At 43.9% G+C, this 144,179-nt stretch overlaps 2 protein-coding genes across 2 annotated transcripts; one reads left to right on the top strand and one right to left on the bottom strand.

Annotated features, from left to right (window-relative positions):
- Positions 1-38,085: 38,085 nt before the first annotated feature.
- IGSF5 (immunoglobulin superfamily member 5) lies at positions 38,086-88,907 on the bottom strand. Its single transcript, XM_052645668.1, has 8 exons — positions 88,847-88,907; positions 78,144-78,461; positions 71,392-71,691; positions 54,803-54,940; positions 50,829-50,853; positions 49,297-49,397; positions 48,078-48,151; positions 38,086-38,181 (listed from the first exon to the last, which is right to left on the bottom strand). The coding sequence occupies exons 1-8, from the start codon at positions 88,905-88,907 to the stop codon at positions 38,086-38,088; spliced, it is 1,113 nt and encodes a 370-aa protein (XP_052501628.1).
- Positions 88,908-93,498: 4,591 nt separating this feature from the next.
- LOC128054373 (M-phase inducer phosphatase 2-like) lies at positions 93,499-95,059 on the top strand. The gene is given in 2 exon segments (XM_052647003.1): positions 93,499-93,629; positions 93,631-95,059. Coding segments are annotated over 2 exon segments (1,560 nt in total).
- Positions 95,060-144,179: the final 49,120 nt, after the last annotated feature.

Below are 144,179 nucleotides of genomic sequence, written 5' to 3'. Positions count from 1 at the left end.
GCACAGTATTGTAAAGCAATTATCCTCCAATTAAAATTTTTAAAAAAGCTAAAAAAAAAAAATAGAGTTGATACTTAACTTCTTTTTTAAAAAAAAGAAAGTTTAAGTCTTTTATCCTCAAATATTTCTTCTAAAGAAAAGGATATTTTCTCTCATAACTTGACTCTCATTGTCACATCCAAGAAATTTAATACTGATAATGGCATCAAATATATAATCCATTCTAAAACGTCTCAGAAAAAATAAATAAATAAAATGTCTCAGGAGTTCAAGACTCTGTCAAGGATTATGCAGTGTATTTAATCTTTATGCCTCTCTATTTACCCTTCACCTAGAACAGAGCCTTTGTCTATGTTTTTATTTTGCATTTTTGTTTGCAGCGTCTTTTTTGAGTTCAGGCCAGTTTTGCTGACTGTCCTACAGTCTGATTGAGTCTGACTGTGTCCTCAATGTTAGATTCAAGTTAAAATAAATCCAACTGAAATGCTGAATATTTGATGCTCTCCCCTTCTTCTTGCATCAGAGCAAAAGCCTGTGATGTCAGCTCCTCCCACAACCCTGATGCTGAGAGATGCCAGGGCTGTGAAGGGAAGTTTCCCCTTGTGATTAATAAATAACCAAGGAATGTTATTCTGAGTCTTTGTGTCTATCCCATAGCCCTGTAATTTTTCATCCCATGACTTTCACCTGATTTCATCAGAGTGATAATTGCAAAACAAGGTTTTCCTAGTTCCATCTTTTGCCAACTAATTCTGTCTCCTCCTTTTATTTTGTTCTGTTTTGCTTTTGCCGTGTGGAAGGGGAGATTCTGCCTCTAACTGGGGTAACAATGGAGACCTCAGGAAGGTTCAGGTATTTGGAGATGCAGGAAGAGACTAAAAAAACTACCAGGGCAAACTGTTGCTAGTTTCTTAGGGTGATAAGAGGAAGCCAGGGTCTGGGTCTCACCCTGTTGAATGGAGCACTCAGTACACCTGGTGCTAAAACTCATCCCCAGATACTATGCATCTCATCCGGGCTCAGTACCCCCACCCACCACCCACACAGCTGTAGGGCACATGTGCTCTATAAAATATCCAAAAACATCCATGTGACTTGCAAGTTTGGGGAAATACACATTTTTATAGTAAAACAAGTGGGAATAAGGTAAGAATGTAAATCAGAGGGTTAGATGGGAAACTATAATACATTACAGGGACTTCCTTGGTGATCCAGTGGTTTAGACTCCATGTTTGCACTGCAGGGGCACAAATTTGATCCCTGGTCAGGGAACTAAGGTCCTGCATGCCATGCAACACAGTGAAATAAAATAGGAGATCACCCCAAAATGTTGTGCTTTTGGCAAGTCCTCCTGGGTTGTCCCCCAGAAGCTCAGGGACACATATCTCTCTCTTCTGCGAAGAGAACACCAAGAGGAAAATTTGGGAAACACTGTTCAAAGCCAATGACACGGGAGCCTCAGACCTCAGAGATCAGGGAGGAAAAAAGAGAGAAGACTATACAACAGCTGGTGGAAAACTAACAATGTTGGTTTCCTGTTTTGAAGCCAATATTATGGTCACGAGAAGGGAGGGTTACTAACAACAAAATCCTTAAACGTTTTGGTCTCTTTAATATCCTTATTGACAGTTGCTGTTGTTTAGTCACTAAGTTGTGTCTGACTCTTTGTGACCCCATGGACTGCAACACGCCAGGCTTCCCTGTCCTTCCTCCTGGAGTTTGCTCAAACTCGTGTCCACTGAGTCGGTGATGCCATCCAGCCATCTCATCCTCTGTCACCCCTTCTCCTCCTGTCCTCAATCTCTTTTGTGGCATCAGGGTCTTTTCCAATGTGCTGGCTCTTCACATCAGGTGGCCAGAGTATTGGAGCTTCAGCTTTAGCATCAGCCCTTCCAGTGCATATTGGCAGAGAGGGCTTTATGTGGTCTCTTTTGTGGTATCCTCCAAATACTTCATGGAATTTGTTAGTAAAGACAATACAGGTTCTAACTGGTTTTTTAACTGCTTGATTTTCTATCAGTTTTTTTTAACTGCTTGATTTTCGGGGTTTTATTTTAGGGCTCAAATTTTATATTCCGCAGAGAGATGAACACTCAAGAAAGGAAACCTTTCGAACCGAATAAGCATTCCAAAGTCTTAGGAGGATTTGGAGGCTGCACCATCATTTCACAAAAAGGAGAAAAGAAATTAAAGCTTTAAAAAGAAGAGAATGAAGTCACTAGTTTCACAAAATTTTTAAAAACCCCAACTCTGAGGGCTCAGATTTAGCTAAGCCACCATAAAATGAAAACCAATTAAAGCCTGTAAGTGTACATTTTTATGAAGTAGAAGTTATGCTAATTTTTATCATTACAAAGTAGGAGACTTCTTTGGGTCTGTCTGTCACTTTTAATTTGGGGCGCTCTTAAATATTTAGTTTATTGCCTCTTTGGAACTGAAGTCTGGGCAGATAAAACTTTCATGGTATTAAAAAGCAAGCTCCACTCTCACCGCTGGCTGTGCCAGCGGAGCATGTCAGACAGCAGATCTCTCGCTCATGGAGTTTACATTAAGAATCCAGGCCTCTACTGCAGCCTGAGCGCCTGCTCACTGTGCCCCTGGGCTCTTCCCACTGGGGACCTGTGACAGGGCTCGGAGGATGGCAAGGTGAGTGACTGAGTGCGGAGCCCCACCCACCTCCACACCAGCCAATCCTGGAACCATCGAAGCTGCATCCTTCCTGATTAATCAGTTTATAATTATGCATTTGTTTGTCTCCCCAACTGGACTGGAAGTTCCAAGGGGCTGGGGATCGTGCTGCTAGACTAAAGGATTAACCTTTGTTCATACAATATTGCTTATATGTGGAATCTATAAAAATGCTACAGATGAACTTATTTGCAAAGCAGAAATAGGGACACAGATGTAGAGGGGAAAAATGTATGGATACCAAGGGAAGAAGGGGGGTAGGATAAACTGGGATACTGGGATTGACATATATACACTTGTTATTGTGATGTCTCTGCTTTTTAATATCCTGTCTAGGTTTGTCGTAGCTTTCCTTTCAGGAAGCAAGTGTCCTTTAATCTCATGGTTTCAGTCACCATTCGCAGTGGTTTTGGTGCCCAAGAAAATAAAACCTGTCAGTTTCCACTTTTTCCCCTTCTATTTGCCATAAAATGGTAAGATTCGATGCCATGATCTTAGTTTTTTAAATGTTGAGTTTCAAACCAGGGAACTCTACTCAGTGCTCTGTAGTGATCTAAATGGAAAAGAAATCCAAAAAAGAGGGGATACACATGTACATATACATATAGCTGATTCTCTTTGCTGTACAGCAGAAACTGACACAACATTGTAAAGTAACTATAATCAGATGAAAATTAATAAGTAGAAAAGTACAGGATAAATATTTATTGAATGAATACATGCTGGTTTCCACGGAGGAGTCATTGTGTCTCAGAGTCTTCCTCCTTGACTGGTCATCGGTTATTTCAACAAATGGGGAGGCTCCAGACTCTGGCCTCCTATCAACTCAGTCGTCCATCCAGCTCACATTCTCTGAACTCTTCTCATGTCTCAGGTGCTGTGGCAGGAGGGGGCTTGGAATAGAAAGATGAACAAGATGCCAACAAATGTGTGAGCTCATCGAGCAAATCAAAGCCTGCCTTCCAATAATTTTTCTTTTCGGGGGTAAGCACACTGAATTTTTTATTCTCAAAACATAATATGAAAACAGAGAAATTATAAACTTAGGAAGGAAACAAAAGAGGTAGGAGTCTTGATTCACCAGGGTCTAAGCCCAAGAGGACAGGCTCTCTGACGTTACTGCCTATCCCCCAATTTCTCTCCCCTCCAAGCAGCAGTCGTTAATAGACTCCCTAAATTTCCTATACACAGAGACCTGAAGCAAACAAATAGCAAATGGGTTTAGTTTCCAACACCAACTCCTATTGGCTGGTAGTGTCTGCCTGGAGCCACGGGTACCATATGCAAAGATGACAAAGGCCACCATGTGATTCAACAGACCCCATGAGTGCCATATGCCGTATTTTTGTCAGTGCTGCACTGGGAGGTGAACATTCGTACAAGGCAGACGTGGAGGAGATCAGAGGAGCACTTTTCTGACCTTGCCTTAGCCCAGCATTAGGCATAGAGTAAGTGATCAAGAAAAAGTTAGATTGAGTGGTCTCTACTCCAGTGATGTTCACTTCGTAAAGTGCATGTTACACTTTCTGTACCATTTTGTAGCTGAAGAATCTATGGGAAGTTGATACCTTTGGGACGGAGACTGCAAATACCCTTTGTTCTGGTTCTCATCTATGATTATTTAACATTCTCCTATTAGACTCATTCAATAGAGTCCAAGACATACCTGATTTAATATATGCCCAAGAAGATTCCCTGGGTTTGTCCATGACAAACAGCCCTTACTAAACACTGTTATGATCATTCATTTATTCATCTGCAACTTCTCCAAAGATAGTGATGATTTCTAATTCATTTTTGCTTCGTCAACTCCAAGAAACCATTAAGTGGTTGGACCAGCATGGGACCTGTGGGGACAAGCCAAGTAGTTTGGGGAAGTACCTTATGGAGGCAGGACTTGATGATGGATTTGGATGTGTCAATAATGGAAAGAGAAGAATCAAGGATTACTTCTAGTTTTTTTTTTTTTCTTATTATAGTGAGGGATCAAAAGTTCTGTTTCAGATTTTTTGGTCTAGAAGCCTAAATGATATTGAAATAGAGATGTCCAGGGGGCAGTTGCATATATGAGACTAGAGCTCAGGAAGAATTCAGGGATGAACATAAACTTGGAAGTCATTAGCATTTAGATGGCCTTAAAAGTCGTAGGACCGTAACAAACCACCTAAGGGGAAAATTCAAATGAAGGAAGAAGGAAGGCCAACCACCAGGAGTTCAGCAACATGTCATCTGGTAAAAACCAGCATTAATGAAGGCAATTTGAGGGAGGAAGGAAATCAAGAGAATGAATCATTTTGGAAACCAGAGAAGAAAGAATTTCAGAAGAGAGAATGAAGTGGTCAACTGAATCTAACACCACCAAGAGGACCTGTGAGGGGACCCATATGGATCTCTTGGATCCTGACAAGCTGGAGGTCATTGGTGAGCTTGCCATGAGCTGTTTCCCTGCTGTGCTGGGGACAGAAGCTGGACTGGTTCAAAGGAGAACTGGGGAGGAAGGACTATGATTATAAAGTGCTATTATTCACACAGAGCTTGGCACAGAGTAAGCTTTAGCGAATGAGAGGATGTGTCATTAGCCATCACAGAGCATGTCTCCTGTGCAGCTCCATGTGACTTCTAAGCTGTATGTTGCTACAGATGGACATTCTAAAGTTAACTTGCACTCCAAAATGTTACTTCATCCAGGAAATGGATACCAGCAAAGGAACCTGACCAGAACAAAGTGTCTTTTAAGTTTTAAAATGTAAATTTCTATTTTTGAATCATAGTAAAAAAAAAAAGAAAGAAAGAAAGAAACACTGGATCAAAACTACTAGAAGTCTCATGATGTAAAAGAAGGAGCTATAGAAGGTTGAGTGCTACTATGTCAGCTGGACCCTAAAATGCGGGTGGGAGGAAGCACTCAGTGATTTGGAGGAGCTCTGCAGGTCAGGTAGACCCAAGGACTCATCTCTGTAGATGAAGAAGTTATCCTATGAGTAAGTATCTTTTTAATATCACATGTTCTGATATCTCAGCACTTCAGTAATGTCATCAGAAATGAGAGATGCTAGACATGTGACTTAGTTGGCAGGTCATGCTCTGCGACCTCTCCCGCAGGCTGTAACAGCATGGTAGCAGATCATTCTGTATGTCGGAGGAGAGGAGAACCTTCTTCTAGTCATCATTATATTAAAAAACTATGTACATTCAGCAGAAAACCAAAGAAGCAAGCAAAATACTACAACCTCTTGCAACTCTGAGTCCCCAAATTCTGAAACACAGCTGATCAGCCACGTCAGATGCTCTGCCTGTTTGCCTTTCCCTTTGGGCTCTGAATCTACTGTTTTGAGACATAAGCTACATGCTAGCCCAGTCCAGCTGCACTGCCTCCCAAGCTCCTCAGAGACCCTTCACCCAGTGAGCCCACTCACATGCCGATCTGTCTGGGAAAGAAGTAGTCATGTAGAAATTGAGAGCTTCTATCTCCATTCCCTCTCTGAGCACTTGAGGTGCAGATGAGATGAATTCACTGAATCAAAGACTCAGATGCTCTAGCTGCAATCTGCTCTTTACTCTTTTTAAGTTTTTTTTTTGTCTTGTTTGTTTGTTTGTTTTCTTTTATCTTTTTTGGAGTATAGTTGCTTTACAATGTTGTGTTAGTTTCTGCTGCACAACAACATGAATCAGCCATAAGTATAAACATATCCCTTCTCTTGAAGCTTCCTCCCACCCCCCATGCCACCCTTCTAAGTCATCACAAAAATATGCTGAGTCCTTATTATGCGCCAGAAGTGTTCTATCCAGCAAAGCACAAAACAACAACATGCAAGACAAACTTTTGTGGCCCCTTGTGAAGTTTATTTTCTAGTGGCAGAGACAAGCAATAAACCAGCAAAGGAATGAGACTATAATACTCATTTTGAATACCAATAAGTGCTGTCAAAAATAATATAACAGGTGAAGAAACAGAGGTGGCAGGAGTGGAAGATGGGATGATTAGAGATCTGGCCAAGCAAGAGTCCTGCCCATGCAGGTGCCTTGTTAGCCCTGAACCAAATGAAACAAGGGGACAAACCTGGTGAATACCTGGAAAAAGAGCAAGGATTTAAAGGAAAAGTTACTGCAAGGATAAAATCTCTGAGGTAGGGATGATCTTGGTCTGTTTTAAAAATTGCAGGATCAGTGTGTTTGGAGCAAAATGAGAGAGAAGAAGCATGAAAGAATTCAAGATTCTTAAGTTACACAGGCAACAGATATGTAGAGATGTGTGTGTCATGATAATGTGTATTTTTCCTACATGTGTTGAAAAGATTTTTAAAGCAGAAGAATGGCTTTGGAGCAGGATAATGGCATGACCTGGTTTCTATTTTAAAATATTACTTCGGTTATTTTGCAAAGTAAAAGCAACTGGATGGTGGTGCCTTTGTTAGGGTGATAGTAACAAAGGTTGTATTAGTTTTCTTTTCTTTTTTTTTATTTGGCTGCACCACACAGCATATGGGTCTTCGTTCCCCATCAAGGAATTGAACCTGTGTTCCCTGCATTGGAAACTCAGAGTCTCAACCACCAGACTACTGGAAAGTCCCAGTTTCCTTTTTTTTTTTTTAGCTTTTTATTTTGTATTGAAGTATGGCCAATTAACAATGTTGTGATGGTTTCCGGTGAACAGCAAAGGGACTCAGCCACACCCAAACATGCATCCATTCTCCCCCAAACTCCCTCCCATCCAGGCTGTCCCATATCACTGATCAGACTTCCCTGTGCTATATGGAGTAGGTCCTTGTTGGTTATTCACTTTAAATATAGCAGTGTGTACATGTCCATCCCAAACTCCATAACTATCACTGGCAACTGTAAGTCCATTTTCTAAGTCTGTGGGTCTCTTCTGTTTTGTAAATAAGTTCGTTTGTATTATTTCTTTTTAGATTCCACATTTAAGGGATGTCATATGATACTTCTCTTTCTCTGTCTAACTTACTTCTCTTAGTATGATCATCTCCAGGTCCATCCATGCTGTTGCAAATGGCATTATTTCATCCTTTTTAATGGCTGAGTAATATTCTATTGCTGGAAATGGCAACCCACTCCAGTGGGAAATCCCATTGACAAAGGAACCTGGCAGGTTACAACCCATGAGGTCTCAAAAGGGTCGGACCTGACTGAACACACACACACCACATCTTCTTTACTCATTCTTCTGTCGGTGGGCATCTAGGTTGCTCCCATGTCTTGGCTATTATAAACAGTGCTGCAGTGAACACTAGGGTGCATGTAATAATATTTTTTCAGATCATGTTTTTCTCTGGATACATTTCTAGGAGAGGTCATATTAGTTTTCTATTCTTTCTGTGACAAGTTACCATAAACTTGGTGCCTTTAAACTACACTAATCTATTACCTCACTGTTCCTTAGTGAAGTCCTATATAGTCTAATGATGCTAATACCAAGGTATTAGCAGCATTTCATTCCTCTCTGCAGGCTCTAGTGAAGAAATTATTTCCTGTTCAATTAAATTGTCAGAATTTACTTCCTTGTGGCTAAAGACCCAAGGTCTCTGTTTCCTTCAGGCTGTAAAATGAGGGCTGTGCCCAGCTTCTAGAAGCTGCTACATATTTACGCTTATGGCCTCTCTTCTTCATTTTCAAAGCCAGCAACCATGGTTAAGTCTTTCCCATATCACGTCTTTCTTACCCTCCTTTTACCTTCCTCTTCCAGTTGTAAGGATTCATATGGCTAGATTGGGCTGCCAGATAATCTAAAATAATCTTCCATCCAAGGCCTGCAAATTTAATCACATTTACACAATCCCTGTTGCCATGTAAGGTAGCATCCATGTGTTCTGGAGAGGGGGCATTATTCTTTCAATCACAGAGGTGGTCACAATAGGTGGATTCCAGATATAGTTGAAAGATATTTCCAAAAGTACAATGGAAGAAAGATGTAAAGAGGAGAACCAAAACCAGATGCCCTGACTCTAGGTGGCATCACTTACTTAAATGGGAAGCAGTGGGCTTGGGGAAAAATCTAGTACTGATGGGTAGATTTAGGTGTCTATTCAATATCTAAGAGAGATGCCAGGTAGTAAATTGGGTAACAAGTCTGAAGTTTAGGGGGAAAGTCAAGGACAAATATAGAAATGTGGAACAATCAGTTTATACATGCTTTTTAAAGCCACAAGACTATGTGAAATGTGAACTATCTAGGGACCAATTGTAGAAACTGAAGGAAATCAAATGCTCAGTCCAAAATGAACCAACATTTAGACACCACAAAAAGAGAAGAATTTAAACAACAAATAAGACAAGTCATGGGAAGAGGAATTAGTAAAGTAGGAGGACGAGAAGGGAGCCTCATGGAAACCAAATGAGAGACTTCAAGGAGGAAATAAGCAATGTACCAAATCCCACCAACCAGTCAAGCAAGGTGAAGGCTGCAAGTGTCCATTAAATTTGACAAGATGGTGGTTGTTGGTGACCTTGACCACTGTGATAGTAACATAGAAGATAAAAGCTTGTTCGAATTAGAAAGTGAGACAGTGGGAACTATAATTTGGGCAACTCTTTTGAGGAGTTTTTCTATAAAAATCATCGAGTTGAGCTGGTGACAAAAGTGGGATAAAACAAATCAAAGCAGGACAATGTCTTGGTGTGGGAGCCAGTTAGCATGTCTGCTGTTGGGGATGATCCAGGAGAGAAGGAAAAACTGATAGTGCAGGGAAGCCACCCACCATAGCCAGAATAGAGAGGATCCAGGGCACCCTGGAGAGGCTGGGTTTAGACACAGCAGACCCTTTATCACAAGAAAGAAGGCCAAGGGCATGAGTCAGGCAGAGGCTACTGCTGGGCTGGCAACTCACTGGGGGAAATACAAGGCAGTTCTCTTTTGACTGTTCTGTGAAATAAAGCAAGATCATCAACTGGGAATGATTATCCTTCAGGAAATATTTACTCCCCCCAACAGCTCCATCTGAGGAGTGTGTGTGTTGGTCCTCAGTCATGTCTGACTCTTTGTGATCCCATGGGGTGCAGCCTGCCAGGCTCCTCTGTCCATGGAATTTCCAGGCAAGAATACTAGAGTGGGTAGCCATTCCCTTCTCCAGGGGATCTTCCTGACCCAGGGATCAAACCTGAGCCTCCCACATTGGCAGGTGGATCCTTTACCATCTCAGCCACCAGGGGAGCCCCTTTATCTGAGGAATAGACTTTCCCATCACATTGTGACTTACTTTGGCCAATGCAACTTGAGGGAATGTGAAGTGAACAGAACATTGAAATGACCTTGCCACCTGGACCTGGTCTCTTTGCTTCTTCCATTGCTGTGAAAAAAATGTTTCCTGGTCCTCTGGAGCATGAAGAGACACATGGAACGAGCAACCAAGCTGATCCAGAGACTGTGCTGTGGGCACAATCACAGATTCTCACTGCTGTGTGCCATGAGGACTTCGTACTCGCTTGTTATACAGTAGAAACGGACTGATGCAGAAAGATATCAGCAGTTTCAAGGGGAGAGGAGAAAGTATGAAATAGTTCTCTCTGGATGTGAGAGAAAGACTTGACCAGAGGAAGTAACAGAGTAGCTGAGTAGCGTTGAGGGATTTAGTGAGGTTATGTGATGAATTCAAAGCAGAACCAGTTGTCACTGCTGACAATTGTTTCTCGCACATTTGGTCGCTTGGAAGCAGGTGTTAGAGTCAGAAAATTTACTTTAGCCAAGGCTGGAGTTTTACCAAGCAAAGCCAAGAAGGGCCAAGAGCTGAGGGTGTTCACAAGGGAGTAATAATGGTTAAGGACGAAGAACTCTAAACTGGGTTTTTTAAAAAGAGTAATGCTCTGTGAAAAAGGAGGACAAATAAATGTATGGTCCCAGTATAGACTAAGCATTGTGAGGACATAGCACTCAAGTAAATAAAGATAAGAAATGTGGTATTTGAAAGGAATATGCTTAGAATTAAATTTTCAGAGATCTTAGAAATGGCCAAAGGAGCAAGTGGCTGAGGTGAAACAGAAAACCTTGCATGTGAACAGTGAGGAAAAGATAGAGCTAAGAAGGCTTCATGTAAGGATTTGATGTGAATGTGAATCTGCAAGAACCTAGAGCAGAGATGAAGACAATGTGAAGTGTTCAGTATCTATATTTGCTCATATTAAGTTGGTGGGAGATATGAGTTTTCAGAGAAAGAACAAATTAATTTTACTCAGCTATCATAACCACACTCTCCTCACAGTCCAATCCTTGCTCTTGGGATGATACAAAGACTGCTACATCAGATGTCTCTGAATATATCCTGCGGTTGCGAATGGAACTATGCACCTGAGCAGTTAAATAAGATGGCTTGTATTGTGGCCCTCTGCCCTTTCTTGAAAAATAAAACTAAAATTCATCTCCCCTCTAAGAAAAACAAAGAGTTGAACAGGAAGGTGGTAAGACAGATTTTATTCGGAGCTATTGCAAAAAAGGGAGATCTCAGTACCAGGCTCAACTCTGAGTACAGCGTGGGCAACTGGGAGTCCCAACCAGGGAGCAGGCAGAGGCAGTGTAGGGATAACGACTAAAAGGAAGCATCAGGGGCCAGGGGAGTTCTGAATAAATCAGCCTCTCAGGACTCTTGCTGAAGGTGGTCTGGGATGATCAGGCATTATCTGGGGGGCAGTGGAAGATGAGGAATCTGATCATATGTCAAGGGAGGGGGCTTCTGGTTAAAATAACTTAGCAAGTTTCTTGCCAAAACTGGCTCCTAGGAGGAAGTGAACAGATAGATCTAGAAGGTGCAGGAGCCTGAATAAAAATGGTTAAGAAGAAGACCTTTGTCACTCCCTAGGGAAATAAGCTCACCTTGGAATGTATCCTGAAATTCTTTCTTAGGAATGTAAATAAATGACTCCAAGGAGGAAAGGAAGTGAATGTCTCCAACTTTACAACCCAGGGACATGCATAGGTCCCAAGTCTCACCCCACCTTGAAATAAACACACCCCTCCAGGGAAGCAGCTCTCTCAGGAAAGCCTTTCATTTTCTCATCACCCTTCATCTTCCAAGCATTGATCTTTAACACAGCTACCAAATTTCAGTGGAATTTGTTCAAAACACTGTACAAAAATGTAAAAATATATTTTCTACAGTTTCCCAAATAATAAGAAAGAACTAAGTGTTCAAACCTTCAGTGAACAAGAAGGATGGGGAGAAGTGAGTGTGGTGCAATGGCTGATTTTATGTGTCAACTTGTCTAGGCCAACGGGAGCCCAGACATTTGGTTAGACATTATTCTGGCTGTGTTTCTGAGAGTGTTTCTGGATGAGATTTTTTAAGTATATAGGGCTTCTCCAGTGGCTCAGTAATAAAGAATCTACCCGCAATTTAGGAGATGCAGGAGACACGGGTTCAATTCCTGGGTCAGGAAGATCCCCTGGAGAAGGAAACGGCAACCCACTCCAGTATTCTTGCCCAGAATATCCCATAGATGGAGGAGCCTGGCAGGCTCTAGTCCATGGGGTTGCAAAGAGTCAGACATGACTAAGCAACTAAACAACAACTATATAAATATATTTATATATATTTATACATGTATATATGTGTATATATATGTATAATTTTGCTGTACAGCAGAAATTAACACAACACTGTAAATCAACTCTACTTCAATTAATCAGTTCAGTTCATTCAGTCACTCAGTCGTGTCCAACTCTTTGCGACCCCATGGACTGCAGCATTCCAGGCTTCCCTGTGCCTCACCAGCTCCCAGAGCTTACTCAAACTCATGTCCATCCAGTCGATAATGCTATCCAACCATCTTCTCCTCTGTCTTCCCCTTCTCCTCTTGCCTTCAATCTTCTCATGTGCATTGAGTCGGTGATGCCATCCATCCGTCTCTTCCTCTGTCATCACCTTCTCCTTCTGCCCTCAATCTTTCTCAGCATCAGGGCCTTTTCAAATAAGTCAGTTCTTCTCATCAGGTGGCCAAAATATTGGAGTTTCAGCTTCAGCATCAGTCCTTCCAATGAATATTCAGGACTGATTTTCTTAGGATGAACTGGTTGGATTTCCTTGCAGTCCAAGGGACTCTCAAGAGCCTTCTCCAACACCACAGTTCAAAAGCATCAGTTCTTTGGTGCTCAGTTTTCTTTATAGTCCAAATCTCACATCCGTACATGATTACTGGAAAAACCATAGACTAACATAGAAAAACATAGAAAAAACATTGACTAGATGGACCTTTGTTGGCAAAGTAATGTCCCTGTTTTTTAATATAAGGTTGGTCATAACTTTTCTTCCGAGGAGTAAGCATGTTTTAATTTTATGGCTGCTGTCACCACCTGCAGTGATTTTGGAGCCCAAAAAATAAAATCTGTCACTGTTTCCACTGTCTCCACATCTATTTGCCATGAAGTGATGGGACCAGATGCCATGATCTTAGTTTTCTGGATGTTGAGCTTTAAGCCAACTTTTTCACTCTTCTCTTTGACTTTTCATCAAGAGGCTCTTTACTTCTCCTGCACTTTCTGCCATAAGGATGGTGTCATCTGCATATCTGAGGTTATTGATATTTCTCCCGACAATCTTGATTCCAGCTTATGCTTCATCCACTCCAGCATTTCTCATGATGTACTCTGCATATAAGTTAAATAAGCAGGGTGACAATATACAGCCTTGACATACTCCTTTCTTGATTTGGAACCAGTCTGTTGTTCCATGTCCAGTTCTAACTGTTGCTTCTTGACCTGCATACAGATTTCTCAGGAGGCAGATCAGGTAGTCTGGTAATTTCATCTCTTTCAGAATTTTCCACAGTTTATTGTGATCCACACAGTCAAAGGCTTTGGCAAGGTATATAAAGCAGAAGTAGATGTTTTTATGAAATTCTCTCACTTTTTTGATGATCCGATGAATGTTGGCAATTTGATCTCTGGTTCCTCTGCCTTTTCTAAATCCAGCTTGAACATTTGGAAGTTCATGGTTCAGTTCAGTTCAGTCGCTCAGTCATATCCGACTCTACTGTTAAAGCCTGGCTTGGAGAATTTTGAGCATTACTTTACTAGCATGTGAGATGAGTGCAGTTGTGCAGTACTTTGAGCATTCTTTGGCATTGCCTTTCTTTGGGATTGGAATGAAAACTGACCTTTTCCTGTCCTGTGGCCACTGCTGAGTTTTCCAAATTTGCTGGCATATTGAGTGCAATGCTTTCCCAGCATCATCTTTCAGGATTTGAAATAGCTCAGCTGGAATTCTATCACCTCCACTAGCTTTGTTCATAGTGATGCTTCCTAAGACCCACTTCACTTCGCATTCCAGGATGTCTGGCTCTAGGTGAGTGATCACACCATAGTGATTATCTGGGTCATCAAGATCTTTTTTGTACAGTTCTTCCATGTATTCTTGCCACTCCTTTTTAATATCTTCTGTTTCTGTCAGGTCCATACCACTTCTGTCCTTTATTGAGCCCATCTTTGCATGAAGTGTTCCCTTGGTATCTCTAATATTCTTGAAGAGATCTCTAGTCTTGCCCATTCCATTGTTTTCCTCTATTTCTTTGCATTGATCATGGAGGAAGGCTTTCTTATCTCTCCTTGTTTTTCTTTAGAACTCTGCATTGAAATGGGTATAGCTTTCCTTTTCTCCTTTGCCTTTCATGTCTCTTCTATTCACAGCTATTTGTAAGGCCTCCTGAGACAACCATTTTGCCTTTTTGCATTTCTTTTTCTTTGGGATGGTCTTGATCACTGCCTCCTGTACGATGTCATGAACCTCCATCCATAGTTCTTCAGGCATTCAATACATGTATATTTAATAGGATAGGAGAAATAAGTGTAAATGTGAGAAAGTGAGAAAAAATTTGAATGAGTAGTTAGGAGTAAAGCAAGTTGCTCTCCCAGTGTGGGTGGGCCTCATTTAATCTGCTGAGGGTCTGAATAACATAAAATGCTGAGTAAGAAAGAATTCCTTCTCTCCACCTCATTGTCTTGAGCTGGAATAGCCATTTCCTCTTACCTTCAGACTCGAATCCCGACAAGATTTTATAACTCTCCTGATTCTCATGCCTTTGAACTTAGACTAGAACTTCATCCTCAGTTCTCCTGGGTCTGCAGTTCTCCTACTGCAGATCTTGGAACTCCTCAACCTCCACAATGGTGTGAGCAAATTCCTTATAGTAAATACACATAAGTATTTTAGAATATATAGAGAGAGTAAATTTTAGTGTGTGTGTGTGTGTGTATATATATATAGTAAATATATAGTATATATTTAAAATAAAACATTAAATATTGAACGTATATAATGTTATAATAATACATTTTATTATATTATTTTATTATTATACATTTTATTATTTATTATAATGTAAACAATACATTTTATTATACATTTATTTGTATATAAATATACAGATATATTCATTGGTTCTGTTTTTCTGGAAAAATCCAAGATTAATATACACAGTAATGGCGGTTACTCAAAAGACCAGAAGTTTTTAAGAAAGTAGGGAGAAAATGGTCAGGAAGAAATAATGAGAAGCAGAAAGGAGGCTATCCCACCTCCCAGCTTGTGCTCCATGGGGAATGGGAGAAGACGCAGATACCACTAGGACTCCAGTGTCCTCAGGGGAGAGCAGATCTCGTTCTTAGAAAGAAATGAACTTTCTGAGAAGAGATGAGGTTCAGGGAATTTTGTGGATGACAGACTTGATTCCAGAGGACACAGAGAAAGGTTCTGAGTGGTAAGGAAGGGATAGGAGACTGAACCCTATTAAGGGATATAAAGAAACTTACAGGACACAAATCAGACAGGGAAAAAACAGACCACTTTAAGGTGGTCTTAAGTCTTTAGCCTTAAGCCTTTAAGGGCTTAGCCTGCCGGTGGAGACTGACCTAAATGAGATGAACATATAAAGTGATGACATGATCTCTGATGGCCTTTCAAGAGAAGGTGACTAAGCAGCTCTAATTCCATCCACAGGCCAGTTTGGAGTCTGGAGAAGGGAAGTCTCCTTAAATATTCCAAGGAGATGTGAGCCCAGGAGAGGCAGCTCCTCCAGCAGGAACCACTGGCTGTGCCCTTAGATCGGGCTGCAGGGACTCTGACCACACAGATTCTGCTCAGGTCACCAGTGAGTAGCCTTACTACCAAGAAAATGGGAAGTAAAACTCAGCACCTTCCATTACAGAATGGAAAATGATTCGTGGTCAATGTCCCCTGAAGAGGATCTGGCCATACAAAAGCTCTCCCTGAGAAGATCTCCATGCCTCACAAATCATGGGAGACCAGGCCCAAGGGTAAGTCCTAGGTAATGTTTCCCACCCTGTCCATGCCAAGTTTTATCCTGTTTCTCACAGGAACAAGTTCATCCTAGACCACATGTCTGCTTCCAGAGCATCTCTTGGGCTACATCCAGGCCCATGGACAATGTTTCTTCCTCTTCCTGCAACTTCTCCCCCCTGGGAGCCCTCCCTACTCCCACCATGAATCACTACACCATCCACCACCTCCTTGACTTTGTCCAGCCTTCCCTTGGGCTTCCTCAACTCATATACCATCTCTCTGTTCATTCATTCAACATTATTAACGTTGACAACAACTCCCCTACCCTCTAACAACAACTCTTTCTAGATTGCCTAAATGATGTATTTTCTGGAAAACGTATGTGATGGACTGTTGGTCACAGTTCCATGCCTGAGTCATCTTTGGAGTCCCAATTCAGCCATCCTTGATCCCCACTGTGATCATTATCTCTTCCTAAATGTGAAAAGCCCTTGAGATACATTTTTTTCCCAAAGCACTTATTGCTATTTGACACAACAGCAAAATCTTCCAGGCCCCATTTCCCAAAGTCAACTGTCTTCACTCACAACCTTGCTACTTGGTAATGAGGCTAACATCTCACTTTTAAAAACATTCGTTCAAATGTTTACACAATTGATACTACATTATTTAGTCTCTCACTTCATTGGTCTGTTCTGTTTTAATCTTTTAAGAAAGCATCAGTCACATCTTTATGCCATGTAGTGTCACATTCAGACAGATGTTAACTATTTTTATTTTGATGAAATAAAAACTCAAGAGTAGATTTGTACTGGGACTTCCCTGGTGGTCAAGTGGCTAAGACTCTGCTCCCAGTGCAAGGGGCTGGGTTTGATCCCTAGTAGGGACTTCACTGGTGGCTCAGACAGTAAAGAATCTGCCTGCAATGCAGGAGACCCGGGTTCAATCCCAGGGTCAGGAAGATCCCTTGGAGAAGGGAATAGCTACCCACTCCAGTATTCTTGCCTGGAGAATTCCATGGACTTGGAGCCTGGTGGGCTACAGTCCACTGGGTCGCAAAGAATCAGACACAACTGAATGGCTAACCCTTTCACTTTCAGGAAACTAGATCCCTCGTGCCACAAAGAAGATCAAAGATCCTGTGTGCCCCACCCGTGCTGGATTCATGTCAATGTATGGCAAAACCTATACAGTATTATAAAGTAAAATAAAGTAAAAAAATAAAAAATAAAAAACACACACAAAAAAATAAACAAGGAGGAAAACAGAATTCACATCAAACTCACAATGTATAGGTCATTCTTCTAAACTGGATTCTTATTCTGTTTCTTCTTTTGCTTGTTGAGCTAACTCATATGGCTAGACAGACATTATTCTTGGACAACCTTTCATACCTGCTCTCATGAGACCATGTTTTGATTAAACCTATTTAAAGTTTCTCTGTTTAGTTATATCCATTAATAAAATAAATGTGTGTATCTCAAAAAAATAAATAAATAAAATAAAATAAAAAAGAGTACACTGGTGATAACCCAACGCATGACCAACTGTAGCCAATGAGCTCTCACCACAGTCTTCCATTTGGTCATTGAAGCTTAGAGTCATGCATTTTCCAGAGAACAGATTAGCATTTTGCAGGTGGCTCTTACATCTGCCGACGTTGACCCTGAAAAGATAAACAAGTTTAAAGCCTGTCACATTCATTCATTTTTAGGTCTAGTTACTCCCGTGGGCCTTGGAGAGAACCATTTGTGTCTCAGTGACAAGGGAAGCATGCTCATCAATACCTCTGGGGGCATCTTCATTCATTTGTTTCCTCAGAACTATCACAATCAAAGAGCAGCTGCAAGCTCTGCACAATTTCTTGGCAGTTTGCCAAAAGGGCAGAAAGACTTGGTGTTCCACTCTGGAGATCAGAGATGTATTCATCAAATCTGAGATTTTCCAAGTCTTCCTCCTCTCCTCCTCCCTGATCTTCACGTGTTTGATTGTGAAGTCAATCAATCAACAGGAAAAGGAAAAGAGAGATGCGGCTCCTTGGCATAGATGCCTTCCGGTGCCCCATGTCCCAGCTCCTTGACCCACTGTCCACCCATCTGAGGAGTTAAGGGAGCCCTCTGACTCATCCTGTGCTTTGCAGCCCCCACTCCTCCTGACTCAGGCAGTCACTTTTTATCTTTTCCTGTTGGTGCTTCAGGGTCTTCTCAGAAGCTGGGAGAGAAGGATGAAGAAACTAACCCTTCCATCATGGGGATGGAGTAGGGGAATGAGAGCTGCAACCTCCTGTCGTTCAGGGGAAGGGCTCTTTCCAGGGGCTCCTCCAAGGAGCTCCCAGTCTGGCGCTTCCAGCTCAGCAGCACCTTGGCTGGCTTTATAGTTGAGACTGGCTTCCCAGGTGGATCTATTGGTAAAAAACCTGCCTGCCATGTTATGCCCAGTGTCCGAGTCCCCAAAACTGAGAGAATAAGACATCCACAGCAATGCAAAAGCACAAAGGGGTTTATTGCTAGCTCGAGCCAGGGCTCCTGTCATATCCAACACAGTGGAGTAGAACAAGAGCCCCGAGCCCAGATTTACAGCAGTATTTATAAGTTTAGAACAAAGACAGGGAGTTGGCAAGGGTTGATTGGCTGCAGGGGTTTCCTGGTATTTACTGATTGGCCAGTTATCATCCCTCTGATTGGCCAGAGTTATCATCTCTCTGATTGGCCAGAGTTATCATCCCCGGAAGCCCCGGAAGCATGACTCAGGGGTTATTTTTGGCCTAGTGCACCTCTCTGAGCCTGTCATGGCTCTGGTGAGGTTGTAACAGGCAAAAGCAGAAGATGTAAGAGATGCAGGTTTAATCCCTGGGTCAGGAAGATCCCCTGAAGATCCCACTCCAGGATTCTTGCCTGGAGAATCCCATGGACAGAAAAGCCTGGAGGGTTATAGGACATAGGGTCACAAAGAGTGAGACACAGCTGAAGTGACAGCATGCATGCATGAAAGTGAAAGTCCCTCAGTCATGTCCAATTCTGCAACCCCATAGACTATACAGTCCATGGAATTCTCCAGGCCAGAATACTGGAATGGGTAGCCTTTCCCTTTTCCAGGGGATCTTCCTAACCCAGGGATCGAATCCAGGTCTCCCACACCGCAGGTAGATTCTTTACCAGCTGAGCCACAAGGGAAGCCCAAGAATACTGGAGTGGGTAGCCTATCCCTTCTCCAGCGGATCTTCCCATCCCAGGAATCAAACCGGGGTCTCCTGCATTGCAGGTGGGTTCTTTACCAACTGGGCTATCAGGGAAGCCCATGTTCACAGAGTTTATTTCAAATAAACCCTGAGAGGATAACCTCACAGGACCATGTGGCAGGCTGTTTTAGATCCAGTGCAGTTATGATATAATCATCTGTCTGCGTAATGAAAAGTAGTAAGATTGGCAGTCCATTTCCCTACATGGTGAACAGGGGTCTCCTGCGTTGCCTGGCAACATCCATACCTGCATATTGGCTTCCCCTCCCCTGCCTCCCTCTCCCCACTCCCTAACTCCTGACTCCTAGAATCACCTTCTTTGGCTATGGAAGAGACAAACTAAAACTCTATCCTTCGCCCCATCAGTTTTGTGTAGTCAAGAAACTGGGTGAGGAGTTAACTGAATTTATGAGCCAATTGAAGTGACAATATTGGATTATCTGAAAATTTCCCTAATTCCTTGAAAAGTCCTGGCCTGTACATCAGCTGCAATATAGTCATTCTTTGGAGAAGTAGACAGACCCAAAAGGCAAAGATGTTTCTGTCTCTTAGATAATATTAGCTCTTATGAGAGCCAAAATACAGGTCTACAAGGAGACCATCATAAGCAGCAGCCAACCTTAAAACAAGACTTTGACAAGCCAGTGAGTTGAAAATTCGATGTGGACAGTATCTCATTCTTTGTGTCCTAAGGAGCCTTGGAAAAATCAATGAATGTTTATTGACTGATTCTTCAGTTTCAACTGAAGATAGCAAATTAAAGGTTCTGAAGCAAATTTGGTTCTCCATTAGCGGGATAATTCTGTAGTCCCACAGAAGTCTAAGAGCAAGCCAAGGGTTTATCTCAAAAGTCAGATCATCCAGCAATGGTAAGTAAATCCCCCCTCAGCTATTCATTTATAAATTTTATATATATCTTGCTTACCATGCTTGCTAATTCACATGACAGAAAAATGTTTTACCAAAGTTTTCCCCTATTTTTTAAATGAACACAAATCATGTCACAGCAACAAGTATTTAAATAATAGTCCTTTCTTATTAAGATATAAAAATATACTTTGGAAAATGTCTATTTTAAAAGATATTTATAGAATTTAAGGATGAATTCCTATAACTCTAGAGTGTTTGGTTGGGGGTGTTTGGGGTTTTTTGTTTTTGTTATTTGTTCATTTGATCATGTGTTTGCTTCCTGGAGTGTGAAAGGGATAATCTAAAACAAAGGGAGAAATAAATATCAGAATTAGGGTACGACTTTGTTATTGGTAAGCTTAAAGACACAAAATTTATAATTGTGAATTATGGAATACCAGTGTCAGGATCTGACATAGATTTCCAAAAATTATTTAAAGGGGGAAAGTTTATTTGAATATCTTAGGTTTACAGATGACAGGAAAGTCCATTCAGAAGAAAAGTTTCTGTAAAGAGTCATAAGAAAAGCAGACGACTTTTCATGTGAACTGGGACCCTTACAGGTAAGTAGTGCATGTGGATAAAGGGGCTGCAATAGTCTGCTCAGTCTGCATATGCTAGGCCACAGAAGGGGTGGCCCTTACCACAGAAATTCATCTCTCCCAGTTCTAGAGGCTGGAAGTGAGACAGGCTGGACCCGGGCCCCTTCACGGCAGTGCTGCAGTGTTTGCATCTGGACATACCCCTCCTTGAGAACAAAATAAAAGAAAACTGTATGGGATTAAAAATAGCCATGTGTACACACAGCTGGGGCAGATTCTGGGATAACAGAATCTATCTAAAGATAACACAGAGACCAAAAAACCACACTGCTACTTTTAAAGAGCCCAGCGCAAAAGCAGAGTACTGTGTGTGCCCTTGCTTTGGACACCACTTGAGGAGTGGGCAGACCCCTAAGCCACCCCTGCAGCCTGATCCCTGAACAAACCTCTACCCTCACCGGGTACAAGAAACAAGCTTGCCACCCCCCTCTCAGGGAGAGAGCAAGCAAGGGAAACTGTGGTTTGTTCTCCTGCCCTGCTGCAGCAGAGACCCCAGAAAAGCCCTGCCTGTATTTCTTGTGCGGCCTCTAGTCAATTTCTACCAACTGGGAAAGGTGAAGAACCCTGGATGGTAACAGAAGTCCAAGATCAAAGTGCCAGGAAATGTGATTCCTGGCGACCTTTCCTCCTGGCTTGCAGACGGCTGCCTTCTCACCATGTGCTCCTGTGGCCCTTCCTCTGCTAGGTGTGCTCAGAGTGAGAGAGTTCTCTGGTATCTCCTCCTCCTCTGTGGACACCAATCCATCAGATTAGGGCCCCACCCTACAACCTCCTTTAACCCTAATTAGCTCCCAAAGGCCCCACCTCCAAATACCATTGTGTTAGGATCAAGGCTCCAACATAAGAATTTTGAAGAAGACACAATTCATCCCATGAGAGGGGTCATGCCCTTTGATACAATAATGTATCTTTTTAGAATCTATCCCTGGAGGAGGTCACTGGCAACCCACTCCAGTATTCTTGCCTGGAGAATCCTATGGACACAGGAGCATGGCAGGCTACAGCCCATAAGTCGCAAAGAGTTGGACATTGCTGAAGCGACTAAGCACAGAATCTACCCAAAGGAAGGATTCCAAATTATGTAAAAACATGTACATAGAGAATTTTCCTTGCAAGAAGACATACAGAACTAACCCAAAATGTGCAACAACAGTAAGGGACGTAAGAATGACAAAGCCAGAAAAAGAAATGTTATGTAGCCATTAAACATGGCAACTCAAAAATCGTACAGCAACAGGAAAAACATTTATAATGGTAGGCGCTTTTTTAGAAAAGATGAAGGATCAGGTAACTCAGGGATTGAATTGGCTTTGGGTTTTCTCAGTTATTGTTACCATTATGAACTAAATTGTCTCCCCACCAAAAAAAAACCTATTTGAGGAAGCCCTAACCCCAAGTAAATCAGAACATGACTGCATTTGGAGATGGGACTCTTAAAGAGATGTGTGTGTGTGTATGCATCCTTGTCACTCATTCATGTCCAACTCTGTGATCCCACAGACTGTAGCCAAGCAGGCTCCCCTGTCCAAGGGATTCTCCAGGCAAGAATACTGGAGTGGGTTTACCATTTCCTCCTCCAGGGGATCTTCCAGACCCAGGGATCAAATTCATGTCTCCTGTGTCTCCTGCATTGAAGGCAGATTCTTTAGCATCTGAGTCACCAGGGAAGCATTTGAAAGAGGTAAGAAAGGTTAAATGAAGTCACAAGAGTGGACTCTAATCCAACTTGACTGGTGTCCTTAGAAGAAGAAGAAGAGGTACCAGGGATGCTCCTGCACAAAACAAAGACCATCTGAGGGCACAATGAGAAGGCCATCTGCAAGGCAAGGAGAGAGGCCCCAGGAGAAACCGTCCCTGCTGACAGCTGGATCATGGACTCCTGCCTCCAGAACTGTGAGAAAATAAAGTTCTGTGGTTCTAAGCCACCAAGTCAGTGGTACTTTGTTATGGCAGACCAAGCTGACTGATCCCATTATGCTCACAGAACAAAGACTTGATAATCCCTAAGATGCTCTGTGCTCAGGTAAGAGCTGAAGTGCAGAAAGGTTTTCCTCTGTGTTCTGGCCCTGTCCTCAATTTTCACCCAACCCTGCATACCTGCCTCTCTCAGTTTCCTGAGCTTCTGGGAGCTCTTGCTCCCTGCCCTGCTTCCTGTCCTTGCTGGGCTGGCAGGTGGTGATTGAGCATCTTCATCGCCGAGCCCAGCATCAGCCTCAGATCGTCCTTTGGGCTTGGGACTCGAGGGTGGAGCTTTGTGGATATCCCTGAGCCTCCTTCCCATGAAGGTCCAGCTACTCTGCATCTGCAGTGAGTCCTACAAGAGCGCTCCCTGCCCTCCCCAGTGACAGGAGATGCTAGTGGTGTCAGTGTAGGATGCTGGGCCCAGTGCTCTCTCCACCCATCTCAATGGACATGAGCTTGAGCAAACTCCTGGAGATAGTGGAGGACAGGGAAGCCTGGCATGCTACAGTCCATGGAGCCACAAAGAGTCAGACACATCTTAGTGACCGAACAACAACAACAACTCCCAGGTAGAGGAGTTGTCTCTCCAGGTACTGGGTCTGTCTTCTTTCCTTCCTTCAGCATCAACCGGTGTGTACCTGCATCTTGGAGGCTACAAACCCCACTGCCTCCTTTCCTATCAGGAGAAAGGAATGGCAACCTACTCCAGTATTCTTGCCTGGAAAATCCTATGGACAGAGGAGCTTGGTGAGCTATGGTATGGGGTCACAAAGAGTTGGGCATGACTGAGCAACTGAACATATCAGTTTAAGGTTTCAAGTGATGGATCAGGCATTAGGGTGGGGTTTACTGTCCCTCCCTCCTCACTCTGCCCCTGCATTGCTATCTAACATAGTCTGCAGGGCTGCATTACCAGCTGGGCTCTCTCCAGCCTACACCCAGTCTTCCTGGAGAGTCTCTGATGGAGTTCCATAGGAGAGAATCTGGGGGTAGGTCCAAGTCCCATTAAGTCTAGGGGTCTCTTTGCTGCCATGTTAGGCCACACTAGGTTTGTAGCAATTAATTAAAATTTTTTCTGACTTCTTTGGAACACTCTGATGACAGCAGTGACTTCCTCTCTGTACTGAGGCAGTACTTGTGACTGGAGGGAAGAACTTTGCCCCTTGAAATTCAGGCTACTTGATTGCCCCTATGGTGAGTTCAGGAAAAACTACAACTTTGTGGCTTATCTGGTTTCTTCTCCTAAAAGTCTGAGTGATGTTCTTTCCAGCTTTCTCCATCCTAGGCAGAAGGGGGACCCACATCCAATTGTAAGTGATGTGTTTGCTGCATGTAAATACTGAATTCAGCACTAGAAGAAATAAGCGTTGCAAATAAGACAACATCAAGCCCAGAACTATAATTACCATGAGGCTCTGATATCATTGATAATTCTCCAACATTCAAAATTATTCCAAGGAGAATGTAAACAGTTAAGAAAAATGACAGATGGGAAGAGATGAAATGGATACAGCCACTATGGAAGACTGTATGGAGATTTCTTAAAAAACTAGAAATAAAACCACCATATGACCCAGCAATCCCACTCCTAGGCATAATTGAAAAATTATGAAAAAGGAAACCAAAATTGAAAAAGGCACATGTATCCCATTGTTTACTGCAGCACTATTTACAATAGCTAGAATATGGAAATAACTTAGATAGATGAATGCATAAAGCAGTTGTGGTACATATACACAATGGAATATTACTCAGCCATAAAAAGGGACACCTTTGAGTCAGTTCTGATAAGGTGGATGAACCTAGAACCTATTATACAGAGTGAAGTAAGTTAGAAAGAGAAAGATAAATATCATATTCTAATGCACATATACAGAATCTAGAAAACAGTACTGAAGAATTTATTTACAGGGCAGTAATTGAGAAACTTCCACTGTATAATCATAAGGGATTTGATTTAGGTCATACCTGGATGGTCTAGCTGTTTTCCCTACTTTCTTCAATTTAAGTTTGAATTTGGTAATAAGGAGTTCATGATCTGAGCCACAGTCAGCTCCTGGTCTTGTTTTTGTTGACTGTATAGAGCCTCTCCATCTTTGGCTGCAAAGAATAGAATCAATCTGATTTCGGTGTTGACCATCTGGTGATGTCCATGTGTAGAGTCTTCTCCTGTGATAAGCCCTTATTATTATACAGTGGAAGTGAGAAATAGATTTAAGGGCCTAGATCTGATAGATAGAGTGCCTGATGAACTATGACTGAGGTCCATGACATTGTACAGGAGACAGAGATCAAGACCATCCCCATGGAAAAGAAATGCAAAAAAGCAAAATGGCTGTCTGGCCTTACAAATAGCTGTGAAAAGAAGAGAGGCGAAAAGCAAAGGAGAAAAGGAAAGATATCCGAATGCAGAGTTCCAAAGAATAGCAAGAAGAGATAAGAAAGCCTTCTTCAGCGATCAATGCAAAGAAATAGAGGAAAACAACAGAATGGGAAAGACTAGAGATCTCTTCCAGAAAATTAGAGATACCAAGGGAACATTTTATGCAAAGATGGCTCGATAAAGGACAGAAATGGTATGGACCTAACAGAGGCAGAAGATATTAAGAAGAGGTGGCAAGAATACACAGAAGAACTGTACAAAAAAAGATCTTCATGACCCAGATAATCACGATTGTGTGATCACTCATCTAGAGCCAGACATCCTGGAATGTGAAGTCAAGTGGGCCTTAGAAAGCATCACTACGAACAAAGCTAGTGGAGGTGATGGAGTTCCAGTAGAGCTATTTCAAATCCTGAAAGATAATGGTGTGAAAGTGCTGCACTCAATATGCCAGCAAATTTGGAAAACTCAGCAGTGGCCACAGGACTGGAAAAGGTCAGTGTTCATTCCAATCCCAAAGAAAGGCAATGCCAAAGAATGCTCAAACTACCTCACAATTGCACTCATCTCACATGCTAGTAAAATAATGCTCAAAATTCTCCAAGCCAGGCTTCAGCAATAAGTGAACCATGAACTTCCAGATGTTCAAGCTGGTTTTAGAAAAGGCAGAGGAACCAGAGATCAAATTGCCAACATCTGCTGGATCATGGAAAAAGCAAGAGAGTTCCAGAAAAACATCTATTTCTGCTTTATTGACTATGCCAAAGCCTTTGACTGTGTGGATCACAATAAACTGTGGAAAATTCTGAAAGAGATGGGAATACCAGACCACCTGACAAGCCTCTTGAGAAATCTGTATGCAGGTCAGGAAGCAACAGTTAGAACTGGACATGGAACAACAGACTAGTTCCAAATAGGAAAAGGAGTATGTCAAGGCTGTATATTGTCACCCTGCTTATTTAACTTCTATGCAGAGTACATCATGAGAAACGCTGGGCTGGAAGAAGCACAAGCTGGAATCAAGATTGCTGGGAGAAATATCAATAACCTCAGATATGCAGATGACACCACCCTTATGGCAGAAAGTGAAGAGGAGCTAAAAAGCCTCTTGATGAAAGTGAAAGTGGAGAGTGAAAAAGTTGGCTTAAAGCTCAACATTCAGAAAACGAAGATCATGGCATCTGGTCCCATCACTTCATGGGAAATAGATGGGGAAACAGTGGAAACAGTGTCAGACTTTATTTTTGGGGGCTCCAAAATCACTGCAGATGGTGACTGCAGCCATGAAATGAAAAGACACTTACTCCTTGGAAGAAAAGTTATGACCAACCTAGATAGCATATTCAAAAGCAGAGACATTACTTTGCCGACTAAGATCCGTCTAGTCAAGGCTATGGCTTTTCCTGTGGTCATGTATGGATGTGAAAGTTGGACTGGGAAGAAGGCTGAGCACCGAAGAATTGATGCTTTTGAACTGTGGTGTTGGAGAAGACTCTTGAGAGTCCTTGGACTGCAAGGAGATCCAACCAGTCCATTCTAAAGGAGATCAGCCCTGGGATTTCTTTGGAAGGAATGATGCTAAAGCTGAAACTCCAGTACTTTGGCCACCTCATGCAAAGAGCTGACTCATTGGAAAAGACTCTGATGCTGGGAGTGATTGGGGGCAGGAGGAGAAGGGGATGACAGAGGATGAGATGGCTGGATGGCATCACGGACTCGATGGACGTGAGTCTGAGTGAACTCCGGGAGTTGGTGATGGACAGGGAGGCCTGGTGTGCTGCGATTCTTAGGGTCACAAAGAGCAGGACACGACTGAGCGACTGAACTGAACTGAACTGAATTGAGAAACAGACATACAGAATAGACTTATGGATATGGGGAGAGGGGAGGAGAGGGTAAGATATTTGGAGAGAGTAAAATGGAAACTTACATTACCATATGTAAAATAGATAGCAAATGGGAATTTGCTGTACAGCTCAGGAAACTCAAACAGGGGCTCTGTATCAACCTAGAGGGGTGGGAGGTGGGAGGGAGGTTCAGAAGGGAGGGGATATATGTATACCTATGGCTGACTCATGTTGAGGTTTGACAGAAAACAATAGAATTCTGTAAAGCAATTATCCTTCAATTAAGAATAAATTAAAAGAAAAAAAATGAAAAGCACTTTTATGTTCATAGCAGCACTATTCACAATAACCAAGACATGACAACAATCTAAATGTCCATCGACAGATGAATGGATAATGGTGCCGTATGTAAATACAATGGAATACTACTCAGTCATAAAAAGAATGAAATAATGCCATTTGCAGCCACATGGATGGACCTGGAGATTATCATACTAAGTGACGTAAGTCAAAGACAAATATCAAATGATATTACATGTGGAATCTAAAATACGACACAAATGAACTTATCTACGAAATAGACACAGACTCACAGATGTGGAGGACAGACTTGTGCTTACCAAGGAGCAGGGAGGGATGGACTGGGCGTTTGGGATTAGCAGATGCAAATTGTTATATACAGAATGGATACACAAGGAGGTCCTACTGTATAGCACAGGGAACTATATTCAATATCCAATGATAAACCATAATGGAAAAGAATGTATGTATATGTATAACTGAACAACTCTGCTGTATCACAGAGATTAACACAACACTTTAAATCAACTATACTTTAATCAGATAAATGTTTAACTAATTAAGGTGATATGAAAGGGAAGTCATTTATAAGACTACAAAAATAAGGCCTGGTAGGACCCCCAGTGGCTCAGCAGGTAAAGAATCTGCCTGCAATGCAGGAGACATGAGTTCAATCCTACAGTTGGGAAACTCTCCTGGAGGAGGAAATGGCAACCCACTCCAGTATTCTTGCCTGAAGAATCCCCATGGACAGAGGAGCCTGGTGGGCTACAGTCCAAAGAATCGCAAAAAATCGGACACAACTGAACACACAAGCACAGGACTATACCAGTAGACATATGAAGTCATCAGATCCCTGAGTCATGCTGAGAATTACCCGGATGCAGCAGCTATAAATCCGGACGGAACCCTGGGCATTGTATGAGCAACTCAAATACTCAGAATAGCAGTGCTATTGGGGATGCACTTTTCCAGTATGGCGAACAAGTCTTGAGGAAGCTCCTCCCTAAACCACCTTTAATCTTCTGTTGATTGTCAAGGTAACTGTGTTTTAGAGAAATCAATGTACCTTACATGCATAATAAATATACTTTATGCTTGTATTAATTGTGAGATATTTATAATGAAAAATAGGCTCAGGTTAAATTAATCACTGGATATATGCCCAGGAGCAGGAATGCTGTATCATGTGGCAACTTTATTTTTAGTTTTTTAAGGAACCTCTAATTTTGGTTTTTAATGAACCTCCATACTGTTCTCCATAGTGTATGCACCAATTTACATTCCCACCAACAGTGTAGGAAGGTTCTCTTCACTCCATACCTTCTGAAGTATTTATTGTTTGTGGATTTTTGATGATACAGATTTATCACTTATGTAGAATGTCTGATGGGACATTTGAACATTTTGCAGACTTTTCCCTCGTGCTGTAGAAATCTAGAAACCCACCTTCAACTGAAAGTCTCCAGGAACGTCAATCACTAAGAAGTTCAAGCATTGCACCTATACAAGAAGAAGGGCCACACCATTGACCAAAGAGGCCACAAAACTGAAAGGAGCCAGGCAATGTGCCCAGGGTCACAGGGCAAGCTGGCTGCGAGCCCAGTTGCTTCTTTGCAGGCTGTTTCCCCCGCAACCAGGCTTTTGGAGGCCTCTAGTCTCCAAAAAAAGGAAAATTTAACTCAGTAATGACTCCTCCAAAAATAAAAAAAATCACAGCAATTGCCTTAACTGTGCATCTTTGAGCCACAGTTTGGTGCCTGGGTCCCCTTGACTGGAGATACTGTGGAACCAGATGAGCCAAGGAAGGGAGAGTGGCCACTAACATGCATTAGTCAAAATGGGCCTTGAAAGCCTGGAGGTTCTGAAAATAAGGTGAGCCACAGCAGAAGAGCAAAACTGATTTCCGTGTGCCCAGGCTGCTTCTGAAATGAATCATTTGTTTTGCAGCAGTGTATCCACCATGAGGAACACACCTGCCCTGATAGGAACAACGCCAGGGCCACAGGGAGCTGATGGGTAAGGAGCCAGCCCACCTTCCCGGGATTTAATGGGAAAGTAGCCAGTCAGTAATTAATTACACAATTACATCATTAGTGCAATGAAGGAGACAGCGACAGTGACATATTAATTGTGTCGAGGCATTAACCCAGCAGGGAAGGAATCAGAGTTCCATCAAGGAAGCAGGAAGCTCTGATACAGAACGTTGTTCAGTCGCTCGGTTGGGTCCAACTCTGTGACCCCTTGGACTGCAGCATGCCAGGCATCCCTGTCCTTCACTATCTTTCGGAATTTGCTCAGATTCACGTCCCTTTAGTCAGTGATGCTAACTATCTCATCCTGTCACCCCCTTCTCCTCCTACCCTCAATCTTTCCCAGCATCGGGGTCTTTTCCAATGAGTCAGCTGTTCGCATCAGGTGGGCAAAGGATTTGGAGCCTTCAGCTTCAGCATCAGTCCTTCCAGTGAATATTCAGGGTTTATTTCCTTTAGGATGGACTGGTTTGATCTTGCACTCCAAGAGATTCTCAAAAGTCAGAATAAGGGATTAATCATCAGAATTCCACCTCCCGCATCACAGAATATGCTGGGGAAGGAAGGGCCCAGAAGGGGAGGGTTGGAGGGTCAGAAAAGAGGCCCTAGACAGGGCCTGTGAGGGGAAGCTGAGAAGCCCAGGTGAGCATGGCCCCTGCAGTCAGACCACAGCAGAAGAGTGAGATAGATGTGAAACGATAGTCAGCAGCCACATGAACTAGAACCTGGGAAGAAACACAGCTTTTCTCTCAGCTCGAACACCCCAATGACACAGGTGCCCTACAGAAACCAGCAACTTTCCCTGCAGAGCTTTACACACCTGCCAGGACCCAGAGAAGAGGCAAAAAGGTCATGGGCAAGCCAGAAGGGCTGCAGGTCAGGCAGCAGGCCAGCCTGGGCAGGAGTGAAGTCCAAGGGCACCTGAGCCCCACCCCACCCTTCCTCGTGCATCGTCACTGGGCCTTCATGTCCACCTCCCAAATTTCAGGCATCTTTCTGTGTGGCCAGCTCCCACCCAGAACCACAGCAGCCAGAGTAGCCAACTAACAGTGCAGAAGCCTCCAGAGGCTTTACCAGAGAGAAGCTGAAGGACCAGCTGGAGTTGCATAAAGTGAAGGAAGAGGGGAGCGGATGATCCAAGTAGGTACAAAGGCCCTGGGGTGGGTGGAGATCCCTGTGGTACTTTCCACACTGCGGTGACCAGAGTGTGGAGAGTGGTGTCTGGCCAGGGAGGGTTGGGGGAATACTCAGCTGGGCCTCGCAGGCCATGGCAAGGTTTGAGATTTCATCCTAAGAGCAGCGGAGAGGCAGGGGAGAGTCGCCCAGCACACACAGCAGGCAGAGAACCTACCCTGGAGTCTGAAAGGCCTGGGGTCAGAAGGCACACTGGTCTCTCTGGGACTGTATCTTGTGACTTCACTCGGCTCATTGGGACCACACTGGACTAAGTGAGGACTCACTGACGTAAGCCAGGAAAGTGTCCTTGTGCGGAGGCAGGTCAGCACACCACTGATTCAAAGGACCACAGAGTGACTGCATCGGTCTTTGTGGGCTGAATGGTCTCGGCCACAGCTCTTTTCAATTCTGTCATCAGGCCTGAATGTAGCCACAGAAAACACGTCCACATTGACTGGCTTCTGATAAAACCTCACTTGTAGACACTGACATTTGAATCTCACATAATTTTCACCTTATAAAACACTATTCTTCTTTCTATTTTTTTCAACCATTTAAGAATGCAAAACCCATTCTTGGTTCATGGGCCATATAGAACTAAGTAGCAGCTGAACTTGCCTCAGGAGCTGTAGTTCACTAGCCAACATGGGGGACACAACACCAGTATCTCTCCCCTTAATCTTGCTCCTTATGCAGACATGTACAGACATACCATATATCCTCACACATACAGACACAAACACATACACAGGCACACACACATTGTAAAAACACGGCACAAACAGCACTCACACACAGACACAGCAAACAGGTACACAAATGCAGAACACACACATCATTCTCTCACATGCACAAGCACAGAACACACACATAAACATGCACATGAACAAAAACAGCACACACACATACACACCATAGAAATACACACACACAGCACACACGTCATACACTCATATGCACAAGCATAGAACACAAACAGATACATTCACATATACAAAAAACAGCACACATACAGACACACCATACAAATAAACACACACACACAGCATACACACACACACACAGAGCATACGGTTACATGCACAAACACAAAACACACATGCACACAGCACAACTGTGAAGAGGCTGCTCTAAGCCTCCAGGCTGACTGCACTGCCTTTTAGTTCAGTCCAATTTGTCCGTTCTGAGTGAAACAAACAAAACTAGATCAACTGTAATTTTTTAAATTGGTTTTTGATTTAGACAATCATGTGCTATTCTTTGAACTACCTTAGACTTTATTAGCCATGAAATTGGAGCATTACCAAGAGTTGCTAAATTAAGTTACTCTATGAAACATCCTACATTCTTAAGATTTCTGTAGAGAAATATAATCAATACATCCTGTGCTACATTTCCCCCATAGACGTTACTAGAATCTTATAAATTGTCTGCTTTGTCAACCCAGTACGATTATGAGGCCAGGCACGAACCACTCCATCTGAAGCCATAGGGTAAGCGATGATTCTCACAAATCTTCCCACCAGCCTGCAGGGTCAGAATCTCATTATAGTCTTAGAAATAACATGTCTCACTCAACAAAAGAAGACGATTGTGGGGTTGTTTCAGCTCTGGACCCAGGCTGCTGCCTCAAATTCTGCCTTTCCCAAGTTGAGAACCCAGGGCACCTGCTTCATAAATGTTAGAGCGTGAGCCTCACCCGAGGCCATGGCCTGTGGCATGATTTACAAGCGGTGCAGGGTGAGAATTAAATATTTACCAACTGCAGGGGAATGAGGCTCCTTCCAAACACTGCAGGGATGAGGAAAGGCTGCAAAGCACTTGGAGCAGGGCGACCTCGGTTCTAAGAAGTGGACCATGTCAGGTGAGGGCAGGTCAGGGGAGTGGGGAAGTGGGCATCTCCAGAATGGACTTCAGGAGTTCACCATTCAATCCCTTTGTTCTACTGAAGCATCAACAAAGATAAAACCTACTAAAGTTCAATGCTGCCAAATTCCTTTCCTCCAACGTGTGTCCTCTTGGGGTAAATGGATTCACCCCAAGAAGAAGTGGAACCCTGCCAGGCACAACATCTTTCCCTGTGACATCACAAGCACATTCTCGATGCTTCAATTTCTGTTTCCTAAATGTTATCAGGTGTCTTCTCCCTGCCTCTCCCATCCATCAGCCACACTCACCCCTCTCCATCCTGCGTGGATGCCAGCAGCAAGCTCCCTGAAGCCCTGGCTCTGGTCGGGCTTGGTGAGCAGCAGAGGGAGGACTCCGTGTCTTTGTTACCTGACTCCCTCCCGGTCACTTGTCCATAGCTTGGCTGTGTCCCCCTACCTGTGGCCCAGCAACCGTCAGGGGCCTGCTCTGTGCAGGCCTGGCCACCTCGCATGCCCCGTCAGCCCTGTGGATGGGGATGGTGACGGCTCCTCTGACCTACACGTCCTACAAGGGCCTGCTGGACCACCGTCTATCCCATTCCACTTGCCCGAACCCCTTCACCTGGAATAGCCCATCTCTTCCTCCGTCTGAGACCCACATTCTCATCTGGGTCTCACCTGGGTCGGTCTACCCACAAATAGGACTGTCCTACCTCTTTGCATAGGACACATGTTCTTCCCTAAGGGAATGTTGTTGTTGTTGCTGTTGTTGTTTAGTCAGTAAGTCATATCCGATTCTTTGTGACCCCACGAACTGCAGCACGCCAGGCTCCCCTGTCCTTCACTGTCTCCCTGAACTTGCTCAAACTCATGTCCATTGAAGCCGTGTCTTCTGTATTGGCAGGGGAGTTCTTCACTGACTGAGGCACCAGGGAAGCCCCTCCAAGGGCACGATACACACTTATATGGTAGGCTCAGATGCTGACGCAGCATCTCCTGTATCCTCGACAGCATCCATTCACCTTCAGGTCATCATCAGCCAAAAACCGGCATCCCGGCTCTAAGACCCCTAACGGTGTTCCAAGATCAGGGCCACAAAGAGCACAGGAAGTGCTTCTATTGGACCTCTTCAATTATCTTCGATGTATTGACATTATGACTTGAGCCGTTGTTGTTGTTCAGTCACTAAGTCCTGTCTGGCTCTTTCCAACCCAATGGGTTGCAGCACACCAGGCTTCCCCGTCCTTCACTCTCTTCCTGAGTTTGCTCAAAACTCATGTCCATTGAATCAGTGATGCCACCCAACCATCTCATCCTGTCATCCCCTTCTCCTCCTGCCCTCAATCTTTCCCGGCATCAGAGTCTTTTCTCATAAGTCCACTCTTCGCATCAGCTGACCAAAATATTGGAGCTTCAACTTCAGCATCAGTCCTTCCAGGGCTGAAATTCAGGGCTGATTTCCGGAAAGACTTGAGTCCTACTTTACCAGCTGAGCCACCAGGGAAGCCCTGAGTAAACAAAGGAAGATCCCTAACTCCCTGGGGCAGGCTTAGACTCTGACAGTGTAATCAAAGAACCCTGGAAGGAGGGGCAGGTGTGGTCTCCTTGGGTATCATTTTATGACTCAAGGCTGTGAGGAACACTTCTTTAAATGCATCTGTAGCTTCATTGGTCTTTCACTGGCAGAGAGGCATATGTATCTTTCAGAGAAACATCCCTGGACACGATGCTTTAACTTCTCTCACCCCTTCCTCCAAGCCTGCTTCAGCTCTGTGCACTGCAGGAGTGAGAGAGAGACTTAGCACATCAGCACAATCCCATTATCAGCTGAGAGCTGCCCTGGGGCTTGCAGGATTCCTAAATAGAAACTGGCAAGTACACAGACATAACACTGAGAGCAAACACAGATCGCGTGTTTGTGTAAAACAGCCTATCCTTGACACACCAAGGTCATTTCCAAGTAGATAGCTCTAGGTCAGCACTATCCAGAAAGTTTTCTGAAGCAATGAAATCTGTAATCTACATGTCAGACACAGCAGTTACTAGCCACACCTGGTTTTGAGCACTTGACATGCGCCCACTGGGATTGAGGAAATCAATCATATTTCATTTAATTTCAAATAATTTAAATGCAAATAGCCGCATGTGCCTCTGGTATTGCATAGGTCAACTCTAGATAGTTCTGTTTATAAAATGTTCATACCTCTTGTAAAATAAAAACTAGCCAGGGGACCTTCCTGGTAGTCCATGGCTGAGACTCCATATTCCCAATGCAGGGGACTTGGGTTTCCTTCCCATTCAGGGAACTAGATCCCCCATGCTGCAATTGAGACTGAACACAGCCAAGTAAATAATTAAAAAAAAAAAAAAAAACTAGCCGAGGATCCCTTTGAGAAAACTTACTCATGGAATAAGCTACTGTTAGAACTTGTTTACTCATAATATAGGAAAACTTACCAGAATCTAATGAATGAAAAAATATTATAGACTGATTCACCAAGCATGTAGCAAGTTGGAGAGATTTCTATGGAGATCATTTGGCGTCATTCTCCAGAGTCTAAAACTTAAAGTTCAATTGTATTCTACATGCCCCCCCCCCAACTCCTAAAATAACCACAAGAATATAATTCTTATAGCAGGCAGATGGCAAATATTCTTTATACCTCAATATATCTCTCTCAATATTGATCTATTTGATGTCAGTATTTGCTTAATGCCTACAGAATGCTAGATTCTGTAAAGGTTACAAAAGGCATAAAGGACTTAATATTTGCCTTGTCCCAGGATTCAAATTCTGTGGCAATTTAAGGAAAGCAAACCAAGAAGTGAAAAATATGGAATTCGCTCATCAAACAGCTCTGCTTGAAGGGTCTCCTGAGCTCTCTGGTCGTTCTTCTTTCTCATTCAGGGATGGTGGCGGGAGACAGAATCATGTTTACAGAAAGTAAAGAAGTCTTGATAATAAACAAGAGTCTCATTTTTAAGCAGTTGTATTGGCAATTAATGTTTCTCATTTAAAAACATTTAATGTTTCTCATTAAAAGGACTCTCAGGAAAGTGATATAGCAATATTCATGGCTTTCTGAAATTTTGCACTATTAATTTCACCCTTCAAGAACATAGGTGACCAATTCCCTCACATTACAGACACAGTCTTATAAGAGGTATTTTTTTTCAGGATCCTCGAAGTAGTGGTGATATTCAAAGTATTTGACAGCCTGAAAGACTGAAGGCAGGATGAGAAGGGGATGACAAGATGAGATGGTTGGATGGCATCACCGACTCAATGGACATGAGTTGAGCAAGTTCTAGGAGTTGGTGATGGACAGGGAAGCACGGCAGTGCTGCAGTCAATGGGGTCACAAACAATCAGACATGACTGAGCAACCGAAATGAACTGAACTGAACTGAACTGAAAGCAGGAAAGCCACCCAATCAGAATGGACAGGGTAGATGAGCCAACCAACCAGAATGGTTAGTTTAGGTACACCAACAAATCAGAATGCATAGTGCATGGGAACCACCCAATCAGAAAGGATAGTGTATGTACATCAACCAATCAGAATGGATAATATATATGGGAACCAGACAATCAGAACAGGTACAGAGCAGAACGCAGTCCCGTGTTGTGCCAGGAAATCTCCCTTGAGTTAATCATCGATTCATAGAAGAGGGTCCAGGGTAGGGGCTGAATGTAATTTAAGATTTTTAAAAAGTATTTTATATCATGATAGTATACAGATACACATCATTTTATTATGCTTTGTTTCATCGTGCTTCATAGATATTGCATTTGCAAACTGAAGGTTTGTGACACCCAGCAGAAGTCTATCAGTGCCATTTTTCCAGCAGCCTTTGCTCACTTCCTGTCTCTGTATCACAGTCTGGTAATTCTCACAGTATTCCAAACTTTCATTATTATTATAGTTGCTGCGTTTGTGGATGTAAAATGTTGCCTGCCATATCAGCAAACAAAGGATGCTGTGGCCATCAAGCCATCAGCCACTGCAGTCGGCCCTGAAGGTGAGCCCTGAGGGGACTCCGGACAGGAAAGGACAAGATCTTGGCTCCAGACAGCTGAGATGCACAGAAAAGGAATGAATTGCTTAACTTGAGATGTCTGGTTTTCTTTAATTAACAGTCAATCTTTTGATGACTATCTGGTCATTGTTGCAAAAACTCCTACATATCCTGTCTCCTCCCTTACCTCTTGGGATTAGTCCCCTGGAACTCACTAGGAAGCTGCCTTCCAGGCTTGATGTCTTTAGAAAATTTGCCAAATAAAAAAATTCTCAGTTTTTAGGTTGGGCTGTTTTTTTCAATCGATAACCTGTGATCAGTGATTTCTGATGTGACGCTTGCAGAAAGTTTGCAACTCCCAGATCACTGAGATGATGGCATGCATTTTTTAGCAAAAAAATATTTTTAATTAAGATGTGTGCATTGTTCTTTTAGATATAACACAAAGGTGCATTAATAGACTACAATATATGTAAATATAGCTTTCACATGCTCTGGGAACCCAAAAAAAAAAAAAAAATTGTGTGACTTGCTCTACTGCTGTGGTCTGGAACCAAAACTACAACATTTCTGAGGTCTGCCTGTACAGACATCTTTGTGAATGGATTAGCACACAGGAGTGTATCATAAGAAACATCATCATCACAATGAATTTGTGTCTTTTACCAGGTAACTCTAAGGAATTTACTAAAATCCTAACACTTCTGAAAAGTCAAATTCTATCTTGACAATAGCATGGTTGGGCCTGGAGGGCTCAGAAAGAAAGAAAGAAAGTGAAGTCGCTCAGTGTGTCCGACTCTTTGCAACCCCGTGGGGGGCTCAGGGCAGTTACTAATTGCTAGCCATCACGGTAATCTGCACCAACCAGTGCAGAGCTCAGTCAAATCATAGTCCAACCTCTGTGTTAAATATGAAGAGATGGGTTGTCAGCAAAATACACTGAGAATCTCTACATGAAAAATGAAAAAAGAATTTTTAATAGAGGTCTCCTGTTTCTTGGAAAATGCTTGATTCTTAAACTCTATGATTATTTAAACCATTTAAATAGTAAAGAGTTAAGAAGAACAATAAAAGATTTTTTGGTGTCTTCTCTTTTATTTATGAAAGAATGTATTGCCCATATTGAGTTTTTTCATGGCTGAAGATACATTCCCCAAACAGCAAAATCCACATCTAACTCATCTGAGGACATGAGAACAAGATTGATAAGGGAGCAGATAAAAATGAATGTCTTCATATCAATACCCAATAATAAGATAATTCTCAAGGTGCACTTCTGCTTTAGAATGTAATATTATTTATAACGTACAACTTATGATTTTTCTGGGCAATTTCAGTCATCTGATGGATCCTAATGTTTAATCTTCTTTTTTTCCACAGATAATATGCAATAATACCCACATAGTAAACACATATAAATATTATCTTCAAGAGACTGTAGATAATAAAGACCTCTTAAACGTCACAATGGGATGTAGACATATCTGCCATTTGCTGGGTTAGCAAGTAGGAGTGTTGAGTGATGAGAAGCATTATCATAATGAATGTGCAGCTTTTACTTAGTAACTATGGAATTCGCTGAAATCTTGAAATATTTTAAAAGTCAAATTCCACTTTAGAAGCTGTGAAAATGGATTCCTTCTCTCAAAATAAAATATCCATTCTGATGATGACAACATTGCTTCTTCCAGGTCGTGCTGCAGAGTCGGAGCCCAGCGTTAGAATGACAGCAATGATGACATCACAGTAAGCAATGATGACGTCATGAGCAATGAGATGTAGGTCCTCAGTCAACAGCCATGTGAAGCCAAAGGGATGTCTGTACTATACCAAAGTCACATTCCTGACCTTCTTAGGACTGGCCACGTTAAAGGAAACCTGTGGGTGATTTGCTGGGCCCAGCTGGCGGTAATCAGACTCCTGAAGACAAAGAAAAAAAGGATGAATTGAGTTGCTTGAGATCACCATAAAAGGCACATTTGAGAAGAAAGCTCCATTCATCAGCGAAGATAAAATGAGGGTGCAGAGAGGAATACAAATGTTAGCATGTGTCCTTCCTTTATGATTTGCAGCACAACACTCCAGACATTTCCCAAATTCAGGGCCTAAAGAGAGATCCAATTCAAAGAATCTAGAATGTGTATGAAGGCAAATTACAGCAAAAATTCATAATTTTGTTTTTTAATATTCCTAATTCTCACCATTATATGAAAATATAGAATATTTTCAACCTTCTTTAAATAACACACTCCTTCCTGAAGGAAAGGAGCAAAAGTGATGAACTGACTCCATGTAGATCACCCATCTATCTCCTCAGACAGTTTTCCTGGCTCTTACATTCCCCTTCTGAAATGCACTCCCAAGCAGAGCACTCACTCCTCCAAGGGGCCAATGCCTGTGGAAGAGTAATTCCCTGTTATAATACATGCAGTCTATCTGGAGAGAAACATGATCTGAAAGGACACATGCACCCCAATGTTTATTGCAGCACTGTTTACAATAGTCAGGACCTGAAACAAACTAAATGTCCATCTGCAGAAGAATGGATAAAGAAGAAGGTACATAATACAATGGAATATTCCTCAGCCATTGAAAAGAATGAAATAATGCCATTTGCAGCAACATGGATGGACCTGGAGAGTGTCATACTGAGTGAAGTAAGTCAGACAGAGAAGGAGAAATATCATATGACATCCCTTATATGTGGAATCTAAAAGAAATGATACAAATGAACTTACAAAACAGAAGCAGACTCACAGACTTAGAGAACAAACTTATGGTTGAAGAGGAAAAGATAGGGGGAATGGATAGCTAGGGCATCTGGGATGGGCATGTACACACTGCTATATTTAAAATGAATAACCAAAAAGGACCTACTGTATAGCACAGGGAACTCTGCTCAATGTTATGTGGCAGACTGGATGGGAGGCTGGGTTGGGGGAGAGTGGATACATGTATATGTATGGCTGAGTCCCTTCCCTGTTCGCCTGAAACTATCACTGCATTGTTAATTGTCTATGCAGGTGGCGCTAGTGGTAAAGAACCCGCTTGCCGATGCAGGAGACGTGAGAGATGCAGGTTCAATCCCTGGACCCAGAGGATCCCATGGAGAAGGAAGGGCATGGTAACCCACTCCAGTATTCTTGCCCAGAGAATCCCATGAACAGAGGAGCCTAGTAGGCTACAGTCCATAGGGTTGCAAAGAGTCGGACACGACTGAAGTGACCTAGCACACATGCATACCCCAATGCAAAATAAAAAGGTTTTAAAAAATAAAATAAAAAATAAATTACATGCAGTGTATTTTCTTGCCCATCCTGAAGATGCTGGCTCAGACTGCAAGGCCCTGGAGCTGCATTTAACATCTTAAATAATGTAACTGGCCACCATGAATAATTAACGTCACAATGGAACTGCAGCGAATCTTGGGGAGGGCACCACTCTGACTCCTGGTCTTAATTCATTGACCCCCGGTCATACAAGGAGAACCTTGTGGCTGATGGGGCTACATCATGCCACAAGGATCGTGCTTCTGTTGTGATGATGCCTGGGGTTTTGCTGTTGTTTGCCTTTTCCCCATGACATGGTTGCACCAACCAATGTTGTTTTCTAAATTTATCAAGAGTTTATTTCTGTTGGTCTCACTATGGGAGAGACAAGCAGGGAAGACATAACCCAGGTTTAGAATTATTCATAAGCTCATCCCCCAAAACTAACAGACTTGGAAGGAAAGACACAGAATTGCCTGAAATAACCAGAAAAAAATGGACTGCCAGTGAGTCAAGGAGAGGAAAAGGAGGATTGTCTTAAATATTCATCATGATGCGAAATATTTGCAAACCCCATGGTTTTGTATCAAAATAAAAGAAGCTTTCCTTTCTCATTGACTGCAATTTTCAGGAAGAAATTTCTGACTTTATCAGTTTTGTGCTAATGAATTAATGGACAGTGACACCTACATTAACTGTACCTCACCAACAGAAATTCTTGTCTGGAAAATAACATCAGTGTTATATGTCTTAACTGGAGATGCAACCAGAATAGAAATAATCAGGAAGAAAAGTGTCATGTTTTGATAAATGCAAATTTTGAAAATCAGTCCTGTTTTTACCTTCTGAGTCTTCCTAAAATTCAGTGCATGATCTGGGATTTCTACAGCCTAAAATCCTCTTTTATTCATTCATATTGAAAGCGTTGTGCCTTCGGACCCACATAAAACTTGGGAGATTTAAAATGTGTTCCCAACTATGATGCTCATGGTTGTGGAGTACTTCAATGTCAGGCCACTTCCATGTGACCCTCCTCACCGCCCCCAACAAGCATCTTGAATCCTCTGTGCTCTGCAGCAAGCTCCCTGCAGTGGGATCGTGAACACAGGTTTCAAATGCACAGATGTAAGTGAAGCTCCAAAACTCAGCAATGATGTCCCCTTAGGAACGATGCAATGCATGTCTGTTATGTTTTCACGCTGAGCCACAAATGAATTTTCCTCAAAGCAGATTGCCCAGGAGCACAGTAAAAATGTCTATTCTTCAGCCATGTCTCCCAGAGATTCTGGCCCAGAACGTCTGGAAGAGACTCGGGAGGGAGCATTTTAACAAGTGCGTCTCTGTCCTGAGACCGCTGCTCAGTCTGCTGGTACCCAGACTAATGTGTTTCTAGGTGCCAGCTTCATCTCCATGCTCAGCGAGCATTCTTCGGGACCCAGAATACAGGAGAAACACCCCCCACTTCTTCCAGTTGTGACAGTAATAAGGACTTTCTCTCTCAGCCCCTCGTAAAGAGTCCCAAATTCAGGGGGACTCAGCAGGGCAGTGGGCTGAGAGGTGGGGATGAGCATGGGAGGCACTCCAGGAGGCTAGAGGGGGCCACTTCCCTTGATTTAAAAGCCTGCAACTCCCAGTGGACCTGACCTACACCAGCCATGGCCTCTGGTAGCTCCAGACCACAGTGGATGGCCTTACGTGGAGGCAACCTCCAGCCCACAGCCTGTCCCCAGTGACACTGCCCCAGGGCTGAGCCCTCACCCCTTCTGAAGTCCTCAAGGACCGTCAGCACTGAAAGGACCAGAGACACCCAGGGATCTGAAAAAAGGGGTTCCCCACGACAACTATGGTGACCTTCCCATGGCAGTGTGGGCCTCCGATGTTCTGGGACCTTAACAGGGAAGGTGTCGAAGGAGCGAGAGTTATAGGGGGCTGGTGCCACAGCAAATAGGGTTTTACCCCTTCCTGGACAAAGGAGCCTGACAGGCTGTAGTCCATGGGGTCTCAAAGAGTGGGACATGACTGAGCGACTGACACTCACTCAGAGTATGAAGAGGGTTTCCCTGGTGGCTCAGACAGTAAAGAATCTGCCTGCAATGTGGGAGACCCGGGTTCAATCCCTGGCTTGGTAAGACCCCATGGAGAAGGAAATCGTGACCTACTCCAGTATTCTTGCCTGGAGAATTCCATGGACAAAGAAACCTGGAAACAGTTCACAGGGTCGCAAAGAGTTGGACACGACTGAGTGACTAACACACACACACAAAGTATTAAGGAGCCAGGCTCCCGTTCCAGTAACTACTGAGCGTAAGTAGTAATTAAAATCATGCCTGGTGATGCACGATGAGGACACAGCATGTGGATGCTCTCAGCAGCCTGGGGATGTAGATACAGATGGTAGAACTCTGGGTGGGACTGAAGGGAGGGTGAGAGTAACTCCCCAAACTGCCTGCTCCTCGGTGCCTGTGCTCGACTCTGAGCAGGTGTGGTCACAGACCCCAGGGCCTCCTCTCCTTGTAGCGGGGTCCACATGACACCAGCAAGGGTGCTGCTGCTTCTGTTTAGTCGCTCAGTCATGTCAGCTCTTTTGCAACCCCATGAACTGCAGCCCGCCAGGCTCCTCTGTCCATGGGATTCTCCAGGCAAGAATACTGGAGACGGTTGCCATTTCCTTCTCTAGGGGATCTTCCCGATCCTGGGATGGAAGCTTCATCTCCCGCACTAGCAGGCGGATTCTTTACCGCTGAGCCACCTGGGAATCGCATGGTGTGCAGGCAGCATCAGTCCTGGACAGCGGTCCCGTAAATCCCAGCCCAGTAAGGTTAATATGAATGTCTTGGGACTCTGAGCAAATCACAAGTATTGCCCAGGGTGAAATGATAGAGTAGCCAAGTCGATCTTTTGGCGACATCCCACTCTCCCCACCTACAAGGCCATTTCTGTCTTAGGCAATAACCCTTCAATCCAGCCACCTGTCAGAAACCCCTCCACTGGCTCTAAAATGCAGAGATGCCCAGGCTGCCCCACCACCAGCTGGACTGAGCCAGGAGATCCACGGTGGGGGGGACCAGGAACCTGGGTACCCCAAAGGCCACACCGATGACTCCCCTATGCACTGCACCCGGAGCCCTTCAGGCTCCCCATTCCCTGGATCACTTGAACAAGACAGTCTTGAAGAAACCCTGAGGGACCAAAATTACAAAGGAGCAAGATGGCCATTTGACCTGGAATCATGCAGCTGTCTTGAAGGACCCGAAACAAAACATTGCATACTCATCTACTCCGGTCAAATAGTATTTTTGTCCTGATTGCATTGTGGTGAGCAGTCTATAAGCACTCAGGCTCCTGGTGTCACTTTACTCGTGACAGCATAATGCTGGGTGTTGAGGACATTCTCCAGTAGAGGGAATCAGTGTTTAATGAGCATCCAGAATGCCATGCCAGACTGCACGGAGTCCACGGCCTCCCACTACCTAAGACCTCCTGAAGATGTGGAGGGTAAGTAAGACATCAGCTGAGATGAGAAGGCGGAGTGGGGAGAACACACACAGGTGGACTCATGAGATGCTGGACTAGTCAAAGGCAAGATGGCCCTGCTCTGAGACCCGCTGACCCAGGGCAGGAGCCTTAGCTGCTCTTGCGTACACACCCTGTCTCCATCCACGGGACGGGCATCTGACCCAACCAGCTCTGTGGCGAGGAGCCCGGGCCACACTTTTGCTGCAAGCTGACTCACAACCCGAGATCTCTCCATTTAACTCACAGGCTGCCCAGGACCTGAGCCTAGCTCAGATTTTCTGTAAAATTGTGTCATCCGTAGTCAACCACTCTGAAGTCTAACCAGCCAGCTCTTGGGCAGGAATCTCACTGGGTACCTGCTCTGGGCCCCTGAGGTGGGTGGTGACACCCCCACAGCTGCACAGACAGCAGAGTGAACAAACTGAGTCACAGGGAGGCCCGGGGAGAGGAGGGCAGGACAGAAGGACAAGGGACGGGGGTCTGACTCTCAGCTGCCTGTCCTGGGTCCTCCAGGGAGCAGGGGTCACTGCACAGGGACAAAAGTCACAAGGAAAGAAATCACAGTGTACTGTCCTTTCTCTGTGGCCTAAGAAGTTCTGAGGAGGGTCCCCACCACCGACAGAGTGGGACACGCGGCCGCACAGACCAGCTGCAGGCCTGGCTGTGGCAAGTTCTAAAGGAACCTCTCACTAAGGGTGGCCTGGACCTGCTCCTACAAGCTGTGGCTTGACCACCTGGAGGGTCTCCAGGGGCCAGATGACCACTTGCAGGACTGTGTCCTCTTTGGAACAAGGACGTGGAAGGGAACTACTGAAAGCCCAGCCCTTTCCTCTATGGACCATCTTCTTCCCGCCCTCCTCCTTTTTTTCTTAAATTGGAGTATAAGAATGTCGTGTTAGTTTCAGGTGTCCAGCAAAGTGATTCATCTATACGTATATTTTTTCAGATTCTTTTCATAGATTATTTTACCCTTATAGGTTATTACAAAATATTGAATATAGTTCCTTGTGTTCTACAGAAGGTCCTTGTTGGTTATCTATCTAGACTGATGTGTATCCGTTAATCCCAAACTCCTAACTTATCCCTCCTCTCACTTTCCCCTTTTGTAACCATAATTGCGTTTTCTATGTCTGCAAGTCGGTTTTGTAAATGAGTCGATCTGTATCACCTTGTAGATTCCACATAGTTGCCATATCATATGATATTTGTCTGTTCCCTCCCACCTATAGGGCTTCTGTGGTGGCCCAGTTGTAAAGAACTGCCTGCAAAGCAGGAGACCAGAGTTTGATCCCTGGGTTAAGGAGTTCCCCTGGAGAAGGGAACAGCTACCACTCCAATATTATTGCCTGGAAACTGCCATGGACAGAGGAGCCTGATGGGCTACAGTCCATGGGGTCGCAAAGAGTCTGAGACGACTGAGTGACTAACACAATTCTTACCTCCTTTAAGGGCCTCATAGGAAGCATAATCCATGGTACACCTCACATCCAGGTTTCCCAAATGGGCAATGAGAACACAGTGCCTGGACCCACACCTGCAAGGCACCTTTTGCTTAAGGATCAAAGATGGACCTTTTCAGAAATGTGCTTGTCCTAAGTTCCCTCGCTTAGAAAAATCCAGCTATTTAAAAACCCTTTGTCAGTTTCTAGCTCAGGCAAAAATAGTTCATCTTCCTTGCATCCTCTTTGATTCTTAAGAAACCTGGTGCTCTGGCTGAGGTGCCCTGCTTGCCTAGAAACCTTACAAACACTTCAAGAAGCACAGGGCGTGTTGCCAGCCCCCAGGGCCCAGCACCTCAATGGCCACTGTTCTTTTCCCACCAATAGATTATCTAACTTATTACATGTTTAAGAAGAAGAAACATCCTAAATTTCTCTCCCTGTATATTTTTTTCATCATATATATTTTTCATCGAAGTACCATTAAATTACAATGTTACATGTGCACAGCAAGGTGATTCAATTATCCATATACACATATATTATTTTTCAGATTATTTTCCATTGTAGGTTATTATAAGATATTGACTATGGTTCCCTGTGCTATACAGTAAATCTTTGTCGCTTGTTGTGCATCTATTTTTTTTTCAATTGGAATCTAGCATTTCATTCATACTAAGTCAAACAAGTGGAGTCAAAATGTCATAAATTTGTTAGTTAGGCAAAAATTCATAAGTTTTCTACGATATATATTATACATACTATTTATATATGTATGAAAAAGCTTTTCTACTGTGCTTGAGAAAGAACATCAAAAAAAAAAAAGAAGGAGAGATGGAGAAATTGGAAAACAAACTAAATGAAATGTCTCCCTGTATATTTTCAAAGCAACACTTTGAACTGAGTGTCCGCTCAGAGCTCCGAACGCCATCCTCCTGTATACAAGCACAACTGTAGTCCCTCTTTTTCCTCATTTATATCAGGGACATGGGACATGACCCCCTTCTGTATCTCCTCCCCCTTGCCCCGTCCTCCATCCCAGACCTGAGCCCTGTGACTTCTCTCGTGGAAAGACACAAGCCATGTAACCGCAGAAAGGCCACTGAAGTAATGACTGGCTTAAATGTGTCCTTGGGGTGACCATGCTTGACACCGAGGGAGAGCCCCTTCATCAGCACGCAGTGCCCATTCAGGTCCAGTCGTGGGGTCTTGACAGGAAACGCCCATCACAGCCTGGCAATTGCTCCCTTTCACCCACCACCTCCTAAGTCAAGAGACACTGGCCCTTCAAAGGGGAAACTGTTACATCGCTACAGCCAAAAGATACATGTGCCCACAGGAGCAGCTTGATGAGAAGAGTTTAACCTCTCTATTCTCTGCCACCCAGCCTGAGGCAGTAGTGCAAACTCATACCATGAGCTCACAATTTGTCACACAGGTCCATCTGCTTCTGTGCCTTGAACCCCTCATACATCTTCCCGCCTGGCTACCTTGGTTGCTGCTAACAGCATCATTTAGCTCCTCTCGATACGTGGCTGAGCATCCATCAAGGTCCCCTTCCCTGCACAGGCCTGGGAGGCACATGTCCCTGGCAAGATGTACGTATGGAGCTGGGTCTCAACTGCAGGGAGGCATATTACAGCCGGCAGCCAGCTGGAAGCTGAAGTGAACATCAATGCCAGGAGAGAAGGATGGGTCTTCGAAGGCACGCACTCAGCAGTAGCGCCTCACGCAGGTACCAACTCTGAGGCCAAACAGAGATAAGGCTATGTGATCCACAAGCTGTCAGAGCCCCAAGCTGCATGTCTGGCTTTCCCAAAATCTAGCAGAGGAGAACACCCACTGGGGACACTCGGGCAGAATTGCATTTAAGTGCTTCTCCTTTGAAGATGCACAAATTAGAAAATGGTCCTGGTTATACACACATTTGTATTTTGTTTGTTGTTTGAAATAATTTTTATTAGGCTATAGTTGCTTTACAATGCTGTGTTAATTGCTGTTGTACAGCAAAGTGAAGCAGCCATCCATATACCTATGCGTCTGTACTCAGTTGCTCGGTCATGTCTGACCCTTTGCATCCCCATGGACTGTAATTTCCCAAGCTCGAATACTGCAGTGGGTAGCCATTCCCTTCTCCTGGGGATCTTTTCAACTCAGGGATAGAACCCATATATCCTGTGTCTCCTGCATTGGCAGGCAGATTCTTTACCACTGAGCCAGCTGAGAAGCCCCCGTATACATACATCCCCTCTTTTGGGGATTTCCTTCCCATTTAGGGCACCGCAGAGCACCGAGTAGAGCCCCCTCAGCTGCACAGTAGGTTGTCATTAGTTGTCTGTTTTACACATCATATCAATAAAATATATATATTAATCCAGATTCAGAGAACAGCCTATGGACACCAAGTAGGGAAGAGGGGGTGGGATGAATTGGGAGATTGGGATTGACATATACACATTTGTTTAATAGGATTTTTGGATATAAAGAACCGTATATTCTGCATATGAACTCTAATTCATTCGAACGATAACCAATGTTGACTCGGCGTCAGAAAATGATGAACTGTGTCTCCACGTCTCCTCATGGATGGTTTCCTTTATGTTAATGTCCCTTGGAAGAGTAGTGCCCATCAAAAGTTGCCTAGCAACCAGAAATACCTGCAGTCAACTGTGCTCTGCCCTCACTGTTTACAGTAGCTGAGACATGGCTGCAACCTAGATGTCCACTGGCAGACGAATGGATAAGGAAGTTGTGGTACATATACACAATGGAGTATTACTCAGCTATAAAAAGGAACACGTTTGAGTCAGTTCTAATGAGGTGGATGAAATTGGAGCATATTATACAGGATGAAGTAAGTCAGAGAAACACGAATACTATATATCAATGCATATATATGGAGTTTAGAAAGATGGAAACAATGATCCTATATGCAAGGTAGCAAAGGAGAACAGACTTTTGGACTCTGTGGGGGAAGGTGAGGGTGGGATGATTTGAGAGAACAGTATTGAAACATGTATATTACTATATGTAAAACAGATGACCAGTGCAAGGTCAATGCATGAAGCAGGGCACCCAAAGCCAGTGCTCTGGGACAACCCAGAGGGATGGGGTAGGGAGGGAGGTGGGAGGGAGCTCAGGATCGGGGGGACACATGTGTTCTGGTGGCTGATTCAGTTGATGTATGCCAAAGCCATCACAATATTATAAAGTAATTACCCTTCAATTAAAATAAACATTTTTAAAAAAACATATGAGAAAAAACTAAAAGCTTTTTAAAAATCATGCTCTTCCTGGTGCCCCAGGCTCACACATCTGTCTGCACATCCCACATCTCTGTGTGGACGTCTAACAGACTCCTCAATATTACCAGTCAACAATTATACTTCTGGTCTTTTCCCAAAAAACCTGCTCCACAGCGAGAGATACTATGTGTTCTGGCCCCGTTCCCCAACACTGTCCCATTGACTCAGAGGTGGGCAAATTCCACGTTTGTCCATCATGAACATAACATAATCGCCTGCCATGAGGCAAGGGTGTTTAACGGCAAAAAAAAAAAAAAAGTCCAAAAGGGGGAGAAGATCTGAATCACCTGATGAGGTTGCCTACTGCTGCGTTGCTCTGGAACACCAGCTTCAGAGGACTTAGCATGGAGGGAAGCCGGCTCTGCAACAGAAAGAAGATGTTTTTAGAGTCAGAAGTGACCCAAACCCCACTGCCTATTCTAACAATTCTGATGCATAAAGAAATACTTTTATGTAATACCCCTGGCATCAATCATTCCTAACCACAAACGGCTTTTTTAAAGTTTACTTGATGGGACATACTTTTAGAGATTTATCTTTCTAATGAAATAAAAATATAGCAAAAGGACTCAAAATCGATTCCTTTCTTGAGAGGTTAGTCTCATTCAGAAGCAAGACGAATCCATAGCTTTAACAGCTGATGGAGGGAAATAGACACAGTGGGAAAAGAGGGCCAGAGAGATTCAGTTTGGGCCACAGTTTTGGTCAAGCATCTTGATTTATCACTCTAAATACTAATGAATAAATATTCTATCACAGGAAACTTTGCACGAGACTATGATGGGATTATTCAAGGAAATTGTCCATGCTTGGTGATATTCCTTTGAATCTGAAGCACACAGTTTGGAATGTACATAGGAGGGAGGTGCAAAAGAATGGAAAGGAAAGGGCTACCAAGAATAGAGTCCCAGTCTCAGTGGAGAAAACAGTTTTGAGCATCTCTGTAAGAATCGATTAACCAAAAATCTTCCTGTGGAATATGTTTTGCTAGCAAATTGTTAGAGCCAGCCCCCAACTTCTAAGGGGTAATTTGTACAGTTTCTCTCTCAACTGCTTTGAAAAGGATCTTGGTTCAGATCCTGCCTCTGTCCTTCACTGGTGACAGTGGCTTTAAAGACAACCCATTTTGACTATAGAATTGAAAAGGCAAGATTTCTTGCTGAGTTTCAGATTTAACTGAAGTTTTGGGGAAGTTACCCCAATGTATTAAAATGCCTCCTCACACACTTTAAGGTAGAATAATTTTTAAAAAAAGAAAGAAAACATTGAAAAAATAATTTTTAAAAACAAATTTTCACCTCAATTTCTTTTAGCTTTAGATAAACAGGTGGATTTTTACTGTTATTGTCTCCTAGAATATTTCTAGTTCTGGAATGACTCCTAAAAATTACACCCCAAATAATGACCGCCAACAGCTAAGCAGATGTCTTCAGAACTGGTGTTCGGTGGGCCTCCTCTGACACTCTCCCTTCCAGATCTCACTGCTGTCCAAACCCAGCCACTCACGTGTGGTGCTTGGCTCATCTGAACGGTAGCCGTAGTTTTCATTTGCACTTTTCAACTTTGTCCCAACAGTGTCTTTGCTTGTCTTCACAGTCGCAGATTTCCTAGAATTAGACCATTTGGAAAAGCCAGTGTTCATCAGCAATGGATGTTCGGGTCTCACTGTCCACCCAGTGCATTCACACACAAAGAACTTAACACAAGGCTGAAGTTCAGGCCCTGGCTCCTGGAGGGTGGCCAGCATCAGGATGGACTTTCATACCCACCAGGATGGCTATGTAGACTCCTGTATGCTCACACAGTCCCCTTATGGGAAGAAATGGAACTTTATCATGACAGGTCCATGGACTCCAGCCCCCAGGTGGTTGATACTCAACTCTCAGAAACCAGTGACTAAATAAAGCAGGGTTGGCTAGCTATGACCCACGACCAAATCTGGGCCCCCATCTGCTTCTATAAATAGAGTTTTATTGGAACTCGTCTGCTTCCATATTGCCTGTGGCTGCTTTCCTATTAGAGCAACAGAGTTGAGTAGCTGTGACAGAAAGCATGTGGCCCACAAAACCAAAGAGATTTACTATCTGGCCCTTCAGAGAAAAAGTCTGCCTCTGAAATAAAGCAAAAATTGGTACCGCTTCCCAGGGGAAGGAAGTTTGGCAGTAGATATCCAAAGATTTTAAAATATTTATGCTTTACCACTATGAATTGGCTATCAAGCAAGGGAAACAAGCAAGGGTATGTGCAAATATTTACCTGAATGGATGTTCATTCATGAGCTAATGATGATTACATACAACTTCCTTCACCACATGTAGCCAGAAGAGATTTTAAATTGTAGCATTACATGTATTAAAATTGTCTAATAAGATACTGAAAACTAGATATGGTTTTAACACTCCCAACAAAACCATCACTGCCTAGAAATCCCTCTCTTGACTGCATTTATAATTATGTAAATATTGCAGACATTTAAACTGATTATTATAAGTCCTTGACGTAGTTACCTTAAAAATGCTTGCAGCTATATCTGGACAGCTGTGAGAAGGGCAGGAATGTTTCCATCCCTCCCTCTGGGGTGGTGAGCACTGAACACTCCTAACCTGTCTGCCTAGTCAGTTTCATTGCCTTAAGCAACCCAGCTGGTCTCGCTGTCTCCACTGCCCTGGAAGTTCCAGTAAGACCTCTGCCTGATTCTTAAAATGGTCCTCAGATCCCTAGCCATGACTTAAAGCAGGAGGGCACCAGTCACGGTACAGAGTGTCCTCTTGTGGGAAGAGTGGCAAATACCAGACACCAAGTTAAAATCTACTCCACTCTCCTAAGTGAGCAAGTCAAACCTAGGCAGTAGGAACCCACCTATTTTATTCTACATTTAATATCGCCCTATGAATTGGTGATTGGCATACATGTTTTTCAGAGTTACCCACTTTAGTGCCTTATTTTGAGTAATATAGTCCTAAAATCCCACAGCTGTGTGTGTTGGTTGATTTTCATTTGTTTTTATTTTCAGAAAATTGACGTGATCTCAGACTTACCTTATTTCACTTTGATAACTAGATTCTGCAAAAAAAAAAAAAAGAAAGAAAAGGAACAAAATTACATTAGCAAAATCAGGGTAGTTATTCTTAAAATAAAATCACATCAATTTTTATAGGCCCCTGATTTTAAACACTCACATTACTGAGTGTTTGTGATCCAACAGGTATTTAGCTCCCTAACAGTGGACTACCAAATGACTTCAAACATAAGGAAAGTAGAATTCACTGTTCACTATCATAAATAGAAGTATTTATGATACCTGGGTACCTGAAATAGAGTAGGGGCCCAGTATGTACTTAGTACTGAATCTGATTCCTGAGGTTACAGAGACTGCATTAGTTCACCGTGAGGACTCTGTGCTCCCCGTCCCTGCTGTCAATCATTCAGTGCTTACCTGTCCAGACATCGTGCCAGTGCTATGCAAGGTGTTATTTCATTTAGTCGTTACAACAATCCAAGAGGTAAGTGTTAGTTAGCATTATCATATTTTTAACAAACTAGATATTATTGCACAAGGGTAACTATGTTTTTAACAGATAAGGAATTATATTGCTTAAGCATTATAGTTCTTCATTCTAAAATACATTTTCAGTCAATATGTACCAATAGTATCCATTCATACAGTCCTGCCCACCCCTCAAAAGCTCTTGTTAAATTGCTGGTGTTTTTAGTCAATGGATTCTTGGGGTGGAAGGAATCTGGCATTTCAACATGGGGAGTAACACAGTCCCCCACAGTAGCCCCAGCCCATCTGGCTCTAAAACCAGTGTGCTTTGCATCTTCATCTTCCTGTCTAGTGCCCTATCCATCTTGCTTTATCAAGATCCAAAAAATATTCATTTTCCTTATTTTTGGATAATGTCCTCACTTATTTTCAGTTCTAAAAACGTTATTGATTGACACCTCAAATTGAGCCTCAAAAGCAATCTTATTTGAGTTGAAAGGGAGAGATTGGTCTCCCTGTGGTGACAGAGGATGCTGTTGTGTTCCAGCCAGGTTCAGTCTGAAGGAAAGGGACCCCTGGTCCCACTGCTCTAGAAGCATGGATTCCCAAAGCCTCCAGGACATGCTGAGTGGGGTCCCCAGCCATCCTCAGTCAGTCCCCAGAAACCAGGAACAGCACTGAGAATTCTTCAGGCACCAAAAAAGCAGAGCACCAGAAAAAAAATTTTTTTGTTTTTATTTACTTATTTTTTTGGCCACACCATGTGGCATGCAAGATCTTAATTCCTCAACCGGGGATTGAACCTGTGCCACTTGCTTTGGGAGCATGGAGTCTTAAGCACTGGACCACCAGGGAAGTTTCTTGAAAATACTTTTTTAAATCCTTGAATTTTAACAGTTTAAAGCATGGAAATAATTAACCATGTGGAAGCACTTTGCTGGATCCCCTACATTTATGTCAAGGTGAAGTGTAATGTCCATTGTGAATCAGCTTTTCAGAGATAGATAAAAGATAAACTCTAGGACAGATCATGTAAACTTTTATTATGTTAATTTATTTAATTCTCCTAACCAGTCTCTGGGCTTCCATGGTGGTTCAGTGGTAAAGAATCCACCTGTAAAGCAAGAGACATGACTTCGATCCCTGGGTTGGGAAGATCCTCTGGAGGAGGAAATGACAACTTACTCCAGTATTTTTGTCTGGGAAATACCACAGACAGAGGAGACTGGTGGGCTACAGTCCATGAGGTCACAAAGAGTCTGACGTGACCTAGCAACAACAACAACAGCAACAACCAATCTCTAGGATAGGACTTATCTTCATTTGTAAATGAGGAAACTAAGAATCAGAGGATCTCTAGGTGCACAATCCATGTGGACCAGACCTTCTTATTAGGCTGGTGTGGAGCAGACAAAAGCCTAGGAGATGCAGAAGTCCAAATAACCAGACTGTTCTTCACCCATACCACAATAGCTAATGTCAAAAATAATAATCTGAAGGCAACAAGCAAAAAAGTAATAATCTGAAGGCAACAAGCAATCCTAGTCTGTTTTGAATTAAATTTTAAGTTATCTATAGTTTTCATTAAAATTCATTAATAATGCATCTGTGACATACAGGATAACTCCCAAGGAAAAACAAATTTCCATCAAATATGGGTCAACAAGGGTTCACTACTTTTCATTTCCGTTTCCTAGAGAATAAAAGTATGTTGTTGTTTAGTTGCTAAGTCCACCTCTTTTGCAGCCCCATAGACTGTAGCCTGCCAAGCTCCTCTGTCCATGGAATTCTCCAGGCAAGAGTACTGGAGTGGGTTGCCATTTCTTTCTCCAGGGGATCTTCTGAACCCAGGGATCAAACCTGTGTCTCCTGCATTGGCAGGTGACTGGGCTACCACAGAAGTCTGAATAGAGGTATAGCACAGAGGTAATTCTCCAAGGACAAACTAAACCCATACAGGAGCTAAGTCTAGTCAAGTGGCCCAGTTAAGGCAGGACAATGCACGTCACGTGAAATATCTCACTAAGAGAGCTAGTCCAAATGAAAGAGATAGATAACATGGTGCTTGGCAGACATGCAGAAGTGCTCATCAAGTCACATAGTGCTAGTAAAATTAAAAGCACAGTTAAACTGACACGTAGCTAAACATCAAAACTCTGCCTACATTTGAATCAGTTCTAATGAGGTGGATGAAACTGGAGCCTATTATACAGAGTGAAGTAAACCAGAAAGAAAAACACCAATACAGTATACTAACGCATACATATGGAATTTAGAAAGACAGTAACGATAACCTTGTATGTGAGAGAACAAAAGAGACACAGATGTATAGAACAGTCTTTTGGACTCTGTGGGAGAGGGATAGGGTGGGATGATTTGGGAGAATGCCATTGAAACATGTATAATATCATATATGAAATGAATCACCAGTCCAGGTTTGATGCATGATACAGGATGCTTGGGGCTGGTGCACTGGGATGACCCAGAGGGATGGTATGGGCAGGGAGATAGGAGAGGGGTTCAGGATGGGGAACACGTGTACACCGTGGAGGATTCATGTTGATGTATGGCAAAACCAATACAATATTGTAAAGTAATTAGCTTCCAATTAAAACAAATAAATTTAAATTTTAAAAAAATTCAAATATTCAAATAGGAGTAGATGGAGGTTTTAGGAGAGAAAGAAAGACAAAGATGGACACACACTCAACACTTGGGTAGTCCTGAGTGGTACCTTGAGGTACCCTTTGGGTAGTCCTGTGACTACCTTGGGTAGTCCTGAGTCCATACAACAAAGTGCCTGTGGTTTCCAAAACCATGAACTAACTCCCACCCTAAAATTGATTAACTCACCTCAAGGTTGAGCCTGCCCTCAAACAAGGCCACTGCCTTCACATATCTTGGAGTATCTCAAAAGACTTCATTTAGAAGATGTGTACTTATTTTTATTAATTTTATTTGTACTATTTTTGTTAACAGAAGACCATGTTTTTCTTTCTACCACTGCATTGATATTCACCTAGAAAAGGAGAGTCAGAATCCTACAAAATAGAAAATAATCTTTTGATGTGCTCAGATAGGTGGATAATATTTTAGAAAGAAAAAACAGCATAGAATCTGAATGACACATCAAAATAGCCTTATATCCTTGCAAATAATGAAGTAGAAAATGGAAACCCACTCCAGTCTTCTTGCCTGGAAAATTCCATGGGCGTGGGGGCCTGGCAGGCTGCAGTCCGTGGGGTCTCAAAGAGTCGGACATGACTGAGCACACACGCCTTGCAAATAAACACACAACCATCTCTTAACCTTCTCAGGGTGTGAAGATCTGTCTTCCTTGAGGGGTGGGCTCAGGCTTCCTTCCATGAGAAAGTCCTTTCCTTCTCTACTAATTTCATGCATTTCCTTTCAAGGACTCTAAAAGCCAATGTATGTTTTGAAAGAGCAGATGAGCTAATGAACTACAAATCCTTGCGCCAAAAATTTAAAAACACATACAAATCTATGTGAACAAAAGTAAGTTACCTTCTTTCTCTGTCCTGGAGACACAGCAGCAAAATATTATAATCAGAACAATGATCAGGATCAAAAGCAATGACAATGAAACGGCAAGTAGAACTATGGCCCAGGTAGGCAATGAGGCACCTGGTTTATCAATACTGTCTATAAGGCAGAAAGGAGAAAAAGATATATTTTAGTGATGCTTGCCGTTGTCAAGGGTACGTAATCACTGAATCTGCCACACTATAAATTAGAATACATTTTCCGACAATATTGTAACTATTGGATCTGCTACAGCCAGATGTCAAAAGCTAAGTTCCCTTCAGTGTGATTTAAATATTCAGTGTTCTACAGTATCTTCCATTACTGTCTCATCCATTTATTGCTACCAATAAATACCTGCCTAGTAACACAGTCCAAACATTCTCTGGTCAACGCCTCAAACATTCCTGAGAGGTGGATAAGCTAGGCTGTGCCACTCCCTAAGGTTGGAACAGTGGTTTCCATGCTCTGATATCACTTACTTACTCAAGAAATGCTTATTGACCAGATACATGCCCAGGAGTAGGGTTGCTGGATCAAAACTCTAATTTGAAAAGAAACACACAGCCCTTTGTTCACAGCAGCACTATCCACAATAGCTAAGACTGGAAGAAAGCTAGATGTCCATCAACAGATGAATGGGTAAAGAAGATATGGTACACAATGGAATACTAGTCAACCACAAAAAAGAGCAAAATAATGCCACTGGCGGCAGCATGGGTGGACTTAGAGATAATCACAGGAAGTGAAGTAAGTCAGAGAGAGAGGCAAATATCATATGACATCACTTATATGTGAAATCCAAACTAAAGCACAACTGAACATATTTACAAAATGGAAACAGACTGACAGCTTCAAGCACAAACTTACAGTTACCAAAGGGGAGAGGGGGTGGAGGAGGGATGAATTAGGAGTTTGGAAATAGTGGATACAGACTATTACACATAGAATGAACAGACAATAGGGTTTACTATATAGTACAGGGAAATATATTCAAAATGCCCTGTGATAAACATATACCACCTGACGCGAAGAGCTGACTCACTGGAAAAGACCCTGATGCTAGGAAAGACTGAAGGCAGGAGGAGAAGGGGATGACAGAAGATGAGATGGTTGGATGGCATCACCGACTCAATGGACATGAGTTTGAGCAAGCTCTGGGAGTTGGTGGTGGACAGGGAAGCCTGGCATGCTGCAGTCCATGGATCACAACGAGTCAGACACGACTGAGCGACTGAACTGAACTGACCTATTCAGTGTTTCAAGTCTGCCTCATCACCAATTTATTTTCAGGAATGGAAACAACTGAAAAACTCTTGGAATTGGTGTTATCTTATTTACATTAATGTATCCAGCAGTACTATAACATTGTAAAGGTGTTTCCCCCCAGAAAGTAATGACAATGATGATGTGATTTCCAAGTTGTTCATGCCAAAGACATGTTCCTTAGAAAGAGTTTTGATGTACGCAGCTTTAAATAGGGTTCTGAAACCATGATCATGCAAAATACATTGTACTAATTAAGCAAGCCAGAAGTAGTAAGAAAATTTGTAATTATTCTAGAAATGTCTAGACAATTTTAAAAAGTGCAATCAAAATGAAAAGGAGAGCTGGGGAGAGAAAGAAAGAGAGAAGACCATGAGAGAGAGAGAAAACCATGATTTTTCATGGCCATGTCTTAGTGGGCACTTTGCAATACATGTGATATGGTTGTCTAAATTGAAATTTAATCTAATTTAAATTACATACAATTATATACAATTACATACTCAGCACCAGTCATACCAGCACGTTTCAAGGGCTCAGTTGCCCCAAATAAAGAACCTCACCTTCATCAAGGAGAGTTCAATGGGATCACACCACCTTCCCAATCTTTCCCTGATGGCTAATAAATGCATGAAAAACTGTTCAACATTGCTCATTATTACAGAAATGCAAATCAAAGCTACAATGAGGTATCACCTCACATTGGTCAAAATGGACAGCATCAAAATATCTACAAACAATAAGTGCTAGAGAGGGTGTGGGTAAAAAAGGGAACCCTCTTGCACTGTTGGTGGGAATGTAAATTGATCAGCCATTATGGAGAACAGTATGGAGATTCCTTTAAAAACTAGGAATAAAACTACCATATGACCCAACAATCCCACTTATGGGCATATACCCTGAGAAAACCATAACTGAAAAAGACACATGTACCCCAATATTCATTGCAGCACTATTTACAATAGCTAGAACATGGAAGCAACCTAGATATCCATCAATGGATGAATGGATAAAGCAGCTGTGGTACATACATACAATGGAATATTACTCAGCCATAAAAAGGAACACTTCTGAGTCAGCTCTATGATGTGGGTGAACCTAGAGTCTATTACAGAAGTAAGTTGGAGAGAAAAACAAATATCATATACTAGCACATAAATATGGAATCTAGAAAGATGGCACTGATGAATCTATTTGCAGGGCAGCTTCCCTGGTGGCTCAGATGGTAAAGCGTCTGTCTGCAATGCGGGAGACCTGGGTTCAATTCCTGGGTCGGGAAGGTCCCCTGGAGAAGGAAATGGCAATCCACTCCAGCACTCTTGCCTGGAAAATCCAGTGGCCTCTAGCCTGGAGAAGCCTGATAGGCTACAGTCATGGGGTTGCAAAGAGTCCGACACAACTGAGCACCTTCACTCAATGGAGATGAGAACAGGTAGAGAACAGATTTATGGACATAGTGGGGGAAGGAGAGGGTGGGCCAAATTGAAAGAGTAGCATGGAAACAAACTTTTTAAAAATTACCATATGTAAAATAGATAGTGGGTGGGAATTTGCTGTTTGACACAGGGAGCTCAAACCCCATGCTCTATAACACCTAGAGGGGTGGGACATGATGGGAAGTGGGAAGGAGTTTCGAAAGGGAGGAGACATATGTATACCTATGACCGATTCATGTTGATTTATGGCAGAAACCAACACAATATTGTAAAGCAATTACTCTCTAATTAAACATAAATTTAAAAAACAATTTTATAACAACATGTTTAGGTTGATCTGTTTAAATGTGAATTGCTATTCAAGAAAGTCTGTCACTCAACTCTGGGTGCTTGGATAGCATCTCATTGTAAATGTGTGCTATTTTATTATATATCAGTCATTAGAAAAATATTAAAACAACAGACTTTCTATGAAGAAAAGTAGGATTTGCTCGTAAATCAATGGTCTCCCCACACTTTGGAACCAGAGATTATAGCTGAAAAATGTCTCTTGGATTTTCTTACTTAGTTTTCCTTGAAATCATAGTTTCAAAGTTAAAGGCTCAGAGTAAGTTGTATGAGTGGTTATAGATGATCACTAATGCTTTGGTGAGAAGGCAAAGGCAACCCACTTCAGTACTCTTGCCTGGCAAATCCCATGGACGGAGGAGCCTGGTAGGCTGCAGTCCATGAGGTCGCTAGGAGTCGGACACAACTGAGCGACTTCACTTTCACGCATTGGAGAAGGAAATGGCAACCCACTCCAGTGTTCTTGCCTGGAGAATCTCAGGGACGGGGGAGCCTAATGGGCTGCCATCTCTGGGGTCGCACAGAGTCGGATACGACGGAAGCAACACAGCAGCAGCAGCAGCAATGCTTTGGTGTCGACCTCTGGGTGCTGACGTCTGGATGAGCAATGATCCCACTGCAGAATAATCCACAGACTTATCTCAAAACAAGTGCTGAAATCCAGAGAACTCTGAATTTTGAAGAACTATATAATATAAAAAGACATTTGCCTTTTGTCTTTCATGCAAAGCTTCTCTGCATTACCTATGATGGCTTTTTTGTATTTCTTTCTTTTTGAAACATCTCATATTCAATGCCACCTTATACCCCAAGCAACAGGCATATTAAAATTGGGCATGTTGAACCAATGAATCAATCGATGGATGGATAGAAGGATGGATGGACGGATAAAGAGACTGTTTCCTTCTGACTCTGCATGGAGAAGAGAAATCTGTACACTATGCTGTCAGCTGCAGCTGAGCCAGAACTGGGACTCACCTTTCTCCTCATATTGAGATGCTTGGACAAAGATTACGGGACTTTTCAGTTCAGTTCAGTTCAGTTCATTTCAGTCTCTCAGTCGTTTCCAACTCTTTGCAACCCCATGAATCGCAGCACATCAGGCCTCACGGGACTTTAGAAAAGTCAAAACTAATATCTATCTCCACATCAGCCACCATTCTACTGAGGTAAGCTGGGGCAGATAGAGGTAAAAAGATATTTACCCCCGCAAAAATGAAGGGGGAAGTAACAGAATTATCACTCCCCATATCATCCTCCCTAGCCCCATAAATGGAGCTTTAAAACAAGTCAGTCCTTAAATTAGGAGTTTGGGATTAACATATCAGTCAGTCACTTCAGTCACTCAGTCATGTCGACTTTTTGCAACCCTGTGGACTGCAGCACACCAGACTTCCCTGTCCATCACCAACTCACGGAATTTACTCAAACTCATACCCATTGAGTTGGTGATGCCATCTAACCATCTCATCCTCTGTCATCCCCTTTTCCTCCCACCTTTAATGTTGCCCAGTATCAGCATCTTTTCAAATGAGTCAGCTCTTCAGATCAGGTGGCCAAAGTATTGGAGCTTCAGCTTCAACATCAGTCCTTCCAATGAACACCCAGGACTGATCTCCTTTAGGATCGACTGGTTGGATCTCCTTGTAGTCCAAAGGGCTCTCAAGAGTCTTCTCCAACACCACAGTTCAAAAGCATTAATTCTGTGCTCAGCTTTCTTTATAGTCCAACTCTCACATCCATACATGACCATTGGAAAAACCATAGCCTTGACTAGATGGACCTTTGTTGGCAAAGTAATGTCTCTGCTTTTTAAGCTGTCTAGGTTGGTTATAACTTTCAAGGAGTAAGCATATTTTAATTTCATGGCTGCAGTCACCAGCTGCAGTGATTTTGGAGCCCCCCCAATAAAAGTCTGTCACTGTTTCCACTATTTCCCCATCTATTTGTCATGAAGTGATGGGACTGGATGCCATGATCTTAGTTTTCTGAAAGTTGAGCTTTAAGCCAACTTTTTCACTCTCCTCTTTCACTTTCTTCAAGAGGCTTTTTACTTCTTCTTCACTTTCTGCCATAATGGTGGTGTCATCTGCATATCTGAGGTTATTGATAATTCTCCTGTCAATTTTGATTCCAGCTTGTGCTTCATCCAGCCCAGTGTTTCTCATGATGTACTCTGCATATAAGTTAAACAAGCAGGGTGACAATATACAGCCTTGATGTACACCTTTTCCTATTTGGTACCAGTCTGTTGTTCCATGTCCAGTTCTAACTGTTGCTTCCTGACCTGCATACAGATTTCTCAAGAGGCAGGTCAGGTGGTCTGGTATTCCCACCTCTTTCAGAATTTTCCAGTTTGTTGTGATCCACACAGTCAAAGACTTTGGTATAGTCAATACAGCAGAGATAGATGTTTTTCTGGAACTCTCTTGTTTTTTCCATGATCCAGCGGATGTAGACAATTTGGTCTGTGGTTCCATTGCCTTTTCTAAAACCAGCTTGAACATCTGAAAGTTCATGGTTCATGTATTGTTGAAACCTGGCTTGGAGAATTTTGAGCATTACTTTACTAGCATGTGAAATGAGTGCAGTTGTGCAGTAGTTTGAGCATTCTTTGGCATTGCCTTTCTTTGGGATTGGAATGAAAACTGACTTTTTCCAGTCCTGTGGCCAATGCTAAGTTTTCCAAATTTGCTGGTATATTGAGTGCAGCACTTTTACAGCATCATCTTTCAGGACTTGAAATAGCTCAGCTGGAATTCCATCACCTCCACTAGCTTTGATCATAGTGATGCTTCCTAAGGCCCACTTCACTTCACATTCCAGGATGTCTGGTTCTTGATGAGTGATCACATCATCATGATTATTTGGGTCGTGAAGATCTTTTTGTACAGTTCTTCTGTGTATTCTTGCCACCTATTCTTAATATCTTCTGCTTCTGTTAGGTCCATACCATTTCTGTCCTGTATTGAGCCCATCTTTGCATGACATGTTCCCTTGGTCTCTCTAATTTTCTTGAAGAGATCTCTAGTCTTTCCCATTCCATTGTTTTCCTCTATTTCTTTGCACTGACCACTGAGGAAGACTTTCTTATCTCTCCTTGCTATTCTGCATTCAAATGGGTATATCTATATATAAAATAGATAAACAACAAGGACCTACAGTATAGCACAGGAAACTATACTCAATATTGTATAATAATTTAGGGAAGATAATCTGTAAAAGAATATATACCTGGATCACTGTGCTGTACACCTGGAACTAACACAACATTGTAAATCATCTACACTTCAATTAAAAAAAATAAAAATGAGATAAAATACAGTATATGGTCAAAAAACAAGCCAGTCCCTTAACGTCAGTCACATCCAGAGAGTAACATCACTCGTCCCCTTGCTCCACAGAAAGCAGACTCCCAAGCATCACCTGAAATGTTTGCTGTGCTCATGGATTCAGAGCCAGCTTCCTCAATGCCGAGTCAGGGGTCTGTAATGGTACCCCAGGTGATTCTGAGGCAGGTGGTTGGTGATCCACACTTTGAGAATCCCTGAGTGCAGTCAAGATGTAAACACTGCCCAAGCAAATTGCCACATTCCAGGGAACCCCTATATTATCCCTCCCACTGATATGATGACAAAATTATTAAACCCAGAACTGCTTTAGGATATTCATACTCCGTCCACTCTTCAGAAGCCCTGTGACTTAGAGAGCTTCAGGCTCCATGTCAATAGAACCAATCAAATTTCGTGGCCACCGTGTGCCTATGCTCCTTTTAACCTTGGGTTCACATGTTAGTAACAATTCTCACCCCACCAGGCTGTTCAGAAACTCAAGAGGCACAGATCAAAGTGCCAAACACTGTGAGGTCCAGTGTATATGTTCCAGATTGCAGTGCTGATCTTAAATTAGGACTGATGAACTCTTTTTACAAACTGAAGTTTGAAAAGAATAGGAGTTCTATAAGAAGGGAGCCAGCAGAGGTAGGTCTGGTTCAAGATTCGAGAGAACGACTTGAAATTCTTACTGGAAAAAGTCAACACACTGTTGACTTACTCAAATGCTCTATCAGGGGCGTTTCCTTTGCTGCTGGGAAAAACTCTCAGCATGCCAGCTTGGGTCAACTGTTTCTTAGCATGACAATCTTCCCCCTAATCTTGCACAGCAAGATAACCCTAGGGAGGGCCTATTTGAAGGAAGGGAGGCCACCTCGCTGGCATGGGAAACAGAATCAAGAAAGAGAGAGGGTGATATTGCACCCTGCCTGCCTCTCGTGTCCCTTAATTTAACTACCAACTTCAAAAGAGCGATGCTTGCACGCACCTAAAAGCCCCAGGCTCTCACCAACATGGCAACTTACTTCAGGAACCACACGGCTCAGATTTTTGCTTCCTATTGGCTGTTACCTCGCTACACTGGGGGTCAAATCTCCCACAGAGTTTCCCACCTAAGAAAGACTTATGCCCTGTCTCTGCTCCAGGGGAAAAGCATAAGGTGTGCATTGTAAACAGATGTAATTTAGGATTGGAGCCACACAGAGGAAACTTCCTTCAGTTCAGTTCAGTTCAGTCGCTCAGTCATGTCCAACTCTTTGTGACCCCATGGACTGCAGCGTACCAGGCCTCCCTGTCCATCACCAACTCCCGGAGCTTCCTCAAAGTCATGTCTATTGAGTCAGTGATGCCATCCAATCATCTCATCCTCTGTGAGCCCCTTCTTCTCCACCTTCAATCTTTCCCAGTATCAGGGTCTTTTCTAGTGAGTCAGTTCTTCACATTGGGTGGCCAAAGGATTGGAGTTTTAGCTTCAGCATCAGTCCTTCCAGTGAATATCCAGGACTGATTTCCTTTAGGATGGACTGGTTGGATCTCCTTGCAGTCCAAGGGACTCTCAAGAGTCTTCTCCAACACCACAGTTCAAAAGCACCAATTCTTCAGTGCTCTGCTTTCTTTATAGTCCAACTCTCATATCCATACATGACTACTGGAAAAACCATAGCCTTGACTAGATGGACGTTTGCTGGCAAAGTAATGTCTCTGCTTTTTAATACGCTGTCTAGGTTAACCATAGCTCTCCTTCCTTACTTTAATAATAACTTTTAATTGATATCACAGTATGTATATATATGTACACACATGCATATATATCACAGGTATCTATGTTTAGCATGAGGCTAATTTTTAAATGAACAAGGCTTCCCTGGTGACTCAGTGGTAAAGAATCCACCTGCCAATGCAAGAGATGATGGTTCAATCCCTGGGTCAGGAAGACCCCTGGAGAAGGAAATGGCAACCCACTCCAGTATTCTGGCCTGGAAAATTGAATGGACAGAGGAGCCTGGCCAGCTACAGTCCCCTGGGGTTCTCAAAAGAGTCAGACACTGCTGAGCAACTAAACAACAATTTTTAAATGAGCACATTTACAGTGGGTTGAAAGAGAAACAATAGTCTTATACTGATAAAATGAAAATCATGACATGGAACAGAAAACACAATCTTGGAATGATCTCATCCATTACCCAACCCCTTCATCGTGCAAATAAAACACTCAGGATAAAGCTCCATTAAAGGTTGGCCAAGGGCGCTCAGAGCAGGGAAGCCCCAGAGTCTCAGACTCTTTATTCTGCCACCTTGGGTCTCTAACCTGGAAAATTCCTGCCTGGAAAGTTGCAGCTCAGGTCCTATAAGAATCAGAAACTCTCAGTGGACACCAGTCCCTGATTTGTGTCTTAGCAAAGGGTGTGGGCACAATGAGTCAAGATGGAAAGAAGATTTGCGGGTACAGATGGATATACTATGGGCTTCTCTGGCGGCTCAGGTGATAAAGAATCTGCCTACAAAGGAAGAGACCCAGGTTCGATCCCTGGGTATACTATACCTGTTACTCACAAACAGTGACTAAGTAAGGTTACCTCCAAGATCAATGCCACCTGCCTTCCTCCCTATAGTCCCTCCCATAACTGCCTGCACACAAGGACTGCAAGACTGAATTTACAGTGTGACTTTAATCTCAGCTCCGAGATTGTCCTTTTCCCATCTGTGAAGAAAAGGAAAATAGATCCCAGGTGCTCTCACAGAAGTGCTCAGAGTTTTAAAAGGGCACATAGACTTTCTCAAAACCAGCAGGATGACTGCAAAATTTCACTACCAGAATGTGCAAAATATGCTCCTATGTGGGCCATAAAGGACATGGGAGATCACTGAATCCACAAAATAAAGGAGAACCGTGGCTCACTCTCCTGTCCTGTAGGCTCTGGTGCAGGCACTGGGTGTTTAAAGCCACTTACTTCTCATACCAATAACCACCCTAGATGGTAGGGATTATTATTATTTTCTGTTTCACAGATGAGAAAACTGAGGCTCAGAGAGGTTAAGTCACCTGCCTCATGTCACACTGTGAGTAAGAAGGCAAGCTGGAAATTGAGTCCACACTGTCTGGCATCAAGTCTGTGAAGAGTAGCATCTGATGAGGCTGGGCTGGGAGGCGGGGCCTTAGAAAGTTTCCATTTCAGTAGCTCCTAATCCTGCTTGCTCAGTAATTTGGGAGCTTTTTAAAATAATAATAATAAATGCTGACTTCCAGATTCTACACAGACTGAGACAGAACTCTGGGGTGGGGCCTGAGAATCAGCATAAGTGTTAAAGCTCCCTTAACAAGCAGCCAAGGAGGGGAAATGTGTGTCCTATTCTCTTCCCTGCCCCTCATTTTACCCATAAGAAAACTATGCCACGAAGGCATAGGACTTGCCCAATGTCACACAACTAGTGCCCAAATTCCAACAAAGACGGTCACACCCACCACTCTTGTCTGCTCTCAAAAGGACCACATCCCACAGAACTCAGATCTCACCAGGAATCACCACAGTCTACAAGGCAATCGTGTGTCCTAAAACTATGGCTTCACTTGCACAGTCTACAGCCTGAACACTTGCAAGTTTGTGGAGAAAATGACCCAGGCGGTCAGACAGAGGGGTGAGGGAGCTTGGCCCAAGGCAGGAGTGAGAGGGGCTTTCACCTTCTTGCTGTCTGTACATCTGTGATCTTAAAGTCTGTATTACCTCTATAAAATCAAGAAAATCAATTTAAAAAGACACCAGCATGTGCCTTTCAATATGCTTTTCTTTATAGAATCAATAAGCACTTCATGCAAACTTTTGGCTTAAACTCATCAAGCTTTCTAAGCTGTCAATGTCACTTTCCTCAAGGGCTCAAAAGGATTACCCCCAAAATGAACACAAACTCCTTGCACTTTTAGGAAATGGGTGACAGGACTGATGTTTTTATCTGATTCCTGAGGAAGCCTGAACAAGCACAGCCTCGTGCATTCTCAGCTCTTCATAAATGTGGCTTGGCTTCCAGAAGCCAACTCCCCTAACCCAGGTGGTAACGAGGTCTTCAGCTACTAAAACTTGCATAAAACACACAACACACCACCAGGCACCAGCTGCTCTGGATCTTGATGAATAATTTAGAAACAAATTACCCATCTCCAAAAGAGTCCAATAAAATGGGACTCATTGAAACATACCCATCACGCTCTCCTCTGTGAAGCTGTTGGAACTCCAGATGCCATAATTAAGCCTGCTCACTTCACTGGTCCCGGGCTAAGAAGAATTCAGCTGAAGTAAACCCCATCAAGGGAAAGTGAATGCCCCTTGCCCTTTCCCTACAAAAGACAAACTTTGCAGACAAGCTCATCTCCAGATCCATTTCTACAAGGCATCATCAGTCACACCAGAGCTCTTTGTTGCATTATTGCCTTAATACAGTGTGTGGTTTGAACAGTTTCATTCCATTGGTGCTAACAGAACTTTTTTTTCAATCTTCCCTTTCAAATCCTGGACCATACTTTGTCACATTTAAATTGCCTGAAAGCAAGGGATTTCTGTGTGTTGATTTTATATCCTGCAACTTTATTCATTGATTAGCTCTAGTAATTTTCTGGTGGAGTCTTTAGGGTTTTCTATGTAGAGGATCATGTCATCTGCAAACAGTGAGAGTTTTACTTCTTCTTTTCCAATTTGGATTCCTTCTATTTCTTTTTCTGCTCTGATTGCTGTGGCCAAAACTTCCAGAACTATGTTGAATAGTAGCGGTGAAAGTGGGCACCCGTGTCTTGTTCCTGACTTTAGGGGAAATGCTTTCAATTTTTCACCATTGAGGATAATGTTTGCTGTGGGATTGTCATATATAGCTTTTATTATGTTGAGGTATGTTCCTTCTATTCCTGCTTTCTCGAGAGTTTTTATCATAAATGGATGTTGAATTTTGTCAAAGGCCTTCTCTGCATCTATTGAGATAATCATATGGCTTTAATTTTTCAATTTGTTAATGTGGTGAATTACATTGATTGATTTGCAGATATTGAAGAATCCTTGTATCCCTGGGATAAAGCCCACTTGGTCATGGTGTATGACCTTTTTAATGTTTTGTTGGATTCTGATTGCTAGAATTTTGTTGAGGATTCCTGCATCTATGTTCATCAGTGATATTGGCCTATAGTTTTCTTTTTTTGTGACATCTTTGTCAGGTTTTGGTATTAGGGTGATGGTGGCCTCATAGAATGAGTTTGGAAGTTTACACCATTTCACACCAGTCAGAATGGCTGCGATCCAAAAGTCTGCAAGCAATAAATGCTGGAGAGGATGTGGAGAAAAGGGAACCCTCTTACACAGTTGATGGGAATGCAAACTAGTACAGCCACTATGGAGAACAGTGTGGAGATTCCTTAAAAATTTGCAAGTAGAACTGCCTTATGACCCAGCAATCCAACTGCTGGGCATACACACCAAGGAAACCAGAATTGAAAGAGACACATGTACCCCAATGTTCATTGCAGCACTGTTTATAATAGCCAGGACATGGAAACAACTTAGATGTCCATCAGCCGATGAATGGATAAGAAAGCTGTGGTACATATACACAATGGAGTATTACTCAACCATTAAAAAGAATACATTTGAATCAGTTCTAATGAGATGGATGAAACTGGAGCCGATTATACAGAGTGAAGTAAGCCAGAAAGAAAAACACCAATACAGTATACTAACACATATATATGGAATTTAGAAAGATGGTAATGATAACCCTGTATGCGAGACAGCAAAAGAGACACAGATGTATAGAATGGACTTTTGGACTGTGAGGGAGAGGGTGGGATGATTTGGGAGAATGGCATTGAAACGTGTCTTTATCACTGTGTCACCTAAGACACCCATTACAGAAAAATGACAACTAAAAAATACAGAAAAATGGTAGAATCAGAAAATCATTCTTTTACAGCCACCAAAGAAATAAGTGATTTGGGCAATGACTTATCTATGAATGCAAATATTATTAGGTGAAAGACTGCCAAGAAACAGATATTCACACAGTATTTATAGATTACATATTAATTATAAAAGCTAAAATGTACCTTTCCAATAGAGAAATCTAGGGGATGTTGTTTTAATCAGATGATCAAACTTATTACCAGTAATCAAGAAAACTGGCATCATGTGCCCACATGACATTACTCATAACTTGGCAAAAATATTTGACCATCATCAAGTATGTTGGGAAAACTCAGACAAATCCATATTGAAAGGCTTCTTGCAATAAAGGTCTGGATCCTTCAAAGACGTGTTTATCAGAAAAGACAAAAAAGGTGGGAGGACCACAGGATATTAACGGAGAGCAAAGAAGACATGACAACCAAAGGTACTTGCTCTTTAGCTGGGTACTGGCTTGGGGGGAAGCATCTAGAAAGGACAATGGGAGAAATTTGAATATGAACTGAATATTGTATAATAGTATTGTATCAATATTAAAGTTCCTGACTTCCAAGAACATTGAGGTTAATTAGAATGGCCTTGTTCTTATGATACATATGCTGAGGTATTCAGGGGTAAAGTGTCATAAACCTCCAAGCAAATCTTAAATGGGAAAGAAGGGAAGGAAGGAAGGAAAGAGAGAGAGAGAAAAAGAATTGTAAAAAGAATGAGGGAAGGATGGACAGAAGATAGGGAGGGGGAAGACAAGGAGGGAGGGAGGGAAAGAAAAGCTGAGAGAGAGAAGCAAACATGAGAAGAGGTTCACATCTATTGTGTCTAAGTGAAGATACATTGGTACTCCTTGTACTATTCTTGCAACTTTTCTAAAGGTTTTTAATTGTCCAAACTAGTAAGAAAAGCAAGTTAGGCTTGAATTCTAGCTTCCTCTTCATATGTAGTCTTAGTAGGAAATAAGCTAAATTCTTTGGAGTCTCATAAGCTGAAATAAGTTAACCCTGACTTAAAACCAGGAAAAAAAAAAAACAAACAAAACAAAACACAGATCTCTGTGATCTTTACCATCAAAAAGACAGATATTCACAGAAGCAGGTCAAAGCTCTGGTAGTCCTGAACTCCCATTTCTGTTGGCAATCACCAGTTGGAGCATGCTCTGTGTGGCTGGGGCGTGCTGTCTGATTCCTAACAAGCCCCTACAATCTGTCTCCTACCTGACACGTGTATTCACACATGCTTTCATTTTTGTTGTCTGCATGATCTCTGGGGATGTCTGAGTTGGAGACAAGGGCCAAACATCAAGAGTGTGGGCTTGTGCTGGTACTACACTGGGGATTATTACCTGCAGTGTAAAGTTCAGGATAACAGGATCTAAACACATTAGGCTCTAAATGGCTTTTCACAGGTTCACAGAGACATCATCTGTTGTGCAGTGAATTGTCTCTCCCCAAGCTTCCCAGGTGGCACTAGTGGTAAAAAAAAAAAAAAAAAAAAAAAACCCAGCTGCCAATGCAGGAGACACAAGAGACCTGGTTTCAGTCCCTGGGTCAGGAAGATCCCCTGGAGGAGGGCATGGCAACCCACTCCAGTATTTTCACCTGGAGAATCCCGTGGACAGAGAAGAGAGCTACAGTTCAAAGGGTTGCAAAGAGTTGAAAAGGACTGAAGTGACTTAGCATGCACACATGTAAAATTCATTTGTTAAAGTCCTATCTTCTAGAACCTCAGAATGTGACTTTGTTTGGAAACAATGTTGTTGAAGATGGAATTTAGTTAAGATGAGGTCATACTGGATAGAGTGGCCCCTTATCCAATATGACTGGTGTCTTTATTTTTTAAAAAAGGGAGGGGGTGGAGCTTGGACACAGCCACATATACAGGGAGAACATCATGTGAAGACGAAGGCAGAGATCAGTGTGATGCAGTGTCCATAAGCCAAGGGACACCACAGATGGCCAGCAAACCACCAGAAGCTGTGTTATAGGGAAGAGCCAATTACAGCTCCATTTGGATCTGTTTCTTTGACCTTTCTTCCTGTTGCTTTGGTTCACTGAAAGGACACTGCCCATACAAAGTGGCCTGCCTCAGGAAACCCTGCCCCTATGCCTGAATATTAAACCAAAATGCCTTTATTCAGGCCTCTGTCCACCTGTGGGTGGCAGGATGAAAGAAATAAACACATCCCCTGCCTGAGGATTGCCATTCTAGGAGATATTTGCAAGACTGATGGCTTCTTTACTTTGTTTCCTCACCTCCCCCCATCTCTGTTCTATAAAAGAACCTGGCATCCAGACCCCAATAAAATGGTTATTTTGAGGCATTAGTCTGCCACCTTCTCAGTCAGCTGACTTTCTGAATAAAGTCATATTCCTTGCCTCAATATCTCATCTCTTGGATTTATCCGGCTGTTGTGCAGTGAGCAGAGTGACCTTGGATTCAGTAACAGCTGGGGGAGAGGTCTGGAACAGGCTGGTCCTCAGAAGAAGCCAACCCTGTCCACACCTTGATCTCAGACACCCAGCCTCCAGAGCTTTGAGAGAAACTATGCCTGTTGTTTAAGCACCCAGTCTGAGGTTACACAGCCCCAGGACACTCACACACCTTCCAGGGCTGCTCACAGGGGGAGGGCAGAGTGGACTGGTAAGCAGATTTGACACACACTGGCAAGGCACACCTCTGCCATCTACTATAAACATGGACATGTTCCAAACAATGCTCCCCCATCATCTCATCTTTAGAGCAGGAATATAACAGCATCCGCTCATGAGAAAGCTGTGCAGGTTAATTTGGTTAATATTTGAGAGCCACTTAAACTAGTGTATTTAAAGAGGAGATACATTGTTTGGTATGTATACATATAGCTGATTCACTTAACTGTACAGCAGAAACTAACACAACATTTTAAATCAGTTCAGTTCAGTTCAGTTCAGTCATGTCCGACTCTTTGTGACCCCATGAATCACAGCACGCCAGGCCTCCCTGTCCATCACCAACTCCCGGAGTTCACTCAGACTCACATCCATCGAGTCAGTGATGCCATCCAGCCATCTCATCCTCTGTCATCCCCTTCTGCTCCTGCCCCCAATCCCTCCCAGCATCAGAGTCGTTTCCAATGAGTCAACTCTTCACATGAGGTGGCCAAAGTACACCAATAAAAATTTAAAAAAATAATAAAGTGAAACACTGAGCTGGAAAAAAATAGTCTTTACTTAATAAGTGATATGTAGTGCTGTTTTTTATTTTTATTATTGTTATTATTAATCTTGCTATGGCTGTAACTTTGTTCCAAACTTTGGAAGATCTTAAGTGAGGATGTTTTCATAGTGGGAAGAGTTATGGAACATGGGAGAACTCGTCCAGGCTCTGGGATCCCTCTGTGCCATCAGCATATGACCTCGAACAGAGTGTAGTCCTTCTCTGGGCCTCCTTTCCTTTCACTTTTCCAAAAAGTAGGTGTGAAAACAAACCTCCAGCCCCCACCCTTGTGCTTTCTGAGCTTAAGCAGGCTCAGAGCGGCCCCATGAAGATGTGTAGTCAGAGTCTGGCATTTGCCAAGTACCCTGTTGATGATGGCATCATCAACACTGTGAACATGTACTTGAGCAAACTCTGAGAGAGAGTGAAGGACGGGGAAGCCTGGTGTGCTGCAGTCCATGGGGTCACGGGGTTGCAAAGAGTCTGACATGACTTAGTGACTGAACAACAAGGACCCTACAGCAGATTCCCTTTGGATCTAAATTTTAAACTTATGTCATTTTGTGCATTTTTTTAAAAATACATAGACCTGGTACTTTCAGATAGACTGTGGATTTGCTGTGTAAAAAAATGATCCCTCATAATTCCACTAAGATTGGAAGGAATCCCTGAGAAAATGCACACCCTCCTCAAAAATTAGAAGAATTCCTTTCCTATTGGCACAGGAGATGGGATCAGACAGGAACAACGGGTGAGAGCTAGAGAAAAACACTGAATTCAAGAATTTATATCTGAAAACTTAATGCTGTTTTATAAGCAACTGTCAAGATTCTCAGTGATTTCCATATGTAAGTAGAAAAGAGAGAAACACTTGAAGAGGGAATTAAAACGTGAAATTCAGGGTCAAGAAGCTGACACACGTCCTTTGTCTCCACCACCATCCCTTCCTGAGATCAAAGTCACCATACGATTTTCCTGGGCATCGTTGATTAAGCAGCACAGTACGTAAATGTAAAGCATGCAATAATAATTCACTTTGTATGAAGCAAAAAGTCTTCACTTACCCAAGGGAGGCGGAACCACAGTGAGATTGACAGTTACAGACTCACGGACATCCAGCCCCTTCATCTCAGCCACACAAGTCAGAGTGCCATTGCCCTGCGGTGTCAGAGCAAGGATGCTCACTGCACTTTGAAGGTCCTCAGGCTCCGGAACGGAATAATAGCTTGAATGGCTCACAGGAACCCCTATCTCCCAGGAAAGATCTGGGAGCGTGGTCCAGTTCAGTGCACGGCAAGTCACATTACAAGGCTTATCCTCAATGACTACAAGGCTGCCTTCAGGAATGAGCAACTGCCCCATGACTAAAGGAGAAAAAAGAAATGATCGAGGGAATGATCACGCCTCTCAGGGCCAGATTTTTCCAAAAATGTTCCTTTAGATCACATTGCATGAGCACTGTCTTCCCCAGCCCAAATTGACTGTGTCTGTATCCGGAAACCATAAGTCAGGTTTGATCTGTGTATTTAGTTTACACCTGTCAGGTTCATAGAAGAAGGGGAGGTGGCTCACCAGAAAATATAGATTCCAGAGAAAATGAATAAATAAAAAATCAGGATCCAGGGACTTGGGAAGCATACTTAATTCAAACACTTGTGTTCTCTTTCAACACATAGTTTTCTTCTATTAGTTTTGATTGCATTTCCTCTTTCTGTTCTATTCCATTTATCTAGAATCCCTATTATATGCATATAGAAACCCTGGGATTCATTCTTCACATGGTTATCTATATATATCTCTATTTAATTGTATTCTTTCACCAAATTCTTGGAAAATTTTAGGGGCTTGTCTTTCATCTTCACTGATCATTTATTTTGTTGTTAATTATAACATATCTGTAGCTCACATCTTTCCATGTTTTTTCATTTTTTCACTTAAGGGTTTTTTTAATTGTCTTAAAGCAATCTTTTCTGATTGACTGTTATTACCTTTTGAAAATATCCTTGTTAAATTTCACAGGCAATAAACAATAAGCATTTTCTTTAACTAAAAAGAAATCAGGATCCAGGGAAATATAAATTACATGGGAAAGATGGGATGAATGTGCCCACCACAGAGGGCTACAGGATCACTGCAGCAGAGTTGCAAACTTGTTCTGGGCTGCCCTAAGAACCAATGCAAAAAGGGAAAGACTCTTTACATTCTTTTCATTGTAGAGAGAACACTTCTCAGAGTTTCATGATGGAAGCAAGTCTCTCCTGGCCTTTCTTTGATCAATCAGATTCATTTTTCTTTATTTTGGGACAACACATTTAAAAATATAATTTCCTATGATATTGCCTTAAAATATTTTTCTAGGTACAAATTAGATACAAATCTAATCTAATCATAGAAATAACTACCTTAAATCCTGTATCAAAATATACTAGATCAGTTATTTTAAAGTTTTTAGTAAAGACTCCCTTGCATATGCCAGGGCTCACACTGCAAATAACCCATCTGAAAATAGCACTTGTATGTGCTACTATTACTAAAATAACCTGAGAATTGGCCCCGGAAAAGACACAGCCTTAGTGAATTACATAGACATTGAAATATTCAAATTAAAATTTCCTAAAACTCCCTCTCACATTTTATAATGGAAAAAACACTGGACTAAGAATCAAAGAATCTGTTCTGGATCCTGACTTTCCCACAAAATTGTCATCACCTTGGGCAGATCACTGAAATTCTCAGGCTCTCTTTTTACTACCTGGTGAGCAAGAGGCTTTAACTTAGATCAGTGGTTCCCAAACATTTTGGTTTTAATACCTTTCATACTCTTAAAAATGGCTGAGGATGCCAAAGACCTTTGGTTTAAGTGGGGTCTATCTATATTTCCCATATTTGAAATTAGAATTAAATATTTGCTTATTTTCAAACACATATTTTAAAATAACATTAGTAACCCATTTCACTTTTGTGCATTGGAGAAGGAAATGGCAACCCACTCCAGTACTCTTGCCTGGAAAATCCCATGGACGGAGGAGCCTGGTAGACTGCAGTCCATGGGGTCGCTAAGAGTCAGACACGACTGAGCAACTTCACTTTCACTTTTCACTTTCATGCATTGGAGAAGGAAATGGCAACCCACTTGCCTGGAGAATCCCAGGGACGGTGGAGCCCGGTGGGCTGCCATCTATAGGGTCGCATAGAGTCGGACACGACTGAAGCGACTTAGCAGCAGCAGCAGCAACCCATTACTTCCCAGATGGCTCAGAAGATAAAGAATCTGCCTGCAATGCAGAAGGCTCCAGACTTGATCACTGGGCCAGGAAGATCCCCTAGCAACCCATTACTTCCCAGATGGCTCAGAAGATAAAGAATCTGCCTGCAATGCAGAAGGCTCCAGACTTGATCACTGGGGTCAGGAAGATCCCCTGGAGTAGGGAATGGCTAACCACTCTAGTATTCTTGCCTGGAGAATTCCATGGACAGAGGAGTGTAGTGGACTATAGTCCAAGGGATCACAAATAGACACAACTGAGCAACTAACACTTTTGCTGGTTAATATGGATTAACATATTTTTATGAAAATAAATTTAACCTAAATAAATTTAGTAAGAAAAATGACACTGTTTTCTATTTATGCAAATCTCTTTAGCACCATGTGGCTGCCTTCAATCTGTCGCCATATATTGCTTTCTTGGATTATATAAAGAGAATATGAAAATCTAACTTCACACAGATATATGGTTGGAGTGGTAAGGAGGCTTTTCAGATAATCATGGCTATTCTTTAATACTACACCAAAACTTGACAGTAGTGTTTTCTTAAAGTTTATTTACACTGTGGAGGGCTTCCCTGGTGGCTCAGCTGGTAAAGAATCTGCCTGCAATGCGGGAGACCTGGGTTCAATCCCTGGGTTGGGAAGATCCCCTGGAGAAAGGAATGGCTACTCACTCCAGTATTTTGACCTGGAGAATTCCATGGACAGAGGAACCTGGCTGGCTACGGTCTATGGGGTTGCAAAAAGTCATACACAAATGAGCAACTTTCACACACACTGTAAACTGAAACCACACAAATAAACTTTTATTCCAATACATTAGAATTCATTGCTCTATCTGGCACCTTGAATGGATCTTTTATCCTTGCATGATTTTGTATCATACATCAGCCACTTGGAAAATGCCAGTCTACTCAATTATGCAGACCTTCCCAGTGTTCAGTGGGAAACTCCCTGTACACTCATGACAACGTACGAGAAAGGCAATAACATCTTAATATGACTATGGAAACATGTATTCTCATAAACCATCCTGAGAGAACCTGGGAAGACGCTGGGGAGTTTCCAGACTAGACTGAACAGAATCAGCTCTGAAAGCCCTTCTTACTCTGAAATGTTAGATTTCCCATTAGTTCTTTCTTGAATAGTGTCTTAAAGTAAGTGAAGCACATTAGCTATCTCAAGGATTTCCGTAAATATAGTGAGAGAGGAATGGATTTGCCCCTCTGCAGGCTGCAGGGGTTTGTGCTTCTTCTTTCCATTTCATTCATTGCTTCATGATGGAGGTGTTTAAGAAGACAAGAGCTGAGGAGGAATACTACTGCTTTAGTGGCCTTGTACCCCAGTCTTAGTGGCCCTCAAAACACCTGAGGTCTAGATTTCAGCATGTGATTAATTGGTGGACTGGGCAGTAAATAGAAAAACTCAACCTGAAGCATTTTCTTTCTCAGTATGTATATGTGATCCACTTTTTCCCACTCACGGACTTTCACAAAGGTCATCCAGCGGTGTGAAAAACACTTTTCACAAGGTGATAGCTAGAACATCCACATAGATTTTGGATGACTCAACAGGCAGTTATGTAAGAGCTCTTTATTTTTCTTGTAGATACATGGGAAGGGGAAAAAAAAACACGCTTTTGAAGTGAACTGAATGAAGTACCATTCAGATCATTACAATCAGGGTAAATGGACGCAATTCTGTCTCAATCTGTGGGTTCCTTCCACGTGATCTTGGGGAAGACTGTAACTTCCCTAGATGCTTGTTCTTCCATCTGTGTTAAAAACCAAAAGCTACAGTAATTATCAACATAAAAAAATGCATGTTTGGAGTATTCAGGCAACTTTATAGATTCATAGCTTCAGGCAAGATGCTATAAAACCACATGGATTTAAGAATCTGATATGCCATAAGCATAGCAATAATAAGTCATGCCTTTGACCCTGTTTCCTTGATCCAGAGGTATTTCTCCATTTTGCCTGTTTTCTACAGACTTTCAAAGCACATCTCATATGGCACCTGCTCCCTGGAGCCAACCTAGAATACTTCCTGGAGTATTCTCTCACCTCCTTTCACAGTTTGAACCTGACCTTGTCTCCCTCTCATTGCACTGGCCAGCATCTACATTGCACCACTGCTGTTTACACCCTTGCATTATCCACTTTGTTGTTGTTGTTGTTGTTGTTGTTGTTGTTGTTCAGTCACTCTCTCGTGTCTGACTCTTTGTGACCTCATGGACTGCCGCACACCAGGCTTCCCTGTCCTTCACCATCTCCTGGAGCTTGCTCAAACTCATGTCCACTGAGTCAGTGATTCCATCTAACCATCTCATCCTCTGCCAACCCCCTTCTCCTCCTGCCTTCAGTCTTCCCCACCATCAGGGTCTTTTCTAATGAGTCGGCTCTTCGTATCAGGTGGCCAAAGTACTGGGGCTTCAGCTTCAGCATCAACTCTTTTTAAAAAAATATTTATTTGGCTGTGTTGGGTCTTAGTTGCTGCACACAGGATCTTTGTTGCAGCCTGCAGGATCTTTCATGTGGCACACAGATTCTGTAGTTGTGGCAGGCAGACTTAGCTGCTCCGTGGCACGAGGGATTTTAGTTCCCTGACCAGGGATCAAACCCGAGTCCTCTCCTTCACAAGGTGGATTCTTAACCACTGGGCCACCAGGGAAGTCCCTATCCACTCTTCTCGAATTCTTAAGGATACGATTGTGTCTTATTGCACTTACCATTGAGTCTTTCTTAAACGCCTAATGCAATGGGATGCCCCTATTGGGAACACAATAAGTAATAGCAAATGACTACATGGAGATTGCTATGAATCAGGTGCTGACCTAAAGGCTTTTATATAGACCTACTCTTTTGATCTCACAACTGCCCTGTGATGAGGAAACTACGGCACAAGGTCACTAAGTAATATATTCAAGGTCACACAGTTAGCGATAAAGCTGGACTTTGACCCGGCAGCCAGGCTCCCACGCCTCTGCTGTTAACCCCCAGACCTCTCTGGCCCCCAGCTTCATATGCAGTAAATTGAAACAGACAGAGCATGGGAGTCTTCAAACCCCCCTCAGCCAGTTTTTCATCTGATCCTCAGAGTAAACCTGTGATGTGAGCAGGGGAGCCTTATCCCCACTTTAAAGATAAAGAAATTGAGCCATTCCAGGAGTCACCAAGGTGGGATGGAAACAAAACCAGAACTCATATCTTTGATTCCTTGTCCTGTGTTCTTTCCTTTACACCACAAATTATTAGAGTAACAGTTTCATTGTGCAAACTAAGCCAATAATCCAGGTAGCCTCACATGATCACTTCTTTAGAGAATATCATTGTGCCCTTAATTAAACCACACGAAATCAAAGACATAAAAATAAAGATAAAACAATTTGGCTAAATTTAAAAATAAGCAAGTAGAAATAGGTAGACCTGTATCTCCACCAAACATTATCAAACTTGATTTGACAGCAGTGCAGATACAGACCAAATCATTGGAAATTTCTCCTAAACTAACAAATAAATACATATAAGAAAAATTTCAAAGCCACAATGTAGTCTGTTAAATGAGATGCTGCCAAAGAAATTAGAAACTGTAAAAGCTCCAATACATCTATAAATATTACAGTTACATTTTCAAGGAATGCAAAATGATTAAACTTTGATATATTCTGAATCCTTGTAAAGTATCCTTTTATTTTGTTCACTATGTAGCATAATCTTCAGCACCTCAAAATTACCTTTGATGCCACAACTTCCCTATAATGAAAATGAATGATAAAAGGAAAAATAAGTTGTCCATTATCAAAAATTTTGTTACTGTTTTATTTTCTCTAAAAGACATGGTAGGTTTGAGTGAACATGCACCTTTGATTGTAAGACTCACTAGGGGCAGGAAAGAAATTAGGAAAATTCAGCCAGAAAGAGGAAAAAGTTAAAGCATGATTCAAAGTTTATAAATGATGTCAGGCAAAGAAACAGAGCCAGGATATGAAAAACTAGGAAAGGGGCAATGATTGTCAACTCTATCTCTAAGCTGAAGACGGACAACCACAACTGGCCGTAGAATTCCAGGATATACTTCCAGAAAAGCTGTTCATACTGAAATTGGTCAGATGGGAAAGTGACTTTAAAAAACTGTCTTTCATAGCCTTAATAAGAGAAAATGGAAAATAAAGGAATGGAAAGATGGAAGGGGAGGGGAAGAGAAGCAGGAAGAAAGAAAGGAGAAAGATAGTGAGGAAGGGAGGAGAGAAATAAACACATGGCAAAACAACAAACACTAGTTGGTTCAGAGAAATTCTCAGCATAGTATCAACTGAAGGCAAGTCCATACACGGAAGAAGGAAGGCAGGGAAGAAGGGAGAGAGAGAGGGAGGTGATAAATAAACAGCATAATGTCCACCAGTTCAGAATAATTCCAAGCATAGTACCAACAGAAGGCTGACCCTAGACGTCCCCACATGACATGAGCTTCAGAAGGTTCTTTGCAACCTGATGTTTTACCCAGAGGACTCCAAGTGCTCCTCCTCAGAGTTGCCTGCATACACACCTTGAACGGAAAGGAAGGCGGATCCATCCTGGTCGCTGTTCTGGAGGCTGCATTTGACCTGCCCGGCATCGCTGAGTTGCACGTCATGAATTATCATCTCAGAGATGAAGTTCCCGCCCTCCTGGTAGCTCGCCGAGGTGAAGCGATCACTGGTGATGATGGGCTCACTAGGTGTCATGCTCAGCACCACCGTGCCTCTCAGAGCCCACATGATGAGCTTCCAGCCCTGGGAGATGGTGCAGTTGAAGCGAGCCTCCGAGCCCTTCAGGGCCGTGACATTCTTGGGACCCTCTATGATTTCACTGCCGGATCCACAGGCTGAAAGACAACCAGTTTTGCAGGTGGTGAGGAGATGACTCTACAGAGGTCGGCTGTACCCTGTAGCCCTTCTGTGTACCAGTCGGGACCATCTAATGGCTCAGACTCCATGTCCTGCTGGTCCCAACACCAAGGCTCCCAGTAAATCAGGAGCTGCCAGTGGACAGGAAGCCATGACCATGCCCTCCTTTCCACACTCCCAACTCCACAGTCCACGGAAATCCCAGCAAGATTGGGGATGGGGGGAGCAATGCCCCTCCTCCAGAGGGAACGTTCCCTGAAGTATCTGACCCCAGCCTGTCCAGAGAGCCACCACTATCCCAGTTCTGTTTGTTCAGGTAAGTTCTTCAGCCTCACTATGAAGTGGGAATTTTCCTCCCATTGAAACGGGGAAGACAGATGATTTCCACCTCTGAGGAGATTTCAAGGCTCAAAGTGGGGAGTGGAAGGAAGTGTCTCTTTGCACAGCGAGTGGAGACCCTAGCTTGCCATGATCATGGTCCACCACACTCCCCCAGCACCCTTAGGACAGACCTGTCACTGAGGCAGGTCTTTTCCAAAGATGAGAAGGAAAATACATAGAAGGATGCTGGAGAGCAGGATCCCTCAATAAGAACACTCGAGGGAGGCCTTCACAGCCTCATAGAGTCTCACAGCATCTGGTGTCGGGTTTAAAACTCCCACAGGTGAGCATGTAGTTCCAGAGCATAAGACTGTGGACTCCAGAGCGAGTCCTGGCCCACGGGGCAAGTTATCACACTTCTCCTTGACCACTCCTCTCACTGCAAACCAGGGGGGTCTCTGGTACTGAAACCCAGAAGGATGCTGCAGGGTCTCCCCAGGTACAGGTCCTCCCCTCCCCCCCCACCCACACTCCTCCTTGTTTGTAGAAAAGCTTTAGCTTCCTAGGCCTTGCCCAAGTCCCAAAGAACAGATTTAATTAGAGAAGTGAAAAAACACACACACAAAGGAAAACAGTCAAACAAGACAAAATATTAACAGTTTAGCCATAAAAAAAAGTCAAGGACCCTTAGCTCCTCCTCCAGGGCTATTGATCATTTGTTTTTGTTGGTTTTTTTCAGTCACCAAGCTGTGTCTGACTTTTGCTGCCCCATGGACTGCAACACACCAGGCTTCCCTGCCCTTCACTATCTTCTAGAGTGTGCTCAAATTCATGTCCACTGAATTGGTGATGCCATCCAACCATCTCATCCTCTGTTGCCCCCTTCTCCTCCTGTCCTTAATCTTTCCCAGTATCAGGGTCTTTTCCAATGAGTCGGCTCTTCAGGTCAGGTAGCCAGAGTATTGTAACTTCAGCTTCATCAACCGTCCTTCTAATGAATATTCAGGGTTGATTTCCTTTAGGATTGACTGGTTTAATCTCCTTGCAGTCCAAGGAACTCTCAAGAGTCTTCTAGACAATGTTCTGAGCCAAATTCTTGAGTTGTTCTGCAGATTCCAAAACCCCCACCAGGTGAAAGAAGATAGCTGCTTGCTCCCCACAAGCGCAGAGACCACAGACCAGTTGGAACCAAAAGGCTGATAGAATTGATTTCTGAAATACCACCCTGTTTTCTTACCAATCAGAAGAATGTCCATGAGCTGCTGATGTACCCTGCGACCTCCCCGCTTCACACTGCCTTTTAGCCATCAGGGAGTTTGGGTCGTTTGAGCATTAACTGCCTGTTTGCCTTGTTCAGCACCTGCAATAAATGCTGTATTTTCCTTCACCACAACCTGGTGTCAGCAGTCTGGCTTGGCTATGTGCTGGGCGAGCAGACCCAAGATTGATTTACAGCACCGCAGCAATTAGTTTCAAGAACCAAATGAGACAATCCATGCAAACCCTTATGATGACACTCAAGCCTTCAGGAAGCAGTCGCTATTATGTGACTTGCAAGAAAACCAAGAAAATCATAGAGGAAAATTCCTGGGGTCCTGCCCCGGTGGATCCAGGGAATTCGAAGGGTGGACGGCATTGGCGAGGAAAAACTTATTTGTTTATTAATATAAGATTAGATTAAGAAACAATGGTATAGTAGGAAAATTAAGTAGAGAAAGAAGGGTGAATAACTTGGATTATGTGGAAGACCAATAAAGTTCCAGACAAGTAACTTGCACCATGTACGTTGGGCCACCGGCGTCCATTTGAATACCGGAGAGTGCCCCGCCTTGGGCTCTCTCTCTTACGGATCTTAGAAGCCGGGACAAATAAGTAGACATGATGAGCCTCCCTGCTCCAGATGGGAATTCAGCCGGAAAAAGAAAAGAACGACATGGGGAAGCCCAGCATCAGTGCAAGACTCCAAAAACTATTTTTCAAAATCAGCTTATATACCCCGAGTTGTACATAAAGAAATAGAGTTATGCAGGGGCAGCAGTCCTGACCCTCATTGAGACAAGGCTTTCTTTTGCATACCCTCCTGTATACAAAAGGTCTCAGGTGGTTTACATTATCTTTTAGCCAAGAGGCCTGTTAACATTTTTATGGCTCTCTTCCTGGATAATTGTCTATCAACCAGAAAACTCCTTTTCCCTTAGAAGTGTTTTTTCTTTACTCTGCATCACCCTCAAAGTACAAAAAAGTTACATTCCTATAGAACAAAGGTGCAGTGGGTTATAACAAAGAAAGCACTTAACTCAAAGATCTAATGTTGCTAATACCAGGTCTACTACCTGTTTTTCTATATACCAACTATCTCTAAAAATAAAAGATATGAAAATTTGGCAGCAAGTATTGACTCAACAAATGAAACCTTTAATCAGTCCTATTCTAATGATTTTGACTCCTCGGAAGCCCCTACATTGCTAGGATGTTTTAGGCTTCCTGTGCCTCCCGCAGTCAGGAGGCCTCAAACAATCACATGCGCAGCTGTAGGAGTCCTGCAGGCAGGCTAGAAAGCCATCAGAGGGGTTTTTGGATTGAAACACTCGTATTATGCCCAGGAGATTTATTATCTAAAAGCTGTAATTTTTTCCAGAAAAAGGTGGTGGGGGGACAGTCCCCTGTTAATGACAGAAGAGTAGGTGGAAAGCATAACACAGTAAAGCGGGCAGACTCTGGTCTTGGGGGGTGGATGCTCAGGAATTTCCAGGGGGAATCCCTGAAGCCGAACACATCCTTGAGTTTTGTCAGGTTTCCTTCCACATGACCTTGTCACAGCTGGGATTCCTCACGCTGGCTCCCGACAGGAAAATAAAATTATTTCCTTCACACTTTTCACAGCATTGTACTTTTCCCTCACCAGATGCATTCTGACACCGGTTTTAACTGAAATGACAACTCCTAACTGGCCTTCCCCAGGGAGGGGACCAAGACCACTCTAGCTCACAGGAACTCAGGCAGAATCACTCAACACAGAGTGTGTTCTGCCCCTGAAGAACTCAAGAATCTTTCAGTCATTTAGTTGATTTTCTTATCACCAGGAAAAGCAAAGTGGCGGCCAGAGTTTTCCTAGATTTTCCCATGTGTGTAGTAATAATTCAAAGTAGAACGTGCATAGTGACCAAGAGTCTTCGAGATTTCTCATCTTTTACCTCCAGCGTCTGTGTGTTTGCTTTCCTTTGTGTTCTGGAGGCACTGGGTCCTCACTGCTGCGGGCAGGGGCCGCGCTTCACTGCACTGCCTTTGCTTCCCACTGCGGTGGCTGCTCCTGCGGCAGAGCACAGGCTCTCGGCACAGAGGCTTTTGCAGTCGCAGCATTTGGACTCAGTAGACGCAGCTCTCAGGCTTAGTTGCTCCGAGGCACGTGGATCTTCCTGGACCAGGGAATGAACCCTTGTCCCCCTCATTAGGAGGCAGACTCTCAACCACTGGACCACCAAGAAAGCATCCCTCTTATGTTTTAATAGTGAAGAAATCAAGACCAGCAACATCTTGGGACTTACAGTGATGTTGCTGGGACATAAACTCAGTTCTTCGCACTCTGAAGTCTCCCTGTTCCCACTCTTTCCCCTCTGATCTCACTCAGAGTTTATGGCAAACAGAGCCCCCTGGCAGCCCACACCCTCGGTTTCTTCTCAGCCACGCCTGCCACCATCAGTAAAGACTATGTGTTCCTATCACCTTCTGGAACTGTAGGCGCCCCCCTTCCAACTTCCAAGGTCAAGTTGTAAGGAAGATTCTAAAGGAATCTAATTACTGTATGAAAGATTTCTGGGGAGAAATCTCCCTGCCCATCACTCACTGAAGTACCCAGAATGCACTGCAGGGGATGTGCCCATCGTAGGGCCAGGTCCATTGGAGAGGATGGGAGACAGGGACCCAGACGCCTGTGAGGTAGAGCCAAGGAGGGGGCCCCCAGGCTTCAAAGAGGCAGAAATAAGAGAAGGTCAAAATTAACTAGACTAATCCCAGATGGGGATAAACATGATCACTATTCTTTGTTTTGCCTCTGGGAATGATAAAAAGAAAAAACTAAGATCCTAAATAACCACTCAGAGTGGGTCTTCTCCCTTACCCGTGGGTACATTTCTCTGATCCAAGGATCCCTCTGATATGGGATTTAAAAAAAAAAGGGGGGGGGGGGAGCCTGAGGAAGCAAAGTCAGAAATTATTCCCCAGGGAAGCCACAGCCGCTGTGCCAACTTGGGTCTTTCCAGGAGCCCTGAATCTCATTTTAGGAAGAAGCACAAAAGAAAAGAAAAGGCCAAATCTACACTGCGAGGCAAGAAAGACTAGATACCCTGTCGTACTCCACACTATGATAACAGCATCCTTCCCCATTCAGAACTTTCCTGATGGCTCAGAGGTTAAAGCATCTGCCTGCGATGCGGGAGACCTGGGTTCGATCCCTCGGTCGGGAAGATCTGGAGAAGGAAATGGCAACCCACTCCAGTATTCTTGCCTGGAGAATCCCATGGATGGAGGAGCCTGGTGGGCTACAGTCCACGGGGGTCGCAAAGAGTCGGACACGACTGAGCAACTTCATTTCACTTCACTTCACTTCACTTCCCCATTCAGACTCAGGTCCGTGCAAGTAGATTGGAGACAACCTTCGGGGCTGGATGTGGGAAGGCAGGGGGTTAGACCCAGGCTTGCCCTGCCAGCATCTCAGTCCAGGCCACTCCAACAGGATTAAGCAAAGCATCTGAAACCCTGGTCCCATCACTGCCTGGCACCAGGGAGGTTATTCACTCCAAAACCCTGCTCATTCCAAAACAGTCTTTAAATTCCCTGCGGACTGAAGATGGGAATAAGAACGCATGCGGGTCCAGACCTTACTGTGCAGGGAAGCAAGAGTGAGGGAGGGACCTGGGCCAAATGGAGACTTCCCAATTGAACTTGGCCTTTAAGCTAAACAGGTGGCACTGAACCCTAATCACTAGACCCCTCTGACATCATTGCCAGTGATCTTTGCTACCACCACAAACTGACTCCCCTCCAGCTCTGCCCTGTGACTCAGAAGCTTGATTTTAGGTGATGTGAGGCCCTGAATTCTCACTGCTCCCTCACCTGCATCCTATCAGCTGTGGTGTGTATAACCTGCCCCACACATGACAAACATAAGAAAATTGTCATCAAACAGTCCCCATCTCGATCCATACCTCACCTTCCCCTTTGCTCTTTCAGTTTGTAGAGCAAAGGACCAAACCACGGGCAGAGCCATGGGAACAAACCATCAGTGTTCCCACCTACCTCGGTCTCTGAAGTGACCAGCTCTGGGGGTCACCCAACACCCAGTCCTCCCCTGCAGGAGTTGACCCACATGTCTGATGCTCCAAATCCAGGGCTCCTGCCCTGTCCCTACCCCGACCCTTGCTCTCCTCCTGGTTTATAAATCCTGCTCCACCAAGCATCTCCATGTAAACGACTGGCTGCCCCTCAGGACTGAGAAGTTCCGCTTCCACTCACTGTGTCCTAACCGTGGAGTCCTGCCCCAAGGCCACAGAGGTGGAGCCAGAACCAAGGTCACCTCCAAAACTGATTGAACCCCTTTGTAACCATTGCCCCAAACCCCCTTGATCATCACCAGCCAGCTCCCTGACCCCGCGTTAGGCAAAAACACCCACCCAATGCTCACCTACAGTGCCCTACTACTCACCTAACACCAGCCTTCCAGCAGGAATTTTCTTTGTCTTCAGGCTATAAAAATTGGCTGTTAACCCACAAAACTGATGACTCTCCCTGGTCTGTCCGGAGGTCGGCTCACCGTATTCACGGTACCCACATTATCTCTGCTCTTCGTTCTTAATAAACTCACTCCCTTCTGAAATTCTGTGTCTGGAAACTCTTTTCCAGCCCATGCTTGAACTGCCACCACACTAACATCTGCAAAACTAAAATCACTCGCACAGGAACACGTGGCCAGCTGCCCGGCCCCTTCCAGTCCCCCACGGATAGATCCTGCACATGAGTACCGTTCTTCTACAGTGATTTCTTCTCAGCCCCCTAGGATAGCAGCTGGTGTCTCCCAGGCATGGGGGGGACAGCGGGTCTGCCCAAACCGACCCCTCTAGTCTTCCACTCACCTCTTCTCCAGCTTCCCTCCTGTACCTGTAGACCTCTAACCTGCTCCCATCTGTTACTCAACATTGGAAATGAATAGAAAAGCAGACAATTAAAAGCTGAAGGGAGGAATTTCCCTGGCAGTCCAGTGGTTAAGACTCGGTCCACCCAATGCAGGGGTCCACCCAGTACAGGAGTCCATCCAATGCAAGGGGCTCAGGTTCAATCCCTGGTCAACTTGATTCCACATGACACAACCAAGACATAGCCAAATAAAAAATAATAATAATAAGGACAAATAAATAAAGAGAAAAAAAGCAAAATGAAGCAAGGTAAATAAAGTGGAGGGGGTGAAAGGGAAGGGCCCTGGTGGGGCAGATCCAAAGGTGAAAATGGAAGTCAAAGCATATCAAGGTGGGGGGACTTGCCTATTGTTCCAGTGGTTGAGACTTTGCCCTCCAATGCAGGGAGTATGGGTTTGATTTCTGGTTGGAGAGCTAAGATCCCACTCAGAAAGTATTAGTTGTTCAGTCGTGTCTGACCCTTTGCAACCCCATGGACTGTAGCCCACCAGGATCCTCTGTCCATAGGATTCTCCAGGCAAGAATACTAGAGTGGGTTGCCATTCCCTTCTCCAGGGGATTTTCCCAACACGGGAATCAAACCCCCGTCTCCCACATTGTAGGAGATTCTTTACCACCTGAGCTACCAGGGAAGGCCCTAGGATCCCACATCCCTTGCAGCCAAAACACCAAAACATAAAACAGAGGCAATGTTGTAACAAATTCAATAAAGACTTTAAAAACAGTCCACATCAGAAAGAATTTCAAAAAAAAAGAAAACCATAAGGACGGTTGGGCCACCAGAAGGAGACTGAGGAGTGAGGAAGGGGTCCGGAGGTGGATCTGAGCTGCCCGCCACATCCTGCTGACCACAGCAGGGGGTGCCAGCATCACTGTTGCCACCGTCACCCAAGACTGCTCTCCTGTGGCAGCCAGACAGCTCTCAACACGCCCATATGATCAGGTACCATTCCCTACCCCCCACCTGACTTTGTTTAAAATATTTCCACCCTTTAGAATATAGACCAGATCATCCTTAACATTATCATATCTTAAAACCCTGCTTAGTTTCACATCCATTTCATTTTTCCCCAAACTCCACCCTCTGACCACCAGACCATCTTTTGTCTACCAAACTTACCAGCTGTTTCTGGCTCCCTTTGCAAAGGGAGAGACTGCCCGGAGAGCCAGTTTCATTTACACCTCTGCTCCCAGCCAAGTAGTCTCCCTGTCAGGAAGCCTTCCCTGATCATTTTACACAAGTCAAATTATCCAGAACAGGATTTTCAATCAGTGAAGCACTTGTCACGGTGGTGATTTCGTATTGATTTTTCTATTAATTGATGTCTAAGCTCTTGGTTAGCAGGGACTCTGCCCGATTTTACTCATCCCTGTGCCTGCAACTAAATGGCACATAAGAGCCCCAAGTGAATATTCACCAAGTGAAGAAACAGGATGGTCGAGTTCTGTATAATCCACCATGCTGGGTGTAAGGTGGAGAGGAGAGGGCTGGCAGGAGCCCTCTGGGTACACATGGAGGCTGCCCTTAGCTACTCAAAGCTAAGTCTACAAAAGAAGGAGTCTCCACCCAAAATTTTCCAAGCCTCCTAAGGGGTCAGAATTTTGCAATGGATCCCCACCCACTATGGGGCTCTAGAATTAACCCATAATCTTCACTGGAAGGACTGATGCTGAAGCTGAAACTCCAATACTTTGGCCACCTGATGCGAAGACCCAACTCATTGGAAAAGACCCTGATGCTGGGAAAGACTGAAGGCAAGAGGAGAAGGGGGCTACCAAGGATGAGATGGTTAGATAGCGTCACTGATTCAATGGACATGAATAAATTAAACTCTGGGAGACAGTGGAGGACAGAGGAGCTTGGCATGCTGTAGTTCATGGGATCGCAAACAGACATGACTTAGCGACTGAACAACAACTTCTCCCCTCTTGGAATAGCCACACGCAAGCCTCAACCCAAGCCAATCCTGCCTTCAAAACAGAACTTCAGGGTAAATGGCTCAGAAGAATTGTAGATACAGAATTAAAAAGTTTCCCGCTAAGCCATTGGAAGAGGTTTTTGCCACTGTGACTGAGAAAGTCGTGTGGGAGCCATATCCTGGAAATATGGTGGAGCCTGGTCTGCTAACCCCATGAGTCCCTAAGCTCTGCTCCCCATGAGTCCCTAAGCTCTGCACCCCATGAGTCCCTAAGCTCTGCACAAACAGAGAAAATGTCTTCTTTCCAGCCTACAGACAAATTCACATCAAGCACCTAAAAAAAATGATTAACACCCTGCACAAGGCAGAGGCCTTCTGTCCCCAAATACATGTTAACACCCCAGAGCCAGCTTCCCTTGTCTTAATGTGTAAACACATCAGAAACCAACATCTATGAAATAGTCCTGACTGCACCTCACACACTCTGACCGTCCCTGTACTATTTTATCTCTGTTTTAGTTGTGTTTTCACTGCTGTCATGGACAGGGTTTAAACATAACAACAGCATTATCTAGCCCTCTGAAACAGAGTTTATAGGTGCACATCAAAGTCAAAGCATTAGTCACCCAGTCATGTGTGATTCTTTGCAACCCCATGGACTGTAGCCCCCAACGTGGGATTCCCCAGGCAAGAATACTGGATTGGGTAGCTATTTCCTCCTCCAGGGCGGGTCTTCCCAACCCAGGGATAGAACCTGGGTCTCCTGTATTTCAGGCAGATTCTTTACAGCCTGAGCCACCAGAGAAGCCCATTGGTGTGTATGGTACAAAGCAAGCAAAATATCTACACAGCTAGAAGTCAGAATAACAGTCACTCTAGGGAAGGGGTTGGGGAGAGGCTGAAGGAAACATTTGTGAAGTGTTCTTGGGCTCCTTGTTGATACACAAAAGTGCTCAGTTTGTAAAATTTTATCAAGCTGTACCTTTACGACTCGCACAATTTTCTATATTCTTCAATACAGCACCTTAAGATCACTGCAGTAAGAATACCCTGAGGAGTTTAGAACTAGCTAGGAAAACAAGAAAAACACACCAGAAGCGATGAAATCAGCACAAGACATAGTCAAAAGAACGCTGGGGTACAAACTGGTTACTTTAAGCACCCCCAGGTCTGCACTCTCCATCCACTGCAGTGCAGAATCTGACTGGGAGACCCTGGTCTGGGACACCTGGAGTCCATTCTGACGGATACCCTGGGAAAGTTCCAGGCTGAAAAGGAGCTGTTGGGAGGACCAGAAGATCTCACAGGCGATGGGCCCCTTAACTCTGCAATTAATGGGAACTAGGATGATTGTCCTGAAAACTGCAAGGTCAGGAAGGCTTCAGAGAGGAGGTGATGCCTGAAGACCAGGTAGAATCAGAGGAGAAAGTTCAGGCAGGAGAGTGGAATGCTCTAATGAGAGCAGTGACTTTGGGAAGGGACCACAGCAAGACTCCCAAGGCAAGGACCCCGCTGTGGAGGACTTGTGGGCTCACATGCACATGAGCACGCTTCTGGAGCAGGGCTGACATGGCAGGCAGTGGACCCCACTGAGTGGTAAAGAATCTGCCTGCAGTGCAGGGGACCAGGTTCTATCCTTGAGCCAGGAAGATGCCCTGGAGGAGGGAATGGCAACCCACTCCAGTCTTCTTGCCTGGAGAATTCCATGGACAGAGGAGCCTGGCGGGCTACAGTCCCTGGGGTCACAAAGACTCGGGCACAACTGAGCACACACAGGCACAGGCAGGAGGAAGTGGAGGGAAGAAGGGGAGCCAGTGGGAAGAGCTCAACAAAGAATCTTCGGACAGCCACGCTCCCCGGTGGCCTCCTCCAGGTGCCTTCCACCCACTCCAGGAGGATGCCCCAGAACATCCCACCAAGCTCCGTGGTCCCTACCTGCCAGCCCAGCCAGGACCACCAGCACGGCCAGGACGCCTCTCTCGGCAGCTCCCTCCATCTCACATGTTCCTCCTCACCTGGGAAATCAAAATAGGCAGGTCACAGTCGGTCCCCTTGCAGAGACCCACGGGGACCCTCCCAGTGCATGCGTGTCCCTGGAGAGACGAATCCGCATTTCTCAGCCTGATCAGCGGCGGCACCAGCCTCATCTGGGAACTTGTCAGTGGTTTGATTACCTGCTCGTGGTGGTTTAGTTACTCAGTCATGTCCTAGACTTTGCCCCTGGGCTGTAACCCGCCACGCTCCTCTGTCCATGGGATTCTCCAGGCAAGAATACTGGAGTGGGTTGCCATTTCCTTCTCCAGGGGATCTTCCTGGCCCAGGGATCAAACCCACATCTGCCTCGCAGGGAGTCTCCTGCATTGCAGGCGGATTCTTTACTGCTGAGCCACCAAGGAACTTCTTAGAAAAGCAGACTCTCAGGCCTACCCTGGACCTACTGGATTAGGTCTAGGGGGTGAGCAAGAAGAATTCTGCCCGAAGTTAAGCATGCAACCAATTCTGCTACATACTCATGTCTGAGAATCACTGTATTAAGTGATCTTGCTCCCAAGCCCATGCATAAATCATGGAAACACCTACGATGCTCTATGATGACCACAAAATCACTGACTGAGAGGTCTGAGTGTGGGTTTACTGTTTTTCCCTTCCATTATATGGATGGGAATGGATGCTCTAATCACTGAGAAAAAGCAATCCTACCCACAAGTTTACATTATCAGAAGAAAAATAGCAAAATGAAGACCTAGATCATAAGCTTATTAGAAGGTGGTAAGAGGTATGAAGACAAACAGTAGAGAGGATTGTGTGTGAGGGGGTGTGTGGGATGTGCTGGCTGATGTTTCAAAGGAGAGATGGGAGAAAGGCTTCCAAGAAGGTGTTCCATGAGTAGGGAAGGCGGTCAGGTGACAGGCAGGTGGGTAAGTGCAGAAGGGCCTCCCAGGCTGAACAGCAGGTACAAAGGCCCTGGGGTGGGACTGTGCCTCTGTGTTCGTTTGCGGAACCACAGAGAGACTCGGGGGCCTGGGCAGAGAGTGAAGGTGAGTGGAAGAGGAGCGGTCAACGTAGACCAGGTGAGGACTTGCTGGCCCCTTGCAGCACAGGGCAATCTTGTCATGCACGTATCTCGGCCCATCCATTTTTCTGTGATAACCCTCTTGCTCACTCCCTATCCTTTCATTTTTAGTTTTATTTTTTCCTTCTCCCTAGGACAGGCCTGTTCAAGACTGTCACCAGCACTGCTTGGAGCACTGAAGTCATCCACTGAATGCATTCTGAACTGTTTTTAGGGGCTCTTTATTTCACCCATCCTTAGCACAGTGACCTGACCTGCCAGGAGTTTTCACTCTGGCTTTGGCATCCACACAGATTTCAAACTTCCACTTGGGGGATACAACCCATCCCCCCCAAATTGGGGGCAACGGGTTCCATCAGAGACCCTGCACAGGGTTCTGTGATGAGCTGACCCACCCACCCTAGGCTCCATCCTGTCTTCTCTTACAAGACGTAGGAAGCAGGCCCCACAACAACCCACAAGCAGAGATATGAGAACTGAAATAGACACAGGTAATAACTGCATCACCTCCACCTGCAAAAGGCACCGCATACAAGCTGCTGAATCAGACAGAGTTCGGGTGGGAAGGATTGAGGACTCCCAGGCCCGTGATCCCCTCTTTACATGGTAGCATGTCACTGGTTGCTCACGAGATCACGAGAAGGAATGTGGGATTTCCGCCTCTTTGTTTTCTGATGACTTTGGAAAGTACATTTCAGCCTGTGTAGGAAACCACGTCTGCTCGTGTGCAGCTGTGTCATGTAAGGGGTCATGGTACCTGTGTGGCAGGAGCGTCCCACCTCAGCCTCTCCCATCATCGAAAACAGACTCAGCAAATTCCTGCAAATATGCTTTGATTCCCAGCTTCCCTGGAAAAGGGCATGGCTACCCATTCCAGTGTTCTTGCCTGGAGAATTCCATGGACAGAGGAGCCTGGCAGGTTTACAGTCCCTGGTGGTCACAGAGTCAGACATGACTGAACAACTAACACTTTCACTTTCACCAAGCTGTCCAGCAGCTGAACACAAACTAAAATCATGGGCTTCCCAGATTGATCCAAGATCCCAAATTACCAAGTACCAAATAAATCATTTGCTAATTTTTTCAAGGTTCGATGAACACAAGTGGACAAGTCAGTTGCTCGGCGAGTCACCTAGAATCTAGGCCAGAGCAGAGGATGGAGGAGAAATTGAGCTGCCGAGTTATAAAAGTCACACATTTTACCAAAAGCAATAAATGTGAAGTGTGGACCCAGCATCATTGAAACTGCAGCAAGAGCTTAAGGTCCACCATGAAGTATTTCTAGTCACTGATAGTCAGGGTCACTCGGGCTGCCAACTAGGACCAGATGACAATTCACTTATTCTCTGTGTGACAGAATGAGTCCATTCCTAAAAGCTCAGCAGCAGCCCCCGGGCTGGGGTATAGGAACACCCCAAGTGCTACAGGAACCCAGATGTGGATTTGTGAGCAAACCCTATTTGAAGGGTGTGTACAGAGAATAACTGTCCTCAGGTTGATTTCAAGTTGTAACTGAGCTCAGACAAGTCCCTTTAATTAAAGGAAATCTCTGCCAGGTAATTTGCAAATTCATATCTTGGTGGAGTAGTCTGAGATTTCACTTCTCATTCATTTATTACAGACGACTTGCATCACCTGCTTTTAGTTGAAGAACTGCAATGTTAAAAGTCTTAAATCTTATTAAATTGCATCAGGACAGGATTTAAATGCCAACCACTCTTTACTGCCCAGACAAGGCAAAAACACTGAGCAGACCCGTCTGCACCCAGCAAGCTCATCATCTCAGGAAGGAAATTGTTGAATTTGATCATCTGGTTTATTTACCCATAACACACACACACACACCCTTATGGCTCGGTTCTTGGAAACAGCCTGATATCACAAAATTCAGGGGCTGCAGACATCCTGTCTTTAGGCATCAACATAAATTCTAAACCCCAAAACAATGAAGACAGTGAGAATTTAAATGCACACAAGGGGCTCTCTGCAAACCTCTATGTGCACATACAAAGGCATCAGGGCGCCTCCTCCACCTAGTACCCCAGCTCAGGGTGCCCCCACATTCAGAGGGGTGCTGACTCTGCCAGCCAGATGTGGGGAGTCTTAGAACTTCCAGAGATTTAGAGCAATTTCCCTCCCATCAAACCTCTCACTGGGGAAAGATATGTGTGTGTGCTCAGTTGTTCAATCGTGTCCAACTCTTTGTGACCCCATGGACTGTAGCCCGCCAGGTTCCTCTATCCGTGGTATTCTCCAGGCAAGAATATGGGGTGCATTGCCATTTCCTCCTCCAGGGGATCCTCTCAACCCAGGGATCAAACCTGAGTCTCCTGCATCTCCTGCATTGCAGACGAATTCTTTACTGCTGAGCCACTGGGGAAGCCTTGGGGAAGAATAAACGGCATTTAAAGTCTGTCCGATGAATAACAGGCATGCCAGGAATTTTCCAGCCAAGTCTCAGCTTTCAACGCAACCCAAGAACAGCTCCCAGAGAAGCTACAATTGAAAAACTGTCTCAAATTCCTACACTCACAAGGCATCCCAGTTTTCCTTTCAACTCTGTGGAATTTGGGAAACAGATATGCCTCAGATTGCTCTTTCCCCCCAACGCCAGCAGCTAGCGGGCCTCCAGGAGCTAAGCACCAGCTCCCCAGGAGGAAGCCGGTATCTGTGGGGAGTCCACTGGCCACACACCAGGCCCACGGGGTGTCTCACCTGTGGCAGGTGTATCTGCCTCTCGGGCCTTCAGCGAAGGTTCTTGGTCCCCTCTTTCCTGCCTCCGACCTCTCCCCACACAAACGCAGGAACAAATCTGTTGGCCACTGGAGAATCTGGACGGTACTCAGCTGTTACCAGGAAGTGGCTCACGTCACAGGCCAAGCTGTGCACACAGAGGTGGCCTCCCGCCTCGGGCCCAGAACAGCAGACTCTCAGTTAATCATCAGCCAGCCCGAGGGCCGGTCAGACGGCCAACGCCCCGCCTCAGGGCCACGGCTGCACTTCCACCTGGCCTCCAACCCTGGTTCCCGCCCACGAGCTTTCTCACATCCAGCAGAGTCAGGCCCGAGCCTCCTGCCCCAGTGAGAGGACAGCAGCCCCTTCCTGCCCATGGTTGTGGATATAGATATGGACGCGGACCCGGCCGGCGCCAACCAACCTTGCTCCCTGGGCTCCGGCACAGGCCCCAGGCTGGCAAAGCCGGTTCCTGCTCCCAGACAGGTTCCTCCACATCCACAAGAACAGGTTCTTTTGTGAAAGAAAAAAAAAAAAAGTCCTGAGGGTGAAGTCCTCTGGAGTAGAGCCAGCTTTAAAAGTCAAGTCCTTAGAGGCTTCCTGGGCTGGTGGCTTGTCCCCGTGTCCCTCCCTCCCCACTTCCCTCTCCTCTCTCTCTCCTGCCCCATTGCTCTTCCTCCCTCCCTTCCCCTCCACCCTGGGCCGGCTCCCTACCTCGCCCAGGCCAGCTGTGCCCTGAGTCTGTTGGTCGCCCTACGCCAGGCCCGCCCGCCCCACCGCGATGGATCTGCCCGAGCCAGAGCCAGCAGGCTCGGCTCTCAGTCCGGCCGGCATGCGAGGTGGCGCCCAGCGTCCTGGCCACCTCCCGGGCCTCCGGCTGGGGGCTCATGGCCTCCTGGGGTCTCCGGAGCGCGGCCGCTTCCTCACCGGTCACCACCCTCACCCAGACTATGCACCATCTCGCTGGGCTCGGCAGGTTCGAACAGGCCATCCAGGCAGCTAGCCGAGTTATTCAAAATGAGCAGTTTGCCATCTGACGTTTCCAGTCCTTGCCGGGGAGGCTTCTGGGCCACAGTCCTGTGCTACGGAACATCACCAACTCCCAAGTGTCTGGCACCTGGAGGAAGACTGAGGCATGTGACCAAGCTGCCCACGGCTCTGGGGAGGACAAAGAGAATGATGGATTTGTCTTCAAGATGCCAGGGAAACCCACACATCCCAGCCACTCCCGTGCTCTTGGGGAGTGGGCCAGCCACAGAGAAGCCTTTGCCCAGAGGCCAAGCTCAGCTCCCGACCTGATGTGTGTCACCCCTGAGCGGAAGATGGAAGTAGAGGAACTGATCCCCCTGGCCCGATGCCGCTTCTCCCTGACCCCCTCCACAGGGGCTGTTGAGGAAGACGATGGATTCGTGGATATCCTGGAGACTGACTTAAAGGAGAATGATGTAGTTCCCCCAGGCATGGAGAGCCTCATCAGTGCCCCACTGGTCAAGACCTCAGAAAAGGAAGAGGAACAGGACCTCATTATGTACAGCAAGTGTCAGCGGCTCTTCCGCTCTCCGTCCATGCCCTGCAGTGTGATCTGGCCCATCCTCAAGAGGCTGGAGCGCCCGCAGGACCAGGATCTGCCTGTACAGAACAAGCGGAAAAGGAGCGTGACCCCTCCAGAGGAGGAGCTGCGGGAGGCTGAGGAACCTAAAGCCCGCATTCTCTGCTCAAAGTCCATGTGTCATGATGAGATTGAGAATATCCTAGACAGTGACCACCGAGAACTGATCGGGGATTACTCCAAGGCCTTCCTCCTACAAACTGTGGATGGAAAGCACCAAGATCTCAAGTACATCTCACCAGAAACGGTGGTGGCTCTGCTGACAGGCAAGTTCAGCCACATCGTGGAGAAGTTTGTGATTGTCGACTGCAGATACCCCTATGAGTATGAAGGCGGGCACATCAAGACTGCTGTGAACCTGCCTCTGGAACGGGATGCCGAGACCTTCCTGCTACAGAGCCCCATCACACCCTGCAGCCTGGATAAGAGAATCATCCTCATTTTCCACTGTGAATTTTCATCTGAGCGGGGCCCCCGCATGTGCCATTTCATCAGGGAACGAGACAGAGCTTCCAACGACTACCCCAGCCTCTACTATCCTGAGATGTATATACTCAAAGGCGGCTACAAGGACTTCTTCCCACAGCACCCGACCTTCTGTGAGTCTCAAGACTACCAGCCCATGAACCATGAGGACTTCAAGGATGAAATGAAGACCTTCCGCCTCAAGACACGCAGCTGGGCTGGCGAGCGGAGCCGGAGAGAGCTCTGCAGCCGCCTGCAGGACCAGTGAAGGGCCAGCAACTGTCACACCCACCTTCCTTGCTTTGTGCGGCCTGGGCATCAGCCGCCCTGTGGCCTCCGGGGCTGAGGGTCTGCTGTCCAGGGAAAAGACGGTGAGGGTGTCCTGTCTGCCTGCACCAGCCCTGATCCTCTGTCTCATTCCAGTCATGTTCCATATCCTGGTGACACCCCCACCCTCACTCCAGGAGAGCCCAGCCTGCTGACTAAGTGAGATTGGATTAAGTCTAGCTCAAAGGAAGTATTTGTGTCTAACAGGAACCTTTTTGGTGTCTTTTTCTTCCTTGTTTGGGTTAACCCTTTGTCTTGCTGTATTCAGAAAAGCCTCGTTTTTCCTAAGAGCTTTGTTTATATGTATGTGGCTGAGAGAAAGCTCCAGCCTCCTAGGAGGAGCTACCGCTACCCTCGGAGTTAGCACCGTGTCCCAGGTGCTAACACACTCCTAAGTATGTGTGCCACACTCCCCTTTCTCCTTCCCGTCTCTCATGTGAACATCTCCAGCACAGGCATGAGCTCTTCCTCTTTCCTGTTTCAGTGTTGTTTGTATGCTTGATCTCTTTTTTTTCCAATCTCAGGATAGTTACAGGCTAAGGTTTAGGTTTTCCCTGTCCAGTTGTTAAAGATACAAACATTCATAACCTGCTTGGCCCTGGCTTCTGTGGCTCGGAAAGGGATGTTATTATCCATGGAGGCCCTTGGGTGAGGGTTAAGGCCTGCGTCCTGAGCCCACTGGAAACCTAGCCCTCACTGCTGTGAACCCTGGGGGCTGAACCCATGTCAGAACTTGCTACTGTCTCGTCACGGACGGACAGATGGACGAATGGAAGTGTGGATGGATGGTGGATGTATGGATGGCCATAGACCTACAATGCATTGTCCACAAACCACTGAACTGAAGGCATTTTGGTGAGTGTGACTGCCTGCAGCAGGAGTATACATGTGCCTGTCTGTAACAAAATCTTTACACTTTAAGATTTGGAGATATTCAAAAGGAAATGTTATGGAAGCAGCTAAACTAAGGCCAGCCACCTCTGGATTCTGAATCTTGGGATATGGGCAGGGCTTCTTGAAGGCTCTGCTGAGTCATCTGGAAGGGTCTTGGTTCAATAAAGCACTGAGCAAGTTGAAAAAAAATAAAAATAAAAAAAATAATAATAAAAGTCAAGTCCTGTTTCCCATGGAGGGTTCATTGGAAAACTGCTAAGAGGTTTTCTACAGACGTCCCAGACCCCAGACCCTTGGAAGCAAATCAAGGAACTTTGATTTTCGGAGCATTGATAATTCCTAAAAAAAGGTCATCCCCCTAAATCATGAAGCATCATCGTACCAAACTGTCTACTCTCTTACGGTTCTTTCTGAGTTTCTGGCTGGTCTCCATCACATTCTAATCCAGTCATGGAACTCAGGGCAAAGGTGTGGATCTTATACTGAGAGTAAGACCCTGCAAGGAATGAATATGGGGGAAACACTGTGCTTTCCAGATGAAAGGATTCAGAACACACCAGCCCAAAACATGCCACTTTGGCATAAAGATTATTTTTAAGCTGAAGACTGAGATTCAACAAATGCAAAAAAAGGGGGGGGGGAGGGGAATAACCTTCTCAGAGCTTTCCTTTTCTAATTGAAAACACCACCTTCTGGGAAATTAGCTTGCCATAAATTTCCCTCCAGGGTAGGTCTATGCCCAGAAGAGAAAACACAAATGAAATCTACTCCAAATCCTGTCTCCAGGGGAGTTTATAGGAAGACAGCAAGACCACTCATGCCTGTGTAGACAAATGTCACCACAAATTTCTTAACTCCCATCTATCGTAAAAAAAAAAAACCTGTGTTCTTTGCCTAAGGTACCTTTTCTCAACTGCTTCCTTTCTCCTAGTAAGTTAGCTGTGCAAGTCTTTAACCATTCAATGAGACAATTACTTCCTTTGTTGGCTCCCATATGCATACAAAATAAACCTTTTCTCCTGTTAATCCAGCTATTATAGTCAGTTTAATTCACAGGCCTCAGGCACAGAACAGAAGAGGATAGAGGAAAAGTTTTTTTTTTTCCTTCTCAACCAAGCTCTAGGGCTAGGAGCTGGTCAGAAACATGGTAAACAAGCAGATAGACCTTGAGAGTCAATATATTTGCCAAATATCTCACAAATACACACAGGATTAAAGCATCTTATTTAGGAGCTGTGACCCTGAAGGACTGAGATAATTCAAAACTCAAATGATTCCAAGACAATGAGCCACAGGAAGGAAAAATCAAAGGCCAACATAGCTCATTTTGCCCAAAGTGCTTTTTTGTCTTCTTGGCTTCGTTCCATCCTGACATTTAGAATATCAGTCACCAGGCATCCTTTATATGTGACATCTAGAAAGAAATGATACAAATGAACTTACTCACAAAACAGAAAGATTCACAGGCTGAGAGAATGAACTCATGGTTGCTGGGGAGAAGGGATAGTTAGAAAGTTTGGGATGGATATGTGCACAGTGCTGTATTTAAAATGGATAACCAGAAATGAAACAAAAAATTAAAAAAATAAAATGGACAACCAACAAGGACCTACTGTATATCACAAGGAACTCTGCTCAATGTTTTGTGGCAGCCTGGTGGGAGGGGAGTTTGGTGGACAATGGATACATGTATATGTATGGCTGAGTCCCTTTGCTCACCTGAAACTATCAAAACATTGTTAATGTGCTCTGCTAAGTCACTTCAGTCGTGTCCGACTCTGTGCGACCCCAGAGACGGCAGCCCACCAGGCTCCCCTGTCCCTGGGATTCTCCAGGCAAGAACACTGGAGTGGGTTGCCATTTCCTTCTCCAACGCATGAAAGTGAAAAGTGAAAGTGAAGTCGCTCAGTCGTGTCTGACTCTTAGCGACCCCATGGACTGCAGCCCACCAGGCTCCTCCATCCATGGGATTTTCCAGGCAAGAGTACTGGAGTGGGGTGTCATTGCCTTCTCCGGTTAATGTGCTATACCACAATACAAAATAAAAAGTTTTTTTAAAAAAAGGTAATATCAATCACCAGGAGTTGTGAGGACTGGCCTTCAAATCACAATGAGTGTATGACCCTGTTGTCCTACTCTTTGTGACCCTGTGGACTATATAGTGCACTGGGCTCTTCTGTCCATGGAATTATCCAGGCAAGAATACTGGAGTGGATTGCCATTTCCTTTTCCAGGGTATCTTTCCCACCCAGGGATTGAACCTGCATCTCCTGCATTGGCAAACAGGTTCTTTACCAGTGAGCCAGGGAAACCCTCAGAGCGCAATATCAACCAACATTTCCAGCCCCACCCTCAACCTCAGCCCTGCTACTGGACAATATCATTAGAGCTTCTTAGGAAAATTTAAGCTATAGTAACAAAGAGTGTATAGGGGAGGGGAAAGAAGAAAACTTTACTCTCTTTGGTGGCTGGGACCCTGGAAATTAAACTGACAAAGACAGATTAACAAGAGAAAAACAAGAGATTAGCAAGAATTTATTAACACGTGGAACATACATACACACAGAAGAAACTCAGTGCTCTGGTAACTCAGAGGGGTCGTTTGGACATGGGGTTGTCTAGTATCTAACAAGGAAATAAATCTCCAGAGAAGAGACAAGAAAATGAAAAGGAGTTGAGGTTTGGGGGTGGCAAACTGTGGGAGGGTAATACATGGGTGAGCCTAAAGAAAGATGAGTGTTGTCATGATCAGTTTTCTAACGTAGATTCTGATAAAGAGCCTCCAGTGATTACCATACTCTTGCCCTTCCTGGTACAGAAAAGGGGAGGGTGAAGCTTGTTTGGTGTCAGCTGTTTGTCAATCATCTTGAATTTAAAATAATCCATATGCAAAGAGGCCTATGTTAGGGTGGCCTGCTCTAGTCCCCCACAAATGCTGTAACACCTCTGCATTTGTAGTGACCATAACCACTGTCAGAAGTTCCACAGAATATGCAAGGTCCTTCTCAACTGACCCCTGGCCCTGTGTATTGCTATCCACCTGTTACTGAGAGGTTCCCCTAGGGCAAGAGTGGAAATGTACTGACAAGTCAGTCACTGGAAATGCAGCTCAAATTGCGTGGTCCTGAGGGATTTTTTTTTTTTTTTAATTTGGGAGATTTGCATTCTTTCAAAGTTTGAGCATAAAGAGAAATTTCATCAATATTTTTAGCCTGTGCTCTTTTAAAATCACAAAGTTCAGATTTACATAAAATATAGTCACACTGAAATTGCAATTGCGGTAAAGTCTCTGAAGGAAGCTTTGATGAAGTTTGGGGTAGGGAGGTAGGTTCTCTGGGTTTGAGCTCAGATGCAGTAGGGTGGTGGTCAGGGCATGTAAGGAGTGAATTAGGTAGGAATGGAGGTCCCAGGGGACCACTTCTGGGACAGAGGGATCAATGTGCATCTGGGCAGTAAGATGACTGGCAGGAGACCTGGTGCCCTGAAGACATTAGAGAGCCTCATGGGACCTGAATGGAAATAGCTGGGGGAGAGGTTGGGGGTGGGGGGGGGGGGGCTTGGATGAGCACAGAGGAGAAGCAGGGTCCAAACTGAGGATTCAGACAAGAGGTTTGTCTTTAACTCTAATATAGAAAGAAACATCAAAAAGAGTGGTGAAAACTTTGAAATGGGGAAAAAAAGATTATGGGATTATTTGATTTAATAGGACCTGAGCTGTCTTTGGAGAAGGAAATGGCTACCCACACCAGCGTTCTTGCCTTGAGAATCCCAGGGATGGGGGAGCCTGGTAGGCTGCCGTCTATGGGGTCGCATAGAGACGGACGCGACTGAAGTGACTTAGCAGCAGAGCTGTCTTTGAGCTTCTGAAAACTCTAAGTTTCTTAATTTTATGTGTCAACTGGATAGCAGCACATAGATAGTTTGTTAGACATCTTTTTCGGTATGTCTAGGAAGGCACCTCCGGAAGATGCTGGCATTTGAATCAGTAGACTTGAGGGAAGCAGATTCCTTCCCACTGTGGGTCACATCATGTCACATTATCTGATCACTCAATGGTGTCTGACTCTTTGCAACCCCATGGTCCATGAGGCTCCTCTGTCCATGGTATTCTCCAGGCAAGAATATTGGAGTTGGTTGCCAGTTCCTTCTCCAGAGGATCTTCTTGACCCAGGAACGCTGGACTGGAAGAAACACAAGATGGAATCAAGATTGCCGGGAGAAATATCAATCACCTCAGGTATGCAGATAACACCACCCTTATGGCAGAAAGTGAAGAGGAACTAAAGAGCCTCTTGATGAAAGTGAGAGAGGAGAGTGAAAAAGGTGACTTAAAGCTCAACATTCAGAAAACGAAGAGCATGGCATCCGGTCCCATCACTTCATGGGAAATAGATGGGGAAACAGTGGAAACAGTGGAAACAGTGGCAGACTTTATTTTTTTAGGCTCCAAAATCACTGCAGATGGTCACTGCAGCCATGAAATTAAAAGACGCTTACTCCTTGGAAGAAAAGTTATGACCAACTTAGACAGCATATTCTAAAGCAGAGACATTACTTTGCCGACTAAGGTCCATTTAGTCAAGGCTATGGTTTTTCCTGTGGTCATGTATGGATGTGAGAGTTGGACAGTGAAGAAGACTGAGCACTGAAGAATTGATGCTTTTGAACTGTGGTGTTGGAGAAGATTCTTGAGAGTCCCTTGGACTGCAAGGACATCCAACCAGTCCATTCTGAAGGAGATCAACCCGGGGATTTCTTTGGAAGGAATGATGCTGAAGCTGAAACTCCAGTACTTTGGCCACCTCATGCAAGAGTTGACTCACTGGAAAAGACTTTGAGCCTGGGAGGGATTGGGATTGGAGGTAGGAGGAGAAGGGGACGATAGAGGATGAGATGGCTGGATGGCATCACTGAGTTGGTAATGGACAGGGAGGCCTGACGTGCTGCAATTCATGGGGTCGCCAAGAGTCGGACACGACTGAGCGACTGAACTGAACTGAACTCCCATATTGGAGGCAGATTTGAGCTTCATTCAACCTTGTTGCTGTTCTTGTCTAGTCGTTAAGTCATCTCTGACTGTCTGCGACCGCATGGACTGCAGCACACGAGGCTCCCCTGTCTTTCACTATCTCCCAAAGTTTGCTCAAATTCATGTATATCGAGTCAGTGATGCCATCCAACCATCTCATCCTCTGTCTCTCCCTTCTCCTCCTGCCTTCAATCTTGCCCAGCATCAGGGTCGAGCGCTTATAAAGAACAGAAAGGGGAAGAAGGATGAATCTCCTCTCTGTCTGACTATTCAGCTTGGACATCAGTCTTCTTCTGCTCTCAGAGACTGATCCTCCCTGGTCTCAGACCTTCTGACTCAAACTGGAAGTCAGACCATCAGTCCTTCAGTTCTCAGGGTTTCAGATCTGGACTGAACCGCACCACCAGCTCTCCCAGGTCTCCAACATATAGACAGAAGGTCAAGGGATTCTTCAGCCTCCACAATCACATGGGCCAATTTCTCATAACTGATTAACGAATAAATAACTTATGGGTGCTGTTTCTGTAGGACACTGACTCATACAAAGTTGTAAGAAACTGAAAGTAATATAAATGGTTCTAGTATTTAGAAATGCAAATGAACGTCTACCAAAGATGCAATTGATTTTTGCCCTGAAGCTGCTGACCAGTTCTGCATCTATTTGTAAATTTTTTAACATTCATGATGGCACATAAATGTGTGTCCCTTGAATCATCTTTTGAATCTGTTGTAATGCCTTGCTGGTTCCCTCATTAATTAATGAGTTAAATAAAATCTGGGACATACGTTTCTTTTCAATTCATATGAGACCCATGATTTTAGACACTTTAACAGGGTCTAAAATTTAGACCTTTTAACAGCCCTTTGAGAAATTGAGTGAACCGGTAGCATGATCTCTGTGGAATATTTTTAAAATTAAAAGTAACAGGTCGAATCATTAAAGTTTTACTGAGTCTAAACTCATACTGCTTACCATACAACAGGTCAAGAAATCAGATGAGTTGTGGCAAGGAAGAGCAATTTTATTCAGAAAGCCAGCAGAGTGGGACTATGATGGACTAGTATCCCAAAGAACCATCTTACCCAAGTGAGAATTCAGGCATCTTTTATACTAAAGGCAGGGCTCAGGGGGTGGGGTTGTTGCAAACTTCCTGGTGCAGGAATCCTTTGTTATTGCCCCTGTACACAAAGGTCTGGTCACAATGTAACAAGATAAATGTTTTTCTCTGTTCTGCAATTTTTTATCTCTATAGGAATTTTTCGAAAAATGTTATACCTTTAAAGGTCAGAGCCTTGAGAATTGACTATCCTATATATTTCAGGCTATAGGCAAAATTCTTTTAGTGATCAATTTGTAACAAAAACAATATACACAAAGATTAAAGAAACAGATCCCAAAGGCAATCAGATTTGACAAAAGTGCCCACATTTAACTGTTTTTCACTTACATAAATAACAATTTCTTCTTAGGCTCAACCTAATATAAAGAAGAAAACAAAACTCATCTGAAAATATCACCGCTAGGTAAGCATAATGAATTTTTACTGTATAACTCCTGTTATTTTCCTCATTAGAAGTGGTAATATATATTAACCATAGAAAAATTAGAAAATTCAGGTAAGCAGAAAAGGAAAGTGAAAGTGTTAGTCACTCAGTCGCGTCCTACTCTTTGCTACCCCTTGGACTGTAGCCCACCAGGCTCCTCGGTCCATGGAATTCTCCAGGCAAGAATACTGCAATGGATAACCATTTCCTACTCCAGGGGATCTTCCTGACTCAGAAATCAAATCCAATTCTCCTGTATTGCAGGCAAATTATTTATCATCTGAGCCACCAGGGAAGCCCAAGCAGAAGAGGAGGAAATTTTTTAAAACAAATTTCTTTTAAGCCCAACATGTAAAGACAAGTAGTCGATAGCATGGCATATATATGTATAAAAAGGTTTTAAAATGTTCTTATTTTACCTAATGTTTAGAAGCCAAGTTTTACTTACTTATCATGTTAAAAGCCTCCAGTCGGGAAATACTCATATTTTTAATAACTAAGCATAATTCCATGAAATGAAGGTGCATCATTTATCTAAACAAGATTCTCGCTGTTGAATGTCATATGACTGGCACTTTTTACCATTGTACACAGTGGTGAACGTCATCATAGCTGGATGAGAGCATAAACGTGTAATGATTTCCTTAGGATTGGGTCTGAAAAATGCAACAGCTACTATGGAGAAAGTAAAAAGATCAGCGACTGTGGCCAGTGGGGGCCGGGGGCAGGTGGGAGGATAAAAAGGCAGAGAAGAATATTTTTAGGACAGTGAAAATATTCTGCATGGTTCTATCTCAGGAAATGCATGTAATTATACATTTGCCAGAACCTTTGGAATGTACAGAGGAAGGCCATGTGATAACAGAGGCAGAGAGGGTAAGGATACCCTACAAGGCAAGGAATGCCCAGGACTCCACGCTGGAAGATGGAAGGGGCCACCTTGATTTCAGACCTCCAGCATCCAGAACTGTAAGGCAATGAAGGCATGCTGTTTCGAGGCACCTCATCTGTGGTACTTCGTAACAGTTGCCCTAGGAGACCAACACTCTTACTTAACCAAACGACTTAAAAGTTTTTCCATAAATTTATGCATTCTTATGAAATAGTTTTAAGCAGTTAAAAAGTGTTATGTTTAATGGGTGGACCATAAGTTACTTAAATAATTTACTATTAAACATCAAGTTGTTGCTCTATTTAAAATGTATAACCAACAAGGACCCGATGTATAGCACAGGGAACTCTGCTCAATGATATGTGGCAGCCTGGATGGAAGGGGAGTTTGGAGGAGAATGGATACATAGATATGTATGGCTGAGTCCCTTCACTGTTCACCTGAAACTATCACAACATTGTTACTAGGCTATACCCCAACACAAAATAAAAAGTTTTAAACAAAACATTCAGTTCAGTTCAGTCGCTCAGTCGTGTCCGACTCTTGGCGACCCCATGAATTGCAGCACGCCAGGCCTCCCTGTCCATCACCAACTCCCGGAGTTCACTCAGATTCATGTCCATCAAGTCAGTGATGCCATCCAGCCATCTCATCCTCTGTCGTCCCCTTCTCCTCCTGCCCCCAATCCCTCCCAGCATCAGAGTCTTTTCCAATGAGTCAACTCATTGCATGAGGTGGCCAAAGTACTGGAGTTTCAGCTTCAGCATCATTCTTTCCAAAGAAATCCCAGGGCTGATCTCCTTCAGAATGGACTGGTTGGATGTCCTTGCAGTCCAAGGGACTCTCAAGAGTCTTCTCCAACACCACAGTTCAAAAGCACCAACTCTTTGGCTCTCAGCCTTCTTCCCAGTCCAACTCTCACATCCATACATGACTACTGGAAAAACCATAGGCTTGACTTTAAAGTGCATCTATATTTTAACTGTCAGAAATCTTTTACTTGAACCACCATATACATTTCATGTATTATATAGAGAATATGTTGTTGTCTATACAATTTTGTACCATTCTGGCCTTTTCATTGTTGATTTAGACTGGTTGTTTTCAAGGTGATGCAGAACTTGATAGAGACAACGAATCCCATGGTGATACACTCATGTCGTACCTGTGTCCACAAAATGAGTCCTTGGTTTGAGCTGACATCATGCAGGTTCCTATTTGATGAATCTTTCATCCTGAAGCCCTCCAGTGGGTGCTGGCAGCACAGGAGCAGGAAAGGCAAACGCATGTTAGTTGTCATCTCCAGTAAGAATAACTGACCTCCCAGTGCAATTGAGGGACTGATGTGATCAATTTGCTACCAAATGACTGCTGATCCCCCCAAGGCTGGTAGCAGGGCAAATGGAGCCAGCGTTCAGCAGAGACAAGGGCTAGGTCAACCTAGGCAAGGGGGCCGTTCATAACCTTTTCCATCCCTGCCATCTTGGCTATACTTATGGGCCATTGCACAGAACTGGGTGACTGAGGATGGAGGCCATCTGACCCCACCAGACCAGTCATCCTGTCCCACTGGTTGTAGAGCAACAGAGACCCTCCGTGAACATCACCATGAGACACAGGGATTTGCGTGTCCACTCCCCAAAGCCCACCCACGTTTCTTTTCCTTGGGCCTCCAGTGTCTTTGGCTGCTGGGGCTGATACAACAAAATACCGTAAGTTCATCTTCACCACTTGCAAAGCACAAATAGAGATACAAACACAGAGAACCAAGGTGTGGATACTGAGGCGGGGCAGAGGGGTGGGATGGATTAGGAGACTGGGGTTGACATATGCATGTATATAACTGATGTGAACATACTGTATAGCGCAAGGAACTCTATTCAATGCTCAGCACAATGCTTAGCCGTTCAGTCACATCCAGCTATTTGCAGCCCCAAGAACTATAGCCTGCCAGGTTCCTCTGTCCATGGAATTTGCCAGGCAAAAAAACTGGAGTGGGCTGCCATTTCCTCCTCCAGGGGATCTTCACAACCCAGGGATTGAATCTGAGTCTCCTGCATTGGCAGGCACATTCCTTACCACTGGCACAACCTGAAGCCTACTCAGTGCTCTGTGGTGGCCTAAATGGGAAGGAAATCCAAGAAAGAAGGGATATATGTACACATGTGGCCAATTCACTTTACCTTACAGCAGAAACTAACACAATATTGTAAGGCATCTACACTCCAATTAAAACAAATTTAGGGAAAAAGTATCATAGACTGAGAGCAAGGAGCATTTATTTCCCACATTCTGAAGGCTGAAGTTCAGAGTGTACGCATGGCTGGGTCCTGAGCTCTCTTTCTGGCTTGTACATGGTCACGTTCTTACTATGTCCTCACAGAATAGAGAGAGAGCTCCCCGGTCTCTCCTTATGAGCTGCTAATCCAGCATGAGGATCCCCTGTCATGACCTCATCTAATCCCAGTTACCTCCCCAAGATCCTGTCTCCTAAGACCATCTCTTTACGGGTCAGGGCTTCAGTATATGAATTTTGGAAGGGGGAGGTGGAGACACAAATCAGTCCATAGCACCCCATCTCTGGTCTGACAATCCTTCATCTTCTGGGTCTCCACCAGAGGTCTCCATCCAATTTTTGAATTTTTGGTTGATGTTTTAATTTGCTGGTGGCTCAGACAGTAAAGAATCTGCCTGCAATGCAGGAGACCCAGGGTTCAATCTCTGGGTCTGAACGATCCCCTGGAGAAGGGCGTGGCAACCCACTCCAGTATTCTTGCCTGAATAACATCATGGACAGCAGGCTACAGCCCATAGGGTTGCAAAGAGTCAGACATGACTGAAGCGACCTAGCAGGCACACACAGAGGGAAAGCTCTCAGAGCCCATACCTGTAGGTCAAGATCTTTCCTCTTCATCTCCCCTACTCTAGCTCCCTTTCTGCACCAAACCCTCCCCCCTGAGTTGAAAGCACACGTGAGAACATGCACACATACATGAGTACTTGCACACACACACACGTGTTCATGCTCACACACATAAGGTTTAAAATTTGTGTAATGAGACGGAGTTAGGCAGCAGATAACATGCAGTGCAGGAAAGTCACAACTCCACCCCGCCCCATGTCATTCTCTTATCAAAATGAGTCTCATATTAAACATTTTAATCTCCTTTAATTCAGATATACTGATGGGACTTAAAGCATCAACCGGTCCCTGGGGCCCTCCTTGTCTGCCCTCCATCTGAGATCCTGCAGGTCATCTGAACACATAGACTCTTGCCATCTCTTCAAATCTTACCTTCTGTGGAGTACAATGTTCTGAAATGGCAGCCAGCATTCATAGTCAACATTCACTTAATATTTTACTGTAACTTGATTTCCAGCTTAAAATACCATTAGCTACTTTAGTCTCACTCTAAATCGTAATATCTGTGGAATTAAGACCATGGTTTTCTCATAATGTTTTTTTACTGATTGACACTGAAGTCCTAATTACGAAAATTAAAACTGAGCTTGTGCTTCCTAGAATCTTCTAATGGACTGCTTGTAAGAAAACGGTCATCTGGTCAAAAGTCAGACTTTATATATTTAGTCCTGTTTTATCTCTGCAGGATGAAGTTGTTTTCTTTTGGATCCACTGAAGTGTTTAAAACTCGCATTTTGGGTTCACATTTCGGGGGTGTTAGAAGCTTTATTTCAACCACAGCAGAGAGGAAAGAAATAGCATTTTCAAATGCTCAAAACCACTTGGGGCTTTCTATGTTGGGGAACAAAGGGGCCTGACTTTACACAACAAAAGAAAAAATATCCTGGTTCCTTTTTGAGTAAACCTAGTGACATCTGACATGATTATCACCAAGTAGTATTTATGAACTGTCACTGTTTCTCATGTTTAATAACTACAAAAAGTAATATTTAAAACATGTATAAGCCTCTTGGCATGCACACAAAAGCAGAGTTTTACATTCCAGACAGGTAAAGCAGGCTTTGCAATAAAGCCACCAGGCAAGTGAGTCCTGATCTTTTTATTTGGAAGAGCGGAAATACATGAGCAATAAATCAGATATATTTGGCAGAAAAGAAAATACAGTCCGACCGGGGCTTACTGAACACCTTGCTTCATTGCTAACCCGATGAGATGGCAAATTGGTTCTTTATGATACATCCCTAGGTTGTAAATATTCCCTGTTGTGGCGGGATTAGCTGCAGCCACATATGCTTCAAATATACAGGAGAGAAACCCCAGCAAACAGGGGCTCAGGCACAAAAGTGTTTTCGATTGTAGAAAAGAGTCCAGAGGCGAAAATTCTGGACCAGTTCACAGAGTCCTTCCTTCTTTCTCCTCTGCAGCCTGAGCTGGTGGCTGGAGCAGCAGAAAGGGTGCACTGAGCGGTTGAGCCACCTCACTGGCTCAACCGAGACACCTGCTAAACAGACGAGACACCTTCCCAGGAGGCACCATAGCACAGCGGCCAGAATTTAGTCAAATGTCCGCTGTACCTACAAAGAAGGATGAGAAATGTACTCTTTTTTGTAACATTTCATTTTGTGTTGGGGTATAGCTGATTAACAATATTGTGATAGTTTCAGGTGAACAACACAGGGACTCGGCCATAGATATACATGCATCCATTCCCCCCTAAACTCCCCTCCCATCCAGGCTGCCACATAACATTGAGCAGAGTTCCCTGTGCCATATAATATGTCCTTCTTGGTTATCCATTTTAAACAGAGCAGTGTGTACATGACCATCCCAGACTCCTTAACTGTCCCTTCCCCCTGGCAACCATAAGCTCACTGTCTAAGTCTGTGAGTCTGCTTCTGTCCAGTTCATTTGTATCATTTCCTTTTAGATCCCACATTTAAGGGAGAGAAATGTACTCTTTTAACTGGGCATATTTTTAGCCCAAATAAAAGGACTTAGGACAAAGGTGTGAATAGAAGTAGTTTCACTGACTTTTGTTATCAGCATAGAGAGAAAAATGATCACCTTATCTGAAGAAGCAAAGTACTCTTTGATCCAAGCAATTTGTTTCATAATTACATGCCATCAAAAGCTTATTTCTTTCTAAAAATAAGTCTGGGAATAAATTTAATGTTTGCGTCTTGCTTAGTGGGGCTTCCCTGGTGGTTCAGTGGTAAAGAATCTGCATGCCGCTGGAGAAGATGTGGCTTTGATGCCCAGGTCGGAAAAATCTGCTGAAGAGAGAAATGGCAACCCGCTCCAATATTCTTGCCTGGGAAATCCCACGGACAGAGGAACCCAGTTGGCTACAGTCCAAGGGATCACAAAGAGTCACACAAGACTGGGCTTCAGTCCATGGAGCTGCAAAAGAGTCAGACACAACTTAGAGACTAAACAACTTGCTTAGTGACTGCAAACTACTTTTTGATTTGTAATCACCTACAGCTTGAGTAATGTCTCAGTGAGGTAGGTTCTGGGGAGCATGGTCCTTACCACTTACCTCCTATGTGACCCTGTATTAGCAATGTCCCTTCTCTGAACTTACAACTCCTTTTGGCAGGCAAGCTCCCAGATAGTCTCAATAACGCCTGCCTCCAGGTGTCCTGGGCTTCCCTTGTGGCTCAGCTGGAAAAAAATCTGCCTGCAAATGCAGGAGACCTGGGTTTGATCCCTGGGTTGGGAAGATCCCCGGGTGAAGGGAAAGGCCACCCACTCCAGTATTCTGGCCTGGGGAATTCCATGGATTGTATAGTCCATGGGATCACAAAGAGTCAGACACGACTGAGCAACTTTCACTTGCACTTTCTTTCCTGGTGTGTCCTGTGTAGTCTCCTCCCTTTGAGTCTCCTCCCTTCTAACCAATGCCACTTCTAACCAATGCCACTACTGCCAAGTCGCTTCAGTTGTGTCCGACTCTGTGCGACCCCACAGACGGCAGCCCACCCGGCTCTCCTGTCCCTGGGATTCTCCAGAATACTGGAGTGGGTTGCCATTTCCTTCTCCAATGCATGAAAGTGAAAGTGAAGTCGTGTCTGACCTCTAGCAATCCCATGGACTGCAGCCTACCAGGCTCCTCCATCCAGGGGACCTTCCCGGCAAGAGTACTGGAGTGAGTTGCCATTGCCTTCTCCGTCCAGTTGCCAACTCAGCTTCTAACCAATAGATACAGCCAAAGTGATAAGGCATCAACTCTGAGAGGGTAATAGGTAGAAAGGCCAAAGGTCCCCGAGCAGCAGGAGGAAATAAACAGCAAGTGGCAGACATTTTCTCTCCCCTTCTCTGTTGATGAAACTGGTTCCGCCTAAGACGAAATTTTTTTCTCTTCTCAAACCTGGGGCTGATAATGCCTCAACAAACCAGTATTCATGTCAATTGTTTTATGGCCAGGGGATGACATACCTCACGCCATCCTATCTCAAAAATGCACATTGTGGGAGAGGGGCCTGGTGAAACTCCCTCAGCCTTGAGGTGTCTCTTTTACCCGCTTAATAGCTTTCTAACAGACATAAAACACCTTGCTAAAAACTAGCAAGGGAGCACTCTTTCTGTCACCTTCTGATATCTTTGTCAGAAGCTTTCCCTATCTCTTTTATACTTTATAAAACTTTGCTACACACAAAGCTCCAAGTAGCAGAGCCTCGTCTCTGATCCCCAGATTGAAATCCTCTCCTCCAGAGGTCATGAATTCCAGCACAACACACAGCTCGCAGCAGCAACCTTTCACCTCTGTGATTGAAGACGGTGGTAACTTCCAGCTTGCTAGCCAGTTTCCATCTCCCTCACAGCTGGCACACTTTGATAAAGCTAGCAGCCAGGTTGGAGAGATCTATCATAGGGAACTGAGACTAAGCGTAGACTCCAGCCAACAGCCTGCAAGGAAATGAACCCTGCTGGCCACAACATGAGCCTGGAAGTGGATTCCTCCTCCGGCAAGTCTTCAGATGAAACCTCAGTCCTGGTCCAACCTGCAGCTATGCAGTGTCTCATCTAGCCCTCACTCTGCTGTGCAAAGTGGCACTATGGTGAAGAATCTGCCTGCCGACGCAAGATGCGGGTTCTATCCCTGGGACAGAAAGATCCCCTGGAGGAGGAAATGGCAACCTACTCCAGTATTCTTGACTGGAAAATTCAATGGAGAGAGAAACCCGGAGTCTGTGGGGTCACAAAAGAGGTGGACACGACTGAACACACAGCATATCCTGGAGGAGGTATTGTTGGCCTTACTTGTCCTTACATGTGAATTATTTTCATTTTACTTATAAGAAATGTATTTGTTAGCTTTTTCTGTGTAGTAAACTTACCACAAAATAGCTTAGAACAACACACTTCCCAGGGTTTTCTGTGAGTTCCCTTGCTCCCCTAGATGAGTATGTCACCTGGTTTAGCAGGGGGAGAGAAACACAGTCTTTGTATTTAAGCTGCCTCATAAGACCCAGACCTGACGCTGTCAGGAGAGGAGTGTGGTCTGTAGGGGAAAGGACACCCCATTGTTTAAGCACCTGGCTACTTTAATCCTATTTTATTTAACTTATATGCAGAGTGCATCATAAGAAATGCTGGACTGGATGAAGCACAACCTGAAATCAAGATTGCCGGGAGATAAGATACCAAGATACCAATAACAAGATACCAATAACCACAGATATGCAGATGACACCGTCCTTATGGCAGAAAGTAAAGAAGAACTAAAGAGCCTCTTGATGAAAGTGAAAGAGGAGAGTGAAAAAGTTGGCTTAAAGTTCAACATCCAGAAAACTAAGATCGTGGCATCTGGTCCCATCACTTCATGGCAAATAGACAGGGAAACAGTGGAAACAGTGGCTAACTTTATTTTTCTGGGCTCCAAAATCACTGCAGATGGTGACTGCAGCCATGAAATTAAAAGACGCTTGCTCCTTGGAAAGAAAGTTATGACCAATCTAGACAGCATATTAAAAGCAGAGACATTACTTTGCCAACAAAGGTCTGTCTAGTCAAGGCTATGGTTTTTCCTGTGGTCATGTATGGATGTGAGAGTTGGACTATAAAGAAAGCTGAGTGCCAGAGAACTGATGCTTTTGAACTGTGGTGTTGGAGAAGACTCTTGTGAGTCCCTTGGACTGCAAGGAGATCCAACCAGTCCATCCTAAAGGAAATCAGTCCTGAATATTCATTGGAAGGACTGATGCTGAAGCTGAAACTCCAATACTTTGGCCACCTGATGCAAAACACTGACTCATTTGAAAAGACCCTGATGCTGGGAAAGACTGAAGGTGGGAGGAGAAGGGGCCAACAGAGGAGGAGACGATTGGATGGCATCATCAACTCAATGGACATGAGTTTGAGTAAACTCGGAGTTGGTGATGGACAGGGAGGCCTGGTGTGCTGCTGCCCATGGGGTCACAAAGAGCTGGACATGACTGAGCAACTGAACTGATTTTAACTATAAATTAAAGCCTTGTGGATTTAAATTTCTTCAATTTGGAATATATGATAATTGGTAATACGCTGGTAATTTCAATACCAAACTTGAAATTAATTAACTGTTGTGAATCAAGTTAAGAATTAAATAAGATACAGAAATTTACTGCAGAGGGTGTGATTTTTCGAGGACTTTAATCAGTTATTGGCAGGTAATTAATGTTAACAGGCAATAAAATATTGAACTGGTGTTCCAGTTTTAGATAGCATACACACTAGAAAGAAAACTAATTCAATCAAGCACATTTTACAAACAGAATTTCACTTTCAAGTGAGACCTTCCTGTGATTCCCACCTGTTATGGGGCTTATGATTGCTGAGACTGCCTCCCCTGGTCCAGCACTGCGTAGGTGGCAGTTTCCATGGTCTTATTTAACCAGCCCAACAGTCCTGAGAGGGGGCATTATACCCATTTTAGAGATTAAAACTGAGACTCTAGACATTTCATTCCATTGCCGAGAGCCATGCCATCAGTAAGCCAGGAGTTCCGCCTCTGTCCCTGACACCGAAGTCTCCCTGTTCTCTTCCCTCTCTACTGGGCTGCCTTTTTATTAGGATGCTTATGATAAAGTATAAGGTGCTTCACTAATCCCATCCCTCCTGAGGACAACTGCCATCGTAATGAAAGCTGTGATTTCAGCTGTCTGTCTCTACAGCTTGCATGGCTGCCAGCTGCAGCTCAGTTCATCAGCCCCTTTACACTTAGATTCCTCTCTGTTAAGGTGACTGCTGGACTTCCCTGGTGGCTCCGTGATAAAGAACCCGCCCCCCAGTGCAGGACACAAAAGAGACATGGGTTCGATCTCTGGGTCGGGAAGATCCCCTGGAGGAGGAAATAGCAAACCACTCCAGTATTCTTGCCTGGAGAATCCCATAAACAGAGAAATATTTCCTGCCACATTAATAAACAAGAATGAGAGCCCCCAAAACTGTGATCTAGCAAATGCTACCAACCCCCCATGGTGATTGCTGAGAAGCTTTGTTGTTTCATTGCTAAGTTGTGTTCAACTCTGCGACCCCATGGACTGCAGCACGCCAGGCTTCCCTTTTCCCCAACATCTCCCGGAGTTTGCTCAAACTCATGTCCATTGAGTCAGTGATGCCATCCAACCATCTCATCTTCTGTCGTCCCCTTCTCTCCCAGCCTTCAATCTTTCCCAGCATCAGGGTCTTTTCCAATGAGTCGGCTCTTCGCATCTGGTGGCCAAAGTATTGGAGCTTTAGTATCAGTCCTTCCAATGAATATTCAGGGTTGATTTCCTTTAGGATGGACTGGTTTGATCTCTTTGCTGTCCATTCCTCCTTGCTGAAGAGCTGGGGAAATGCTAGAAGCAAGGTAAACAAGCAAACAGGGCTGGACCCCAGAGAGCTACGGTGCATATGAAGGAAATTAATTCAGTGAGCCCAGAAGCTGCATCTTCCCATACATAGGATGCTAAATTCCTCAACTTGATACCTGACCTTTGAAGGCCAGACTGCCTGCCCCCTTTGTCGCAAACTTGTATATAGCCTGACGTCCCCCTCCTGCCTTCTTGGAGCAGTTTTCTCAGAGCTATTGAGATGCTGTCTCCCGGGCTCAGAGTCCTAAACATTCCCACAAATAAAATGATTATTTACTTTCAGTTGAGACTATATTTTTCAGTCAACAGACTTCTGCCTCCCTACCCAAAGGTCAGTTTTCATTCCAATTCCAAAGAAAGGCAATGCCAAAGAATGCTCAAACTACCACACAATTACACTCATCTCACATGCTAGTAAAGTAATGCTCAAAATTTTCCAAGCCAGACTTCAACGGTACCTGAACCGTGAAATTCCAGATGTTCAAGCTCATTTTAGAAAAGGCAGAGGAATCACAGATCAAATTGCCAACATTCGTTGGATCATGGAAAAAGCAAGAGAGTTCCAGAAAAACATCTATTTCTGCTTTACTGATTATGCCAAAGCTTTTGACTGTGTGGATCACCACAAACTGTCGAAAATTCTGAAAGAGATGGGAATACCAGACCACCTGACCTGCCTCTTGAGAAACCTGTATGCAGGTCAGGAAGCAACAGTTAGAACTGGACATGGAACAACAGACTGGTTCCAAACAGAAAAAGGAGTATGTCAAGGCTGTATATTGTCACCCTGCTTATTTAATTTATATGCAGAGTACATCATGAGAAATGCTGGGCTGGAAGAAGCACAAGCTGGAATCAAGATTGACAGGAGAAATATCGATAATCTCAGATATGCAGATGACACCACCCTTATGGAAGAAAGTGAAGAGGAACTAAAAAGCCTCTTGACGAAAGTGAAAGAGAAGAGTGAAAAAGTTGGCTTAAAGCTCAACATTCAGAAAACGAAGATCATGGCATCTGGTCCCATCACTTCATGGGAAATAGATGGGAAAACCGTGGAAACAGTGACAAACTTTATTTTGAGGGACTCCAATATCACTGCAGATGGTGACTGCAGCCATGAAATTAAAAGACGCTTGCTCCTTGGAAGGAAAGCTACGACCAACCTAGACAACATATTAAAAAGTAGAGATGTTACTTTGCCAACAAAGGTCCATCTAAAGGCTATGGTTTTTCCAGTGGTCATGTATGTGAGAGTTGGACTATAAAGAAAGCTGAGCACCAAAGAATTGATGCTTTGGAACTGTGGTGTTGGAGAAGACTCTTGAGAGTCCCTTGTACTACAAGGAGATCCAACCAGTCCATTCTAAAGGAGATCGGTCCTGAATATTCATTGGAAGGACTGATGCTGAAGCTGAAACTCCAATACTTTGGCCACCTGATGCAAAACACTGACTCATTTGAAGAGACCTTGATGGTGGGAAAGATTGAAGGTGGGAGGAGAAGGGGACAACAGAGGATGAAATGGCTGGATGGCATCACCAACTCAGTGGACATGAGTTTGAGTAAACTCCAGGAGTTGGTGATGGACAGGGAGGCCTGGCGTGCTGCCGTCCATGGGGTAGCAAAGAGTCAGACACAACTGAGCAACTGAATTGAACTGATATATCCTCTAGAAAATCTTCAAGCCCCATGCCTTCAGCTGCAAAATGAGGGTAATTGAATTTACCCTTCATGAGGTTACTATGTGGACTTGATTAAATAATGCATGTAAAGCATTGGTATATCATAAACGCCTGATATATTAAAATTATTACCTTTGTACCTAATATACAAAGGTTTGTCTTTGACAATCTTATGTATGCCTGTTGCCCCTGGGAAATTATTTACAGTTTCCCGTTTATATGCAAAACTATCCCAGTAGAGATGATAAGTTTTACGATCATCACACATGCATGCATGCATGCTCAGTCCTGACCTACTCTTAGCGGCCACATGGACTGTAGCTAACCAGGCTCCTCTGTCCATGGGATTTTCCAGGCAAGAATACTAGAGCAGATTGCCATTTCCTTTTCTGGGAGATCCTCCCAATCCAAGGATCAAGCCCAGCTCTCCTGGATTAGCAGGTGGATTCTTAACCACTGTGCCACCTTTGAAGCCCTCATCTCACATACCTGGTGCATGCTTAGTCGCTCAGTTGTGTCCAACTCTCTGTGACCCCATGGACTGTAGCCGCCAGGCTCCTCTGTCCATGGGATTCTCCAGGCAAGAATATTGGAGTGGATTGTCATTTCCTTCTCCAGCGGATCTTCCCAACCCAGGGATTGTACCCAGGTCTCTTAAGCCTCCAGATACAAGGGCCAAAGAATTGTGCTACAAAGATATCAGTGTACCTGGGGATGTTTTTCTTCACTTCAACCACCAGATGGCACTGCAGGGTGATAAACCGAATGGAAAGACATATATAAAATATTACCTTAGCAATATCCCAGGATTGGTTCTCGTCCCACCCCAATAAACACACACACAAGCTTCAGTTTAGTCATTGAGATTGAGTGACTCAGTGATTCTATGAACATTCACCCTAAAGTTGGAATATGAGAAGATTGTAACATTAATTCTAAAACCCGTGATTATCCTCAAGCCATATTTTGTTCTTGAATTGAATAAAATTGTATTTCTACTTTCATCATCCAGGCTAAAACTAGCCAGAACATTCACTGTACTCCACAAGAACAGGGGAGTGTTTTCTTATTTGCTTACAATGTCTTGTTAGCCTCTTAAACAGTACCAGGCATAAACAGTGCTCAATGGAGAATGAATAAATGCCAGGGCTGACATTGAGAAGGTACATATCTGGACTTCCATAACTTGAACTGAAATTTTCTGGAAGCTGGAATGATGTGGCTCAGTTGCAAACAAAAACACATATTTATTTACATTTAGAAAGAAGTTCACAGCACCCGAAATTATCAACGTGATGTCTTAAGGGAGAATGCTCTTTTCAAAAAAAAGAGGTCAACTAAAATATAAAGCTACAATTTTCCTCAGCTCAATTTTTGCTGATTCTACCCTCAAGGTGAAAATTAAGCTTTCCTTTTCCCTTTGCTGTAAAGGAGAGACAGTCATAATCAAGGGAGATTTGCCCACTTTCAGGAGCCAGCATATGCCAAGCAAGGAACTAGTCAATGACAAAAATATTTTTCCAAGCCAGTACACCAAGAAAAGCATTAATAATTTCTCTTTCAGCTCTGTTAATAAATAAGGCTCACATCCCCAAAATGCACGTTGGGTTGGCCGTGTGGACTGCACCGTGGTGATGGGCAAGGACGGACTGTTCCTGGAAGAGTTCAACGTCCTTGGATGGTTCAGCTCAAGTGCAGTTGTGATGTCCCTTGCAGACAGTGGACCTGGATGAGAGCTCCCCGAAAGGGAAGCACCAAGGGACGGTGGGCACAGAGGCTGTGGCCGGGTGCAGTCAGTGCACTTCAGTTCAGTTCAGTTCAGTTGCTCAGTCGTGTCCGACTCTTTGCGACCCCATGAACTGCAGCACGCCAGGCCTCCCTGTCCATCACCAACTCTCGGAGTCCACCCAAACCCATGTCCATTGAGTCGGTGATGCCATCCAACCATCTCATCCTCTGTCGTCCCCTTCTCCTCCTGCCCTCAATCTTTCCCAGCATCAGGGTCTTTTCAAATGAGTCAGGTCTTTGCATCAGGTGGCCAAAGTATTGGAACTTCAGCTTCAACATCAATCCTTCCAGTGAACACCCAGGACTGATTTCCTTTAGGATGGACTGGTTGGATCTGCTTGCAGTCTAAGGGACTCTCAAGAGTCTTCTCCAACAGCATAGTTCAAAAGCATTAATTTTGCAGTGCTCAGCTTTCTTTATAGTCCAACTCTCACATCCATACATGACCACTGGAAAAACCATAGCCTTGACTAGACAGACCTTTGTTGGCAAAGTAATGTCTCTGCTTTTTAATACGCTGTCTAGGTTGGTCATAACTTTCCTTCCAAAGAGCAAGCGTCTTTTAATTTCATGGCTGCAGTCACCATCTGCAGTGATTTTGGAACCCAGAAAAATAAAGTTAGCCACTGTTTCCACTGTTTCCCCATCTATTTGTCATGAAGTGATGGGACTGGATGCCATGATCTTCATTTTCTGCATGTTGAGCTTTAGGCCAACTTTTTCACTCTCCTCTTTCACTTGCATCAAGAGGCTCTTTAGTTCTTCACTTTCTGCCATAAGGGTGGTGTCATCTGCATATGTGAGGTTATTGATATTTCTCCTGGCAATCTTGATTCCAGCTTGTGCTTCTTCCAGCCCAGCGTTTCTCATGATGTTCTCTGCATATAAGTAAAATAAGCAGGGTCACAATACTTGACGTACTCCTTTCCCTATTGGAGAAACACGTACTCCTTTCCCTATTTGGAGAAACACGACAAAAGCCTGACGGTGCTCAGCCAGCAACTTAAGACAAAGGTGGATGGGGATTTTGGGATTAGCAGGTGGAAACTGGTACATATAGAATGGATAAACAACAGGGTCCTGCTATATCGCACAGGAAACTATATTCTACATCTTGTGATAAACCATAATAAAAAATAATATGACAAACAATGTATATATGTGTATAACTGAGTCACTTTGCTGTACTTCAGAAACTAACACAATGTTGTAAATCAACTATAATAATCTTTTTTAAAAAAGAGAAGAAAAGACTAATGCAGAAGCTGGAGGTCTTCTTCAGCTGTGTGTAGAGAGGAGAGACTGGCGTCTCCTACACTGGAGGTTTGAACCAGCTGAGGATCAGGCCCAAGAATTAAGTGTAAGGATAACAGCCCTGTGGGAAAGGTCGACTTCTCCATCCCCGAAGGACTGGGATAGGGAGGAGAGGGCCCTGGTGGACAAAGATGGGGACTTAGAGACTCAGGATGGGGACAGCTGAGTCAGTAGGAAAATTCTAAACACTCTGGGTTGATTCAAGCAGTCAGCTCTTCTCTGATTAACACATCACCCCCATCCTTGCTTGAACACAGTACAGAGGCCCTTGCCTGGTAGGCAAACATGTGTCCCCCATCCCCTCCCCAGGTTCTACTCCAAACTCACCACCCAGCCAGCAACTTAGGTTTGTTATTGTTCAGTTGCTAAGTCATGTCTAACTCTTTGTGACCTCGTGGACTGTAGCCTGCCAGGCTCCTCTGTCCACGGGGATCTTTCCGGCAAGAATACTGGAGTGGGTTGCCATTTCCCTCTCCAGGGGATCTTCTGAGTCCAGGGACTGAACCCAAGTCTACTTCACTGGCAGGTGGATTCTTAACCTCTGAGCCACTGGGGAAGCCCAAACTGGGTTTACTTGCCGCGTACCCCAGCCAGGGAAGGATAAGCTAAGGCAGAGAGGGACTCTGCCCACTGCAGTTGCAGAACCCAGCCGACAGGCACCAGCAGGAGCAGGGGGAGCAGGTGAGGGGCTTGTCCACAACAGTGACCACACCAGCTGGCTTCTTGGGTACCATCTGAAGACCGCGGTGAGGAATCTGCTGGTAAGAGGCCCCCAGAACTGTTGGGAAGTTAGAGGGTGACTGATGCCAGGATGCGGTGGCAGGACCAGGCTCCCTAGTGGGAGGAGGAAATCCACAAAGTACAGAGGGCTGGGAGCAGCAATTTCCCGTCACCGGCCACAGAGAGCCGATGACAGTGACGGACAGCACCTTGGAGGGCAGGTGGAGGAGACCGCCCCTCAGAGAACCCTGACATGCAATCTAGGACAGCATTCTGAAGAGGAAGATGGGGGGCAGACAGTAGGGTACTGCCCTATACAACCAACCAAAATGAAGGTCGCATGATGGGGATGCGGAGGACAACCACCAATGACAAGTCCTGCCCACTCTCCGTGCCCAAGCCCATTCTCAGAGCTGAAGCCCATTAACTAAAGAAGATGCTGGAATCTCAAGAGGGAGGACCCTCAACACCTCAGCAAATGCACCTGGTCAGGATCCTGTAGTCGTTCCCCAAGGGGACCCCAAGCTCCTAATGGAACAGGGACATATACAGCCTGAGGGCTGCTGTACATGATGGTTGATACTCGGGGATTTTAAGCATCACCAGGGTGCCCTGCTGGAGTAGGGCGCACATTGGGGTTTGATAATAAAGACAGACTTAGAGGACTACCCTGGTGGCCCAGTGGTAAAGATTCACCATGCAGGGCAGGGGATGCGGGTTCAATCACTAGTCGGGGACCCTAACACCTCATGTCGCAGACAACTATGCCTGCAACTACTGGCCCCACGCGCCACGAGGAGAGAGCCGTGCACCGCGACAGAAGACCCCACGTGACGCAGTGTGCGACTAAGACCCAACGCAGCCCAAGTGATTAATTTTAAAAATATAGAAACTACTGGAGAGGAAAAAAAAACTACCTGGACAGACTTGGTCCATCAGGGCAGGTGCACCTACTCACCCAGTGTTCATTTCCCCATCCTCCATGTATAATTGGAAGGCAGCGACTTAGTAAGTGGCAGAACCCACACGCTATGCCTTGAACTGTATCCCCAGAACCTCCCATGTTGAAGTCCTAAGCCCGTTATCTCAGACAGTCCCCTGGGTAGGAAATGACAGTTGTGAATGTAATCAGTTAAGGTCATTAGGACAGGCCCTAATCTAACATGACTGGTGTCCTAGAAAAAAAGATAAATTTAGACCCAGAGACACACAGGGGAGAACGTCTCAGGACGATGGAGGCAGAGATTGGAGTGATGTTTCTACACGCCAAGGATCACCAAAGACTTCCAGAAAACCACCAGAAGCTAAGGGATGGACAGTGGGCAGGGGACAGAGTCTCCCTCACGGCCTCAGATGGAGCCAACCCTGCCATCACCTCGATCATGGACTTCTGGCTCCAGAGCTGTGAGAATACAAACATTTGTTGTTTAAACCATCTGGCCAGTGGTATCTTATTATGGTAGCCCTAGGGCTCTGCTCCATCACGTTTGGATTTCTTGGCCTAAGAGGTAAGAGTGATCACAATGGGAAAGAAAAGCAGAAACTCATGCAGTTGACTTCAGGCCAAGAGTATAAATTAAAAACAATATTCCCCAGAGACATGAAAGACTTTTAGAGACCAGCACGGAGGGCGGGGGGCAGTGGGTTCCGTCATCTCCTTCATTTTATTTATTATTTGAGCCCTTTCAAAGTCATGGAGATTTTAGAAGATAACTATGAGCCTGGCGTGCTGCAGTCCATGGGGTCGCAAAGAGTCGGACATGACTGAACGAATGAACTGAACTGAACTGCAGACTCAGCCCCACAGAGGCCCTGAATACAGCTGTTGTGCCAGGTGTGGCCTCTATTCTAGAGTCAGTTAGTGTGGGAATGATGTGCAGCCCTAGATTTGATGGCTGCATTACTCTTCATCTTTATCAGGGAGGAGGATTAGAGCCATGCACAGTCCCATGAGATGGACAGCAGTATTTATTTATAGCTCTGCCCCAAGGCTGTTAATGTGCCTGCCTTCTGTCATAATTTAATCTGAAAAGACGTGGGCCATCTGGACTTTTCCCAGAACATCACACTGGTCCACTTTATAGATGCCGTAGTAAAAGGCTAGTGTGCTGGAGGTTTCTGAAAGACAGAAGTGCTCCAGAAGGTGGGAGAAAATGCTGTAAAGATTCAGGGACCCAGGGTATTCAGGAAAGTTTTAAGGGTCCAATGGGCTGGAGTTTGCTGGCACAGCCCCTGTAAGTCAAGTTCTTGTAGTCACAAGAACTATTGTGTCTTTAACCTTCCACCCCAAAGAAGGAAGCACACCCTGTTGCTTTGGGTTCTGGAGATAGAGTATTTCAAATAGGAATATTTCTCAACACATTTAACATGTGATGTGAAATGTGTAGGGCTTCCCAGGAGATGCTAGCAGTAAAGAATCCCCTTGCCAGTGCAGGAGATGCAGGTTTGATCCCTGGGTCAAGAAGGTCCTCTGGAGAAGGAAATGGCAACTCACTCCAGTATTCTTGCCTGGGAAAATCCCATGGACAGAGGAGACTGCTAGGCTACAGTCCATGGTGCCTCAGCGTCACACTCGACTGAGCACACACACGGAAGGTGCCATCTCTCAATGACAGTGAACAAAAGGAAAAGGCATCACAGCTGGTCCAGGCAGTGGTTCAAGTGAGCCTGCTGCTTGGCCATGCACCCTGGTAGACTCTGAATATCTGTGGTGGGAAAATACATACATCATACATAGCTTAAGACAAATCCCAGCAGGCATACCACAACCTAGACCTCTAGGATTCTAGAGCAGGACCATGCCAGCTGCAGCAGAGAGATATATACTTCCTGAAAAGAAAAGTATTTGTCCTGTGCCAGGTCCTGATTGAGACTGATGACCTGACCGTGACCACCAAGTGACCCTGTGGCCACCACTGCCCATCTTGACCCCCACACTCACAAGGCCAGGCAACCAATCAGCAGGGAATTCTTAACAATGGAAGTGGAGCCTACAGATGAGGCACCAGAGGGCCAGAAGGCACAGGTAAGTTGCACCTGCAGGTGGCCTAGAGATCTGTCACTGACCACTGTTGCACTTGCCTCTCTCCTGCAGTTCACATCTGTGGCCACAAGGATTAGGGCTGTGCCTTGTCACCTGCTAAAGGGGAGGTTAAAGGCTAAGCTTTGGTTCATTGATGAGTCAGCTTGCTACCTGCCCCCCACCCCACCCCCGAATATGGACTATGGATGCACTGCAGCCGCTGAGTGCTCAGGGAGTGGAAGCTGGGCTGAAAGTCCTGGTGATGGAACGCTTCCTAGTGGGAAGAGCTTCAAGCATCTGTTACCCATTTGGAGCAGAAGTGGCCTGAGATTAGAACATATATAGACTCATGGACAATGGTCACGGCTCGGCTCCCTGTTCAGTGGTATGGAAGAAGGAAGTTTGAAGATTAGGGACAAAAAGGGCTATGGATGGTCCTGTAGGAAGGGGCATTAAATGCAAAGATCTTTGTGTTCTATGTCAGCAGCCACCAGAGAGTATTCACCTTGCAACCAAGTAGATAAAATGACTTTGCCAACTGAGGTCAACCTTCTTCATTCATGGGTCACTCCAGTGCTTGTACATGCATACATGAACAGAGACACATGGTAACTGGAAGGAAGCTATGCAAGTGTCCCAAAGTGTGGGTTCCAACTCACAAAGGCTGATTTAGCTACTGTATGCTGAACGCCCAACCCGCAAACACTAGAATCCCACCCTGAATTCTCAATATGGTGCCATCATACAGAGACCAACCAGCCATCCTGGGAGGAAATGATTCAACGTGACAGGCATTAGCCTACATGCTAGGGTGAATTTGCCTTGCCTATCTGCAGGGCTTCAGGCAGCATCACTGTGTGTGCTAAGTCACTTCAGTCATGTCCAACTCTTTGTGACCCTATGGACCACAGAGAGCCTGCAAAGCTCCTTTGTCCATGGGATTCTCCAGGCAAGAGTACTGAAGTGGGTTGCCATGCCCTCTTCTGGGGGATCTTCCTGACCCAGGGATCGATCCCACATCTCTTATGTCTCCTGCATTGGCAATCAGGTTCTTTACCGCTAGCGCCACCTGGGTAGCCACCACTAGTTGAAGGTTTACAGAATACTGAATCCACCAGTCTATTCCCACATAATAACTCCTGGACTCAGACACTCTTACAGCAAAAAAGTATGATAGTGGCCCACAGAACACAGATCGACTGGTCCTACCATATACTGAAGCTTCTGATCTGACAGCACAATGAAAAACTTCTTCGAAGACACAAATAAAGCATCAGCTTGGAGCCGGTACCCATCCAGGCACCCTCTAGGATATAGCATCACTTCTAAATCAACAACCAAACATGATTCTGTGTCCCCAGTAGGCGTTACATGTCAGCGTGGAAACCGAGTATGGCAGTCACATTGGCCTACCCACCACCACTTCCAGTGACCGGCCTGGTGGCTCACGCTTCCCGTTGTTGAAACTCGGGACTCCAGTTTTAGCTTTCCACAGGTGGAGAGAAATTTTGACCCAGGATGGATCCTACCCAGAGTCTTCCTGATACTTGATTCCAATGGTTTCAGTTCAGTTCAGTTCAGTTGCTCAGTCGTGTCCGACTCTTTGTGACTCCATGAATCGCAGCACGCCAGGCCTCCCTGTCCGTCACCAACACCCGGAGTTCACGCAGACTCACGTCCATCGAGTCAGTGATGCCATCCAGCCATCTCCTCTGTCGTCCCCTTTTCCTCCTGCCCCCAGTCCCTCCCAGTATCAGAGTCTTTTCCAATGAGTCAACTCTTTGCATGAGGTGGCCAAAGTACTGGATAATGAAATTTGAGACTTTTGATCTGGTAAGACAGATAAGATTTGGGATTTGAGTTGATGCTGTAGTTATTTGAGAATCTGGGGCGGGGGTTTGGGGGGGCGCTCTGGGACAGGGTGACTATATTTTGCACGTAAGATGAGCAGGAATCTTTGGGAGCCTGAAGCAGACTGTAGTAGACTGAATAGTGAGTAGTCCCTGAAAGATATCCAGATTCTCAACCTCTGCCTTCCAAGACAACCACTATTCTATTCTTGGTCATTTTAGCTGAGGTTAGTCTTTTCTAGAATTCATATCAACAGAATCATACAGTATTCATGCCCTTGTGTCCAGCTTTCCTTTGCTCAGCAACCTGTTTTTGAGACTTATCCATATTGCATGTATCTGCTATTTGTTCTTTTCCTACTGTTGAGCAGTGTTACATTGTTTGAATATATCAACATTTATTTATCCATTTTTCTGTTGGTGGATATTTGGGTTAGTTATAGCTGGGGCTACTCTAAATAAAAACCGCCATGAATATTCACGTCCAAGTCTTTGTGTGGGCAGACAAATCCTATTTTTAAATTTGAGAAAACGGAAAAACAGAAGTGAATTGATAAGCAAGCAATCCACACTCAAGCTGGAATCACATGAAAAGACTGTACATCTTCTTTAAGGCTAAAAAATAATATAACCCATACAAGATATAATTAGTGTTTCAGCAAATACTGTTTGAAAAACACTCATTTGCATTATTTGGGTGCAGTTACATCAATCTGAATACTCTCAATTATAGAATAACATAAAAAACTTGCTTTTATGATTTCTCAGTGTATAAAATAACTAAGAATCTGCCTGCAATGCAGGAGACCTGGTTTCAATCCCTGGGTTGGGAAGATCCCCTGGAGAAGGGAAAGGCTACCCACTCCAGTATTCTGGCCTGGAGAATTCCATGGACTGGAGAATTCCATGGAGCCGCAAAGAGGAGGACAAAACTAAGCAACTTTTATTTTCACTTTCATTTTAAAAATAACTAAGATCATTTGCCTTCCAAGGTGTTTCTAGGGAAAGACCCTGGGGCATTTATTTAAATAGTAATTATACTCTATTGTAATTTACCTTTGACTAATCACTTAACCATTCTCCCTGGGATCTCGGATTACACTGTTAATTTGCTTAGCAAACACTTCCTTCCAAGTATAACAGGAAGCCTCAACTAAACACATAGAGGTATAGCCAATCTCTGGTTAATGAGACCCAACTGATGAAACTGTAACTTCAGATGACATAATTGGGATCCCACGAGCTCAGCCCAACAGGATGGACCAGTCTCTACAGTCCAAGCAAGAGAGAGGTGAGGATTCGTGGAGGAGCGGCACCCTCCCCAGCATCACTAACAGAGAGCCTTGGTCAACCCTGCGTGGCCAGCCCATCTTAGTTCAGACACTCCCTAGTGGAAGAATTCCTTAGGTGAACTCCAGCATAAGGAAATAGCTTGTGAAATGACCAAAGGTAGAAGTAATTCATCATGGTTTTGAACACTTCAGATCGTCCTAGGGTGGATGATCAAACACAACCATCAGAAAAACATGCCTATTAAATCTGCCACACACACAATAAATTACAATAAAGATGGTGTGTTTCATAATCTACATGACACACACACACGCAAAAATGGGAAGATGGTAGAGCTCTTACCAAGCCTTTGGGGGACTTCAGAGTAAAGCAAAACCACTCGCCAAGGGCCAATCCCGCTCAGCCTCCCAGCCATTGCCTGGGGCTTGGAGCTAGTCATCAAAAGCCTTGTATCTAGAGAAGTGGGTTTAAGGTTCACCCTTCAGAAAATGATTTTTGCAAGAGCCCTGATATTATTTTCGGGGGCCCTGAGTCCCAGAGGTGTGCTGCAGATGGCATTCAGGACCACAGGCATCAGTTGTGTGCATCTTTATTGGAAGTGTGTAATTATATTGAAAAGCAGAGACATTACTTTGCCAACAAAGGTCCATCTAGTCAAGGCTATGGTTTTTCCAGTGGTCATGTATGGATGTGAGAGTTGGACTGTGAAGAAAGCTGAGCGCTGAAGAATTGATGCTTTTGAACTGTGGTGTTGGAGAAGACTCTTGAGAGTCCCTTGGACTGCAAGGAGATCTGACCAGTCCATTCTGAAGGAGATCAGCCCTGGGATTTCCTTAGAAGGAATGATGCTAAAGCTGAAACTCCAGGACTTTGGCCACCTCATGAGAAGAGTTGACTCATTGGAAAAGACTCTGATGCTGGGAGGGATTGGGGGCAGGAGGAGAAGGGGACGACCGAGGATGAGATGGCTGGATGGCATCACTGACTCAAAGGACGTGAGTTTGAGTAAACTCTTGGAGTTGGTGATGGACAGGGAGGCCTGGCGTGCTGTGATTCATGGGGTCGCAGAGAGTCGGATACGACTGAGCGACTGAACTGAACTGAACTGAACTGAATGACCTTGATGTCAGTATTTAACCACAGAAATGGGATATACACAGATGAGGTCCTGCCCAGCCCTAAGCATTGGCCAGCACACCATAGCCAGCTGTATGACTGACTGACAGCTCCAGAGCCAGAGCACGGCTGATAGTTTAGTTCTCAGAAATCACTTAGTAAATGCGGAGATTTAGGAGTTTAAAGTAAAATGAACGGCAGAACATAAAATATTTGTCAATTACCTCGAACGTGAAAAGTGAAAGTTGTTCAATCATGTCTGACTCTTTGTGACCCTATGGACTGTAGCCTGCCAGGCTCCTCTGTCCATGGAATTCTCCAGGCAAGACTGCTGGAGTGGGTTGCCATACCCTCTTCCAGAGGATCTTCCTAGCCCAGGATTTTAGATCTCCTACATTCCAAGCAGAGTCTTTATCATCTGAACCACCAGGGAAGCCCTGTCAATTACCTTGCTGTTGTGGAATGTGCACATCCTGCTCCTAAAGCATTAGTTGAACAGAAGTGAGTTTAAGAACCCTCTCGTTTAATTAAACGGAAGTGTGGGAGAGGATTTTATGGAGATTAGTAAACTCAGGAAGAATATGCCAGCCCCAAATATGATTGATTATTTTGAATTAAAGGGATTTGAGAAACAACTGTTCCAAGAACACTCTGTCTTCCTGGAAGTAGAAGATAAATTCCCAAGGTGAAAGGAGCCTTCCCTGTACCAGGAAGACAGACATCTTCATCATCAGAGCCTGGAAATTTAGAACCGATAAGGCTGTGTAAACAAAACTTGTTATTTTTTCACCAATTTACTACCCCAAGTCCAAACCCCTTTGTCTTATCAATTCTTCACAAATGTCTTTGTCTAAATTCTTCACAAATTTTCTTTGTCTAAAAGATATGAAAACTTCCTGCTTTTATAACTTCTTTGAGTCTCATATTTTTATTGGACTCTTGTATATATGTATGCAATTAAGCTTTTTAATTGTTACTTTTTTTCTTGTTACTTTTTTTTTGCGTGTTTCTTGTTACCCAACGGTCCAGTGGGTAAAGATTCTGGCTGCAATGCAGGAGACACAGTAGATGCAGGTGTGATCCCTGAGTCAGGAAGATCCCCTGGAAGAGGAAATGACAACTCACTCTAGTATTCTTGCCTGGAAAATCCCATGGACAGAGGAGCCTGGTGGGCTGCAGTACATTGGGTCACAAAAAGTCAGATGTGACTTTTTTAATGTGAGAAAGTAGATTAACAAAACTCATGCCCAAAACTCAACAATCTTGACGTCTGGAAAGCATATAGTGTGTATTACTTCTGGAAGTAGAAATAAAACCCCAAAACACTATTTAATTTTCAAAGCTAATGAAAAAGCTGTGCGTGTGTGCAAGCTAAGTTGCTTCAGTTGTCCTACTCTTCCGGATCCTATAGACTAGCCCACTAGGCTTCTCTGTCCATGGGATTTCCTTGCTTTGTACTCCTCCAGGGGATCGTCCCAACAGAGATCAAACCCACATTTCTAAGGTTTCCTGCATTGGCAGAGAGGCAGAGAGGTTCTTTACTACTTAGTGCCACCTGAGAAGCCTGAAAAGCTGTAGTGAATAAGTAATAAGATATCTGAAAAGCTAACTCAATTACCCATCAGAACGGAGCAAGGACTGCTTTCACTTTCTGCCTCTAGAGGGCGGCATCACCCCGCTGGCTCCGCTGGCAGGTCTGGCAACATATTAGCATCACCAGGAGAGCTTTTAAAACTCCCCAGGCCCAGGATAAGCAAAGCAATTAACTCAGAGTCCCTCCAGAGAGATCCACGCGTCAGTATTTTTTAAGGTTCCCGGGTGATTACAGTGTTCAGCCTGGGCTGAGAGCTGCTCTCGAGATTAAAAGGTTATCATGAGATTTACCTTTGCCCAGCATCCTTTTTTGTGTATGTGTATGTAAGGAGAGACTCCTCATTGGCCATTTTCCCCACGATGATTAGGAAAAACAGGAAGAATTAATAAAGAATATCTGTGTATTTAAAAGTGCTCTCATGCCTAAGAACAAGGTTGATAGCTTTTTATAAACAAAAAACCTATCACAAAAAATAATAGGATTTAACCATTTCCAACCTCATATTCTTTTAACTCTGAGGTTTGTCTCATATAATCTAATTGCCTCAGTGAAACTTCAGCCGATGTTATCTTTCTTGCTTTGCATCGTTCACTGAAAGGTCTTTCTTTCTGCATAGTTGCTATTTAGTTGAACTGTGAAAACCCAAGCAAAATAAGTTTACAAGGGAAGTGTTTAATGTGGAAATAGTTTGGGGTGGCGGTGTTGAGAATGGAAATGGTGAGAAGTAAGAATCCCAGGGACAGAGGAGCCTGGTGGGCTGCCGCCTATGGCGTCGCACAAAGTCGGACACAACTGAAGTGACTTAGCAGCAGCAGCAGCAGCAGCAAGAATTTCAATACCTGGAAAGACATAAAACAACTTCTAACTTTTGGCAGCCAAATTTTGGTTTCAACGTACACTCTGCCCCTAAAATTTCCAAAACTTCACTAACTTTTTTAAAGCTCTCAGATTACAAGATTATGAGATTCCACTACATATTGCAATTATGATCCTTCTATCTGGGCCTCCCCAATAACATCAGCTATAGAATACCCCTGTAATCTTAAAATTATTGTATTTTACTGAATGCATGTCTCATTGGGCACAGATCATATTAAATACGATGTAATACATGGCAAATTGGGGCATAAGTTCTCCATGTTTGCTATATTTTCTGTTTTCTAATGATTTTTTGGTTGTTTCATATAACAGTGTCTACAAACGGTTTTTTAAAATCAATTTATTTATTTTAATTGAAGGATAATTACAATATTGTGATGGCTTTTGCCATACATTGATATGAATCAGCCATAGGTACACATGTATCCCGCCATCCTGAACCTCCCTCCTACCTCCCTCCCCACCCTATCCCTCTGGGTTGTCCCAGAGCACTGGCTTTGGGTGCCCTGCTTCATGCATCAAACTTGCACTGGTCATCTCTTTTACGTATGGTAATGTACATGTTTCAATGCTGTTCTCTCAAATCATCCCACTCTTGCCTTCTCCCACATAATTCAAAAGTCTGTTCTTTACATCTGTGTCTCTTTTGCTGTCTTTCTAAATTCCATATATACGTGTTATTATACTGTATGGGTGTTTCTGTTTCTGACTTACTTCACTCTGAATAATAGGCTCCAGTTTCATCAGCCTCATTAGAACTGACTCAAATGTGTCATTTTTATGGCTGAGTAATATTCCATTGTGTATATGTACCACACCTTCTTTATCCATTCGTCTGCCAAGGGACATCTAGATTGCTTTCATATCCTGGCTATTGTAAACAGTGCCGTAATGAACACTGGGGTACATGTGTCTCTTTCAATTCTGGTTTCCTTGGTGTGTATGCCAAGGACTGGGATTGCTGGGTGATATGGCAGTTCTATTTCCAGTTTTTAAAGTAATGTCCACACTGTTCTCCACAGTGGTTGTACTAGTTTGCATTCCCACCAACAGTGTAAGAAGGTTCCCTTTTCTTCACATCGTCTCCAGCATTTATTGTTTGTAGGCTACAAATGGTTTTTAAAAATCAAATAGTATGAAAGGTTACATCATTGAAAAGGAAGACTCCCTTCATCCCTAACCCCAGTGTTCTTCTGCGAGGTAATCACTATCAGCATTTTCAGGATATACTTCCAGAGATGGGTTGGGCAGGAAATTATGTATTTTCAATTCCATTTCAAAATCCAACCAAACTAGCAACAGCAATGTGGGCAAACTGGGCAAGGTATCAATGCAACAACATCACGTAAGCAGGATACTAAAAATTTCATCTTTTGTGCACAGTTTCTCCGGAAGCAACAGAAGGGTGTGCTCCACCCATAAAAGAGGGCAAACAGGGAGAAAGGAGGCTTTGGTTCCAGGAAATGGGATCCAGCCTGTCAGCTATGCAGCCTCCCTGCCAGGTCCAACAGGGGCAAGAACTCCGAGAGAGGGCTCTGGGAAGAACTACATCAGGAAGGTTACCACTTGGTGCAGAGAGCTGACTCATTGGAAAAGACCCTCATGCTGGGAAAGATTGAGGGCAGGAGGAGAAGGGGGTAACAGAGGTTGAGATGGTTGGATAGCATCAACGACTCAATGGACATGAATCTGAGCAAACTCTGGGAGATGGTGAAGGACAGGGAAGCCAGGCATGCTACAGTCCATGGGGTCACAGAGTTGGACTTAACTGAGCAACTGAATAACAACAAATATGTAAACTATGCAAATGAAAAATAGATAAATTCCAGCAGGGTAGGAGGAACTTTCATGAACAAAAATGTAAGCACTACACAATACTTTTCCTAGCAGTTAATGATATTTACATGGTCATAAATTTGTTGTTGTTCAGGTGCTCAGTCATGTCCAACTCTCTGTGACCCCTTGGACTGTAGCATGCCAGGCTTCCCTGTCCTTCACTATCTCCTATAATTTGCTAAAACTCATGTCTACAAGTTGGTTTTGCTATCTAACCATCTCACTCTCTGCGGCCCTCTTCTTTTGCCTTCTGTAGAGTAAGGGAGTTAGAGAAGGTGAGGTTCGGAAAAAGAAGGAGACCGGCACTTTACAGGAATAGATCACCTTTAATGAGGCAAGAAAGGGCAGCAGTCAGATTAGTGAGCTGCTACACTAACCCAAGAAAAGAGTAAGTATATATAGGTATATATGTGGAAATCTACTGTCTTAAGGGGGCCTGTTCTTCTCCAAGGTTGTTCGAGTTAGTAGTCTCTTAAACAGCTGGGACAAGGAACTCTGGAGATCGGCCAGAGGCTGGGACGGCTGGGACGGCTGGGAGCTGGGATTAATTAACCTTAAAGTCCGTTTTTCACTTCGGGTGAGAGAGTTCTTTGTTTTGCATAGAATGGTGGGGAGGACCCAGAGGGGAGTTTTAACTCCAGGCTGTTTTGAGCCATGTAACTTTCCTTCACCTTCAATCTTTCCCTGCATCAGGGTCTTTCCCAGTGGTCATAAATAATAAATAGCAAATAAAGTTTCAATCCCAAATTGTGATATAACAAGAAGATGAGGGTGGTTAGTTGGTGGCAGGATGGGTGAAGTGGCTGAATCATTTTCGGCAGGAAGTCAATAGAAAATGCCTGAAGCAATGTAAGCATGTTATTATAAGCATAGCATTATTATTATTATTATAAACATAGCAGTTTAAGTGTATTATTTAGAAATAGCGACACAAATACCAGAAGAGACAGCAAAGGGGATCAGTCTGGCAGGGGAGGTGGGGTAAAGGACTGCTTTTTTCATTACTTAAAGCCCTATAGCACCAGTGGCCTTTTACAGCATGTACGTGTATTATTTTGTTTAAAAATAATTAATTTTTCAAACGTGTCTATAGGAAAATTCATATAAATTTAAACATAAGAATGACATTGCTCATCGTCTATGTGGTTCAGCATCCCAACTTCAGAGCTATTAATTTCTATGGATTCTTCAGCACACAACTCTTAATCATATACTTAGAAGGGTTGAAAAAGTAACTTTATTAGTCAGGATAAGATGTTTGATGAAACAGCCAAATAAACCCTGAAATGTCAAGGACTGAACACAATAAAGGCTTACTTCTCACTCGTGGAATGTGGGATTGAAGTCATGACCTCCAAAGTCACTTCTGTGGACAAGTGTGGACAGTGTCTCTTAGTCACCTTCTGTTTTGAATTGTTGGTCAAAGGAGTTGGCCCCAAATGAATCACAAGGAAACTGACAAGACTTCCAAAATTATTAGGTGAACGTTCTCAAGCTCGATCAGTAGAACAATCCAGAAAAGCATTATCTGTAAATGGACAAACAGGAAGGCAAAGTGGAGCACCATGTGAGAGGGGATAGGTGTAAGAATCTCACCTGTCTTCCCAGGAAATGGGGATCAAATCCCTCTGCCCACCTCCCAGATCCATCCTGAGACATGCCCTAGGAGAACAGGCTCTGTAAATCATTGACAGTCCACAAACACTGGGTGTTAAATTGTGTCATAGCCACAGGTAGATATGAGTACTCTTTGCCAAACCTATGTTCTATAACACATTTATTATTTGTATATTGCATAATTATTGGGAGAAAGATTTCCTTATCACTTACCTTGTTTTTAAAGGTCTTAACTAAGGATTGTATACTATAGCTAAAAAAAAAAAAAAAAAAGATTCCCTTGAGAACACAAAGTGTTATGGGTCACCTGCTTATTCTCGAGCTCTCTGCCCATGTTGGGCACAGAAGGCTTGCTGTGCCATCCTCTGTAAAATGAGCCTGCACACCATCATTCTAACTGAAACCAAGGCTTCCTCTAAGTACAAGTGTCAAGTACACTGCTGACATCAATCTCTAACCTACATCTTATCTTCCTAATCCAGTTATATTATTTTTGTTCCATTTTTATAATTCTCCAAAGGTACATATATTGCTTAGTCTTTACACCTTTTACCTTTTGCTAAGCCATTTTTTTTTCCTTTAATGGCAGTAAGCATCTCTGATTAAGACTGTAAGATATATTGGTGTCAGACTATAGAGAAAAAAATATATTCATCTGAATATACACTCTTGCTTACCATGATACTCTAAGAAATTATGGAAGAAACACACAATTTCACAGTTTCCTTAAATCGGTGTCTCCTTCCTTAAATCGGTGTCTCCTGTTATCAAATGGGACTTCTGTGGTTCCCTGAGACATAAGCCATCTCCAAACAGGAGCAATACCATTACAACAAGTTGCCTGGAAACTCACTATCAACAGTGGAGAAAAGGCCAGAGGAACCCACACCTGTTCTTTAATGCTTCAACCAGGAAGTCACACCTGACATTTCTACTTACAGCCTATTGGTTGGAACTGGTCACATGACCTCAGCCTAGTAGCAGGGGAGCCACTATCTTCTGTTGTACCAGGAAGGGGAAACTTAAATGAGATTGGGGACATTATGTCTATCTTCATAGGGAAATGCAAAGGTTCCCTGAGAATTCACAACCAGAGATCATAGGTTGATATAGGAACACAGCAATAAGGGCTTCAGGAACGAAATCCCAAAGCAAGTGACCACCATAACGAGGTACCTTCACATTTATATCCCAAGAATCAAGTGTTTCTGGAAACAAAGTGGATTTACACTTGTCTTTGTCTTAATTAAACAGAGTGTAGGCAAACCTCAGAGATATGAGGCAGTTTGCTTCCAGACCATTGCAAAAAAGCAAACATAATAAAATGAGTCACACAAATTTTTGATTTCCTAGCACATATAAAAGTTGTATTTACCCTATACTGTAGTCTGTTGAGTGTGAAATAGGAATGTCTTTAAAAGTACATACATAATTGTAAAATATTTTATTGCTAAAAAAATGCTACTCACCAGCTGACAACACAGGGTTGCCACAAATCTTCAATTAAAAATATACAGATGTCCACAAAGCAAAATCAAATGAAGCACAGTGACTCCAAGTATGTCTATAATCTGGGCACAACTTAGCTTTTCTCTGGTGGCTGCAAAAGCAGTTTGGTGCTGTGGGATTTTTTTTTTTTAAGTTAAATTTCATTCTCCACCCTGCCAATCAACTAGAAAACAGTAAAGCAAGTCAGGGTCTACTGCATCTCAATTAAGTTCTTCAGCTAAAAGGGAAAAAAAAAAAACTATTGTTCTGCCCAACTCAAAGGCTGTTGTGAAGTCAAGTGAGATTATGCATGAAAGTGTTCTGTGATGATAAAGTGCTATCTTTAATTGATGGAGGGTTTTGTTTTACCAACTGGCTTCTTTTTATATAACTCACCATGTTACAGTTTGGCTTTGAAAATTAAAAATTAATTAGGACGAACAAGTTTTACCTGTGGTATCACCTTGTAATAGTTCGTCTTTCTGTTTAATGCTTTAGACGCAATAAACATAGTGATGAGTTTGCAATACCCACATTTTCCCTCTTTGGTATAATATTTTGGGCAAAAATAGAGTCCTCACATACATGGACCATGCTCAACTAAAAGTTTTGTTTTTGTTCCAGACCTACCTGGTAGTGCTGTTGACTTGTAAACACGGTCTAAGGACTACATTAAGGGTAATTTTTCTCCGTTTTGTGTGTGTGTTTATTTTGGAAAATGTCTAACATATACTGTGGTAGGCAGAATAATGCCTCCCCCAAGAGGTCTATTCCTTAACTCCTGGAATCTGTGAATACATTAGGTTACACGAAAATGGAAAATTAAGGTTGCCAATCAGCTGGCTTTGAGATGAGAAATCATCTTGGATAAACCTGGTGGGCCCAAGGTGCTAGTCGCTCAGTCATGTTTGACCCTTTGCAACCCCATGGATTGTAGCCCGCCAGGCTCCTCTGTCCATGGAATTCTCTAGGCAAGAATATTGGAGTGGGTAGCCACTCTCTTCACCAGGGGATCCTCCCAACCCAGGGACCGAACCCCAGTGTCCTGCATTGCAGGCAAATTCTTTACCATCTGAGCCACTCAGAAAGCCCTTGGTAATCACCAGGATCCTTCAAAGCAGAAAAGATTCCCTGGCTGGTGAGACCCAGAGTGACGACAGTGTGAGAAGGCCTCAACCTACCTTTGAGGATTTGAAGATAAAGGAAGAGAGGCCTGAGCCTGGGAAGATGAGAAGTTTCTAGAAGATAGAAAGGCAAGAAAAGAGACCCTCTCCTGCAGTGTCCCAGGAAGCATGTCTGCCCTTGGCACTGCAGTCTTAGCCCACGGAGGCCCCTGTTGAATTTCTGAGTCTACTGGATTGTAAGAGAATAAATTTAAGTTGCTTTAAATCACTGCACTTGTGGTTACTTTTTACAACATTCATAGAAAACTAATACATATATGAAAGGAGAGAATAGTGGAAAAAAAAAAAACAAAAACTCCATGCACCTATTAGCCAGACTTCAATAACCATCCACTCATCTTGCTTCACTGACACACTCACCCACTTCCTCCCAATCACATCAAATAACTTTGAAGAAAATCCCAGGCATTTTGTCTCTTGACTCTTAAAAATTTCAGCACATGTCTGTAAAATGGAAAAACTTTTTTTTTTAACTTTTCATTTTATATTGGAGTATAGTTGATTAACAATGTTGTAATAGTTTCAGGTGGACAGCAAAGGGACTTGGCCATACATATACATGTACCCATTTTTCCCAAAACATCTCTTCCATCCAGGCTGCCACATAACACAAGCAGAGTTTCCTGTGCTGTACAGTAGGACCGTGACTGTCATCAGTTTTAAATATAGCAGTGTGTACATGTCCATCCAAGCTCGTTAACTATCTTTTCCCCCATATTTTTCCCCCTGATAACCATAATTTTATTTTCTGAGTTTGTTTATTTTGTGAGTTTGTTTCTGTTTTGTAAATAAGTTCATTTTTTGTTTGTTTGTTTTAACTTTATACTTTTTATTTTGTGTTGGGGTATAGCCAGTTAACAATGTTGTGATAGTTTCAGGTGAACAGTGAAGGGATTCAGCCATACATATACATGTATCCATTTTCCCCCAAACTCCCCTCCCATCAAGGCTGCCACATAACCTTGAGCAGAGTTCCCCATGCTGTACAGTAGGACCTTGTTGGTAGAGCTCTTCTTTTAAACATAACCATGATACAACCATCACAACTCAAAATTAATGATAATCCCGTAACATTGTGAAATATTCAGCATGAGTTCCTACTTCTTCATTATCTCGGCAATGTTTTACTAGAGACTCTGTGTTTGAATCAGAAGGTAAAAATAGCCATAAATTATAATTGGTCAAAATGTTCCTTTATTCTCTTTTACTCCATTACATCGTCCCGTTGCCACCATCTTTATTTCTAACAATGTACTTATGGAAGAGAGTGGATTGTGTGTCCCAAAGAGTTAGTTTCCCACTATATGGGACTTTACTGTGTGCTGTGTCATCAGGCAGGTTCTTCTGTCCCCTGTGTTTCCTGCCCACTGGTAGTTAGATAAAAAGTTTTAATCCCATTAGAGTTGTTGTTGTTGTTGTTGTTTTGCAAGAATATTTCATGGCTGGTTTTGTTCCATTCTATCAGAAAGCCATAACATCTAGTGGTCTCTCTTTTCTCTGAAATAAATGTGTGTACATAGTCACTAAGTCACGTCTGACTCTTTTGCAACTCCATGGTCTGTAGTTTGCCAGGCTCCTCTGTCTGTGGGATTTCCCAGGCAAGAATACTGGAACAGATTGCCATCTTCTTCTCTAAAATAAGTAGTCATTTATAATTATTGCTTTGTTCCATCCTTCGTAAACCAAGAGTTGCTAAATGGAGGCACTCTCAGTTTAGGGCTCCTTTACTTCCCATCTTCAGTGTTAGTTGCTCAGTCATGCCCAGCTCTTTTCAAACCCATGAACTACCCCACCAGGCTCCTCTATCCATGGAATTCTTCAGGCAAGAATACTGGAGTAGGTAGCCATGCCCTTCTCCAGGCTATTTTCTCGACCCAGGGATTGAACCTGGGTCTCCCACATTGCAGACAGATTTGTCAGGTGAGTGTATTCTCTTTGGTCCTGTCTCACCACAACAAAGATTTGGAATGACGGACATTACAGCCCTCAGCACGTCACAACTCTCGGGTCTTGGACAGACCGTGTTATAGCTCTTAGACAAATCAGTTTTACAGCTCTATTTTATTTAGAAAATAGCAGGAAAATCCATCCTCGAGGCATGAGGGCATGTCGACCCAAAGACATGAAGAGAAGAGCGCCCCAGGACGCGAGAGAGAGAGAGCCCTTTGGCTCCTCTTTTTATATGTTTTTTCCTCCCCCTGGGCCTGCCCTATGTATGTAAACTGGGCTAGCCAGGAGTTCTGTTTGTTCTACCTAAGGTCCTCACTCAGGTCCTCGGACCTTCCTTTGACCTTCCTTTGTTCTATTTTCGCAAACTTTTCCCTTCCTTGTCTTTTAGCCACAGCCATTTTGGACAGCTGTTTCCTATTCTAACTACCTAACAGATTCTGTACCATCTGGGCTGCCAGTCAAGTCCCTCTGATCTTGAGTACAACTATAAAAAGAAACTTCCCCATATCACGAGCGGTCAACCTGCACTGGGGCCAGATGGTAAGCACTTTGAACTCTGGGGTTCACACAGTTTCTGTTGAGCTACTCAGCTCTACCATTGCCACACAAAAGCTGCCCCAGACAACCCACAGATGGAAGTGGCTGTGTTCTGACAAAACTTTCTCCCTCAAACAGTACACAACACTCCAGTAATTAGTCATTTGGGGTATTGGCCCAGGTATCTTTGGGATAGATCTCCAGAACTGGGATTTCTGATGATTTTGTACTTTTGATAGATTTGTGATTTTGGTAGATCTTGCCAAGTTGCTCTGCACAGGCCTCCTCTAAAGTGGAGGTCTTCCATAAAAAAATCTTGGCAAGCTTCCATGTAACGACTTAATGAAGCTACAATCTTGTTTCCCAACATGGCCTTTCATACTAGGGCTCTAGGTTGCTGTTTAGTCTCTGTCATGTCCTACTCGTTGCGACCCCATGGACTGTGCCTGCCAGGCTCCTCTGTCCATGGAATATCTCAGGCAAGAATACTGGAGGGGGTTTCCTTCCCCAAGGGATCTCCCAACCCAGGGATCAAACCTGAGTCTCCTGCATTGACAGGCAAATTCTTTACCACTGAGCCAGCAGGCTCTGGGTAGAGGTGGTGAAACTGGAATTTGACAAAATTTGGAAGGATACAATGGAGCAGCACTATTACACTCTGCAGGCCCTCAGGGTCAGAAGCAGTGACAGACAGATAGACACAGATATCCTGGTGTATTTCAGCTTGTCCACCCCCCTGAGCTTCTTGTCCAGCTCCTCCCCGCTGACCGTTCTCTCCAAAGCACATGGTCAAGCATCCATCTTCCCAACTGGCCCCCCTCAGATAAAAAAAAATGCTACAAATGGTCTCTGTGGTTTTTCGAGGTTTGGGGTTGAAACAGCCTATGTTAAGACCCTACCTCAGCCACCCACCACCTGGGTACCCTCTGATAATGGTAAATTTCTCCATTCTCATCTCTAACATGAAGGGACACTATTTAGAGCCTAGTGGCAAGTTGCCAGGGCGTATGGTAACAGATGAGGGATGTGGTTCTGGTCACACTCATCCTGATCAGCCCTGAATCTGTTTTCAGAAGAAGTAATGGCAAGGGGCAGGAAGTACTTTAGTCAACTCTTCCCACAGTACACAGAGGCCTTGGTGGGTAGTACTGTGTTTATGCTTTCAGTGCACCACAAACTCATTTCTCCAGGTGCAGACAAGATTTTTGCAAAGCACTGGCATTGAGCTGCATTTTAAATATGTCCATGTAATTCCCAGCAGCTGACCACTCAAAATATATAATAAATAGATAATAGATAAGAAGATAAATCAATCAGTAGACAAAGATATAGGGATAGATAGATTTAGATATAAATGATAGCTATATAAACAAGGGACAGAGTGATATAAATGATAGATAGACAGACATGACAGATGGATAGATAGAAATAATAGAGATACAGATAGAAAGATAGAAATAAAAGACAGAGATAGATAAGTAGAAAGATAGAAATAATAGAGATATAGATATGTATAAATAATAGAGAGATATAAATATAAATGGGGCTTCCCAGGTGGCATTAGTGGTAAAGAACCCTCCTGCCAATGCAGGAGGCATTAGAGACTCAGGTTCAATCCCTGGTCAGGAAGATCCCCTAAAGTAGGGAGTGGCAACCCACTCCAGTATTCTTGCCTGGAGAATCCCATGGATGGAGGAGCCTGGTAAGGTACATCCGTAACATCACAAAGAGTCAGACACAACTGAAGCAATTTAACATGCACACATAGATCTAGATAAATGGTAGGTAGATAGATCAAGCCAGACATCTAGGTGTATGAAGTCAAGTCGGCCTTAGGAAGTATCACTATGAACAAAGTTAGTGGAAGTGATGGAATTACAGCTGAGTTATTTCAAATCCTAAAAGATGATGCTGTGAAAGTGTTGCATTCATTATGCCAGCAAATTTGAAAACTCAGCAGTGGCTACAGGACTGGAAAAGTTCAGTTTTCATTCCAATCCCAAAGAAGGTCTATGCCAAAGAATGTTCAAAATACTGCACGATTGCACTCATTTCACATGAAAGCAAAGTAATGCTAAAAAAAGTCTCCAAGCTAGGCTTCAATAGTACTTGAACTGAAAACTCAAGATATTCAAGCTGGATTTAGAAAAGGCAGAGAAACCATAGATCAAATTTCCAACATCCATTGGATCATTAAAAAAGCAAGAGAATTCCAGAAAAACACCTACTTCTACTTCATTGACTACACCAAAGCATTCAACTGTGCGGATCACCACAAACTAGAAATTCTGAAAAAGATGGGTATAACAGACCACCTTATCTGTATACAGGTCAAGAAGCAACAGTTGGAATTGGACATGACAATGAACTGGTTCCAAATTGGGCAAGGAGTACATCAAGACTGTGTATTGTTACCCTGCTTATTTAACTTATATGTGGAGAACATCATGAGAAATGCCAAGCTGGATGAAGCGCAAGCTGGAATCAAGGTTGCTGGGAGCAATCAATAAATATGTAGATGACACTATCCTTAGGGTAGAAAGCAAAGAGGAACTAAAGAACATCTTGATGAAGGTGAAAGAGGAGAGTGAAAAGGCTGGTTTAAAACTCAACATTCAAAAAGCAAAGATCACAGCATCCTGTCCAATCACTTCATGGCAAATAGATGGGGAAACAATGAAGACAGTGACAGAATTTATTTTCTTGGGCTCCAAAATCACTGCAGATAGTGACTGAAGCCATGAAATTAAAAGATGCTTGCTCCTTGGAAGAAAAACTATGACAACCTAGACAGGGTATTAAGAAGTGTTGGGAACCGCGTTAGGCATTACTGACAAAATAGAGGCATGGCCTTAAACCCTCTCCCTCTGTTCCGTAGGCACAGACCCAGAATGAAGGAGTTAGGCTTTGTGATTCTGACTTGTTTTTTCCTTTCCTCGGCTGAGTTGACTGAAGAGAATATTAAGCTGCAGAAAGCATAAAGCCTTCTGCAGCTGTGCTCAAAGAATAATTCATAAAGTTAATCACTGACATTTGTTCAAAGACTTTTACAAAAGAGTGTTCCAGGGTGAGCACAGAGGCCGCAGCTTGAGACCTGGGAGGGATTCCTATATGAAACCTATTTGTGAGAATAGTGTTTATGGCAAAGGAGTTTGCTGAATTTAGGGCTTAGGAATAATTAAAATAGTTAGAAGCTAAAGATTTAAGGATTGCTGTAATGTTACAATATTCTACTATAGCTTATAAAAATTAGGGAATTTAGAGATATTATTAGCTAGAAGCCCTTTCTAAGAAATAGTGAGCCTAGGATACTAGGCGCAAACAGGACTTAGAAAGATAAGAATTAAACTGAGGAATGTGGTACGTAGCCCAGACATTAGCATGAGTTACAGTGTATTCACAAGGACACATGAGAAAAAGTAGATAAGAGAATCGCTGAGGAAGGAACTCCTTTTGAGGGGCAACAATAATTTTTGGAAAAAAATAAATCTGGGTCAATGGGAACTAAAAATATCAAACCTCTGACCTAATGCTTTTGTAAAAGTATAAAAGAGAATCATAAGCTTGAAATAAACATGCAGTCCAAAAAAAACTGAGAGGCTGCCTCAGTTTCTCGCCGACACTGCCCATCCCTTCAGGTTGAATCCCAGGCTGCTGGAGCTGGACTCTGGCAAAAAAGCAGAGACATTACTTTGCTGACAAAGATCCATATAGTCAAAGCTGTGGTTTTTCCAGTAGTCATGTACAGAGGTGAGAGTTGGACCATAAAGAAGGCTGAGCACTGAAGAATTGATGCTTTCCAACTGTGGTGCTGGAGAAGACTCTTTAGAGTCCCTTGGACTGCAAGGAGATCAAATCAGTCCATCCTAAAGGAAATCAGCGCAGAATATTCATTAGAAGGACTGATGCCAAAGTGGAAACTCCAATACTTTGGTCACCTGATGTGAAGAACTGACTCATTGGAAAAGACCCTGATTCTGGGAAAGATCAAAGGCAGGAGGAGAAGGGGACAACAGAGGATGAGATGGTTGGATGGCATCACCAACTCAGTGGACATGAGTTTGAGCAGGCTCCAGGTGATGCTGAAGGACAGGGAGACCTGGCCCGCTGCAGTCCATGAAGTCACAAAGAGTTGGACATAACTGAGCAGCTGAACAACAACAACACGTAAAATAAATGCTGTGGATATTATATTCCAATAAAATTGCTAATAAAAAAGAAAAAGAAAGAATCATGGATTGAAGGGGAGCCAAGGTCAGAATAAGCAGAAACATGGAATTCTTTCTGTCAGGATGGGACAAGCTTGCCCACACGGCACCACATGATGTCAAGTGGACTGTGTGCGTATTGGGGGCAGTGGGGTGAGGGTGGAAGAGAAGCGGAACTGTAGGTTGAAGAACCACTGGATTAAACAACTTAAACAGGCTTCTTTACTGCAGGACTTTTGGGAAACTACAAAGTCCATGGACAGAGTGAACCTCAAGAGAAGATTCACAGGCATGGTTACCCAAATTTCTCTGATCTTTAAACACCCTGCCACAGACTAATGAAGAAAATTGAACAGATAAAGAACAGACTAAGTGGTATTACAGCCTGGATGGCGTGGGTCAGTAGGACATGAAAGGCCATCAGTTCCTTCTGAGTAACCAACCACATGCAAAATGCCTTTCTGACCTCAGAATGCTTTTCGAACCAATTCCAGTCTTCTACATGATGGCTGAAGATCAGGTTTTCATTTGCCTGAAAACACTCCTCTGTTTTACTTGATGGGAAAACAAGTAGAGACTACAGATGATCCAAGAAGGAGCTTCAATTAGACAAGCATGAAGAGCATGTCAGATGTCAGCAAAATAAGAACTGGAAAAGTGAGTTGTAAGATATTGGATGTAAGTGCCACAGCCTAAGTCTAAAATGGGACATGTAAGTGACTCAGGGAAAACTTCACATTTTGCATGCAGCTTAGTTAATTTTTTATGTATGTATAAATGATGCTCCCCCATGAGAATCAGTTGGTAAACTGACTTTCGGAGTAGAAGCAAAAGCAAGATTTACAAGAGAATGAGAGGGGAGGTGGTCCTAAGATGGTGGAGGAATAGGATGGGGAGACCACTTTCTCCCCCACAAATTCATCGAAAGAACATTTGAACGCCAAGCAAATTCCACAGAACAACTTCTGAATGCTGGCAGAGGACACCAGGCACCCAGAAAGGCAGCCCATTCTCTTCAAAAGGAGGTAGGACAAAATGTAAAAGATAAAAAGAGAGGCAAAAGAGGTAGGGACAGAGATCCATCCCTGGAAGGGAGTCTTAAAAAAGAGAGAAGTTTCCAAACACCAGGAAACACTCTCTCTGGTGGGTCTGTGACGAGCCTTGGAATCTCAAAGGGCAAAATTACCGGGAGGAAAAATAAATAAATAATTAAAACCCACAGATTATGTGCCTAACATCAACTCCCAGCAGAGCAGCAGCCCAGTTGCTCGCATTCCCCACTAGCAAGCGGGGAATGGACAGGGAGGCGTGGGCTGCATTGCTTAGGGTAAGGACCGGGCCTGAATGCCCCAAGGGAAATCTGACAGAACTAGCTTGAGATAGCAACCCAGACTGTGGGATAGCTATCCCGCGAAGAGCCCCAACCTAAGACACTGCCAGGCCCACTCACAGAACAAAGGACTGAGCAGAGCTAGCCAGCTGTGGACCAGCCCATCCCCTGCCAGAGACAGGCATGTGAGGGCAGCCAGAGACAGGCATGTGAGGGCAGCCAGAGACAGGCATGTGAGGGCAGCCAGAGCCAGAAGAGGGCAATCCAGCCCCAGAGACGCATTCTATACCAAACTGCAAGCAGACTTTGTTGCTAACCAAGACTCCTTGGGATTCTGGATGGTTGACATACCCCGGGAGGGTCTCAACCAGAGATCAGCTCCCCAGAAGAGACACACGGCAAACCTGAGAAGGCACACCCATTGTACACCCAGAAAACTGAGCAGCTGGGACAGGGGAAGTGATAAGACACAGCCTTCAACTGGGGGCAATTGTGCTCACCAAGCACCTGGTTACCTGAGCTGCTCAGACCTGGAATGGGCACAAAACGCAGGCCCAACCAAGTCTGTGCCTCTGTGGAGTACCCGAGAACCTGAACCTAAGTGGCTTAGACCTGGGGAATGCATGCAACCCACGGCCCTCATCAAACAGTTCCTGGCAGAGCAACCTAGAGTCTGAGCAGTGTAGACTGGGAAACCACACACTCTGTGAGTGGGGGCAAACCCAGTGTGGCTGAAACACTGTGAGCACTCACCACACACGCCAGTGATATTTGTTTGCAGTCTTCCTCCCTCCTCACAGCACAACTGAACAAGTGAGGCTAAAAAAAGTGACCACCACCACCCACCTTGTGTCAGGGCGGAAATTAGATGCTGAAGAGACCAGCAAACAGATGAAGCTAAAATAGAAGGAACAGCTTTGGAAATGACAGGTGCAATAGATTAAAACCCTGTAGTTAGCACCATCTACACATAGGAAGGGGCCTATAGGCCTTGAAGTATAAGCCGGGCCAAGGAACTATCTGAAAATGAACTGACCCCACACTGTCTGCAACAGCTCCAGAGAAAGTCCTAGATATATTTTTACTATTATCATTTAAAAAAAATTTTTTATTTTAAGTCCTCTATTACTCCTTTAATTTTAATTTTTATTTTTATAACCTACTATTACCTTGCAAAAAAAGAAAGATGCTATTTTTAAAGCAAACTTCATATATATATATTTTTATAATTTTTATGACTTTGGTTTTCTTTTTCTTTTTTTTCATACTGAATTTTTGAGAATCTAACATCTACTCAAGATTTTTAATCTTTGCTTTATGGTATTTGTTATCAACTTTGTACCTTTAAGAACCCAATCTTCAGTACCCATTTTTACTTGGGAACAAGATCACTGGCTTGATTGCTCTCAACCACTTTTAACTCTCCTTTTTCTCCACCAGGTCACCTCTATCTCCCTCCTCCCCCTTTTCTTCTCTACCCAACTCTGAATCTCTTTGTGTGTTCTGGGCTGTGGAGAACACTTAGCGA

This window comes from Budorcas taxicolor, chromosome 1 (genome assembly GCF_023091745.1).
Source record: "Budorcas taxicolor isolate Tak-1 chromosome 1, Takin1.1, whole genome shotgun sequence".
In the NCBI taxonomy this organism is placed as follows: domain Eukaryota; kingdom Metazoa; phylum Chordata; class Mammalia; order Artiodactyla; family Bovidae; genus Budorcas; species Budorcas taxicolor.
This window is presented reverse-complemented; position numbering and strand designations above follow the sequence as displayed.

Coding starts and splice junctions, on each gene's coding strand:
- IGSF5 (XM_052645668.1), bottom strand. CDS start 88,907: ATGGAGGGAGCTGCCGAGAGAGGCGTCCTGGCCGTGCTGGTGGTCCTG. Junction 54,941..71,391: donor TGTGGTTCCGCCTCCCTTGG/GTAAGTGAAGAC, acceptor TCTGCCTTATAG/ACAGTATTGATAAACCAGGT. Junction 49,398..50,828: donor AGTTATCAAAGTGAAATAAG/GTAAGTCTGAGA, acceptor GTCTAATTCTAG/GAAATCTGCGACTGTGAAGA.